Raw genomic sequence first — 140,235 nt, 5'->3', positions numbered from 1 at the left:
ACCAAATTCTAGAAACATTCCAAAAAATCACCTCAAATTCCCACAAAATTCCACAAATATCCTTCAAAATTCTTCAACTCTCCTCATAATTCCACAAAATTCCACAAAAATTCCACAAAATTCTTAAACTTGTCACCAAATTCCAGAAACATCCCACAAAATCTCCTCCAATTTGCACACAATTCCAGAAATATTTTTCAAAATTCTTCAAGTCTCATCAATATCCCACAACATTCCAGAAAAATCCCAGAAAATGGCAGAGAACTCCCACCAAATTCCCTACATCTTCTCAAAATGTCAACAAATTCCTGAAACATCCCACAAAATCTCCACAAATTTCCACACAATCTAAGAAAATTCCACAAAATTCTTCAAGTCTCCTCAGAATCCCAAAAAATTCCACAAAAATTCCAGAAAATTCTTTAAAATGTCACCAAATTCCAGAAACGTCCCACAAAATCTCCACAAATTTCCACAAATTTCCAGAAAAATCCCACAAAATTCTTCAAGTCTCATCAACATCCCTCAAAATTCCTCAAAACCCCCACGTAATTCCAGAAATGTCCAACAAAATTTAAGGAACAAGCCAACAAAATGGCAATAAACTTCCACAAAATTCCCTAAATTGTCTCTATACACGAACAAATTCCAGAAACATCCCACAAAATCTCCACAAATTTCCACACAATCTAAGAAAAATGCAAAAAAATTCTTCAAGTCTCCTCATAATTCCACAAAATTCCACAAAAATTCCACAGAATTTTTAAACTTGTCACCAAATTCCAGAAACATCCCACAAAACCTCCTCCAATTTCCACACAATTCCAGAAACATCCTTCAAAATTCTTCAAGTCTCATCAATATCCCACAACATTCCCGAAAAATCCCACAACATTCAGAAAGAATCCCACAAAATTGCAGCCAAATCCCACAAAATTGCAGAAAAGTCACCAAAAAAATCCTTAAATCTTCTCAAAACCATATCAAATATTTGAAATATCCCACAAAATCTTTACCAAGTTCCACAGAATCTAAGATAATTGACTCAAAATTCTTCTTGTCTCCTCAATATCCCTCAAAATTCCACAAAACCCCCACGTAATTCCAGAAACAGCCCACAAAATTTAAGGAACAATCCCACAAAATGGCAGAAAACTCCCACCAAATTCCCTAAAACTTCACAAAACTCTACCAAATTCCTGAAACATCCCACAAAATCTCCACAAATTTCCACACAATCTGAGAAGATCCCACAAAATTCTTCAAGTCTCCTCAGAATCTTACAAAATTCCACAAAAATTCCACCAAAAGTCTACAAAATTCTTAAAAATGTTACCAAATTCCAGAAACATCCCAAAAAATTTCCTCCGATTTCCTCAAAATTCCAGAAATATCCTTGAAAATTCTTCAAGTCTCCTCAATATCCCTCAAAATTCCACAAAACCCACACGTAATTCCAGAAACATCCCACAAAATAGATGCAAAAATCCCATAAAATGGCAGAAAACTCCCACAAAATTCCCTAAAACTTCTCAAAACCTTACCAAATTCCAGAGACATCTCAGGAAATCTCCAAAAATTTCCACACAATCTAAGAAAAATCCCACAAAATTCTTCAACTCTCCTCAATACCCCACAAAATTCCACAAAAATTCCACAAAATTCTTAAACTTGTCACCAAATTCCAGAAACATCCCACAAAATCTCCTCCAATTTCCACACAATTCCAGAAATATCCTTCAAAATTCTTCAAGTCTCATCAATATCCCACAACATTCCAGAAAAATCCCACAACATTCAGAAAAAATCCCACAAAATTGCAGCCAAATCCCGCAAAATTGCAGAAAAGTCACAAAAATATCCTTAAATCTTCTCAAAACCATATCAAATATTTGAAATATCCCACAAAATATTTACCAAATTCCACAGAATCTAAGATAATTGACTCAAAATTCTTCTTGTCTCCTCAATATCTCTCAAAATTCCACAAAACCCACACGTAATTCCAGAAACAGCCCACAAAATTTAAGGAACAATCCCACAAAATGGCAGAAAAGTCCCACCAAATTCCCTAAAACTTCTCAAAACCCTACCAAATTCCTGAAACATCCCACAAAATCTCCACAAATTTCCACACAATCTGAGAAGATCCCACAAAATTCTTCAAGTCTCCTCAGAATCTTACAGAATTCCACAAAAATTCCACAAAATTCTTAAAAATGTCACCAAATTCCTGAAACATCCCACAAAATCTCCTCAATATCCCACAAAATTAAAGGAAAACCCCATAAAATGGCAGAAAACTCCCACCAAATTCCCTACACCTTCTCAAAACCCTACCAGATTCCAGAAACATCCCACAAAATCTCCACAAATTTCCACACAATCTAAGAAAATTCCACAAAATTCTTCAAGTCTCCTCAGAATCCCAAAAAATTCCACAAAAATTCCACAAAATTCTTAAAAATGTCACCAAATTCCAGAAACATCCCAAAAAATCACCTCCAATTCCCACAAAATTCCACAAATATCCTTCAAAATTCTTCAAGTCTCATCAATATCCCTCAAAATTCCACAAAACCCCCATGTAATTCCAGAAATATCCCACAAAATTTAAGGAACAATCCAACAAAATGGCAATAAACTTCCACACAATTCCCTAAATCGTCTCTATACACAAAAAAATTCAAGGAACAATCCCACAAAATCTCCACAAATTTCCACACAATCTAAGAAAAATCAAAATAATTCTTCAAGTCTCCTCATAATTCCACAAAATTCCACAAAAATTCCACAAAATTCTTAAAAATGTCACCAAATTCCAGAAACATCCCATAAAATCTCCTCCAATTTCCACACAATTCCAGAAACATCCTTCAAAATTCTTCAAGTCTCATCAATATCCCACAACATTCCCGAAAAATCCCACAACATTCAGAAAGAATCCCACAAAATTGCAGCCAAATCCCACAAAATTGCAGAAAAGTCACCAAAAAAATCCTTAAATCTTCTCAAAACCATATCAAATATTTGAAATATCCCACAAAATATTTACCAAGTTCCACAGAATCTAAGATAATTGACTCAAAATTCTTCTTGTCTCCTCAATATCCCTCAAAATTCCACAAAACCCCCACGTAATTCCAGAAACAGCCCACAAAATTTAAGGAACAATCCCACAAAATGGCAGAAAACTCCCACCAAATTCCCTAAAACTTCACAAAACTCTACCAAATTCCTGAAACATCCCACAAAATCTCCACAAATTTCCACACAATCTGAGAAGATCCCACAAAATTCTTCAAGTCTCCTCAGAATCTTACAAAATTCCACAAAAATTCCACCAAAAGTCTACAAAATTCTTAAAAATGTTACCAAATTCCAGAAACATCCCAAAAAATTTCCTCCGATTTCCTCAAAATTCCAGAAATATCCTTGAAAATTCTTCAAGTCTCCTCAATATCCCTCAAAATTCCACAAAACCCACACGTAATTCCAGAAACATCCCACAAAATAGATGCAAAAATCCCATAGAATGGCAGAAAACTCCCACAAAATTCCCTAAAACTTCTCAAAACCTTACCAAATTCCAGAGACATCTCAGGAAATCTCCAAAAATTTCCACACAATCTAAGAAAAATCCCACAAAATTCTTCAACTCTCCTCAATACCCCACAAAATTCCACAAAAATTCCACAAAATTCTTAAACTTGTCACCAAATTCCAGAAACATCCCACAAAATCTCCTCCAATTTCCACACAATTCCAGAAATATCCTTCAAAATTCTTCAAGTCTCATCAATATCCCACAACATTCCAGAAAAATCCCACAACATTCAGAAAAAATCCCACAAAATTGCAGCCAAATCCCGCAAAATTGCAGAAAAGTCACAAAAATATCCTTAAATCTTCTCAAAACCATATCAAATATTTGAAATATCCCACAAAATATTTACCAAATTCCACAGAATCTAAGATAATTGACTCAAAATTCTTCTTGTCTCCTCAATATCTCTCAAAATTCCACAAAACCCACACGTAATTCCAGAAACAGCCCACAAAATTTAAGGAACAATCCCACAAAATGGCAGAAAAGTCCCACCAAATTCCCTAAAACTTCTCAAAACCCTACCAAATTCCTGAAACATCCCACAAAATCTCCACAAATTTCCACACAATCTGAGAAGATCCCACAAAATTCTTCAAGTCTCCTCAGAATCTTACAGAATTCCACAAAAATTCCACAAAATTCTTAAAAATGTCACCAAATTCCTGAAACATCCCACAAAATCTCCTCAATATCCCACAAAATTAAAGGAAAACCCCATAAAATGGCAGAAAACTCCCACCAAATTCCCTACACCTTCTCAAAACCCTACCAGATTCCAGAAACATCCCACAAAATCTCCACAAATTTCCACACAATCTAAGAAAATTCCACAAAATTCTTCAAGTCTCCTCAGAATCCCAAAAAATTCCACAAAAATTCCACAAAATTCTTAAAAATGTCACCAAATTCCAGAAACATCCCAAAAAATCACCTCCAATTCCCACAAAATTCCACAAATATCCTTCAAAATTCTTCAAGTCTCATCAATATCCCTCAAAATTCCACAAAACCCCCATGTAATTCCAGAAATATCCCATAAAATTTAAGGAACAATCCAACAAAATGGCAATAAACTTCCACAAAATTCCCTAAATCGTCTCTATACACAAAAAAATTCAAGGAACAATCCCACAAAATCTCCACAAATTTCCACACAATCTAAGAAAAATCAAAATAATTCTTCAAGTCTCCTCATAATTCCACAAAATTCCACAAAAATTCCACAAAATTCTTAAAAATGTCACCAAATTCCAGAAACATCCCATAAAATCTCCTCCAATTTCCACACAATTCCAGAAATATCCTTCAAAATTCTTCAAGTCTCATCAACATCCCTCAAAATTCCAGAAAAATCCCACAACATTCAGAAAAAATCCCACAAAATTGCAGCCAAATCCCACAAAATTGCAGAAAAGTCACAAAAAAATCCTTAAATCTTCTCAAAACCATATCAAATATTTGAAATATCCCACAAAATCTTTACCAAGTTCCACAGAATCTAAGATAATTGACTCAAAATTCTTCAAGTCTCCTCAATATCCCTCAAAATTCCACAAAACCCCCACGTAATTCCAGAAACAGCCCACAAAATTTAAGGAACAATCCCACAAAATGGCAGAAAACTCCCACAAAATTCCCTAAAACTTCTCAAAACCCTACCAAATTCCAGAAACATCCCACAAAATCTCCACAAATTTCCGCACAATCTAAGAAAAATCCCACAAAATTCTTCAAGTATCCTCAAAATTCCAAAAATTTCCACAAAAATTCCACAAAATTCTTAAACTTGTCACCAAATTCCAGAAACATCCCATAAAATCTCCTCCAATTTCCACACAATTCCAGATATATCCTTCAACATTTTTCAGTTCTTATCAATATCCCACAACATTCCAGAAAAATTCCATAAAATGGCAGAAAACTCCCACAAAATTCTTTAAAACTTCTCAAAACCTGACCAAATTCCACAAAAATTCCACAAAATTCTTAAAAATGTCACCAAATTCCTGAAACATCCCACAAAATCACCACAAAGTTGCACAAAATTCTAAAAAAATACACAAGATTCCAGAAAAATTTCCACAAAATTCCATAAATCTCCCCAATATCCCACAAAATTTTACAGAAAATCCCACAAAATTCCAGTAAAATCTGATGAAATTGTTATCGTTCAAGAACACAGACAATCACGGAATGATTATATGAAGGTGCTTTATTGTAGAGATTTGGGATTTATGGGTACACATACCCAAATCTGACCCGACTTGGTTTTGAGTTGAACATGTTTTTGTACTCTATCATTATATAACTTACATATTAATTGTTAAACTTACATTGTTCTATTGTATACATTGATGTTACCCAAGCATGGATTTCTCGTGATCCCCCCCAGCCCCCTAACATTGTTCCTCATGTTCTTTAAACAATAATTATATCTAATTACATCTAACAATTGTATCATTTATCATCTACTGACTACACAGGTGCAGTTTCACCTGATCTTTAGCAAGCACAAGGCCTAACATTTCCCAGGGCCTACTTTTCCCAGGCTTGCCAAACCTAACTTTCTTTCTAAGTCCCCAAATTTTCTATGATTTCAAAGCCTTTTACTATCATTCCCCCCTTTGAAAGCATTTTCAGTTCACTATAAGTGCAAATGTTTTCACTTGATACAGTCCTTTGTTTCTGAGTTTATACTTGATGTTCTTCGAATCCTTGATTGATGTAAGCGTTGTCCTGGATGTTGTCATGAACTGGAGAACCAGAAGATGGTGGGTGAGGATCTCACATCAGTGCCTTTATTATTTTCTGGTTCCAGGACATTTTCTTCTGTATTTCTCCCTTGAAGATGCTGTCAACTAACCAAATTGCTAAGAATACAGTTAGTAAGATGATCACACTCTCAATGATAGATTTAATCCATGAACTCACATTCCACCCTAACCCTTTGAAGATTTTGCCTAACCAACTTGTAGACAAATCCTTTTGCTCTTCCTGTGCTCCGTGCTCTATTTGTTGCAATTGATTGATGTCATATTCTACATGTGCAGTTACATTTGCGGTGTGGATGCAGCAATGATCAATCCATCCCTTTAAAAAACTCACACACTCCATGCTCTTTCAGGAGTAGTAAATTGTAATTGTACGTTTAGTTCTTTAAATCTTTCTCAGGTCACTCTTGCTAATTTATCTACCGGACCTGTAAGTTTGTACAACATTTCTCTCTTCTGATAGTTTGCTATAGGACCAATCAAAGACTCTAGGGTCCACCCAAATTTCACTCTACTAGAGGCTTCTTGCCAAGTGTCATCCTGATTCTGTTCCTATCCTAATCTTCCCTAGCTATGCCTGTGTCTAGTCACTGAGTTGTTTTTTAAGCAGATTTCACATTTTGACATTACTGATTTTGCCATTGTTAGCATCCGTACCGAGATTAATTTTTTTTTCATCAATTTCACCAATGCCTCTGCACCCCAATGACATTTGTTATGTTTCATTTGTAGAACTTTATTGGAGGACCGCCAGCAACTCACCGCTCTTCACAGAAGTAAACGTGAACGCCGTTTATTTCTATCTTTAGCACACCTTTAATAGGGTTCTACAGGGCCTGCGGGCAGAGCAAGTTACTATTGGCTAACACACACAGGTTTACATTTTTTCTCCTGTACACAAGGATTTTGTTTTGCTTTACTCTCTCTTCTGCAGGAGGGTTTCAAGGACTTTAGCCTTTAATATCACGACTTATTTCAAAGACTGGTTTGTGCAGACAGACCTTTACTAATATATAAAATATAGCAACAATTCCCCCTTTCACTTTTTGCACAAACCAGGCTTTGGATGTGACTCATTCTATAGTTTCATGAAGCCAAGATAACACACAACTTAGACTTGCATCCCAATTAACATTATAAGTAAAGTCCGTCCCCCCTCCAGCACAAGAGACCTCAACCATCCAGTGATGCCCCAGCTGGAGAACCAACTTCCAGTGGGGTCACTATCTTCTTTCAGGGCATGTAACCCATCCTGTAGCTGCTGCAGTTGCCCATGGATGGAAACTGAATGATCAGTAAGATTCAAGCAGCACATGCCTTCAAACTCCCCACAACCATGTCCTTGTGCTAAGAGCAAAAAGTCAATTGTGGCTCGATTTTGTAATACTGCATGACGTACACTACTCACATCAGCTGAAAGTTCACTTAACATTGTGGATATTAAATTCAATTTTTTATTAGTCTAACAAGCGAGACTTTTTAGAGTTGCTAAGCTTTAATTCATTCAGGCTTCACTTTGACTGATGTTTTTTATTTTATCAGCTACATTCTACAATTGATGTAAGCTTGGATGGAAACAAAGTAAGTTTCCCAAAATAACAGGGTTTTCTATGTGGATTAGCAGGAATCTAATTCCATGCTCTATCTCCACAGATTAGGAATATGGAACTAGGTAATCACTTTGGTAATTGTTCTGTGAGATTGCACCACTAATAAAGGCTTTACTCTCAGTGTGAGTAACGAGATCAGCTATAGGGTTGTCTGCAGCCCAGTGCTGCATTACTTTGTTGGAATGACTTTTTGTTGGGGGTTCAAACATTATCCATCCACCTGAGGTATTGGTGGAACCTAACAAATCTAATTCTTCTGAGGGCTGCATGGTAACATTGAGAACTTTGGTAATTTTTGCTTGCCTGCAGGCTTCAAGTTGTCTTAATGTGAAGCCAACAGTGCAATTGCACTCTTGCAACATTGCAAATTGATTCAGTCGAGTCTCATTACTGACTAAACCTTTAAATGCTGGAGGATCCCATTCAGGGTCTCCTATGAGACAGGTGTGAAAAGGATCTCCAGGTGTGGCTAGGCTCAAACACATTGACCTTTGGCCAGTTCAGTGTGCCAGAGTGACCCATATGTTCTGTCACTTTTGGATGTTAGTTAGCAGACAGTTGGTCAGGACTATACACAACACAATTACCATAAGCAGTTTGTTCCATGTAAATGACACCATACTTGCAAACTCACAGCTAAACTTTAACGTTAAATGGACTTTCAAAGATGCTTACACTACCTCTTGAAGGGGGAAATGCTTATACTTTATACTAACATAACAATTACTACACAGGCTAAACTCTTAAACTATTATCTAACTACTTTTAACACATGTGCTCTGGTATATATGTAGTCTAAGTGTGGAAGCAATTTGCTGAAAGGGTAAACACACAACTACAATTTGCTTTATATACAGTTAGATGGAGTCTCTACACTTTCCTTAGATCTTCTACAGAATTTCCTTCACAAACAGACTATGATTTAACACGATTCAGTCTTGGAACGTTCACTGCTCCCATGATGTCAGCTGGCAGCTGATCGGTGACTGAGGGCTTTGATGTTCAGGTTGTTCTTCACATCCTTCTAAATCTTAAAACAAAGGATAACTGAAAAATTGGTAGAGACACAACATCATAATAACAACATAAAATTTCTGTTGGCAACTGTCTGTGTAGTGTTCAGACACAACTGTGTCCTGACAGCTCCACTTCTGATCCATGTCTGGAGTACCAAGGCTGTGTGGTGACTTCTCTGTTCACTGGATCTCGTGTGTTCAGAGACACACAGTCTGGTCAGATGAACAGGTGACCTTCTTGAACCTGTCAACAAAACACAGACACTTCTTCCTTTGAAGTTAATGAATTACACTAATCAAATGCTTTTAGGGCATCAATTTTCCCCATTTTTTTTTTTTAAAAATAAAAATGAGATGTACTTCAGTTATAAACATCAACATTAACACAAAACCATATACAATTAGTAAGAACCTATAGCAGTTAAAAAATGAATTAAATTATAAACATTATTAATAACATATGTAATATAAAACTAATATTAATTACTAAAACACTGCACCAGCATCCCATAGTTAGCAAACAAACAGAAACGAAAAATCATCAGTGAAGGATTGGATCACCACCTCCGGAAATGATTCTCCAAGCCCACTTCAAAATTGATCCAGCTGCCATATTAATAGGGTCAAATTGCTGAGTCAAAAAGTGACTCAAATACTGATTTGGGACAGAAAACATCTGGATCTGCTGGCAAACATTCTGTCCAGGTAAAGTCAAGGCTTGGCCAGGGCCTGGCTTTAAACTGGAAAGATGCCTCTTAACTCATTTCTAAAACAAGGTTCTCAATAGTAGCAGCTAGGAGATGCTTACAGCTCAGCAAACTGTTAAAATGCATTTGTACAAAGCAAATGATCAGAAGCCTCAGGTACCAGACCAATTAAACCATGCAGCAGTTGGTTTAATCTGAAGCCTCTCCCATGGCAGCTGATCCTCAGCAATGGTACATCTTCTTAAAATTCTGGAAACACTGAAAAATAAGAAAACTATGGCAAACAAAAACTGCAGAGATTGCAACAACCAATAGAACTCCCGATGAAGTCAAGGGTGTCACAGACTGCATTCCCTTCTATCCACAAGCAGGTGTTCATCAGTGTTCTGTCACAGCTGTTTCAGTTGTGGCTATCTTCATCTCTCTAGGAAAATAACTATACTTTGCAGTTTAGACAAGTATCTCCAATAAGACATAAAACAATTTAAATTAAACAATATCTAAACCTAACACTAATTATTTATGACAAAAGGAAATAACAAAATTTAACCTTAAAAAATATCTAAGTTATAAAACTTAACTTAAAAACATTCAAGCCTAAACATAATAAAACTTGACTTTTCTTAATTCTATTAACACTTAATCTATACTAAATAAAAACATAATTTGATATATACCTTTTAAACACAATATAACAATAACATGGATTCACTATAAAGATTATAAAAATGTAACAAATACATCACAATTCTATGTCATCTAGCTTTGAGAATAACTTACAATAACTGCAAATGGTACTAAAAATACTTATTCATAATAGGAATTTGCCTTGCTTAAATTGGTTAGGATTTTAAAGTGCAGTATTTCTAGAGAAAAACCACAACAACACAGGATTTGGCAAATTGCCATTCAGCTTTTGTAGCACTTTTCAGAAACATTAAGTCTAATTCTTAAACTAAAATCTAAAATCCAATTTGGTATATATGCAGTTATATGTGTTTTATATAACAAAAGGACTCACATTGAAATTACCTTATTAGAATTGTGGAAAAAACAAGCAAATGGGTAATATATACTTTAACTTAACTTTGTCTTGTACAGTTAAGTTCTCTTAACTAATTAATTTATTTAAACCACAAATCTCTTTTGTAGATAACATCAATTGGAAGGTTTTCTTAGTAACTGTAAATTATACCATATTTTAACCTTAGGTTTTAAAACTAAATATTGCAAGGTAACTTCTGTTAATATTCACCTTAAACACCTTTTTTTTTGAAAAGGGGCCTTTTTAAACTTTCAAAGAATCACAATAATTTCTCCAGGAAAACTCTAAAAACTACAACTAATACTTACTTACATAATTACTTAAAACACAAAATTAACTCTAAACTCTAAAACTCTAAATGGTTTTTAAAAACCCATGAACCATGACTTTTTAACAAACTGGGTACTATCCCAGTGCTTTTTCTTAGAGAGGGAGGGGGGGGTGGACTGCCCGCCCTGCTGCTGCTCTCTGCTGCTGTTATCTTTCTTCACATTCTCCACATGCTCTTGCAGAAAAAAACCCCAAAAACCTCACAAAGTTAACATTAACACACACAGTTACTTCTCTCAATCTCTCTTGTTCACTGATAGAGGAAAAAAGGGGCACAATTTTTACAAAAGCAGGCGATGTTACACAAAAAGTCTCGCACGGCCAGGTGCTAACAATGGTGACCATTCCAGCTTATCAACTTCTAATTACAGTGATGAAGTTTGAATTAGATACCATATAGTTTGTGATTTTTTGGCTATTTTGTCTCTTTTTGAAGCTGTCTGAGCCACCTGTTTCTGCTCAGCTGTTTCTGTAATTGTTCAGAGTGGCCTTGGAACTTTTTCTGCACTGCTTCTGCCCCAGGGGTGCCCCCGCTCTCTGCGCACACCTCAGTGCTCCCCCATGTCCCTCTGGTTCGGGTGGAAACCAATCTAAATTTGGATTCTTTTCTTCTAGGGTAGTAAACTTGGAACTTAAATATGATTGTAGTGTTAAGAGTGACTCCAAAAGTGAAGCAAATAGTTCAGGATATATCACATCCTGCCGTAACTGAACAGATTCTGTTGTTTCAGCGTTTGCTCTGGAATTTCTTTCTCATTATTTCCTTCTCTCTGACTCTCCCTCCCTCTTTCCATGGGCAGCATAGACAGGAGTGTTTGCCCAGCAGTGGGAGGCAAAGGCGTGAGCATACCCATAAGCAAGAAGTCCAGGGAGCTCCTTGCACAAATCAAAACCCTTAACCTGTGGCTTTTCTAAAAAGCAGGTAAATAAATCATGTGCTGCTTGCCTTTCCATCTTACCGTCAGCGCTGTTGCAGCCCTACAAGGTTTGGCAGCACGTTACGGCCAGGACTCTCCTCTGAGGTCGCCTGGGGCGCGGCACCGTTGCTTTTCGCCGTCCTTGCTGCGGAGGACCCGTCCCCTGTCGCCGACTCCCGTGGCCTTCGCTTTTTAATGTCCCAAAGGTCCCAAAGGTCCCAAGGGTCTCATTTGTTCGGGCGCCATTTGATGAGTTCGGCGGGAGACAAGCAGCACTCAATATGAATGATCAGCAAGTCTCCTTTATTGGCAATTCCAAACTCCCTATATAACATCAATAATTAGGCTCACACATAGTGCAAAAGCAAGCTCATTATTGGGTATTTCGTTTAAGGACAACTCCACCTAGTTCCACATTCTTGTGGTCGTTCATCTGTGCCGAATCCACATTCTTCTGATCACAGTGTCCTGTTCTCAGTTCACAGTTATCAGTAAGGTCTTTCTGACATTGCAACATCTCATACCAACTACACTCCACTGTTGTTTAATTCTTTCTCAGCTAATTGCTGCATGGGAACACGACCTATGTTAGCTAGCCACTCTTCCACACTGTTGAGCTTCAGGAGCCTCCCGGGAAGCACCAGCCCTCCCCAGCCCACCCTTGGTAGGACTTTTTCTTTTCTCTCTGCTGACAATTTTATCCCCAAAACTGCCGTGGGAACGTTGTATCCAAGCACATCCTCCAGCGCTGCACTTTCCTCCTGTGAATTCCCTGTGCAGGGAATGTGGCTGTGCTTTTCCCTGCTCTGTTCACTGACAAACAAACCTGAGCCCGTGGGACTGTCAGAGCTCCTTCATGCCATGAAATCAGGTTGTGTTTCTCATGGCATGTTCTGGAGGAGCTTTTCTTGGTGTGTCTTGTGCTGCTGGAAATGACACAAGAGCCAGGAGGGAACAGAAGCTGCTGCTGCCCGTTGGCTCAGGGCCAGGGAACCAAGTTGTGCTCCCGGGCAGTTGGGCCCTGCTGGAAGCAGAGCCGCGTTTCCCTTGAGCAGCTCAAGCTTGTGACAGCTCCAAACAGGAAACCTCCGCAGAAAACTCTTCCTCCAAACTCAGCTGCTTTCCCTCCTGCAGCTGTTTGGGAAAGAGCCTCAAAGCACAGACTCTGCTGGGAGCCATTGGTGCATTTCCTCCCTCCCGGCAGCAGCAGCTCCTGAGCCTTTCACGGGCTCCTGGCCCTTCCCAAACCCTTCAGCTCCCTTGGAACTCTCAGCACTCACTAACATGTGTATTTCTTTCATATTTAAACTGCATTTAAACTTCTCTTTTTCTCTCCTTTTTATCTTTTTTATCTTCTCTTTATCTCCTTTAATCCCGTCAGCACCAGTAGGATGGGGATGGAGTCTTGGGGTGGGTGTAGGATGAACTGAGGATCCAGCAGAGAAGGGCAAGGCAGAGGGGAGAGGACTCAGCCAACCCTTCTCCTGCTCTCTCCTCCCCCAGGCTCCAGCTAAAGCAAGTCAGACTGGAAAGGATCCCACAAATGCTGTGTTCTCCTCCCTCTGAGCTTGGCTGGGGATCCTCAGCTTCAGCCTGGTGCAGTGGCTGAGATTCGCTAATTTGAGTTTTTTGGCTAATGCACTAAATAATGTGGTGGGTTTAGCGCTGGCTGAAATCTCCAGGGCACTTACTCATTTCTCACTGTGAGATATGGATTAGGAGAAGGGCAAACCAGGCTTAAAAGTTAGAAGGAATAAAGAAACTTTATTAACAGGACTATAAGAAATAAGAAACCAGAATAAAACCTCCAGAAACCTTTTCTCTCCCCAGCCAACTTTTTCCTTTCTCAACTGACAGTGTAGGGACAAAACTTGGGATGTTAATGCAGTACCAACTATACGATAGCCTTTTTATCTGTATCTGTAGGGAGAGGAGTTTTCTCTTGTTATTCCATGGAGAGTTGTCCACAAGAAAAGACTTTTCTTGTGCTTTTTCCTTTCTATGAATAGCAGCCACCCAGGGCAAAACTCTGCCTCCATGCCTTCCGACCATTTCCACACCACTCTGAGGTGTGTTCACGGGCCATGAACTCAAGGGGTATTATTTTAAGGATTCAAGAGTTATTCTCTTCATCTGTCTTGGTGATCATCTCTGGGAACAGAAGTTTTCTTCTTCTCTCCCTGGGGACAAAGGATCTTCATCAGCTCTCATCTCTCTCTCTCTGTTCACGCGTCTCATGGGGTCACAGATACTCCAGCACCTGCTTGGCTTCATCAATGGATACCTTTGCTCAGATTTACACTTTGAATCCTTCATTCTCCCCAATACTCTTTCATTAATGAAAGGAGTTATTTTTCAGGACGTTATTGTCCATCTCCATGGCCCTAGCAAAAGACTATTTCAGCTCATTAAAGCATCTCCTCATTCTCCTTCCACCTGAGGCTTGACTCTTCCTCGTACTGACCTTGATGTTTGATGTTGTCTTTTGCGTGTCGATCGCTCCCACTTTGCGCTCTCTGGAGAGGGGATGAAGGCTGCAGGTGTCATCTGTGTAGTGGAAGGGTTAAATGTGGCCCAAGGTGTGGCAGGCATTCCTGGTGTGGGATTTCAGCTCAGCAGCCCCTGGAAGGCAGGGGACGGTTTCCAGCTTGGAGCCGTCTGTGCAGGCCATGGCGGGGATGGGCGAGATGTCAGCAGCCGTGGCCCGGCCCAGCTTAGGGCCGGGGTGCCCCTGGGGAGGGCTTCAGCCACCCCACTGGAATGGGACTGGGAGGGCTTCCCGGGAGGGGCCACAGCAGAGCCCGGCCTGGCCTGGGGCCGGGGGAAGTCCCGCAGTCTCCATCCCCCCAGCCCAGAGCCACTGGGCTCCAGCCCAGCCCCCCCAGGCCACACAGGCCGCGGGGAGCGGGGCCAGCCACACCACAGCTCCAATACCTTTCCAGGCTGCAAACAAAAAGAGACAACTTCCCCAGCTGGAGCTTTTAAAAGGTGCTATTGACAAAGGTGATCTCACTTTTCAGTGCTGCAAAATGCTGTCAGTTCTCAGAACTGGCCGGCCATTGGCCTGATCTCAAGCAGAGAGAAACTCCCAGCAGCCTCTCTCAGAGAAATCACTTCTGTGGGTGTTTTCTGCTTTTATCTCTAAAATGCCAAACCACCACAGCTGGCCTGCTGGGAAGGGGTTCGGTGCCCCCTCCCCACCCCTCGGAGGGCAGAAAGAAAGAGAGCTTCCCACGTTTCTTTCCTCTCTTAAATCTGTTGTCATCAAAGTGTTTCCAGCTTTTCTAATTGGCTTAGCAATGGTCCTGTTCTCAGAGCCAGCCAGTGATTGGTTTTGCCAGGCATGAAGAAAGCTTTTAGCAGCTCCTTTTAGCAGAAATAGCATTCCCATGGCTGGCTTCTTCCCTCCTCACCAAAATTTAACCCATGCAAAACCAACAAAACTGGCCACTGGTGGTCCAGGGGCAGGGGAACCTGCAGGCTTGGAGAAAACTGGAAGAACTTGTGTGGAGCCATTCAAAAATGTAATGTGGCTTCATATCTAGACACACAGCTAAAACCCAGCTATTTCTCTATTCTTTTTCTTTTCAGCTGAGAAAGGAAGTCACAGGTGATGGGGTCTCTATTCCACATCTCTTGGGTCCCTGCCTTGTAGCTCCCAATTTGGATGAAAGTTACCCATTTGATCCCTCTGGCTTCCTCCTCCCACCATCTCCTACATCTTCCCCCATTCTTCTGTGACTTTCTTCTTCTCTTTCCTTATGACCATTGCAGCCTCATCTCTGTGGCTCACAAATGTGCCCAGGGGGCTCCAGGGGTGAGGCACAGGCCCACATGCTTCTTTGAGATGCCCCAGCAGTGCTGCAGCAGGCTGATGGCTGTGCAGTTCCTTTGGCACAGGAACAGGCATTCCTGGGTTTAGTCAGAAGCATCAGTGGCCAAAATCCCGATTTCCTTTGGTTTAGTCCCATCTCAGAGCTCAGTTGTGGGGCAGGATGTGGGTGCTTGGGGCACTGCAGCCCATGAACGATGCACGGTCCCCAGGGGTGGTATATCTGGAAACATTTATTACAAGTGTACATCACTTTTGTGCTGTTTTTCCTATTGGGTTAGAATAGTGTGAGCCTGGGTAGCCAATAGTATAAATGTTCAGATGGCTGCTAACGAATAATAGCCATGATCAATTCCCTATTAGCAACATCAGTTTATTTCCTTAGGACAAGCGCTTGTATAACAATTTCTTCTGCAAACTACTCTGCTTCTGCTACTTGTTTCATTTTAGAAACTCTGTTCCATCCATCCTGCCTTGACTGAGGAGCAGTCTTTGTTCTCTTAGGACAAGTTCTCTTTGTTTTCTCTCTCCACAGGGCAATCTTGGAGTTACTCTTGGATCTCTTGAACAACAGGGTTTGGCTCATTGTCAGGCTGTAAATAATGAGGGGTGGGACCACTGGTGCTGTGAAGTCGATTTATTGCTGAAATATATCAGAAAAGGTCTCAGACTGAAGGCATGAGATTTTGGAGGGGTAACAAGTGGGCCATAGCTCAAAGGTAGTCACGAGTTTCTTTGTTACACAGCAATATATCACATTTTGGCCCAATGGACAGATGACATGGAGTTTATTATTACTTAATCACCTTTCACCTTTGCCAAGTTCTGCTGCACTGTGTCTGCTTTTCACCCAATACACTGCTAGCTCACGTACACACATGTGCTTCTTAGGATAATATTTAGATTCATAGCCTACTCTATAAAATCACACAATTACAGTTGAAAACTCTCCATCATCTCACTCAATACAGTTTCTTATTTACTTATGGCATATTCTTCCTTGCAGCTATAGGAACATAAGCTTATGAATTCTCGACTCAACATCTGTGAACCTTCAGCATTGCATGAACCCAAGCTCCTTCCAAGGCTGTAAATCAAACCCTTCAGTATCTGTGGAAGTTTCTGTCTTTCCATTTCCCACAGCCCAGCAAAGGATTTGTGACCCTTTGTGACAGAGGAGAAGCTCCCAGGCAATTTTGTGTTTGCTGTAGGGAAGGTTGGGTTGCTCTGCATCAATTCCCAGAGCAGCGCAGAGCATTGGCTTTGTGATGTCAGGGCATGGATGCCACCTTGTCGTGGTGACATCCCAAGGTTGCCTTGGTGCACGGAAGGCCTCAGGGTCAGAGCAGCTCTTGGGCTTGCTCAGTGCAGGAGCATCCTCCTGCTTGAGGCGTTTGTCAGTGGGCAGCTGCACACTGACAGGAGCCTTGTTTGTTTTTGTGGTGGAGCAGAGTGTGCAAACTGGCACAGCAGTGCTACAGTGATGGAGCAGCTCGCTGTTGCCGTTTGCACCATTTATGTCATCGGATACTCCGGCTATTATCTGACCAACCTGGCACGTAAGTAGAGGTTTTCCCTGGCTGGAACCTGAGCTGGCTTTTGTAGGTCTCCCTGCTCTTTCTTAGTGACCAGGTTGCTATTGAAACACAAAGACCATGAGGATGCCCCTGGTTTGGTAAAGTTCCTGTCAACACCTTCAGCAAAACACGGGGTGTCTGTAGCCAGGGGGCTGCGGGCAGCATTTGCAGGGCTTCTGTTCCCTCCACGGGAGAGCCTGTGGCAGCAGAGTCTGTCATTTCCTCACTTTGCTGGCTCAATCTCTTGGGGTGACTTTACTTTTAAGATAGCTCTGAGAGCTCGGGAAGTTGAAACTGCTGGAGGCTGATGGGAGTTTTTTCTCCTAATTCCTGGCCATGGGTGAGAATTGGCAGCGGTTTTAACTATTGAGAAGTGAGATCAACCTGTGAACACCACCTGAAGATGTGAGGCCAGGAATTTCTTGCTCTCTTTGGTTTCTGGCTTCTGGCGAGGTCACAGGGCTCTGTCTCGGCCTCCTCCCCACCTCCAGGCCGGACAAGGCTGCAGAGGGCGGGGTGGGGGGAGAAACGGAGCCGGCCAGCCTGACTTGGTTTGCAGTTTCTGCCTCTGAACTGAAACCTGACACCATCAACATCTGCAGCTTTAGCAAGATTTAAACTCTTTTACTGCCTGCATGAGACTTGCAGATTAACCCTTTTTTCCCAGAGAGAGAGAGAGAGGGAGTGATCAACCATCAACCCATCAAAGAGAGTGAAGAAAAAAATTAACTTTAGATGGGGAAGAGAAATAAGGAGATGCTTTAATAAGCTGAAATATTTTTCTGTTAAAGCTGTGGGCATGGACAGTAGTGTTCTGAAAAAAACTCCTTTAATTCACGACAGAGTATATTGGGAGGAATGGAGTGTTTCCAAGTGTGGATTTTGAGCAAATGATGAAGTAGTTGTGACACTGTGAGATGCTGGAACAGAGGGGGAGAAGTAATAGTTGAAGATTTGTGGCTTTTAAGAAGCAAAAAGAAAACTTCTGTTTCCAGGAGGCCTCACAGAGACAGATGAAGAGAACTTTTGCCTTTGAATAACTCATTCATAAAAATGACATCCCTGGACTCATGACCCATAACACACCTCAGAGTGATGGGAAATGGGAGGAGACAACTGATGGCAGATTTCTGGGCAGCTGGCATCAGAGAAATGGAAAGCTATGAAGAAAAATTGTTTTCTTGTGAAAAACTCCATAGATAGCAGAAGAAGACTTCTGTTTCTCTACAAAGACTGATGAAAAGACTCTAGCAGGAATTGGGACTGTTGTAAACACCAAAGTTCCAAAGTTTTTTGTCTCTATGTTGTCATGTAAACAAGGGAATGGTTGGGTAGTGGGGGAGAAAAGGGTTGTTCTGGAAGTTTTATTCTGGTTTTTTATTCTTGTAGTTTTTGCAAATAAACTTTCTTTATTCCATTTAAGTTTTAAGCTTGTTTTGCTCTTGTTCTAATCCATATCAAACAGCAAGAAATAAGTAACTTTTCTAGTGATTTTTTTGAAGTTGTTGCTTTAAACCACACCAGTCAAGCAGGACACCTTTGAAAATGTAGACTGGGAGATCTTCTCAGATGCTGCTCTAAATAGGCCACGGTTCTCTCCAGTTTTCTCAAAGAATTTGGTTCATTTTCCTTGCCCACTGCAGGTCATCTGAGCCGTGTGTTCAGAGGTGCCAATCCTGAGGTGAGTCAGAAAGGAACATTTGATGTTCCTGGTGTTTCAGAATTGTGCAGGGAACTGTGAGCTTGGCCTGTGGCAGTAGAGTGCAGAGGGCCAGCTGGGTGGGCTGAAAGAAGATCCATTTCCATGTTTACAGCAGCAATAGCAAAGGCATTGTTGGCTATTTCCTAATTTTCCATTGCAGAGCTTTAAAAGAACTCAAAGCTCAGCTTTGCAGAGAGAACGTTGCTTGCTGATAGTAGCCAGGGTGAACTCTCTAATTCAGAGCTATTTGCAGCCTGGCTGAATTAACCCATTTTAATTTAGTTGGAGAGACTTAGAATCCCATTGCTATCAAAGCTGATGATTTGTGCTTGGTAGAGCTGGTTGTAGAAATCGAGCTGAAGAGAAATAAGGTTCTAAATGATAGGTAGCTGCCTGTCCCTAACTCCACCATCTGTCCACAGAGCCCAGAAGCAAGAGCAGACTCTGCTGTGGCTCCCTCTGCTCCTGGAGAAGAGGCCAAAGAGGAGCAAAATGAGCAAAAGGAGCACGAGCCTCCAGCTGTGGTCACAGCCCAGCCTGACCATGCCCAGACAGTAAGTGCCAGTGCTGGGTGCTGCTGTCTTTAGTGCAAGGCAGAGCTGCAAGTTTCTGAGCAGCCAGCACTTGCTGTTGCTGGCTGAGGATGCTGAGTGCTGGAGTCCTGCCAGCACCCAGCCATTCCCCCATATGGATGCTAAATCTAAACCACAGTGCCTGTACAAATTACAGGCCGCCTGGCTCCTCGGGCTGCCTGAGAAAATAGCCTGGGAAAAATATGAGAAGGAATTAAAACAATTCTCAGAGATACTAAACAGCCTTGCAGGTGTTGTTTTGCAGTCTTGTTTTCTCTTGCAGGAGAAGGCCAGGGGGGTGATGGGCCACCCTGACCAATGATGGTGATGTAGCACTTTGTTAACCAATAGGAGTTTCTTTTCTGTACCTTCCACGTACCAGTCTATAAAACAGGCCTGAAGTAATAAACCGAAGAATTCTCGTGTTGTAACTCCCTTGAGAGTCCACTGTCGTTCTTTATCGCCGTTCCCAATCGGAGCGACATCTGGTGATCGCCGACGTTTGGTGCAGCTGACCCCTGAGGTCAGAAGGTGACCGACGTGACTTCTGCTAATCCCCTGAGGGTAAGCAGCGAGCGGGAAAAAGCCAGCCCTTCCCCCTAGAGGGGTAAGTGGAATTCTCCCGGGCTTTCCAAGTGGAAGCTGGTTCTGGAAACCAACGGGATAGTGGAGCCCTGCCAGTGAGCGGGCTTGGAACGGCCATCTTGGCGAAGCAGAGCTCAAAATCCCGGGTCTGAGCCGTTAGCGTGTGCATAATTGCATTCGCAGAGCCGCCAAGATAAAGTCCTCATAATGAAGGACTGTACTTCAGCTGATGAACAGCTTGCCTACCTTGCATGGCAGGATGCCCTGCCCCGCATGGGACTCAGTGTTTCTGAAGATGCCATGCGCGCTTTATTTCAGTGGGTGAAAGAGCAAGGTTTTGTTATAACTATGGACAATGCCTTTGATCTCGAGACTTGGTTGTCGATAGGAGACTATTTATGGTCGGAATTGACTAACGGAGATACCAGCGTGGGTAGCCTAGCAGCCACCTGGGGAGCACTTTTTAAGGCGCTGGAACGGAGCCAGTCTGAGAACATTGAGGCCGGGATGGAAGACTTAGATACCAGGAGTGCCTCTTTTGTGCGAGATGAGAGACTGGGGGATGACACTGTAGATGAGTGGCGTAGCGCCTCCTCAGAGCGGCCCGGGTCCCCGGAGGACCTGCCTCTGGCGGAGGCAGGCTGCGCGCCAGAAATTCCCCCCCAGGACCGCTGCAGCAAGCACCGCCGCCAGCGGCGGCGGGGGGTGCTTCCGCCCCCCCGCTGCTTTCCACGAGGCCCGTGCCGGGGCCGGCGCTGCCCCTCCCCCGGACTCACTGTGGCTGCTTGGCCGCAGCAGCGACGGGGGGAGCTTCCGCCCCGCCGCTGCCTTCCACGGGGCCGGCGCTGCCCCTCCCCCGGACTCACTGTGGCTGCTTGGCCGCAGCAGCGACGGGGGGAGCTTCCGCCCCCCCGCTGCCTTCCACGGGGCCGGCGCTGCCCCTCCCCCGGACTCGCCGCAGCTGCTCTGCCACCGTACCTGCTGTAGCTTCTGAGCAGCAATCTACATCGCCTGAGGCGACCGGCCCGCCCGTCTCTTCTGGTGCTCGGGACGACCCAGCAGGGGCTCTGCCCTGTGGCCATCTCGGGCCGTCCCCACCCCGTCCAGTGTCCGCGGCGGCGGGCACAATTTTGGGATATGGTGAGACAGCGTGCTCTGGAAATGGGGGATTGGGAGCTGTTCAAGAGGCTGGGGACACCCGGGACTGGGATTTTTAACACCGTAGTTGCTGGGGCGGGGGAGACGGAGGAAGGGCCGGAAGTCGCTTCGGCTCCTGATGGCTGGGTCCAGCGGGGATGGGAAGTCGGAGGGACGCCCCAAGGGGCGGCCCGGGCCTTCCCTGTGTTTAAGGCTGCCCCAAATGCGGGACAGCCCGACAGGCACGATGTGATGGCGTGGAAGGTGGTACAGGATCTCCAGAGTAAAGTTGCACAGTACGGGCTCGGATCTCCCGAGGTTATGCAAATCATTAGGGTGATAGACACTGATCTGCTTGCTCCATATGATATTAGACACCTAGCTCAAGTTTTGTTCCAGCCTGTGCAATTTAAAGTTTTTGAGGATAACTGGAGGCAGATGGCTCAGAAGGCTGCAGACGGGAATACACGTCTGCCTGCGCATGATCCCAGACATGGGGTCAGAGTAGAGGCCCTGATGGGTATTGGTGACTTTTCTAATCCTGATATCCAGGCCCGTTGGGACCCTCGAGTCCTTGAGCAGGGGCAAAGAATTGGTATTGGAGCACTGCTAAAGACTATGGAAACAGCTGCTCCCAGACCACGATATGTGACAATCACTCAGGGTTTAAAGGAACCCTTCTTGCCATTTGTTGAAAAAATTGCAGCAGCCTTGGAGAAACAGGTTGAAGATGATAACCTGAGACAGCTTTTGTGTAAACAACTAGCAAGAGACAATGCTAATGAAGATTGTAGGAAGATCATAGAGGCTCTTCCAGGAGACCCTTCGATACCAGAGATGGTCCGAGCTTGTGCCAAAGTGGGCTCTGTGGGGCACAAAATGTCTGCTCTGGCAGCTGCTCTGGCGTCAAAACAACCAGGACGCCAGGCTGGTTCCAAGAAGGGAAAGGATGCTCAAGGCAAGGCTCGGCAGGGGCAGCAGAATAACAAAGGAAAAGGAAAGTTTTTGTGTGCTAGATGTCACAAACCAGGTCATTTTGCTGATCAATGTAGATCTAGATATCATGTCAATGGTCAGCTTTTGGGGGATTCGGGAAACGTGTACAAGAGCGCACGGGGGACCTGCGCTCTGACACAAGTGAGTTCCCAGGGCACAGCCCCCCCACAGGCCTACTCAGCCAGCTTAGAGGCAGCACCCAGGGGGCAGCTGGAGTGGATGTATACACCGCAACAACAGTGACATTAGATTCTACTTATGTGCATAAGGTTCCCCTGGCTGCTTTTGGTCCTCTGGGTCAAGGTTTGAGTGCACTGCTTGTGGGCAGATCTAGTGCAACACTGCAGGGGATTTTTGTACACCCAGGGGTCATTGATGCTGACTTTACGGGACAAATTTGTGCCTTGGTTTCTACTCCTTCCCCCCCTGTTACCATTCCTGAAAAAACTCGCATTGCTCAACTTGTGCCTTTTAAGTCCTGTGTTCCTAGGACTGCTGATCGGACTCGTGGGGATGGTGGCTTTGGATCTACCGGACTGCCCCAAGTCCTTTGGTCTGCCTGTATATCTATTCAGCGACCTCAAATGACATGCACCCTGAGTCTGCCGACTGCCAGCCCGCCGCAAATTCAGCTTCGAGGTCTCATCGACACCGGGGCGGATGTGACGATCGTCTCCTTCTCTGCGTGGCCTCCGTCCTGGCCCCTGGCTCCTATGGGATCGGCCATTGAGGGATTGGGAGGTACCACGCAGACATTTGTGAGCCAGCGGCCCGTGCTGATCAAAAACCCAGAAGGGCAAACAGCTACGGTCCGGCCTTATGTCACTGCAGCTCCATTGAACCTCTGGGGGCGGGATGTCTTGGCAGCATGGGGGGTGCGGATTGGGACACATTTTTGATAGGGGCCACTGTGGCGAAGGGCACACAACCTTCCACGCTGCCCTTACGGTGGCTAGTGACTAAACCCATCTGGGAAAACCAGTGGCCCCTGGCTAAAGAGAAATTGGTTGCCCTTCGTGAATTGGTCCAAGAACAGTTACAGCAGGGACACATTGAGCCTTCCACTAGTCCCTGCAACAGTCCCGTTTTTGTGATTAGGAAAAAATCTGGGAAATGGAGATTGTTGCAGGATCTCCGCAAGATCAATGCAGTCATGGAAAGCAGGGGGGCACTGCAGCCCGGCATGCCATCACCTACCATGCTTCCCATGGGGTGGAAAATCCTGATCCTTGATTTAAAAGATTGTTTTTTTACTATCCCATTGCATTCTGAGGACAAATGCAAGTTTGCTTTCACAGTACCTACGATCAATAACGCTGAACCCGTGCAGAGGTATCAATGGAAAGTTTTGCCACAGGGCTGCAAGAACAGCCCGACTATTTGTCAGTGGTATGTAGCTCAGGCCTTATCTGGAGTCCGTGAGCAGTTCCCTGACGCTTACTGTTATCATTACATGGATGACATCCTGGTGGCAGCATCCACCCAGGATGAACTGCTGAGGATACAGCCCCAGCTGTTCGGAGCTCTGCGTTCTTATGGCCTGCAAGTAGCTCCGGAAAAGGTTCAGCAGCATCCTCCTTGGAAATATCTAGGAGTCAAAATCTTAGATCGGACCATTTGCCATCAAGAGGTGCAATTCGTGAATTCTATCAAAACTCTGAATGATGCCCAAAAATTGATGGGTATCATCACATGGTTGCGTCCTTACTTGGGACTAACCACAGCACAATTGTCCCCATTGTTCAACCTTTTAAAGGGGGACCCTGATCTGAATTCCCCTCGGGAGCTGACTCCTGACGCGCAGCAAGCGCTGGAGGATGTTCAACAGGCTGTTTCTGCTCGGCAGGTTTACCGGGTGGATCCATCCATTGGTATCACTGTTTTTATTACTTGTCCAGAGTCTCATCCCACAGGTGTCATTGGCCAATGGAGTGAACAATGGGCTGATCCGTTGCACATTTTGGAATGGATCTTTCTGCCCCATCAACCAAAAAAGACGGCTCCCACATTATTTGAATTGGTTGCTCAATTGATAATTAAATGCCGTCAGCGGTGTTTGCAATTAATGGCAGCTGACCCTGAGAAAATTATCATCCCAATCCGGCAGGAGGAATTTGAATGGAGTTTGATCAACAGTGCCTCTTTACAGAGTGCGCTGGAAAACTTTTCAGGGCAGATTGCCTATCATCTGCCCAGCCACAAATTGCTGCAATTAGCAGGGTCAGCTGAATTGTCCTTTCGGCAAAAAAGTAGTCGGGTGCCAGTGCAAGGACCCACCGTCTTCACTGACGGTTCGGGAAAAACGGGGAAAGCCATTGTTACATGGAAGGATGAGTCTGAGTGGCAAGTGCTGGAAGGCCATGAGACAGGCTCAGCCCAGCTAGTCGAACTAAGGGCCGCTACCATGGCATTCCAGCGGTTTTCTCAGGTACCGCTGAATCTAGTCACTGATTCTGCTTATGTAGCAGATCTCGCTAAACGTTTAGATTGTGTGCTCCTGAAAGAAGTTGATAATGAACGTCTATTTCAGCTGCTGAAGTCTTTGTGGTGTGTGATCCAAGCTCGAGTTCACCCATATTACATTCTGCATATTCGGAGTCATACCAATCTACCAGGTTTCATAGCAGAAGGTAATGCCAGGGCTGATAGGCTGGCTAACCCTGCTTGGGTAGCACCTCAGCCTGACAAAATTGCACAAGCCAAAGCATCGCATGACTTTTTCCACCAAAGTGCACATACTTTGCAAAAACAGTTCCACCTAAAACCGACCGAGGCGCGTGACATTGTCAGTTCTTGTGCTGACTGTCATGGGCTCGCAGCACCTTTGCCAGCGGGGGTGAACCCCAGAGGGTTGAAAGCCCTGCAGCTTTGGCAGACAGATGTCACTCACATTGCTGAGTTTGGCAGACTTAAGTATGTGCATGTGTCTGTAGACACCTTTTCATCTGCTATGTGGGCATCTGCTCACACCGGGGAAAAGGGCCGTGATGTTATTGCCCATTGGAAAATCGCGTTTGCAGGTTTGGGCATACCTTCTTCTGTGAAAACTGACAATGGTCCTGCCTATACCTCACAAAAGACACGACGGTTTTTACAGTTATGGGGAGTTTCACATGCATTTGGTATTCCACATTCTCCCACTGGGCAGGCTATTGTCGAACGTGCTCATGGTACCTTAAAACGTGTTCTAGAAAGACAAAAAACGGGGATGGTTGGAGAAACTCCACACAGCCGACTGGAGAAAGCTTTGTACACAATTAATCACCTCACAGTGAAAAAGAATTCAGATAACCCTGTCATCTTGAATCATTTTCTTTCATTGCAGTCTTCAGGCGAGGTGCACCTGCCTCGAGCGAAAGTTTGGGTGAGAGACCTGACCACCAACAAGTGGCAAGGCCCGTGCGAGCTCATCGCTTGGGGTCATGGGTATGCATGCGTTTCCACGGACACTGGAGTACGGTGGATACCTGCAAGGTGTGTTCGCCCTGACCTGCAGCATCAAAAGCAGAAAGCAGTCAACAGGCGACTGTCAGATGGTGACCGAGATACCGATCATCATTTCCGATGGTCCTTCTACAAGCAGAGACTAAATATTCTTACCTGTCGACAAGTTAAACTGTCAGTTTGAACAAATTAACAATGTTATTTGTTGTGTGAGAGTGTGTGTTGGTTTACTGAATTAGAGACATTGGAGTCAACCATCAAATCCCTGCAAAGAAAACAATTCTTAAATACCAAAACATAAGCCAAAATTCTAGATTAATTCTAGATTAGCATCCACCCAAAGTTCTAACAAAGAACCCTTTTGTGCTGTGTTTGTTCTTCCTCCTGCAAGGGCCCAGCAGGACGTGACAAACACTGCTCTTTTATTTATTTTTAACAAAAAGGGTGAGTTATGGATGCTAAATCTAAACCACAGTGCCTGTACAAATTACAGGCCGCCTGGCTCCTCGGGCTGCCTGAGAAAATAGCCTGGGAAAAATATGAGAAGGAATTAAAACAATTCTCAGAGATACTAAACAGCCTTGCAGGTGTTGTTTTGCAGTCTTGTTTTCTCTTGCAGGAGAAGGCCAGGGGGGTGATGGGCCACCCTGACCAAAGATGGTGATGTAGCACTTTGTTAACCAATAGGAGTTTCTTTTCTGTACCTTCCACGTACCAGTCTATAAAACAGGCCTGAAGTAATAAACCAGAGAATTCTCGTGTTGTAACTCCCTTGAGAGTCCACTGTCATTCTTTATTGCCGTTCCCAATCGGAGCAACACCCCCATCCCGTGGTAGCTGGAAATTGGGCTTTGAGCCGTCGTGCTGAGGCCCCAAAGCGCTGCTGCCTGCGGGTGAGCAGCTGGCTGCCTGGCTCAGGGAAGCTCTGTCTCTTGGCTTCTGCCAAGCCATGGCCAAGGGCTCACACGGCATTTCTGGGGCTCACAGGGCTTGCTTTGTTTGCTGTCCCTTTTTGGAAACCTCTGGATGACCTGGAGAAGTGTTCTGCAGTTTTCTGGAGTAATTCTTCACTTCTGCAGAGTCTTTTAGGCCACCTGTCTTTTGGCTTTTGATAAGCTGCAAGGAGATGATTGTGTTGTCCATGAAGCTGTGGCCGGCCATTCTTGTCCTGTGCGGCCAAAGAAACAAACTGTGTAGTTCTGAACCCTTCTTCTGAGGCAAAATCCACAAGTGGCCAGTTTCTCTTGATACGTTTTGTGGTGAAGTCTGCAGCTTTGGAAACTGCATTGGAGCCTAGTGTGGGGGCAAAGCTGCAAGTCCTTGAGTGCTGTCTTGTGTTGCTAAGAACCCCTTTAGAGATGGTTGTTTTTTCTCCTCAGAGCTGTTTTCCTCCTCCTGCCTATTCTGTCCTGACACTCCCTGTTTAACCTATAAATTTCTGCCTGTCCTAGTGAGGTGAGACAATTCCATGGTTTAGGTGGTTTTTGCTGACTTTGGTCATACATGCATTACATGACCCATGGCTTCCTTCATTGGCATCCCTAGGGGTGTGTCAATTAATTTGTTGGTGGGGCCTTTTGAGGATCTTTGTCAGTGCCACTCAGAATTCTCAGCTGACAAAAGAGGGAGGAGAAACACCTTGGTCCTCTTCCATATCCTGAGGTGGCCATAGAGGCTCTCTGAGCTGCAGCAGAGGATCCAATTGCACACATCCTTGTCTCCTGAATGAGCAGGATTTCTAACAAGAGTGTAGATGTCAGAGGGGCAGGAGTGGCAGTGCAGGCCTGAAAAGAACATGAACTCCAGCAGTGTCTCTCCCAAGGGGTGAGCTCACCCAAGAAGCCCCTGCAGAGCCAGGATGGAGCTGTGGGACAGGGCTGGCTGTCAGTCACTATGGAGAGACAAGCAGGACACAGCAGAAGGGGAAGGAGGCCCTTGAGAAATGCCCCACATTTCCTGTCAGCTGCCCAAGAGTCTGTTGGAGATTCAGTGCCAGATGGGCCCTGATTGCACTGCCAGGGTCACTTTGGAATCTGTGCTTCCCCACGGGCAGAGAACAAGGCAGGAGAGCAGCAGCACAGAGCTTTAGGAACGTGGGAGCCCATCAGTCTTTGAGTCTTGACCCACAAATGTTGGATGAGAAGTTGAAGCCCATCTTCTCTTGCTTTCTCTGCAGGTCCTCCTAGAGAAAGAGCAGGAGCAGATTGTTTTATCAGGACGGCCGTGCCAGCCTGAGGGAGAGCTGTTCCCAGCCCAAGAGCAGGAAGAGCAGCTGGGGCAGCAGGTGGAAGAGCCACTGGAGAATGGCCAGGTAAGCCTGACTCAGCAGGGGACAGAGTGAAGGGCAGGAAGAGGGGCATAAAACGCAGCTCTTGGGACTGAGCAGGCCACGAGTGCCAGAGGCTCTGGAAGCAAAGAGCCTCTGCAGAGATCAGCAGCGGGACAGGAGGTTACAGTGGAAGCAGAGGTGGGTAGGGAAGCAGAAAGAAGTGACTGAATGAGTGTGATTTTGAGGCTGAAACGGAGGAAGAAGCTGAGCCTGATGGCAGCTCCCAGGCACTTGCTCTCCATTTGTGTGTACAGAACATCGAGGCAGAGCCCCAGGCAGAGCTGCCCGAAGCTCCGAGGGCCATCATGGCAGTGAAGAGGAGGCACGAGGAGGACAGAAGCATCCAAGAGGAGATGAATCTCCCCTGGCAGAGAGGAAATCAACAGAACCAGGTGAGTGAAAGTGTGGCAGACACTCCAGTCATGGAAATTCCTCTCTGTCATTCTTCACAGGCCTCCGATGAGGAGCTGCTGGCAGAGCTGCAGGAAACTGAGGCTAGGATCAGGGCAAGGGAGAAGAGGCTGGAGGAAGAAAGAAGAATCATCCAAGAGAAATTCCATCTCCTCGCTCAGCAGCAAGAGGCTCTAGAAAATCGAGTGAGTGAAAGAGCGATAGGCACAGCAGTCACTGCAGTCTGGTGCTTTCTGCCCTTCTTGCCTTTCCTCTGCAGAGCAGCAGGGGGCTGGGCTGATGCCTCTCAGTGCCATCCTGCTGTAGTGTCTATCCCAGCTGCTTGGAAGGACATTTCCTGCTGTGCTCAATCTCAGCTGCTGCCCTGGACAGTGGCACCAGTCATTTGCCCCTTTTGCCAGCACTCATCTCAAGGGATTCCTGCTGGCCTGCTCCTGCTCTCCTTGTTTCTTCAGAGCTTTTTGCAAGTGAACACAGTCCCCCAGACAGATTTGGAATACAAGCTGCAAGCTGTCTGTATGCCTTGGTGAATCTGCTGCTGTCCTGCTCTTTCCCTTTTCTCACAGTCAATGAGCCTTGGCACACAGGGACAAGCTGTGGTCTCCGACTGCTTTGTTCTCTTTGACTTGAGGTGGACGTGTTGATATCTCACCTGGCAGCCTGCGAAGGCTTCCAGCAAATGCCGGCTGATGAAGAGCCCCAAGGTCGGCGGGAGGCACAGGTACTGTCCCAAGCACAAGTGCTGCAGGCTGAGCACCTTCTGAAGATGGTGCAGGAAAAGAGGACTGAGGGGGAGGAGCTCCAACATTAGAACAAGGAGCTGCAAATGTGTCTGCAGCCCTTGGAGGGGGAAAGGGATCCTTGGGAGGAAGTGGAATGGTCGTTGTTGCAGTCATCCTTCAGAAAATCCAGGAAAATGGAATATGAAACTGGCCATCAGCTTGATTAAAACCAACCTTGGGTTTTGACCATTTGGTTCCAGAAGTGGGCATCCAAACAATCCAGTTGATGAGCTTTGCATGTGGCTAACAGCAACTTCCTAAGGGCTTGCATTTGAAAAGGGAACTCGGGGTAATCTCTGCCAGCCAGCTTCCTGACACAAACTCCTTTCTTCTCGCAGATCTACACAGGCTCTTCCATTCAATCTACTGCAGCAGCAGCAGCAGCAGCATCTAAAGGAGCCTTTGTTGCCCAAGCTGAGCAGTGGAGCCGGGGCAGTTTGTCCATTTCCAGCAGTGACACATCTGCTGCTCAGCTCCAGGAGAGCCTGGGAGACTTCGTGGAGCAACTGAGTACGTCTGGTGTATTTCTTGTCTGAGGGACAGTGTATTGTGTGCACGTGCCAGCAGAGCTGTAGCAAATGATCCTCCTCACTTTGGTGTCCCAGAGACCTTTAGGACTCCCCACAGGAACTGCTGTGCTCTGAGGCAGCGAGAGAGCGCTCTGGCTGTTCCTGCTGCCTCTGAGGGCAGCTTGGACTGGCTCGGCTTTGCCTGGCATTCCCTTGCCACTAAAGGCAGAAGCAGGAATTGTTCTTGGATCAGCAGAAGGCTGTGGCCCAGCAAATGATCTATGCAAGTTCTGTGTGCTAGTGGCCAAACTGAACAGAATATTTGATTCCTAAATTCTCCTTAGACTCCAGACTTCCCACCACTTGTCAGAACCAAAAGACTTCAGAGATATTGATTGGTTTTGGGATTTTGTCTTTTTGTTGTGGTTCCGTTTTTAGTTTTCAGTTTTTAGCTTTGTTTGGTTTTGCATTTAGGGGTTTTTGCTTTTTCTCCATCCTGAAAGAGCTGTTCTGCCCCATGTGTCTTACTGGTGTCATTTTTAGGACTGTTTTTATTGCCTCTACTACATCTACAAGGTTTTTGTGAGGATGCTGTATTTTTGTCAGTGAGGACTCCTTTGCAAGAACATCAGGTGACAGCAGAAACAGAGAGCAAGAGATGTTTTCATTGGGCCCACCATGAAGAAACAGATACTTGTATAACAATCTGTAATTAATATCCCAGTTTTATTTTTATAAAGATGTGTCCAAGAGACACATCGACGTGGTGTGATCAGATAAAACAGCACTGCAGGCATTTCTCAGGAGCGAGCCTGCAGCCCCTGTGCTGTGTATTCCTCAGATCCATGGCACTTTTTCATCCCTGATTCCCAGCCATTCCCATGACTCTTAGAATCCTACCTATTGGCCCAAGCCCTGCTCAGATCAGTCTCTGGGAAAACACATCAAGCCCTTTGTGATTCTGCAGCACAACCCATTTAATCTGCTTCTTGCCCATAACAGCTGCCAGTGCTGTGCTCTCAGAAAAGACCTGGTGGGGCTGAGAAAAGATCCCAGCTGATTTGGTGTCTACCTTCACCTGCTGGGACACAAAAGGGCCTTGATCTGCACCTGGCTGTGTCTGATCTCCAAGGCAATGCTGGTGTGTCCTGAACGGGGGCCACAGCTTGTCAGGGGCTCAGGCTGGCTGTGTCTTCTTGCCATTGCTTGTCAGTGCTCATGCTTGGCCTTTGCCAGCCTTGTGCTGTGCCCTGCTGTGCTCTCTGCGCTTCATTTCCTTCCAAGGACTGGACAAAATCAGTCTCTCTGCTGGCCATTTGTACTGCACAACTGCCTGTCTTGTTGCTGCTGTGCTTGCTGCCCAGCTGACCACAGAGGGTTCAGAGCCCCAGACAGCGGGGCTGCCTTTGGCATCTCCTGCAAGTTCGGATCTCTGCCTGAAAGTCAGCATCTTGCATTTTGTTTCCCTCAGGGAGAATGGTGAACAAGGAAAATCCCGTCACAAAATACATCGAACTGGAAAGTCTTGGCAGCGAGTGAGTCCAACCACAGTCACTTCTACACAGCCATGGGCCAGGTGTTTCCCTGGGGGAATATCCATCAAATGGGAAGTCAGACAAGATGTCCACATGTTCAGACAGCGGGCTTAGTCTGCCCCATCTCTCAGTACTGGCCAGAATTTGTCAAGTGTGCTCAGAAGGCATTGTCAAAGACATCTCCATGCTGCCAAGGTCTTGCCTGCAGCAAGGAACAGAACCTGGTAAATCTGCTTGTCTCTCAAGTGTGGGACAGCTCAGGATTCATTTCCATCGCATTTTTGGATGTCTCCAAATCATCTGGCCACACTAATGAAAGGAGAAGAATCTTGCTTGCCTGAAAGCACAACCTACCCCCAATGAGAGCTGTCAGATAACAGTTCTCAGGAACATTTCTCTCCAAGAGTTTGCTAAAGGAAATACTCCGTGCTCAGGATTAGAATTGCACACTTTAGAAGCTGATAGCCGAGATGAAGGAATAAGCTGCCTTTTGGAGCTGAGGCAGTAAAGCCCAAGGCTTCAGGAACAGGCCCAGTGCCCAGGCACTTGAGGGGAAAATGCATCATCTGCCTTCTGGCAGACCCCTCCTGCAACCTGCAGCTTTTAGGCATTTACAGCAGAGCTCTCCTGTCTGGACTGGCTTTCAGTGCAAGATCTAAATGGCTTCTCCGTTCTTTGCTGCTGTTTTTTTTCTAGGGGATTTGGAGAGGTTTCCAGAGCACTTGACACTGAAACAGGAGGAGAGGTAAATGTCAACAGCCCCTGCAGCCTCTGCTGCTCTCCAGGCCTTTCCCCATTGCTGACAGCTGTGGCTGGAGCTTTGAGTAGAGCTGTGCTGAAAAGGCACAAGAAGCACAGACTGGAGCCAGCCTGCAAATTGCACTTGCAACAGGCTTTGTGGACAAGGCAAATCGCCAGTGGCCACATGTCCTGTAACTGACCCCCAAGGGAGCAGAGAAATGGGCTGTTGCAATGTCACTCCCTAATTACTCCAGTGATGAGGTCTAATCACAAGGCACTTTGGCACAGCTTGGCTGTGCCATTCCAAAATCACTTGCTCCATGTGTGTTGTGGTCTCATGCTACCAATTTTCTCAAGTTACTCCTTTCAATGTCATTTGAGGTGGCCATCAAGAAAATAAATGTGCAAGGAGTGAGTAGGAAGATACTAACCATGAATGAAATCAGGATCATGGAGAGTAATAGGAGTCCCAGGATCGTGAATTACTTAGCCAGGTGAGTGGTCACGGTCCTATCCCTTGAATGTTTGTTTACATACTACAAGAATGAGAGCTTAAAAACCCACTTTGGTCAGTGGCAGGAAATAGAGCTGTTAATGATTATTTCTCTACTTATCTCCAATGGATGGGAAGAGACTGCATTTTGTCTGCATGAATCCACCCTGGCAAATGCAGACTGAACATTGTTCAAAAACCTGCATCAGCCCTATCTTAAGAATTCAATACCTTGTAAGTTCATTGCCTCCACAGTTCTTTGGGACTCAGTTTTTCAAGTTTCTTAAATGCTGATGAACCATCCAAGAGAGGATTGCCCTTGCATTGTTGCCCCTCTTTTCCATTGCTGTGCATGCCAGGAAGACTAGGTGCTTATTTCCAGAAATGCCATGCGTGACAGGTTTTTTATCTGGGCTCTTCCTAAACTGCCTTTCTCCTTGAGACAGCACAGACTGCAAACACTGCACAGCCTAGAGGCAATGTCTATGCCTTTACTTCTGCCCTTGTATCACAGGGACCCAGAAACAAGACTCAAGCAAAAAACCAACCTAGCCGTGCATGTTCACCTGCATGGCCTTGTTTCCTTTTTTCAGCTACCTTGTGCATGAGGAACTCTGGCTGGTGATGGAGTACATGGACGGAGGCACTCTGAGAGATCTCATCGACAAGATTCAAATGTCTGAAGGAGAGATTGCAGCTGTCAGTCGGGAGGTCAGGGATCCCATCTGTGCTTCCAAGGCCTTGAGCTGCATTGTCTGGGAAACAGGGGCTCAGAACGGGAGGGATTTCATGGGCCAGGCTTGGTTTCTGTGCTGCTGCTCGGCTATGGGCAAGCAAGAGCATCTCAAGGGAACTGTCTGCCAGTGCCCCTACACTCACTGGACTCACTTCCTGTACTCTTATCCCCTGCTCTTGTATTCTAGCTCTGTCTCTTGCATTGGCATTTGCACTTCTCCACTGAGAAAGGTGCTGCTCTGCTACTGTTGGAGCAGCAGGCTCTTGCTCTCAATGGCGCTGTGTTCTGCCATTCCTCCCCATTCCCCTGCAAAGGGAACCTTCCACAGCTGTTTCCTTGCTTGTGCGATGAACTCACAGCACTACTTTTTGCCCCCCTGCTTCTCTTTTCTCTCTCAGTGCCTGCAAGGACTGGATTTTCTTCACTCCAACCATGTGATCCATCGAGATGTCAAGAGCAACAACATCCTTCTCAGAACCGACGGCTCTGTCAAGCTGGGTCAGTGTATTCTTGCTCAGCTTCAGCCTTCCAGGAATGGGGGGTGTGGGGCTGCTTTCAGTGACTGCCAGCTCCCCAAAAATGCTGCTGCTGGCAGTGCAGGGGTCCCCCCTGCTGTGGGCTGAAGGCACAGTTGCAGTGTGCACACAGCTATGACAAGGAACCACAAGCAGCCAAGAGTGCTATTGCTCTGTGTGTGTCTGTGTGTGTTCCTTCCAGAGGGAGGGAGCTGCAATCTAAACCTTCAGGGGAACAAAAGGCACTGCTGGAGGAAGTGTAAAAAATGGGGGGATGTTTGAAGTAGCCAATTCATATTGCCTTGGCTAAAGCCCTAAGGAAAGAGAGCAGGGAGTGTTGTCCAGGAAATTCAACTGCACATTCTCAAACTTCCACTGGGGAATTCTCTGGCTTGGTTTCCTAATTGAGAGTATTAAAATTAAAAGAGTATTTTGCTTTCTCCTCAGCTGATTTTGGCCTTTCTGCTCAGCTCACCCCTGAGCAAAATCAGCGGTGCTCGGTGACCGGGACTCCTTGGTGGATGGCACCTGAAGTGGTGAAGTGTCAACCATATGGCCCCAAAGTGGACGTGTGGTCTTTTGGAATTGTGGCAATTGAAATGGCCGAACAAAAAACTCCTTATGACAGTTTCACTGCTCGATCGGTAAGGAGCAAATACTCTCTGATCCCGCTGTCTTTCTCACCTGTCCCGTGTTCTCTGCTCACTGCACAAAATCCCATGGCCATCTGCTGGAAGTACTTCCACCAAGGCCCCTTCTACAAATGGCCCTGCAGCACATCAGCATCTGCTGGAGCTTTGGTTGCAGCACTGGGGGAACTCAAGCCTTACCTCGCCCAAACCATCTCCATTCTCAGGCAGCATTTTGCTTTGCCTTAGAAGTCGTTCCAGCTCTTGTGGCTGTGTAGATGGCCCCAAGAATAGGAAACAAGCATCTCAGAGCTGCTGTTATCTTTCCAGAAATGAAGCAAAGAAACTCAAACCAAACCAAGTTTCTAAAACAGTGCTTTTGAGAGAAGAGGTGCAGCCCCATTCTTCTCACAGGGAAACTTGCCTGAAACCTGGAGATGAGGCTGTAAAGCCAGAGTCTCTTCTGCTTCTTGTGCAGTGCTGCTGAGACACTCAGTGACCACCTTCTTTCCTAACCCAAGCCACTTTCTCCATATCACCAAGCTGGAGCCTGGTGACGGGGAGAGCCTGCCAAAACCTCCTGTTTGTTTCCTGGCACTTTCTGGGATGGGCACAGCGTTAATGCATTGACTTGAGAATCCAACGAGCACAGGGTTACCACAGGGATGACACTTCTGATTTCACCATGAATATTTTCCTTTTGCCACCTAAGGGAACCTGAAATTTTCAGAGTGCTGAGAGACAGAGCTGCAGGTGGCTCCTGTGTGCCCAAACAGGCATTTTCAACCCAATACATTTGTGGAGGCATCTTAATGTGTCTGTGTTGAAAATGAGATTCCAAAGGTTTGTTTCCTTCCCTGAGGAACACCTGCTGCATTTCCTTTCTTTTCTTCCAATTACCATCATTTTCAAGAACAGGGCAAAAAGCCTGATGAGTTTTGTTTTATGGCAGCTGTGCTTAAGGGACCAACAAGCACTGCAGAGATTTTTTTCATGTAAGAATCCTTGGAAATAGTAGAGTTAGTTAAAATAGCAAAATCCCTCTTCCAAAAAGGCTGCCAAGCTGCTGGGAATCTTCCGAGAAGGAAACACGTATTCGCTGATGTAGTTGCCACTAACTAGATCAGGCAATGAAATCAGCTGCCAAGGCAAGATCTGCTGGATGTTGGCAAAGCTGTGGCTTTGGGGCTTGGGTTTTTTCATGATACAGGAAAGTCGTCATCCAAATGCTACAGGAAAGTCATCTCTGCCTCTCTGCCAGGGCAAAAACTGCCACTGCAGAGTGGAGCTGGAACAATGGGCTCTGGCAGAGCAGTTCCAGTTGGGAAAGAAGCAGGTGGAGCCTTGTGTTTCCTTTTTCCCCAGGCTAAATTCCACATAGCCACAGAAGGGAGCCCACAGCTGCGGCAGCCCGAGCAATTCTCGCCTTTGCTGCGTGACTTCCTGAGCTGCTGCCTGCAGAAAGGCGAGGCGCAGCGCTGGTCTGCCAAGGAGCTGCTGCAGGTAAAATGCCAAAAGGGCTGCAGGTGAAACAGTGTCCCAGGGATGGGCTCCTCCTCCACTGAAATCCAAGGCATCAGATGAGCCCCCATCCTCCTCCCTTCCAACCTTGGTGCTGTTCAGCTGACAGTGGGGAGCAATCCTAGGCTGGGCTGGGCTGGCAGGGAGTGCTGGGTTTTAGCGCTGGCTAAAATCACCAGGGCACTTACTCATTTCTTGCTGGGAGCTATGGATTAGGAGAAGGGCAAAACAGGCTTCAAACTTCAAAGGAATAACAAATTTTATTATCAGGCCCACAAGAATAAGAAAGGTCTCATCTGTGCAGTGAAAGGGTTCAATCTCACCCAGGTCATGGCAGTCACGGTGTTGGATTTCAGGCTGTGCTGGGCCCCTCTCTCTGCCCGGGAGCCGCTGGGAGGGGAGGCTCGGCCTGGAGCCGTCGCTGCACCCCGGGGAGAGGGTTTAGTGTGGGCAAGATGTCAGCAGCCGTGGCCTGGCCCAGCCTGGGGCCGGGGTCCCGCAGCCTCCATCCCCCGCCCGGGAGCCGCTGGGCTCTGGCCCGGCCTCCCCCAGGAGCACAGGCCGTGGGCGAGCAGGGCCGGCCTCACCAGAGCTCCGTTACCTTCGGGCTCCGGAAGCAAAGAGGGCCAGTGCCCGGGCTGGTGCTTTTCAAAATGTGCATCATCACAGAGGTGCATCTCATTTCTAAATGGTGCAAAATGTTGTCAGTTCTCAGAACTAGCCAGCCATTGGCCTGTCTCAGGCACTGCGGAAGCTCCCAGCAGCTTCTCTCAAAGAAATCACTTCAGTGCGGGGTTTCTTACTTCTTTCCCTAAATGTCAATTCATCTCAAACTAACACACAGGGACATGGAAAGGTCATCTAGTCTGTGTCCTGCAATGAGCAGGGACATCTTTCAAGAGATCAGGATACTCACACCTCAGATATTTCCAGGGGTGGGCCTCCTACCAGCTCTTGGGGCAACCTGTGCCACTCTTGCCCCATGCTCCTGACCTACTCTGACTCAATCCCCTTTTCATTTAAAAAGTATTCCCCTGCCTTTGAAGCTCTTAGCTTGGAAAATCATGCTTTCTTGTTGTTTTCTTTTCCTTTCTGCAGCATCAATTTATAACATCGGCCATGCCTGGGTCCAGCCTGGCACCTCTCATCGTTGCCGTGAAGAAGTGGAAGGAGGAGGCAGGAATGCAACAATTAATTTAGAACTGTCTTCTCCATGACCAACTTAGAGTAGGATTATAGAGTAGGATTGCAGAGTAGGATTGTAGAGTAGGATTATAGAGTAGGATTGTAGTGCAGGATGGTAGTGTAGGTTTGTAGTGTAGGATTGTAGAGTAGGATTTTAAATAAAATTTCTAAAATCTCAACTCCTTTGGAACATTTCTCTCCTTCTGACCCTGTGAGAAAGCTCAACATTTCCTCCTGAATTGTCAGTTTTTTCTTAGAGGTGGAAAGTGACATTGATGGCTTCTTTGGTACAGTTTGTAAGGGGGGAAGGCTCCTCTTCATTCATCCTCTCCAGACCACACTGCCTTTGGAATATGGCCAACTGGACAAGTTTTGCCCAGCTCTGGCATTTCTATTTGAGGCAGAAACAGCAATGGCATTTGCAGGAAAAACCAAAGGAGGAGCGGTGCAACGCAAACATCCTGTGCAGATGCAGGCTGTGCAGATGTGACTCGAGAGTATTTGGGTTCCTGCCACTTGAATTTGTATCCCTAAGAGAAATCTCTTTGGCTGGAGGAGAGTGTGGCTGAAGAGAGAAAGCAGAAAGAGCAGTGAGGGTGCTGTGCAAGGTCTCCTGTGGTGCAGAGCTGTCAGCGACTGTGAGGTGAGAGCGGGCCCGGCCTTGGCCAGGCTGGAGCCCCAGCAGAGCCCTGGCAGAGCCCGGAGAAGCCTGAGCCTCGGCACAGGCAGGCTGGAAGGAGGCCCTTGGAGCTGCAAGAGGCAGCAGCCTGGCCCTGGCTGCCTCTTGCTGGCACCAGGCAAATCCTCCGCTCTCAGAGCCAAGCTGGCAGCTGGCTGCTCCTGAGGGGAAGCGGCGCCGTGCTGGGTACAGCACACACTGGTGCCATGGGCTGTCTGGAGTCTGCACAGGAGGAGAGAAAGGCAAAGAGCAGCCCAGGGCTGCTGCCCTGCCTGACCATTGCTGCTCTTCTGCCGCCTGCCCTGGAACTCCTGGCAATGGTCAGCAGTGTGTGCAGCACTCTGGGCACAGGGGGAGGGAGCCGGGCTGCTCCGCAGGCTCCAGCACAGGGCAGTGTCCTTCAGGCACGGCATTTCTGCCAGGGGAACCGAGGCCAGCGTGAGGCACTGACAGCAAGTCAGGGCACATCTGCACGAGCCACTGCCTCACACAGCTCTGGGACCAAGCGCCTGCAATCCTGGAGCTCTGCACTGAGCCACAGCAAAGGTGTGAAATGCAGAGGGCTTTGCAGAAATATTCAGGGGCACCAGGCCAGCCTGCTTGGTGCTCTCTGGGGCACAGCAAGCACTGTGCAATGCAGCTCGGAGCTGCTGGCAGAGAGGGACTATGGGCATGTGCCTGAGGCTTGTTCTTGAGTAGTGATTTGGGAGGGAGCAGAAGGGTCTCAGTAGGCAATTGGTGTTTTCTTCATGAATTGCTGAATGAAAGACACAATGTGGCCTCACGCAGCAAGAGCACTTGCAGAATTTATTGACTATAAGTTTGTGTTGAATTCCCATAAAAGGGAAGTGTTTAAGTGTAACAAAAAGGCCTTTTGAATTCAGGTAGCTCCTGAGCCTTCATCCAAAACAACCACCAGGAGGCTGACAACTACCAGAGCCCTGCTGCAAGGCTTCCATAATCACAGAATTAGAAAATATGAAGCTTAGGAAAGTAGAATGTGCCCATCAAGTTATAAAAGTTTAAAAACTCGTCCTGTTGTGATAAACGGGCCAGGAGACCAGCTCCTTTTAAAAAGGCCTTTATTAAGCAGCACAGCCCTGGGGTGGGGGCCCGAGGGGTCGTGCACACCGCCACTGCTCCCACTGGACACCGCAGAAGAGGAGGATCCCTGCAGCTCTGTCACTAGGGCAGAGCTGGGCCTTCCTTCCTCACGGGTGTCCCCGGGAAGACTCGTTCTTTAGGGCTCGTAGTCTAGGCTGTCATCCCAGTCGAGTCTCCTCGAGGTTATGTCGGCCTCTGGAAAGAAGTCAGGGGACTCCTCTGGGTCTTCCTTGTTAGATGGTGCTGGTTCTATTCCTTCCCTTTTGCGTGGCTCGTTGTTTTGGGGTCTTTTCCAGTCTGGGTGCATCCCATAAGTCTCTGGTCTCTCTCGTTTGCATAAAAGTCAGTATGTCATCTTCCTCCTCAGAGCGGTACAGCAACTCGGGAAAGGGATACAATGTTGCCATGTGGGAGTCTCGGAGCAGTGGGGGCAGTGCCTGGCTGAACACAGAACAAGAAACACAGGGTACAGCAACTTGGGAGAGGGGGCAGGGCCTGGCTGAACAAGGAACAAAAATATGGGGTACAGCAATTTGCGACAGGGGTACAAGGGTAAGTAAACCTGGGACAGAGGTACAAGGTAAGTAAGGAGTTTACAAACAGCAACTGTAACATATTATTCTTAACAATATCCTGGGACAGGGGTACAAGGTAAGTAAGGAGTTTACAAACAGCAACTGTAACATATTATTCTTAACAATATCCCCCCTCTTATATTTTGATCGGGCTCTAGCCCCCATCAACCATTAACTTCTGGCTCTTGGGAATATTTATCTTTTAATTCTCGATATTGCTCATATATTTCCCTGGCAGTTTTGTGCTCTCGATCCTGACTTTGAGTCTCCATTAACATGATCCTGGCCTGCTTCTTATCTTTTATTTCAGGGATCTGGATGCTTGCTTGTACTGTGGTAGTCACTGTCTTGATTAGGCAGGGGAGTAAACAGGGCAGGAACAAGAAACTTGCAAATGCACAGACAGCAATAAAGACTATTTTTTTTTTTCTACCACCCTCCCTTAAAGGACCAAAGGTCATTCCACCAGTCTGAGTTCACCAGAGGAGTCCATTCCTGGGTGCCCACATAAGCTATCTTTCGTATTTCTTTTGAGATGTTTTTGATTACCTCACTCTTATCATCTATCTCCAGGCAACATTCAGAGGAATTAAACTTTCCACAAATGCCTCTTTCATCTGCCAATAGGTAGTCCACTGCCAGCCGAATCTGATAGACTACAGCCCTGGTTTGTGCTAATTGTGTGCTGATGTGGTCTAAAGCAAGGGCAGTTCTGTTTGACACCACTTCCAATACTGCCTGGAGACGGATGATTCGGTTTAACATATAGACTGGGGTACGATACCCCCAGGATCCATCCTGGGCCCACGTGGCCGGTCCATATGTCTTAATTATTTCTTCAGGGGTCCAGATCTTCCCCTTCCATTTCTGATTGCTTCCTAGGTCCATTACATGCCTCCTCTTTCGACTGCCTTTTTTTTTTTTTTAAAGTTATCATACAAGGGGACTCCCAAGTATGACCCTGATTTCTTAGGTAGGAGGAAAAAAGCAGGCTTTATTATCCCAATTGTGCAGCTTCCTGCCCAATCCCCTGGGAGGTGGGTATATGCAGTGCTCCCACAAATCCAAAATAAATACTCAGGGGCCTTCCAGAAAGTGTCCTGTGTGTCTGTAGGATGTTCCCAGTATTTTGAGAGTTCTCTTAACCCCCAAAAAGGGTTTATTCCTTTTTCTGCACACTCATGCAGTTTGTACCCCTCATGATAAATACACCCCCTTTCCTTTCTCCCAGTGGCCCAATACCTGTTTGGTTCTTGGGGGATCCACCTGCTACCTGAGTCTTTCACAGTCAGGTATCTTTTGCAGGCCATTTTTCCCACAGGGGTTTTGTATCTTTTTCCTGTCCTTTTAATGCATTCTTCCCCAATCACTCTTGTTTTCAGATCCCATTGTTCTCATCCCCTGTTCCCTGTCTGGGGTTTCTGCTCAGTTAATTTCCACCTTAGAATGTCTCAAGGTGCCAGGCTGATCCCTTCCCAGGGACAAATATCTGACATCTGGGTGTTCCCACATACCCAACAATTGGTTAAGTTTAACTCTCTGCTGATTCTTCTCCATCAGGTCAATGAATAGGTTCTTACCTCGTGTTTCATCCAGATCACCTTTCTTTATCTTCAATTGTTTTTCTTTTATTACATCATTCAGTCCCTCCTGTTCAAAGCAGAGCCAGGATTCTCCTACAGGGCATTCTCCAAGCAGACCTTGCCTAAATGAGGCAGTATTTCTAGTAATCCAATATGTCTTTCCTTCCTCCTGACAGGTTTCCAATTTGGTGTGATCAAAACAGGTGGGATTGATGTTTGTGTGGACCCTCATCAGTGATCTTAGATCCTCTCCATCATATAGGGGATAGTAGCACTTTGTACATGCTTCTCCACTGTCCCCCATCCCAAGGCTCACCAGCTGGACCAACATCAGTCCACCTAAGAGTCCGGTATGAGCTAGTTTAGGGAGCTTCATGGCTCACCTTCCCTGTTAGCCTCACCCGGTCTTGCCTCTTAGGTTTGTTTTTTTTTGGGGGGGATCAGGAGAGATGATATGGTCCTTCTTCTCCCACCTTCTTTAATTTAGTTGCCTTTTTGGAGAATGTCCTGTGGGAGAAGTTAATGGGTGGGGTTTTCATTCAACTAACTTTGCTAACATCGAAATATTTTACCACTCTCACTTAAACCAACTCACTCAGCAGAGTTCTGCAGTCTTTGTTTATATTCTTTCTCTCTCAGTCTATTTCTGGCTGCCTCTTTATCCTGGTTTAGGGTAAATTTGGGAGAAAACTTCCAGGGGGGGGCTCCCCCCCGGGAAGCAAACCCACGTGGCTCTTTTCCCCCCACCCCCCAACCAGTTCGGGAAGAGATTTCTCTGAGAGAAGTGGAAAAAACCTGTTCATTTCACAGGCACAGCACTACCCAGCACAAAAATGAATGATATCAAATTACAAAACCTCTCGCCCTTCAGAAGAGATGACAAACTTCAGAGGGTCTCTTTCCTGGGGGTGTTCGCTCTGTTATCAGTCCCTCTGGCGCTGGAAAATGCCGCTGCCCAGGCTGGGCTCCCGGTAGTCCACGGGTGCAAGCTCCCTGTGCTCCCTCGAGTCCCCAGTCCAGAGCAGGTTCGATTCGTTTCAGAAAAAGGGAAAGAAAACAGTCCAGGAAGACCTCTCTGCTCCGGCTAGTTGGAAAGCCAAGGCGATTTGTGTCTTGTCTGTCTGTGCTGTGGTCAAAACTCCCGATGCGGGGGGGAGCAAGTACAGTCTGATAACAGACCTGGTGCTTCTTTTCCACTCACTTTTACTCTCAGATGGAATTTTAAGAATACAGAACCTGTGTCTGAGTTAGGTGGACAAATGGGGATACAATTTAACATCATAATCAACCCAGGACCTTCCACCCCTTATCCCCATATCGTCGACTTACTGCCAAAACTAACATTCTAACTCTGCACACATTTACATACATAGAAACTTCCCCTCCGTTCCACCCAAAAAAATACAAGCAGTATATCCATCATGCCCCTGTCAAGCCTCACAACAAGCTACTGAATCCAGACCCCCCCACGCTGGAGAGCTGCAAGATTCCCCACTCTCTTATTTTACTTACTCAATACACCATCTTTCACTTGCTCATACCTTCAACACTTACACATTTCCTTCTGTTTCATGTCTGCTTGGTTTAAGGTACAGACAATGGCAGTAACCTTTTACCCAATGATCTGGTCTCCCTGAGGTACACATCGTGTTGTTCCATCTCTCTGCATTATCTTCCATGTACAACCTGGTCCTTGAGCAAAGACAACCCCATGAATGGGTTTGTCTGTGCCCGAGGTAGAATTGACCCAAGCTGTCTTCCCTAGCAGACCTCTGACATGTACTACTGGGACTTTGTCTCCGTCTACTACATGTAAAGACTCAGACTGGGCAGGACCTGCTCGGTTGGTGGAACCTCTGGTGTTGACTAACCAGGTGGCCTTTGCTAGATGTTGCTCCCAAGTATAGGTTTTCTCTCAGAAAATGATCACACAACCCTTGGGTTCCCCAATGAGTCAGTTCATGTATCTCATTTAATATTTTCCAGGCTAAGGCCTTGTTCAGAAACTTTCGCCCATCTGAGGTTAACCATTCCCCTTGTTCCCCTTGAGACAGTTCTAATTTTTTTATTACTTCCCACTCTTTCTTGGTAAATATTGGTTCCTTCTTTCCGTCCTCTTCAGTTACTACCTCACCCAGTTTAAAAACTTTCACCGATTCCTTTGGATCTAAGGCCACTTCTTTAGCTGCTTGGTCAGCAAGTCGGTTCCCTCTGCTTTCTAAGGAGTCTCCCTTCTGATGCCCCTTCATGTGGACCACTGCGATCTCTGTGGGTTTGGTCAAGGACTCTAATACTGATTTAATCAGCCCTTCATGTGCCAGGTTCTTCCCTTTGGAGTTCAGGTAGCCTCTCTCCTCCCAGATCTTACCAAAGGTATGGGCTATCCCAAAGGCATACTTTGAATCTGTATAGATGGTTCCTTTTTCTCTCTCTAGCAAGTCCAGACCCCTCTTTAGAGCATGAACCTCACAGCACTGAGCTGACCAACTGGGGGGTAGTCTCCCTTTTTCTAGGACCTCTAGTTTTCCTTCCCCTACCTCTATGACCACTGCATACCCTGAATATCTTTTCCCCTCCACCACCCTGGATGAACCATCAGTAAATAGTACCTTCCCATAGGGCAGGGGTACATCTCCCAGATCCTCCCTCACTTTGGTTTGGAGATTTACCAATTCTAAGCAGTCATGTTCTAATTCAGGCAGAGGCTCCCCTGACAAAAATTGTGCCGGGTTCAGGCCCTTGGAGGTTACTAGCTCCAAATTGCTAGTATCCATTAGGATGACTTCATATTTTAATATCCTGGCATCTGTCAGCCACTGCTGAGCCTTTCGGCTCAAGATTGTTTTTAAATCATGTGGTGTGTGGACTCTGATCTTACCCTGTAGGGTTAGCTTTTGGGCCTCTTCTATTAAAATGGCAGCAGCAGCTATTGATTGCACGCAGGTGGGCCACCCACGAGCTACTGGGTCCAGCAGTTTGGATTGACAGGCTATGGGCTTACGACATCCTCCCCATTCCTGGGTCAGAACCCCATATGCAGTCCCTTCTTCAGAGTTGACAAACAAATCAAATTCTTTTTTTAAGTCAGGCAGGCTTAAAACTGGTGCTGAGGACAGCTTAACCTTCAGCTGATTTAATTGTGCTTCATCTTCAGCTGTCTACCTTATGGGTTCACAATCAACTAGCTTTTCATAAAGAAACTTGATGCTCTGGGTATATTGTTCCATCCATAGTTTGCAATATCTAAAAAGGCTTAAGAGTTTTCTTATGTCCTTCTTTGTTTTTGGTGCAGGTATGGCTAGAATGCCTGATACTCTTTCTGGGCTCAGTTCTTCTGGTTTTCAGATGCTGGTACAGTTGGGAGCACATCCAAGGATCTTTAGTACCATACCAAGGCCACTGTCCTTGCATCTCTAGTTTGGGCCAGACCTCTATACAGTAATGGATCATCTTGATCCGGTCTAGGCCCTTGGTGGCCTCTTGTGCATCCCAGCAATTTAACATTTGCCCTAGTGGGCTATCGGGGGGAATGGTTCTGGTGGCCTCTTCATTCCCCTTGGGACCTACTCTCTTACTTAAACGTTGTCCCATTGCTCCTCCTATTTCCGGGCCTTCACTTAAAAAAACTTACGGTGCCTCTACTCGAACGAAACTGGAACTGACAGACTACACAACCTCTAACTTAAAACTGGCCCTTACTTAAATTAAACTTTATAAAGGTGCTCCTACTCGAACTAAAAATTTCTAATGACAGACAACTGACCTTTCAAACCTCAACCAAAAACTCACACTTTAGGAACTCACTCTCTCCTTTCACACTAGGGAATACACTCAATCTTCTCACACAGGAATCCACACCCTTTCTTACACTCGGCCGGCCTTCCACTCACACTTTGAATTTTCTGGGGCTTGCAGTCTCCACTTGCCCCGGGGGTTAGGTCCCAGCGGGGCTTGCAGGTTCCGCTTGCCCCTCCCTACACCCCAATCCCGTTCCCCTCGCGCCTCGCCTCCCTGACCCCCTTGCCAGCGAAGACTATGAGCACTCCTGGGTTGATGTCGAGGGGACCCTAGCACTAGACACTCCTGGGACCTTCCCCCGTCCCTGTCTCAGTGCCGTCCACAAGATTTGGTCAGCAGGGCTCACCCCGGAACCCCCTGCCCCTCCGCTCCCTGACTATCCCCCTTCCCCAGTGAGAATAGCTTCTGCGCGAGGGCTGACTGTAAGTGAGTGGTGGGAGAATTCCCCCTTGCCCTCCTAGCCGCTCCGCCCACCAGGGAATGGCTTCGGCTAAGGGATGCGTGAGTGTATTACTCTAGCTGCCTCGCCCGCCCGTGCAGACTACCTGCCCCTGTGCTCTCCGGCAGCAGGTTGACGACCTCCCTTCCCAGGAACCCCCTGAGCCGAGACTGAGCCGTGACAACTAGAGCCTTTCAGCACGTCCTGTGTCACAGACCCTGGGAAGCGAGGGCCCTTCGCTGACCGCCTGGTGCCGGTAGGGCCTGGGGACCCCCAATTCCAATTCCCCGGTCAGCTCGTCTGAGTACCCAAGCAGGGGGGGGTGTGTTCACTCACACCGAACCTAGGCACCCCCACACACCACCCCAGGAGTTACCTAGATTGCCTGCGTGTGACTCTCACTCACCTAGGCCTTCCACATGCCCGGAGCAGCCTAGGCCGTTTAGCCCTTTTCAGTAGAGGGGCCTACCCCTATGTGCGCCACTCACTCTCTTAGGTACCCTCTGCGCACTCAGAGGGGGGGCTTTTATCCCCAGGAGACGCCTCACTCGTTTCTCTGGGCCCAAGTGAGCCTCTTTCGCTTCCTGCCGTTCCCGGCCGGCCCCCTCGCGGGAGTCCGGAACCGCGGTACTGGGCAGTCCGCACTCACCCCGGGGGTCTGAGCTGCCAGCCCCCGTCTCACTCACACATCCACTCACTCGCCTCCTACTCCCGCCACCGGTGGCTTACCCAATCCGGCGCTCTTCTCCGATGTCGATCCCAGGCTGTTCTTCTGGGTCCGGTATAGCCAGCTGTCCCTTGGAGGCCCAATAGGGTGGGCAGCTGTCCCGTCCCTGGTCCTCTTCAGGGCGCGGCTATCCCGGACGAGCCCCCAAGCTGTGATAAACGGGCCAGGAGACCAGCTCCTTTTAAAAAGGCCTTTATTAAGCAGCACAGCCCTGGGGTGGGGGCCCGAGGGGTCGTGCACACCGCCACTGCTCCCACTGGACACCGCAGAAGAGGAGGATCCCTGCAGCTCTGTCACTAGGGCAGAGCTGGGCCTTCCTTCCTCACGGGAGTCCCCGGGAAGACTCGTTCTTTAGGGCTCGTAGTCTAGGCTGTCATCCGAGTCGAGTCTCCTCGAGGTTATGTCGGCCTCTGGAAAGAAGTCAGGGGACTCCTCTGGGTCTTCCTTGTTAGATGGTGCTGGTTCTATTCCTTCCCTTTTGCGTGGCTCGTTGTTTTGGGGTCTTTTCCAGTCTGGGTGCATCCCATAAGTCTCTGGTCTCTCTCGTTTGCATAAAAGTCAGTATGTCATCTTCCTCCTCAGGAGGGTACAGCAACTTGGGAAAGGGATACAATGTTGCCATGTGGGAGTCTCGGAGCAGTGGGGGCAGTGCCTGGCTGAACACAGAACAAGAAACACAGGGTACAGCAACTTGGGAGAGGGGGCAGGGCCTGGCTGAACAAGGAACAAAAATATGGGGTACAGCAATTTGCGACAGGGGTACAAGGGTAAGTAAACCTGGGACAGAGGTACAAGGTAAGTAAGGAGTTTACAAACAGCAACTGTAACATATTATTCTTAACAATATCCTGGGACAGGGGTACAAGGTAAGTAAGGAGTTTACAAACAGCAACTGTAACATATTATTCTTAACACTGTGCAAAAAATGGACAAGTGAGTTTGTGGTGGAGCTTTCTCCCTCACTCCTGGCATTGAATAAAAAAATCCCTGCTCTGTAGGCCCTACACTATGGAGTACTGTTTTCTTGACTACTATTTGTGCATCATAACCACACTATGCTTTTCATTGTCTTCTTAGAACCTTCTAAGTATAAAGTGAGTAAGACAGTGAGTTGTGTATTGATAGGGCCGAAGAAACATTTCCAAATGCCATCCTGGGAAAGGAAAGGACGCGAAACAGCGCTGGGGAAGAGCGTCCCTCACACAGCCCTCAGAGCTGCCAACATGCACAAGATGGCGGCCGGGGCTGAGGCTGTGTCACCGTGTACAAGATGGCGGCCGGGGCTGAGGCTGTGCCACCATGCACAAGATGGTGGCCGGGGCTGAGGCTGTGCCACCATGCACAAGATGGCGGCCGGGGCTGAGGCTGTGCCACCGTGCACAAGATGGCGGCCGGGGCTGAGGCTGTGCCACCGTGCACAAGATGCCGGCCGGGGCTGAGGCTGTGCCACCGTGCACAAGATGGCGGCCGGGGCTGAGGCTGTGCCACCGTGCACAAGATGCCGGCCGGGGCTGAGGCTGTGCCTCTCAGAGCGCTCTGCAGCCTCTGCCAGCCCAGCCCCAGCCCCGGAGCAGCGCAGGGCGGGCAGAGCCCCCTTCCAGCCGTCTGCTTCAATGGGCATTGACAGACACCCGGCCCACGCACACAGGCTGACACCTTTGCTCTGTGCACACAAACACGTACCACACACTTGGGAACCTCGGCTGGCAGCATTTTCAGGTGGAAATACAAAGAAACTCCAGGGTTTGAAGGTTTTCAAATAGAATATTTCACTTGCCAATAAAAGGACCAAAAGCAGAAAGGGGCATCCCAGCCTGTTTCTTCCATGCAGGAATAGTGTCACAGTGACTGTGAGCTGATGAAGACGGAGATGGGATTTAATCCAAAGCAGATTGTGCAGTGGGTGCTCACCTGTGATATGTATCCCTCACAGTACCTATTTATTTGGAACACTAGGAAGATTATGAGCCTTGGCAAGATATTAACCCTTTCAATACAGACATGAGACCTACAAACCTTGTTCATCTCTCCAGGGACAGAAAAGGACAGAGTAATAACACAGAAAAAAACAACATAAAAACATCAAAGTCAGTAAAAAAAAAGGCCAAACCTCAGATAGAAAAGAAATGAAAAAATGGCAATTGAAACTAAAATAATCATTTAGTAAGGCCATAGGGATAATCATTGATATACTAAAATATCTCATTTACTTCATGAAAAAAGTATAAAATAAAGTATTAAAACTGTAAATCTAAACAAAAGCATCCATTAATGAAACAAATGTTAAAATAACTGTAATCCCATGAAAAGCTTGAACAGAAAATAAATAAAAACAATAACATCCCCATTGCATTGAGGGAGAGAAGTAGAAAACTTCCATTTCCAAAGATGATCACAAAACAATTGAAGAAAACGTTTGCCTTCAAACAACTCATCCTTAAAATAACACTCCATGAATTCATAACCCATAGACACACCTCTAGGAGGGCTGTAAAAATGAGAAAAATGTCACAATAGAAAATTTTTTTCCCAGATGCCTGCTATTTGTAAAAATAAAAAACCACAAAAAACCTGTTTCTTGTAAAAAAGTCTTCATGATACAATAAGAAAAAAGTCCTCTTGCTACAAAAACTAATAAAAAACTATTGTGTAATGAATACTGTTTTAACATCCCAAGTTCTATCTCTATGCTGTCAGTTTGAAAAAAACAACAACAAAAGTTATTCAGGAGAGGAAAGGCGTTCTGTAAGTTTTATTCTGGTTTCTCATTCTTGTAGTCCTGTTAATAAAGTTTTTTATTCCTTCTAAGTTTAAAACCTGGTTTTCCCTTCTCCTAATCCATACTTCACAGTGAGAAATGAGTAAGTGCCCTGGAGATTTCAGCCAGTGCTAAACCCACCACATTATTTAGTGCATTAGCCAAAAAACTCAAATTAGCGAATCTCAGCCACTGCACCAGGCTGAAGCTGAGGATCCCCAGACAAGCTCAGAGGGAGGAGAACACAGCATTTGTGGGATCCTTTCCAGTCTGACTTGCTTTAGCTGGAGCCTGGGGGAGGAGAGAGCAGGAGAAGGGTTGGCTGAGTCCTCTCCCCTCTGCCTTGCCCTTCTCTGCTGGATCCTCAGTTCATCCCACACCCACCCAAGACTCCATCCCCATCCTGCTGGTGCTGACGGGATTAAAGGAGATAAAGAAGAGATAAAAAAGATAAAAAGGAGAGAAAAAGAGAAGTTTAAATGCAGTTTAAATATGAAAGAAATGCATATGTTAGTGACTGCTGAGAGTTGAAAGGGAGCTGAAGGGTTTGCGAAGGGCCAGGAGCCCGTGAAGGGCTCAGGAGCTGCTGCTGCCGGGAGGGAGGAAATGCACCAATGGCTCCCAGCAGAGTCTGTGCTTTGAGGCTCTTTCCCAAACAGCTGCAGGAGGGAAAGCAGCTGAGTTTGGAGGAAGAGTTTTCTGCTGAGGTTTCCTGTTTGGAGCTGTCACAAGCTTGAGCTGCTCAAGGGAAACGCGGCTCTGCTTCCAGCAGGGCCCAACTGCCCGGGAGCACAACTTGGTTCCCTGGCCCTGAGCCAACGGGCAGCAGCAGCTTCTGTTCCCTCCTGGCTCTTGTGTCATTTCCAGCAGCACAAGACACACCAAGAAAAGCTCCTCCAGAACATGCCATGAGAAACACAACCTGATTTCATTGCATGGAGGAGCTCTGACAGTCCCACGGGCTCAGGTTTGTTTGTCAGTGAACAGAGCAGGGAAAAGCACAGACACATTCCCTGCACAGGGAATTCACAGGAGGAAAGTGCAGCACTGGAGGATGTGCTTGGATACAACATTCCCACGGCAGTTTTGGGGATAAAACTGTCAGCAGAGAGAAAAGGAAAAGTGCTCCCAAGGGTGGGCTGGGGAGGGCTGGTGCTTCCCGGGAGGCTCCCGAAGCTCAACAGTGTGAAAGAGTGGCTAGCTAACAAAGGTCGTGTTCCCATGCAGCAATTAGCTGAGAAAGAATTAAACAACAGTGGAGTGTAGTTGGTATGAGATGTTGCAATGTCAGAAAGACCTTACTGATAACTGTGAACTGAGAACAGGACACTGTGATCAGAAGAATGTGGATTCAGCATAGATGAACGACCACAAGAATGTGGAACTAGGTGGAGTTGTCCTTAAATGAAATATCCAATAATGAGCTTGCTTTTGCACTATGTATGAGCCTAATTATTGATGTTATATAGGGAGTTTGGAGTTGCCAATAAAGGAGACTTACTGATCATTCATATTGAGTGCTGCTTGTCTCCCGCCGAACTCATCAAATGGCGCCCGAACAAATGGGACCCTTGGGACCTTTGGGACCTTTGGGACATTAAAAAGCGAAGGCCACGGGAGTCGGCGACAGGGGACGGGTCCTCCGCAGCAAGGACGGCGAAAAGCAACGGTGCCGTGCCCCAGGCGACCTCAGAGGAGAGTCCTGGCCGTAACATGCTGCCGAACCTTGTAGGGCTGCAACAGCGCTGACGGTAAGATGGAAAGGCAAGCAGCACAGGATTTATTTACCTGCTTTTTAGAAAAGCCACAGCTTAAGGGTTTTGATTTGCGCAAGGAGCTCCCTGGACTTCTTGCTTATGGGTATGCTCATTCCTTTACCTCCCACTGCTGGGCAAACACTCCTATCTATGCTGCCCATGGAAAGAGGGAGGGAGAGTCAGAGAGAAGGAAATAATGAGAAAGAAATTCCACAGCAACGCTGAAACAACAAACAGAATCTGTTCAGTTACGGCAGGATGTGATATATCCTGAACTATTTTCTTCACTTTTGGAGTCACTCTTAACACTACAATCTTAAGTTCCAACTTTGCTACCCTGGAGGAAAAGAATCCAAATTTAGATTGGTTTCCACCCGAACCAGGGGGACATGGGGGAGCACTGAGGTGTGCACAGAGAGCGGGGGCACCCCTGGGGCAGAAGCAGTGCAGAAAAAGTTCCAAGGCCATGCTGAACAATTACAGAAACAGCTGAGCAGAAACAGGTGGCTCAGAGAGCTTCAGAAAGAGACAAAATAGCCAAAAAATCACAAACTATATGGTACCTAGTTCGAAATTCATCTCTGTAATTAGAAGTTGATAAGCTGCAATGGTCACCATTGTTAGCACCTGGCCATGAGAGATTTTCGTGTAACATCGCTTGCTTTTGTAAAAATTGTGCCCCTTTTTTCCTCTCTCAGTGAACAAGAGAGATTGAGAGAAACAACTGTATGTGTTAAAGTTAACTTTGTGAGGTGTTTTTTTGTTGTTTTTTTTCTGCAAGAGCATGTGGAGAATGTGAAGAAAGATAACAGCAGCAGAGAGCAGCAGCAGGGCGGGCAGTCCACCCCCCCGGCTCCCTCTCTAAGAAAAAGCACCAGGATAGTACCCAGTTTGATAAAAAGTCATGATTCATGGGTTTTTAAAAATGTTTTTATATACCCTTTTAGACTTAATTTTGTGTTTTAAGTAATAATGAATTTATGCAGTTGCAGTTTTTTAGAGTTTTCCTGGAGAAATTATTGTGATTCTTTGAAAGTTTAAAAAGGCCCCTTTTCAAAAAAAAAGGTGTTTAAGGTGAATATTAACAGAAGTTACCTTGCAATAATTAGCCTTAAAACCTAAGGTTAAAATATGGTATGATTTACAGCTTCTAAGAAAACCTTCCAATTAATGTTATCTACAAAAGAGATTTGTGGTTTAAAAAAAATAATTAGTTAAGAGAACTTTACTGTACAAGACAAAGTTAAGTTAAAGTATATATTACCCATTTGCTTGTTTTTTCCACAATTCTAATAAGGTAATTTCAATGTGAGTCCTTTTGTTATATAAAACACATATAACTGCATATATACCAATTTGGATTTTAGATTTTAGTTTAAGAATTAGACTTAATGTTTCTGAAAAGTGCTACAAAAGCTGAATGGCAACTTGCCAAATCCTGTGTTGTTGTGGTTTTTCTCTAGAAAAACTGCACTTTAAAATCCTAACCAATTTAAGCAAGGCAAATTCCTATTATCAATAAGTATTTTTAGTACCATTTGCAGTTATTGTGAGTTATTCTCAAAGCTAGATGACATAGTATTGTGATGGATTTGTTATGTTTTTATAATCTTTATAGTGAATCCATGTTACTGTTATATTGTGTTTAAAAGGTATATATCAAACCTTTAGTTGCCTCTTTGTAGTAACAGAATAAGATTAAGTTATGTTTTTATTTAATATAGATTAAGTGTTAATAGAATTAAGAATAGTCAAGTTTTATTATATTTAGGCTTGAATGTTTTTAAGTTAAGTTTTCTAACTTAGATATTCTTTTAAGGTTAAGTTTGTTACTTCCTTTTGTCATAAATCATTATTGTTAGGTTTAAATATTGTTTAATTTAAATTGTTTTATGTTTTATTGGAGACACTTGTCTAAACTGCAAAGTATAGTTATTTTCCTAGAGAGATGAAGACAGCTACAACTGAAACAGCTGTGACAGAACGCTGATGAACACCTGCTTGTGGATAGAAGGGAATGCAGTCTGTGACACCCTTGACTTCATCGGGAGTTCTATTGGTTGTTGCAATCTCTGCAGTTTTTGTTTGTTATAGCTTTCTTATTTTTCAGTGTTTCCAGAATTTTAAGAAGATGTACCATTGCTGAGGATCAGCTGCCATGGGAGAGGCTTCAGATTAAACCAACTGCTGCATGGTTTAATTGGTCTGGTACCTGAGGCTTCTGATCATTTGCTTTGTACAAATGCATTTTAACAGTTTGCTGTGCTGTGAGCATCTCCTAGCTGCTACTATTGAGAGCCTTGTTTTAGAAATGAGTTAAGAAGCATCTTTCCAGTTTAAAGCCAGGCCCTGGCCAAGCCTTGACTTTACCTGGACAGAAAGTTTGCCAGCAGATCCAGATGTTTTCTGTCCCAAATCAGTATTTGAGTCACTTTTTGACTCAACAATTTGACCCTATTAATATGACAGCTGGATCAATTTTGAAGTGGGCTTGGAGAATCATTTCCGGAGGTGGGTATCCAATCCTTCACTGATGATTTTTTGTTTCTGTTGGTTTGCTAACTATGGGATGCTGGTGCAGTGTTTTAGTAATTAACAGTAGTTTTATATTACATATGTTATTAATAATGTTTATGATTTAATTGATTTTTAACTGCTCTAGGTTCTTACTAATTGTATATAGTTTTGTGTTAATGTTGATGTGTATAACAGAAGTACATCTTGTTTTTTGGTTTTTTTTAAAAAAACGGGGGAAATTGATGCCCTAAAAGCATTTGATTAGTGTAATTCATTAACTTCAAGGGGAGAAGTGTCTGTGTTTTGTTGGCAGGTTCAAAAAGGTCACCTGTCCATCTGACCAGACTGTTTGCCTCTGAACACACGAGATCAGTGAACAGAGATGTCACCACACAGCCTTGGTACTCCAGACACGGATCAGAAGTGGAGCTGTCAGGACACAGTTGTGTCTGAGCACTACACAGACAGTTGCCAACAGAAATTTTATGTTGTTATTATGATGTTGTGTCTCTACCAATTTTTCAGTTATCCTTTGTTTTAAGATTTAGAAGGATGTGAAGAACAACCTGAACATCAAAGCCCTCAGTCACCGATCAGCTGCCATCTGACATCAAGGGAGCAGTGAACGTTCCAAGACTGAATTGTGTTAAATCATAGTCTGTTTGTGAAGGAAATTCTGTAGAAGATCTAAGAAAAGTGTAGAGACTCCATCTAACTGTATATAAAGCAAATTGTAGTTGTGTGTTTACCCTTTCAGCAAATTGCTTCCACGCTTAGACTACATATATACCAGAGCACGTGTGGTAAAAGTAGTTAGATAATAGTTTAAGTTAAAGAGTTTAGCCTGTGTAGTAATTGTTATATTAGTATAAAGTATAAGCATTTCCCCCTTCAAGAGGTAGTGTAAGCATCTTTGAAAGTTCATTTAACGTTAAAGTTTAGCTGTGAGTTTGCAAGTATGGTGTCATTTACATGGAACAAACTGCTTATGGTAATTGTGTTGTGTATAGTCCTGACCAACTGTCTGCTAACTAACATCCAAAAGTGACAGAACATATGGGTTACTCTGGCACACTGAACTGGCCAAAGGTCAATGTGTTTGAGCCTAGCCACACCTGGAGATCCTTTTCACACCTGTCTCATAGGAGACCCTGAATGGGATCCTCAAGCAGCATTTAAAGGTTTAATTAGTAATGAGACTCGACTGAATCAATTGGCAATGTTGCAAGAGTGCAATTGCACTGTTGGCTTCGCATTAAGACAACTTGAAGCCTGCAGGCAAGCAAAAATTACCAAAGTTCTCAATGTTACCATGCAGCCCTCAGAAGAATTAGATTTGTTAGGTTCCACCAATACCTCAGGTGGATGGATAATGTTTGAACCCCCAACAGAAGCCATTCTAACAAAGTAATGCAGCACTGGGCTGCAGACAACCCTATAGCTGATCTCGTTACTACACAGAGTAAAGCCATTATTAGTGGTGCAATCTCACAGGACAATTACCAAAGTGATTACCTAGTTCCATATTCCTAATTTGTGGAGATAGAGCATGGAATGAGAGTCCTGCAAATCCACATAGAAGACCCTGTTATCTTGGGAAACTTACTTTGTTTCCATCCAAGCTTACACCAATTGCTGAATGTAGTTGATAAAATAAAAAACATCAGTCAGTCAAAGTGAAGCCTGAATGAATTAAAGCTTAGCAACTCTAAAAAGGCTCGCTTGTTAGACTAAGAAAGATTGAACTTAATATCCATGATGTTAAGTGAACTTTCAGCCGATGTGAGTAGTGTACGTCATGCAGTATTATAAAATCGAGCTGCAATTGACTTTTTGCTCTTAGCACAAGGACATGGTTGTGAGGAGTTTGAAGGCATGTGCTGTCTGAATCTTACTGATCATTCAGCTTCCATCCATGGGCAACTACAACAGCTTCAGGATGGGTTACATGCCCTGAAAGAAGATAGTGACCCCATTGGAAGTTGGTTCTCCAGCTGGGGCATCACCGGATGGTTGAGGTCTCTTGTGCTAGAAGGGGGACAGACTTTACTTATAATGTTAATTGGGATGAAAGTCTAAGTTGTGTGTTATCTTGTCTTCATAAGGGTATAGAATGAGTCACATCCAAAGCCTGGTTTGTGCAAAAAGTGAAAGGGGGAATTGTTGCTATATTTTATATATTAGTAAAGGCCTGTCTGCACAAACCAGTCTTTGAAATAACTTGTGATATTAAAGGCTAAAGTCCTTGAAACCCTCCTGAAGAAGAGAGAGTAAAGCAAAACAAAATCCTTGTGTGCAGGGGAAAAAATGTAAACTGTGTGTGTTAGGCAATAGTAACTTGCTCTGCCCGCGGGCCCTGTAGAACCCTATAAAAGGTGTGCTAAAGATAGAAATAAACGGGGTTCACGTTTACTTCTGTGAAGAGTGGTGAGTCGCTGGCAGTCCTCCAATAAAGTTCTACAAATGAAACATAACAAATGTCATTGGGGTGCAGAGGCATTGGTGAAATTGATGAAACAAAAATTAATCTCGGTACGGATGCTAACAATGGCAAAATCAGTAATGTCAAAATGTGAAATCTGCTTAAAAAACAACTCAGTGACTAGACACAGGCATAGCTAGGGAAGATTAGGATAGGAACAGAATCAGGATGACACTTGGCAAGAAGCCTCTAGTAGAGTGAAATTTGGGTGGGCCCTAGAGTCTTTGCTCGGTCCTATAGCAAACTATCAGAAGAGAGAAATGTTGTACAAACTTACAGGTCCGGTAGATAAATTAGCTAGAGTGACCTGAGAAAGATTTAAAGAACTAAACGTACAATTACAATTTACTACTCCTGAAAGAGCATGGAGTGTGTGAGTTTTTTAAAGGGACGGATTGATCATTGCTGCATCCACACCGCAAATGTAACTGCACATGTAGAATATGACATCAATCAATTGCAACAAATAGAGCACGAAGCACAGGAAGAGCAAAAGGATTTGTCTACCAGTTGGTTAGGCAAAATCTTCAAAGGCTTAGGGTGGAATGTGAGTTCTATCATTGAGAGTGTGATCATCTTACAAACTGTATTCTTAGTAATTTGAGGTTAGTTGACAGCATCTTCAAGGGAGAAATACAGAAGAAAACGTCCTGGAACCAGAAAATAATAAAGGCACTGATGTGAGATCCTCACCCACCATCTTCTGGTTCTCCAGTTCGTGACAACATCCAGGACAATGCTTACATCAATCAAGGATTCGAAGAACATCAAGTATAAACTCAGAAACAAAGGACTGTATCAAGTGAAAACATTTGCACTTCTAGTGAAGTAAAAATGCTTTCAAAGGGGGGAATAATAGTAAAAGGTCTTAAAATCTTAGAAAATTCAGGGACTTAGAAATAAAGTTAGGTTTGGCAAGCCTGGGAAAAGTAGGCTCTGGGAAATGTTAGGCCTTGTCCTTGCTAAAGATCAGGTGAAACTGCACCTGTGTTAGCAGTATATAATAAATGATACAATTGTTAGATGTAATTAGATATAATTATTGTTTAAAGAACATGAGGAACAATGTTAGGGGTCTGAGGGGGATCGTGAGAAATCCATGCTTGGGTAATATCAATGTATACAATAGAACGATGTAAGTTTAATAATTAATATGTAAGTTATATAACGATAGAGTACAAAAACATGTTGAACTCAAAACCAAGTCGGGTCAGATTTGGGTATGTGTACCCCTGACACCCAGATCTCTTAATAAAGCACCTGCATATAATCATTCATGATTATGTGTGTTCCTGAACGCTAACAATTTCATCAGATTTTACTGGAAATTTGTGAGAAATTTGTGGAATTTTGTGTGATATTTTGTAGAATTTTGTGAGATATTGAGGAGATTTAGGGAATTTTGCGGGAAATTTTCTGGAATTTTGAGGATTTTTCTAGAATTTTGTGGGATTCTGAGAAGACTTGAAGAGGTTTTTTTGTATTTTTCTGGAATTTTGTGGAACACTGTGGAGATTTTGTGGATGTTTCTGGAATTTGGTAGGGTTTTGTGAAGATTTAGGGAATTTTGTGGGATTTTTCTGGAATTTGGTGGGATTTTTCTTGAGTTTTGTGGGGCTTTTCAAGAATTTTGTGATTTTTTTTCTGGAATTCTGTGTAAATAGGAGGAGATTCTGTGGGATGTTTCTGGAAATTGGTAGGGTTTTGATAAGATTGAGGGTTTTTTTTATTTTTCTGCAATTTTATGGGATTTTTCTGGAATTTTGTAGAAATTTATGGAGACATTTTCGGTTGTTTCTGGAAAATCGTAGGGTTTTGATAAGATTGAGGGTTTTTTTAATTTTTCTGCAATTTTGTGGGATTTTTCTGGAATTTTGTAGAAATTTGTGGAGATATTTTGGGATGTTTCTGGAAATGTGTAGAGTTTTGAGAAGTTTTAGGAAATTTTGTGGGTGTTTTCTGCCATTTTGTGGGATTTTAAGGAGACTTGAAGGATTTTGTGGGAGGTTTATAGAATTACTGGGATTTTTATGGAATGTTGTGGGGTTTTTGTGGAATTTTGTGGGATTTTGAGGAGACTTGAGGAATTTTGAGGGATTTTTCTTAGGCTTTGTGGAAATTGGAGCAGATTTTTTGGAATGTTTCTGGAATTTGGTAGGGTTTTGAGACGTTTCAGGGATTTTTGTGGGATTTTTCTGGAATTTCATGGGATTTTTCAGAGCTTTAGTGGGATTTTGATAAAATTTAAATATTTTTGTGGGATTTTTTTGGAATTTTGTGGGATTTTTTTTGAATGTTGTGAAATTTTGTGGGATTTTGAGGAGACTTGAAGAAGTTTTTGGGGATTTTTTTGGAATCTTGTGGGATTGTTCCTTAAATTTTGTGTGATGCTTCTGGAATTTCATGAGGGTTTTATGGAATTTTGAGGGATATTGAGGAGACATGAAGAATTTTCAGGCATCTTTCTTAGATTTTGTGGGAATTTGTGGAGATTTTGTGGGATGTTTCTGGAATTCGGTGGGATTTTGAGAAGATTGATGGAATTCTGTGGGATTTTTTTTTTTAATGTTGTGGGATTTTTTTGGAGTTATTCTGGAATTATGAGGAGATTTTGTGGGATGATTCTGGAATTATTGAGGTTTTTGTGAAATTTTGAAGAAATTTGGGAATACTTGAAAAATTTTGTGGGCTTTTTCTTAGATTTTGTGGAAATTTGTGGAGATTTTGTGGGATGTTTCAAAAATTTGATTCGGTTTTGAGAAGATTTAAGGACTTTTTTTTTTTTTCTGCAATTTTGTGGGATTTATATGCAATTTTTGGGGATTTTTTTTGAATGTTGTAGGATTTTTCTGGAATGTTGTGAAATAATGAGGAGACTTGAAGAATTTTGAGGGATATTTCTGGAATTTTGTGGAAAGTGGAGGAGATCTGTGTGGATGTTTCTGGAATTTTGAGGGAATATTTTGGAATGTTGTGGAAATTGGAAGAGATCTTTTTTTATGTTTCTGGAATTTGGTGACATTTTGAAGAATTTTGTGGCATTTTTGTGGATTTTTTGTAGAATTTTGTGGGATTTTGAGAAGACTTGAACAATTTTGTGGGATTTTTCCTAGATTGTGTGGAAATTTGTGGAGATTTTGTGGGATGTTTCAAAAATTTGGTAGGGTTATGAGAAGATTTAAGAATTTTTTGGGATTTTACTGCAATTTTGTAGGATTTTTCTGGAATTTTGTGGTATATTGAGGAAACTTGATGAATTTTGAGGGATATTTCTAATATTTTCTGGAAATTTGTGCAGATTTTGTGAGATGTTTCTGAAATTTGGTGAAGGGAGAAAATTTAGGTAATTGTGTGGTATTTTTTTCAAATGTTGTGGAACTTCTCTTATATTTTGTGGAATTTTCTCAAATTTTGAGGGATTTTTGTAGAATTTTGTGGAAATTGTGGAGATTTTGTGGGATGTTTCTGGAATTCAGTAAAGTTTTGAGAAGATTTAGTGAATTTTGTGGTTTTTTTTTCTTTAATGTTGTGTGATTTTTTTAAAATTTTGTGGGATATTGAAGAGATTTTTGTGGAAGTTTCTTAAATTTTGTGAGATTTTTTTTGAATTTTGAAAGATTTCAAAGACTCATGAAATGTTTTTAAGCATTTTTCTTACATTGTGTGGAAATTTATGGAGATTTTTTGGGATATATCTGGAATTTGTTTGGCTTATGAGAAGATTTTTGGAATTTTGAGGGGTTTTTTTCTGGAATTTTGTGAGGTGTTCCTGGAATTTGGTGGGATTTTTTTTGAATGTTGTGGAATTGTCAGGAATTTTGTGGGATTTTGAGGAGATCTGAGAAATTTTGTGGATTGTTTCTAGAATTGTTAGGATTTTTTGGAATGTTGTGGGGTTTTTGTGGAATTTTGTAGGATATTGAGGAGCCCTGAAGAATTTTGTGGGATTTTTCTCAGGCTTTGTGGAAATTTGTGAAGATTATGTGGGATATTTCTGGAATTTGGTAGGGTTTTGAGAAGATGTAGGGAATTTTGTGGGTGTTTTCTGGCATTTTTTGGGATTTTTCTGGAATGTGGCGGGATGTTTCTGGAATTTTGTGATGATTTTTTGTAATTTCGGTGATTTTGGAGAGACTTGAAGAATTTTGAGTACATTTTTCTTAGATTGTGAGGAAATTAGTGGAGATTTTGTGGGGATATTTCAAGAATTTGGTAGGGTTTTCTGAAGTTTTAGGGAATTTTGTGGGATTTTTTTGGAATGTGGTAATTTTCTAAAATTTCGTGTGATTTTAAGCAGCCTTGATGAATTGTGTGGGATTTTTCTTAGATTGCATGGAAATTTGTGGAGATTTTATGGGATATTTCTGGAATTTGCTGGGCTTATGAGAAGATCTGGGGAATTTTGTGGATTTTTTTCTGGATTTTTGTGGGATGTTTCTGGAATTTGGTGGGATTTCTTTGGAATGTTATGGAATTGTCTGGAATTTTGTGGGATTTTGAGGAGACTTGAAGGATTTTGTGGGATGTTTCTAGAATTTTTAGGAATTTTTTTGAATGTTGTGTGGTTTCTGTGGAATTTTGTGGCATATTGAGGAGCCTTGAAGAATTTTGTGGGATTTTTCTTAGGTTTTGTGGAAATTTGTAAAGATTATGAAGGATGTTTTTGAAATTTGGTAGGGTTTTGAGAAGATTTGGGGAATTTTGTGGGATTTTTTTGGAAAGTTGTGGTAATTTTCTTGAATTTTGTGGGATTCTGAGGAGACAAGAAGGATTTTGTGGGGCATTTTTCTTAGATTGTGCGGAAATTTGTAGTGATTTTGTGGGATATTTCTGGAATTTTGTGGGGTTTTCAGAAGATTTTGGGAACTTTTGTGCGAGTTTTCTGCCCTTTTTTATGATTTTTCTGGAATATTGAGGGATATTTCTAGAATTTTGTGATTTTTTTTTGGAATTTGGGGGATTTTGAGGAGACTTGAAGAATTTTAATGGCCTTTTTCTTAGATTTTGTGGAAATTAGTGGAGATTTTGTGGGGTGTTTCTGGAATTTGGTTAGGTTTTCTGAAGTTTTAGAGAATTTTCTGGCATTTATTGGGAATGTTGTGGTAATTTTCTGGAATTTTGTGGGATTTTGAGAAGACTTGAAGAATTGTGTGGGATTTTTCTTAGATTGTGTGGAAATTTGTGGAGATTTTTTGGGATATTTCTGGAATTTGTTGGGCTTATGAGGAGATCTGGGGAATTTTGTGGGATTTTTTTAGGAATTTTGTGAGATGTTTCTGGAATTTTGTGGGATTTCTTCGGAATGTTGAGGAATTGTCTGGAATTTTGTGGGATTTTGAGGAGACTTGAAGGATTTTGTGGGATGTTTCTGTAATTTTTTGGGATTTTTTTTGAATGTTGTGTGGTTTCTGTGGAATTTTGTGGGATATTGAGGAGACTTGAAGAGTTTTGAGGGATTTTTCTTAGGTTTTTTGGAAATTTGTAAAGATTATGTGGGATGTTTCTGGAATTTGGTGGGATTGTTTTGGAATGTTGTGGTAATTTTCTGGAATTTTGTGGGATTTTGTGGGATTTTGAGGAGCTTTGAGGAATTGTGTGGGATTTTACTTTGATTGTGTGGAAATTTGTGGAGATTTTGTGGGATATTTCTGGAATTTGTTGGGCTTATGAGAAGATTTTGGGAATTTTGTGGATTTTTTTCTGGAATTTTGTGAGGTTTTTCTGGAATTTTGTGGGATTTTGAGGAGTCTTGAAGAGTTTTGAGGGGTTTTTCTTAGATTGTGCGGAAATTTTTGGAGATTATGTGGGATGCTTCTGGAATTTGGTAGAGTTTCAAGAAGATTTAGGAAATTTTGTGGGTGTTTTCTGCCATTTTTTGGGATTTTTCTGGAATTTTGAGGGATGTTTCTGAAATTTTGTGATGTGTTTGTGTAATTTGGGTGATTGTCCTGGTTTAGGGTAAATTTGGGAGAAAACCTCCAGTGGGTTCCCCCCGGGAAGCAAACCCACGTGGCCCCTTTCTCCCACCCCCCATCCAGTTCGGGAAGAGATTTCTCTGAGAGGAGTGGAAAAAACCTGTTTATTTCCCAGGCACAGCACTACCCAGCACAAAAATGAACGATATCAAATTACAAAACCTCTCGCCCTTCAGCAGAGATGAGGAACTTCAGAGGGTCTCTTTCCTGGGGGTGTTGGCTCTGTTATCAGTCCCTCTGGCGCTGGAAAATGCCGCTGCCCAGGCCGGGCTCCCGGTAGTCCAGGGGTGCTCCCGGTGCTCCCCCGAGTCCCCAGTCCAGAGCAGCTTCGATTCGTTTCAGGAAAAGGGAAAGAAAACAGTCCAGGAAGACCTCTCTGCTCCGGCTAGCTGGAAAGCCAAGGCGATCTGTGTCTTGTTGTCTGTCTGTGCTGTAGTCAAAACTCCCGATGCGGGGGGAGCAAGTGCAGTCTGATAACAGACTTGGTGCTTCTTTTCCACTCACTTTTACTCTCAGATGGAATTTTAAGAATACAAAACCTGTGTCTGGGTTAGGTGGACGAATGGGGATACAATTTAACATCATAATCAACCCAGGACACACGCCCACTGTGCTTTCCAGCTGCTTTGCTCCAGCTCCCCCCAAATCACCACGAATTCCACTGAACTGAAACAAATCCAAATCCTCGTGGGTCGGGACAAGGGCAGGGAGAGGTCACTCAGGGATCACCATCAGGGGCACAACAGCCCGACACGGGGAAATGAACTGAGCTTAGGACTGAGCAAATCAGACCAGGAGAATGAGGATTAAAATCAATCTTGAGAAACACCTCCTCCCGCTCCTGAACTTTTCTGTCCGGGCCGCTGCTCGCGGGGCACAGAGAGGGGCCCGGCCATGTCCCTCGAAACCTCCCTGGGAATCACCCCAGAGCCCTCAGCCTTCCGTGTGCCCATCCCCGGGGCCCCTTGTCCCTCCCAGTGGCTCCCGTGGCTCTCCCAGTCCATCCCAGCCTCTCCCAGTCCATCCCAGTCACTCCCAGTCCATCCCAGTCACTCCCAGTGACCCCGCCTGTCCATCTCGCCTCCCCGTGGATCTGCCTCCCCTCAGCCAATCAGGGCGCGTCTCTCTGATGACTCATCAGTTGCCGGGCAGGTCCACAAAGCCGAGAGCCCCGCGCTGGACTCGGCCTGCAAGCGCCGCGCGCTTCATTCCCAGTCCCTCCCAGTGCCACCACAGTCCCTCCCAGTGCCACCACAGTCCCGCCCAGTGCCACCACAGTCCCGCCCAGTGCCGCCACAGTCCCGCCCACTCCTTTTTAGCCATTCCCAGTCTATTCCTAGTTCATTCTCACTTCACTCCCAGACCTCCACGCCCTCATCCAGTGTCCCAGTATCCACTCTCATCTCTTTCAGTGCCATCCCAGTCCCTGCCAGTCCATTCCCAGTCCCTCTCAATGCCACACAACTCGTCTCCCATCTCTCCCAGTGCCCATCCCAGCGTGTCCATCTCGCTGGTGCCCTCCAGCTCCCAGCCCGGCCCCGGCCGCCTGCTCTGCTCCCTGATGGATTTCTCCCCTGCCCACATCCAGCTGAGCTGCTCCCAGGGCCAGCAGCAGCTCTCGGGCCACGTGCTGGCCACTGCCGTGCTCCCCAGCGGGGACTGGAGCCAGCAGCTCCTGGTGCTGCTGGAAACCGCCCCCGGCAATGCGGGCTCAGCTCCAGCTGCCAGGTGGAGCACGGCAGCCTGGAGCACCCCCTGAGCCGGCACTGGGGCACGGCACGGCCCCCACAGCGCCGGGGGCAGCGGGGGAGGCACTGGGGGGGCCCAGAGGGGGATTGGGGTGTGCTGGGTGTAACTGGGAGGGAGTTTGAGACAGACTGGTTTAAACTGGGGAAGGGATTGAGGTGCTTAGGATGGCTGGGAAGGGGTTTGAAGGATGTTGGGGAGGGTGGGATGGGGTTCTGGGGGTCCTGGTGGAAACTGGGAGGGAGTTTGGGGGTGCTGGGCGTCACTGGGAATGATTTGAGTGAGCCTGGAGGAGCTGGAAGGAGATTGGGCATTGGAAAGCAGGGATTGGGATGAGGTTGGTTGTGCTGGAAGAGACTGGGAGGAGTCTTGATGAGTCCTGGTGGGGCTGGGAAGGGACTGGGAGAGGGTTTGGGGGTCCAGGGGCAGTGGGGGGAAATTGGGAGGGGGCTGTGGGATCCTGAGAGGAACAGGAGGGGCTCTGGTGGGTCCTGGGGAGGCTGGGAAGAGACTGGCAGTGATTTACCAAAATAGTGATATTGATCCAGTATCAACATCAATCTGTTAATGGACAAAAAAACCTCTCCAACAGTTTAAAGTTACAAAGTGGATGTTTAATCACAGCACTGGGCGAGTGCGGGAGTCACCCCTTAATACGCACTGCAAGCTGACAAAAGATTCCAGTGTGAATTTATTTACAAAAGTCTTGAATATCCAAAATACTAATACATATTAATACTAATACATATGCATAATGCTAACACTTCCCATTCCCCACTTTGGATTAAAATGCACTGTAATCAGTTTAAAATGTCATTACAACTGCGTGGTTGGCTCCCCAATTTGAGTAGGGGGTCGTTTTGGTGCGGAGGAGTCATCAGGAGATGAAGGAAAACCGCTCTTCCTCACTCTCACCTTTCTACCTTTACAATGGTTAACATTACAAATGACATTTGGTACAACTCCAATTTCCTCCCTTGTGACTTTGAAATGGGTTTCCAGATGTAAGGTCTGTGATCTTCCTGAACCCGTTTATCAGTTTCTCTTTTCTCATTATAAGCACAGCTAAACAAACATACAATGACAAGTAATTTTTTACCTAAGTCTGAGATTCATTATCTCAAATCCTGCTTCTCACTTAATCATTAACTCTAACTAGCTCCAGCAAGGCCTGTCTCTAGCTGAGATCTCCAAATCTTCTAAAATACCTAATTTTTTAAAATTAGTTAGTCCAAAGGAGGTTCCAGAGGGTCCTGGGCAGGCTGGGGGAGACTGAGAGGGTCCTTTGAGGTACCTGTGGGGTCTGTGAGAGGTTTTGGGGGTCCTGACCTCTGCAGTTGCCCCAGGGACGCCATGAAATGCCACCTGCAGTAAGATGCTTACGGAGATTGGAGTCTCCATGCTGGGTTTCGTCTTCCTGGTTCTGGGGCTCAGCATCTACCTGAGCAATAATGTGAGACAGGGTCCCTAAGTTTGGATTTCCCCCCCCCAGAGCATGTGTGTTCCCTCAGGGCCCCCAAGCCCGGTGTCACCCCCTTTTCTCTGCCAACAGTGCTCCTGAGGCAGCGACAAAAGGTTCTCTAGGATTGAAAGTCAACAAATCCACTCTCCTCAAGGAATTCCCATTGTTGGTCTGTGTCCTGATGGATTTTCATTCCCCTGCTTTCATCCAGGTGCCCACAGGGAGCCAGGAAGATGTGGAGCCTCCCAGCCACATGTCTTCCCAACACGCATCACCAGGACCACGGATCACCAGGGCTCTGCCCAACGGGGGTCACTGGGGATCATCCAACGCCCATCCTCCCATGGGGGATGGAGCTGGAGCAGCGCACGAAGCTCTTCCTGCACTCGGGGCACTCGCAGGGCTTCCCTTACTGGTGACTCCGTTGGTGTTGGGTCAAGTGAGAGCTCCGTGAGAAGCTCTTCCCACACTGGGGACACTCGTAGGGCCTCTCCCCAGTGTGGATGCGCCGGTGCCTGACAAGGGTGGAGTTGCAGTTGAAGCCCTTCCCACAGTCAGGGCAGCGGAAGGGCCTCTCCTCTGTGTGAATCCGCTCATGTACGAGGACATGGGAGCTGTGCTGAAACCTCTTCCCACACTCAGGACACTCGTAGGGCCTCTCCCCAGTGTGGATGCGCCGGTGCTCCCTCAGACTGGAGCTCCACCCAAAGCTCTTCCCACATTCCAAGCAGGTGTAGGGCCGTTCCCCTGTGTGGAGCACCTGGTGTCTCATCAGGTCAGAGATACCTCTGAAACACTTCCCACATTTCCCACACGCATAGGGTTGTTCTCTCATGTGGATCTTCTGGTGAGTCCTCAGGCTGGAGCTCTGGCTGAAGCTCTTCCCACATTCCCCACACTCGTAGGGCTTTTCCCCTGTGTGGATCCTCTGGTGCTGGATGAGGTGGGAGCTGTACCTGAAGCCCTTCCCACATTCCAAGCACTTGTGGGGCTTCTCCCCCAGCTCTGAGCTCCGGCTGGATCTCTGGCCATGTTCCTGGCACTGGGGGGATCTTTCCTCCTCGCAGCTCCCTGGACTGGGTTTCCAGCCCCTCCTCATGCAGGATCTCTGGGGCTTTTTCTCCTCCTCTGCCATCTGGACACAGTTTGGGAATGAAAATTCCTGGTTAGGAGGAAAAGGAGAGGAGAGCGCCTTGGACTGGGGGTTCCTCCATGCCCAAGTTCATCTCAGAAAGTCATTGGGCATCTTGTGTCTGTAACAAAGCAAAGCACCAAGATTCAGCCCAAACATCAAAACAGTGATGAAAAACTACCCAAACACCAAATTCAGGCAAAACCCCCTCCAGAATACAAAGATTCAGCCCCTGCAAAAAAACAAAGCACCAACATTTAGCCCAATAAAGCTCAGAAACACCAAGATTCAGCCCCATCAAAATCGTGGATCCCCTCCCCAGTCACCTCCAGGGCAACACTCCTGGGACTGCACACACAGGGAGGGTGGAACCTTGTGCTGCTTCCTCTTCCTGCTCCTCCTCCTCCTGTGTCCCTACTCTTCCTCACACTCTGCTTCCTCCTACTATTTCTCCTCCTGCATAAACCCACCTTTTCCTCCCACGTGAATCCTTTGACCATTTTGTTCTTCAACCCCGCTTCTCCTTCCCTTCCCCTCCTGCCCCCAGGCCCAGCACCCACTGCCGCCTCCCTCTTCCCCCCCAGTCCCACAGCATCCCACCGCAGGGGCACGGATGCAGCTGGGCCAGCTCGGCCTGGGGCAGCGCTGGGCTCTCGGCCGCTTCCGCCCGCACTCGCTCCCCACTGCAGCCGCTCCCGCCACCACAGCGCGGGGGGGGCCCGGCCTTGGCGCTCCCCCCTCCCACCTCCCCAAATTCCCCTCCAGGGGGGCGCCAAGGCCCGGGGGGGAGGGGCGCAGCTGGGCTCCAGCTGGGGAACGCTGGCAGCTGCGGCTCTGCCTGGACACTGATGAGTCATCAGCGCCGCGCGCTCTGATTGGCTCAGCCCTGCCTGAGCCCTGCGCCTGCACCAAGGGGGGACACCCTGCTCCAGAGGGGATGGCCCCAAAACGGGGCAACCCCAGCAAAGGAACAACAACAAAGCCTCTTTACAAACTGATCCCCTCAACCTCACTGCACATAGGGCCAGGGACGTGGACATAAGGAAGTGACAGGAGGAGCCAGCAGCTGCACAAAATATTATTAATTGATGACACAGACTGCTGCTCAGCCAAGGTCCTGCTAAATTCATCAACTTCCAGAACAACAACAAAGACTTAACACAGACATCAATATCGTTAGCTATACAAAAGTGGGGTGAATTGGGAAGTCTGTACCTCTCCAGGACTTCAGCCAGTGGGGAAAGGAAGAGGGAGATGTGGCAAGAAAATTAGGATGAAAAGGAGGCTGTGTCTGCCAACAACAGGAGAGACCCAATGGGAAATGTCCCATGGCCTCTCCCTTTTTTATGAATGAAATTACTTTTACAGGACTCCTCTGTCTTCCTTGTGGACAGAAACCTCTGGGGATGTCAAGTTTTCCACACACCCTGGGGCTCCTCCGCAATTCCTTCCACCGTCCGGGCCGGCGGGCAGTGAGTGCAGCTGAAGGGGCCTCACCCAGTTTGGGGGATCGGCTCCCTCGGCTGGCGGCGGCACCGGGCATTGATTGGGTACCCGAGAGTGAGCAGGAGACAGACGAGGGACGGATCAGGGCGGCTCTCAAGAGTCGGCAGGGAGAGAGCACTGAAAATCTCAGCAGTGACTACAGTGGCATCTTCGGGGAGTGAACATGGCAGGGCACCCAGGGAGGGGACAAAAGGGAAAGCCACAATGGGGTCCCAGCAAAAGGGATGAGGATCCCAAAATATCTCTCAAGGGTCCCTTGGGAGCATGTGGAGGTCATTTGCACATTCTCCCAGAGGGAATTAAGGACATGGACACCCAGGGGGCAATAAGGGAAGTCCAGAAGGGATTTAGACAACAGGGGATGGATGGTGTTGGTGTGCTGGGAAGGGACTGGGTGAAGGGGAGTGTGCAGGAATGTGCTTAAGGCAAGAAGCAACAAGAGCAATCTATGGGGTAAGAAAAATAATAATGGAAGAGTAAGAGAAAAGTACTGAGGATTGTGATGTTTTCCAGAAGGTGCTTGTCCTCAGAATTTGCCAGCAGATCCGTTGTATCCCAGTTTTGGAGGACAGGAAAACAAGGAGGTGAGGATTTCAGGGGGTTTCTCTGAGCTGGGAGCGGCAGGAGCGGGCGCAGAGCTGCGGCACCGGGAGCACGGGCTGGGGGCCTGTGGGGAGCTGTGGGGCCGGGCCGGGGCTGTGGGGCAGCCAGGGCTCAGCGCCGGGCGCTGCCTGAGCCCAGCACCCCCCGGACAGGGCCGGCAGTGGCCCCCGGCCCCCAGGAGGCTGCGGGACGCCCCGGCCGCTGCCCGGCCCCGTGGAGCTGCCGGCCCTGCCCGCCGGGGGGGCCGCCTTTGGACACTGCGGCAGGACAGGGACCGGCTCTGGGATACGGGCTGGGGAGGGGAGCCTCAGCACAGCCAGCACGAGGAAGGAACAGCTCACAAATGGCGATTAGACCTGCAAGGATCCACATGATCTGTTAAGCATTTCCTGCTGGGTCCCTGGAGAAAGGAAGGATTTTGCAGAAAGCTCAGCAGCTGCCACACGATGAGCACCCACAGGCACTGAGGGGGGCTGCAGCAGCGACAGAAGAAGCCCCTGCAGCACTTGCTCACAAAGGCTCAGCAGCTGAATGCAGCAAGGGATGAGCAAAAGGCCAAGCTGAAGGCAAAGGCCATGGCACACTTCCTACAGCCACTGAGGGATCAAGCCCAGGGCCCAAGGGGGCCCCAGCACCCAGGGGACACCCTCGGCCACAAGCACCTGGCACAGGCATTGCCCTCCTGGCCAGGGCACAGCCCACCCAAACAGCCCCTGGCAAGGAATCAGCCTTCCAGCTGCAGGGCACAAGGACACTGCAAGCACAGACAGCAGCACCCTCAGCACCAGCAAGTCCAGCCCTTGATGGACACGCATTCTTAGCGGTGGCACAGCTCCCATTCCACCAGGGACCCACCACACTGCAGCCCTTGGGAACATCCAGGGTGGCTCTGGATCCAGAGGAGACCTTTCCTGATGGACACAGGGGCCTCTCCATCCACTCGGAATCTTACACCTAAGGGGAGTAAATTGTTAAGGTATATTTTAATTATTAAGACACTAAGTGGGAAAGATGAGTTGTTGTCTTTTATTCAGCCACTATTAGCAGATGTGGAGGATGGGTTTAAAATGCAGGACCTTCTATTTGCTCACAATTGTGATTGTAATTTACTGGGAAGGGATTTGATGGCTAAATGGAAAATGCAAATTAATGTTGCAAAAGGTGATACAGAGGCTGGTTCTGTTGTACCTCTGTGTCAAATGTCTGGCAGAGCCACGGCTGAAGTGAACCCACAAGTGTGGGCAGCCCCAGGGAAATTGGCAAAATTAGATATGGAGCCTCTCCAAATCTCCCTGAAGCAACCAGGACAAGAGGTGTCCAAAAGCAATCCCCTGTTCCAAGGGAGGGAAGGAAGGGCTCACAGCCTGTCTGGGAGTCCTGCTCAAGGCACAGCTTGGGGAGCCAGGGATGGCTCCCTAGAATGCTCCTATCCTGCCAAACAAGAAATCCAATGGAATCCACAGAATGCTGCAGGACCCAAGAAGAAGAAATGAGATGATGAAACCGAGGCACCCCACACTCTCAGATCCTTACACCAGCCTGAACCAGGTGCCCTCCTCACACTGCTGCCATTCACAACTTGATGCAAAAGATGCTTTCTGGGGATCTGCCCACTCACAGAGGATGCAAACTGAATTCTGCCTTGGGCTGGCAACAAGAGCTAGAAGGGAAAATGCTCAAGACATGGACGGTCCTTCTGCAGGGATGCACGGAAGCACCGGCCTGATTGGGGCAAGCCTTGCAGGAAATATCAAAGGAATTGACCTCACCTCCAGGGACTGGCTTAATGCAGGATGTGGATGACTTGATCCAGTCAGAAAAACAAGGAGAAGAGGTAGAGGAAGCCTCTGTGAAATGGCTTCATTTTCAGGCTAAAAAGCAGCTTTGAGTAGCTGAAAAAAAAGAAAGGGCAAAAGGTAGAGAAAATGGTTAAATATTTGGGACCTACGTTGATGGAAATTTTGTCTTTTATTGACCCTGAGAGGGTTCAGGGAATCTCAGAAATAATGTTTCCCAGGACTGAAATAGTGCTGCAGCAATTCTTAGGATTAACAGGGAATTGCAGGAGCTGGATTGAGGATTCTCTCTTCTAGCCAGAACACTGTGTGACTTCTTTAGCCCCAGATAGTCTCAATGTTATGGTGTAGATATAAGAAAGAGAACAAAACTTAACAAAATGAAAAAAATAAAATGATTGATACCCCAGCCATGGCTCTTCCAGACTCAGAAATCTGAATTGCAAGGGAATATTAAACAGGCCACCCCTGAGCCTGCACTGAAGGCAACGCAGCAGCAGCCAGGGCTCCCCAGCGGGGGAAGCCCCTGCGCCTGCCCACAGATCCTCTGCTCAAATCCTCGGCCTGGCCACCCTCCTTTGCCATCTCCAGCCACTGCGGGACAATCCTTGCTCTCACTCTTGCAGCTTCAGGCCTTTCTGTGCCTGCCCTCGCCACAGCTGCTGGGGAAGGCACCGGGACAATTCCACTCTGCCTCTCAATTACACTCACACTCTGCCCTGCCTGGGATTAGCTGCTGGCAAAATAGACCAACTTGAAAATGATTTAAAATCTTATTTCTCTAAAGGGACTTGGTTTGCCTTTGCCTTGGGGAAAGGAGTTTTAATCTTTCTTTTCCACCACTCAGCAGAGATGAAATTAACATCTCAACAGACTGGGAATAGCCCAAAAGATTCCCACCAACATAACGACCATCAACAAAACATCAACACCCAGCAGCAAACATCAACCAACACCTGCCCCAGACACAGCTGGAGACACCTGGTCTGGAAAAGGCTGAGCAGGAAATCCAGGAGTGCCCACCTAATTCCCATCACAGGCACAGAAATCCAGGTGTAACAGGAAACCAAATCCTAACAACTCCACACCTTCAAACCAATGAACATTAAACCAAGGGATTTCTATGGGGTCAGACTGTATAAATTTAGAAAAATCTAGTCAAACTCGTGTGTCATGGAATGATTTTCTCTGCACACCCAGCCTAAGTGTGCATGAAATTATTCCTGTTGCACATTCTGGCCAGAATCAAGTAATGCCTTATTTCTCTAAAGACATTGTTGAATAGTTTTTGCTTTTCTCAGTTTCAGTGAAAGGATTACACCGTTAGAGTAATTTTTTGTAATAATTTTACTTCTCTATTGTCGGTTCTGTTTGGGCCAGTGGTGTGAGAATCAGTTTTTAGTCCCAGGAGAATAAAAAGAAAACACTTGATTGCTTTCGCAGTTTTGTTTTATATTTGAACGTGACTCTTAGTGATGACAAAATGATGGTATGAGTTTTTCGATGTTCACCTTTAAGCTGCACTTTGAAAACTAGAAGAGCTTTAAAGTTGGTGCTTTAACACATAAACAATTATTAGAATATTGTTTAACGAAAAATAAATAGCATAGCAGATCTGTGGGGGGCCACGTGTGAATCACGGGATGTCTGCCCTGGAAGAGAAGCTTTGCTCCAGGCAGCCAGGAGAGGAGCTTTAGAAATGCAAATTAACACTGATGGCCCAAAGCCTGCACAATGGCCCAGGGGCTTCCTGCCTGCAGGAGGAATTGCAATGATTCCAGGAAGGAAAAAACAGAGGCAATGAGTGAATCTGCTTGGAGATAGGGCCAGGGACTTGTACATAAGGCAACAATGGGAGAAACCATCATTTTCAGAAAATGTTACTAATTGACAAGGACTGCTGCTCAGACCAAGTCCCAATACATTCCTGAACTTCCAGAAGAACAAAGACTTCACAGAGCCAGGAATATCGGGTGTTATACAAAAAGGACATGCAGCAGGCGGATCGGGAAGGCTGAACCTTCCAAGCACCTCGGCCAGTGTTGGGCAAAGGGACAGGGACATGCGGCCGGGAAAATCAGGACAAAAACGAGGCCGCGTCCTCCAAGAACTGGAGAGAGCGCACGGCAAATGCCCCATGGCCTCTCCCTTTGGGCAGCAATAAAGTCACTCGCACACCACTCCTCTGGCTCCTTGGGCCACACCAACCTCTGGCGCCGGGAATTTTCCCGCCCGGCCCCGGGCCCAGCGCAGCCACCTCCGGCCTCCCGACACGAAGCGGGACGAGCCAGCGCTGCTCCGCCACCGCCTCCTGCCGAGGCCCCAGCGGCAAGGAGACCGCGGGCAGCCGCTCCCGCAGCGCCCTCAGCCCAGGGCCAACACGGGCCGGCCACGGCACAAGCCACCCGCCACAGCCCCCTGCCGCCCCCTCCCGGGCCCGCAGCGAGCCCCGAGCCCCCGCAGAACCGAGCGCGGCTCCCACCTGCGATGGCCGGGGCCGCCTCCGAGCTCCGCCGCCGCCTCACCGGGCTCCGGCCGCTGCTGCCGCCGCTGCCGGGCCCGCACAGACGCTCCGGCAATGGCGGCTCTCCTGCCCCACGGCCGCCCTGGGGGCGCCAGCGGGGCCGGGCTTGTGCCCGCTCTGCCCAATCAGCGCGCGCCAGTGCCACGAGTGACGGCAGAAGCAGCCAATGGCAGCCAGCGGCGGGCTCTGCACACGGCACAGCCCCGCCCCGCGCTCTCAGGGCCCGCCCCGGGCTGCGTGAGGGGAAAGGCGGGGATGAGGAACAGCCCTGGAACGGGCCGGGCCCGAGCCGCCATTGAGCTCCCAACACAAACAAAGTTCTCCGCACCTCCCGGCCCGCCTTGCCCAGCCCTGGCTGCTGGGTGCCTCCGGCTCAGCGGGAAGCCCTGGAGCCTCATGCACGTCTAATTAGGAGCATCAGTGCATCGCTTTGATTTCCCCCAAAAAAGGGAACCCGCCCTCCAAACCCCTTTGGCTGAGTAGAGGAGAGGAGAGATTTCTTGCAGAAAACTCCCAAAAATACGAAAACCAAAGCGAAGTGAGCCAGGACCTCCCAGCAGCGCCTCTCTGCCGTCCCAGCTGAAGCCCTCGCTGGCTGCTCCAGGCTGGAGCGGCACACTGGGAGCACTGGGAAGGGGCCCCGGCTCGGGGCGCAGCCCCCGGGGCAGCCCCACGGCCCCCACGGCAGCTCCAAGGCTCCGCCAGCCGGGATGGAACGTGGGACGGGGAGCAGGGGAAGGGACGGGGATACCGGAGCCGAGGGAATACGAGGGTCACCGGGGGCACTTCACGAGCATTTAACGCAAAAGATAAAATCATAAGGGAGACAAAAGCAACAGCACCTGTAGCACCATAGCACAGGGCCACACAAGGACATGTCCCACTGCTGTGGGGTGATGCTGGCCCGAGTCCAGGCACCCACCACAGCTGCTCTCTCACTGCCCTCCACAGCCACACAGGGAGAGAAAATTTAACCAAGGGTTCATGAGTTAAGGACCCGGGAGCATTTCCTCATCAAATGAAGTCATGGATAAAACAGGAGATTTGACTTGAATTTATTGCCAATAAGCTCAGAGCAGGAGAATAAGAAGACCCTTAAAAGCACCTTCCTTCCACCCCTCCCTCCTTCCAGCTCTGCATCCTTACCTGGCAGTGCAAGGATACAGGGAATGGAGCCATGGTCAGTTCATCTCCCGGGGCTTTTCCTGCTCTTCAAGGACAGGAGTCGTTCCCCTGCTGCACTCTGGGATCTCTCCCACCAGAGAGGTCTCCAGGAACTTCTCCAACCTGAGTCCATTCCATGGGGAGCAGCCCCCTCACAGTGCTGCAGCATGGGTCATTCTGCCACGGGGTCAGACCTTCCAGGACAGGCGGCTCCAGCAGGGGCCCCTCTGTCCACAGGTGTCCCCCGGGGTCACAGCCTCATCTCAGGCATTCCCCTGCTCGGGCATGGGCTTCTCCAGGGGCTTTGGGTGTATCTCTGCATCCCAGTGAATCTCCAGGGGCAGTCAATCTGCAATTCCCATTGTTGGTCTGTGTTCTGATGGATATTCCTGCCTTTGTGTTTACCCAGGTGCCCACAGGGAGTCAGGAAGATCTGTTTGGTCAAGGTTGAGCTCTGTGAGAAGCTCTTCCCACACTGGGGACACTCGTAGGGCCTCTCCTCAGTGTGGATGTGCCGGTGCCTGATGAGGGTGCAGTTTTGTGAAGCCCTTCCCACAGTCAGGGCAGTGGAAGGGCCTCTCCTCTGTGTGAATCCACTGATGTTTGATGAGACCTGAGCTCCTTGGAAATCTCTTCCCACACTCAGGATGCACTGGTGTGCCCCGAGGTTGGAGCTCCAGCTGAAGCCCTTTCCACACTCCCCACACGTGTAGGGCTTTTCCCCTGTGTGGATCTTCTGGTGACAAATCAGATTGGACATCTCAATGAAGCTCTTACCACATTCCCCACACTCGCTGGGGCATTCTCCTGTGTGGATGTTCTGGTGCCAGATCAGGCGGGAGCTGCGACTGAAGCTCTTCCCACATTCCAAGCACTTTCCAGGCTTTTCCCCTGTGTGGATCCTATGGTGGTTAATCAGGACAGAGATCTTCCTGAACCTCTTCCCACACTCCCCACACTCCTAGGGGCTCTCCCCAGTGTGAATCACGTGGTGCCAGATCAGATGGGAGCTGTTCTTGAAGCCCTTCCCACACTCCCCACACTCCCAGAGCCATTTCCCAGGGTGGATCCTTTGGTGTTTCCTCCACTTGAAGCTCCAGCTGAAGCTCTTCCCACATTCCAAGCATTTGTGGGGCTTCTCCCTGCCATGAGCTCTCTCCCCCAGCTCTGAGCTCCGGCAGGATCTCCAGATGCCTTCCTGGCACAGGGGGGATCTTTCCTCCTTGCAGCTCCCTGGGCTGGGTTTGCAGCCCCTCCTCATGCAGGATCTCTGGGGATTTTCCTCCTCTTCCTCCATCTGGCCATGGCTTGGGAATGACAAATCCTGATTTGGGGGTAAACAAAGTGGGAGTGCCTTGAAGTAGAGGCTCCTCCTGCCTAAGTCCATGTCTCGAGCTCAGCAGGAGTCTTGTGTCCATGAAAATCTCCAAAATATCAAGATTCAGCCTCAAAAAAAGTCTCCCAGGATTTCCCCATCTCTTGTCTTTCCTATTTGGGATTCCAGAGGTTTCCCTTCCCTGGGATGATGGGGGTCCAAGGGCTCCAGGGGTTCCCCCTTCTCTGGGGTCCTCCTTAGCAATGATCCAGAGGCTTTTGGGGGTCCATGGGCTCCCTTCTCCCCTGATCTCTGCTTTGAGATCCCAGGGATCCCAGGAGTCTCTCCTCTTCAGGCTCCCACCTCTCCAAGCTGCCAGGAGCCCCCAGCTCTGGGATCGCCCCTCTCTGCTCTCCCCACTCTGGGAGTCCCAGGGGTTCCTCTCCTCTGCTCTCCCAGGGGTCCCCAGCACCAATGTCCTCCCCCAGCCAATACTGGGCAATGGCCACGTGGACCCCAAAGATGCCCCGAGGGGCTCAGCTTTGGGGTCCTGCAAGATCCAAACCTACACACCCAGAGAAAAAAACCTCCCAGGGACGCCAGACAATATTTGGGGCTCAATTCCGCAATCTGCAAGTTCCAAACACACCCCAATTAAAAGACCCTCTCAGGGACCCCCTGACAGATTTGGGACCAGCTCCCCCTCCCTGCTCACCTGCAGGATGAGGTGGGGGCGATGGGCCCGTGGCCGGGGGTGCTGCGGACACAGAGGGCACTGGAACCTCCAGCTTCTCCTTCTATTCCTGTTCCTGCTCCTCCTTTTCCTTTCTCCCTCCTCCTGCTCCTCCTCCTTCCTAATCCCACCTCCTCCCCAGTTCCTGCCTTCTGTATATTTACAGTGGAGAATCTTGCTTGTTTTTAGAACTAGAACGAAGATTCCAGATGGAACAAGCCTTGCTGGTTTTATTCAGCAGTATCAGTGACTACAGGTCGTGTTTGCTCTGGTTTGGTGCTGTCCTCGTTCCTCCTCAGTGCTCAGACTGGGCTATGGGGTGTCCTTGTTTGCTGCATTTTCAGAGTTCCTCTTGGATCCTTTGGGCAATAGGCCGTGCCCTGGGAGGATTCTTTGTGCTCCTCTGTGACACAGGAGAAGCTTCCAGGCGGTTTTTGCGTGAGCGGCTGCTGTGGTGTCACAGGAGCGTTGCCACGTCCCCGTGGTGTTCCCGTTGCTGTGGGACACGGAGGCCTCAGTGTCCAGAGCGGCTCTGGGCGCCTGCTCGTTGCCAGAGGATCCTCCTGCCCGAGGCATTCTCAGCAGCCAGCCCAGCCCCTGACGGGTGTCCTTCTGTGCTTGCAGGGGTACAGTCTGCAGACGTGTGCAGCGCAGCCAAAATGATGCAGCAAGTGGTTGCTGCAGTTGGCACTCTGTTCTCTGTGGCTTATTCGGGGTATTTTTTAACCCACTTGGCACGTAAGTTGAGGTTTTCCCTCGGTGCAGCCTCTGTGGCTTCGGGCTTGCTGTGTGCTTTCTGTTCTTCCACTGGAACGGAGTTGACTCTGTAACCAAATTGCCATGAGGACATGGTTGGTTTGGGGGAGCTCCTGCCAGCAGCTGCAGCTGAAAAAGGGGGTGTCTGCAGCCAGCGGGGCGTGCACAGCATTTGCAATGAGGCCTGGGGGGGTTCTGTTCCCTCAGGCGGGGAGTCTGTGGCAGCGGAGCCTGGAACTCCCTCCGTTTGCTGCTCCAGCCAAGAGCTGACACAGCCCAGTATTTTGTGCTGCTCTCTTGCTTGCTGTGTGAAGGGCCTGTGGCTCCTGGAGGGATGCTGTGAAAGCAAAATGCTCTCTCGGGCTTGCCTTGCTCATTTCCCACCACAGGCAGTTTTTTCCTAACAGCATCTGGTTCACGTTCCCTCTCCCGTTGCAGGGCACCTCACGCGTGGATCCCCAGCAGCTCCTCCTTCGGTGAGTGGCAAAGGAAGCTTTGGTGTTCAGAATTGTGCAGCAAGTTGTGAGCTCGGCGTGTGGCAGCCGAGTGCCAGCCTGGGAGGCTGAAGGAAAGTTCCTGTCAGTGTCTTTGCAGCAGCAGCAGCAGCAAAGAGATCCCTGGCAGTTTTCTCTGTTTCTGCTGAAGAGCTTTTGAAGAGCTGCAGGACTGGTTTTGCAGGCAGAAGATTGCTTGCTGGCTTTAGCCATGCTGGAATATGGAATTCCCAACAATAAGTGGCAATGTGGGCTTTAGCCCATTGTTAGTTTGAACAGCTCTGAACCCTATTTCTGCTTAGTGCAGCTGGATGTGTAGCTGAGGATAAAGAAGGTGATAACTGAGATAGAACTTCCCGTCCCTCACGCTCCCGTCTGTCCACAGGGCACCAAAGCAGCATCAGCACCTCCTCTGGCTCCCTCTGCTTGCAAAGAGGAGGCCAAAGAGGAGGAAGAGAGCAGTGAACTTCCCGCTGTTCTGGGAGACGAGAGCGAACACTCCGCGGTTTGGGAATACAACGGCGAGGCTCCCGCAGTGTGTGACAAGGACAGTGGACATCTCCCGGTGGGGGACGAGGATGGTGGATGTCCCCTGGTGTGGGATGAGCATGGCCAAGCTCCCATGGCGTGTGACGAGGATGACGGCAATCTGCCGGTGTGGAATGAGGACAGAGAACGTCCTGTGGCTTGGGAAGAGGAGGGTGAACCAGCAGCATTTTGGGAAGAGGATGAGGAACCTGCACTGCTTTGGGAAGAGGATGAGGAACCTCCCTCTGCTCCTGAAGAGGACACCGAAGCTCCCTGTGCTGCAGGATCCTGGGCTGAACATTCTGACAGCAGCACAGCCCTGCAGCCAGAGGGGAGCGGGGAGTGGAGCCTGATGCAGCTGAGTACGTCTGCTCTGTTCCTGTGTGCCAGAGCAGGGTGCTGTGTGTGTGTCTCAGCATCAGCTGCACCCAGGGTTGCTCTGCAGCTGAATGGCACAGGGTCATTTATTGTCCTTCCCCAGCTGAGAGCAAGGGGCTCCCGGCCCCAGGGAGTGGGGCTGCATTCTGGCTCTCATCTGAGAGGGAGCATCTTCCACCTGGTTTCTTTCAGGGAACACGGTGAGCGTGGGGGAGCCTGCCGAGAAATACCTGGAACTGGAGCAGATTGGCCAAGGGTAAGTGCAAGGCAGTTACTTCTGCACAAGCAGGGCCCAGGTATTTTGCTGGTGCAGGATCCAGTGAGAAGTCAGGAGAGCTCCAAACCCCTTCAGACACTGGGGTACGATGCTGCTGCCTCTCAGTGCTGATCAGAATTGATAACTGTGGTCAGAAGGCACCTTGCATGGCAGAGGGCTGGTGGCTGCTGTGCTGTTGTTTGAAGGGTGGATGCACTCGGGTGTTTTGTGAACGCTGCAGGCAGCAGAGATCTCCTGTCTGGGCTGGCTTTCACTGCCAGGGCCTAAAGCGCTGCTTCTTTCTTCTCTGCTGTTTTGTCTCCAGGGCTTTTGGAACCGTTTCCAAAGGACTCGACAGGGCCACGGGAGGAGAGGTCAGTGTCAACACGCCCAGCACGTCTGGCAGCTCTCGAGGGCTTTCCCCTCTGCTGGGAGCTGTGGCTGGAGCTGTGGGGCCCAGCAGAGCTTTCCTGCACAGGCTGCTCCTCTGAAGGCAGAGCAGGGTCAGCCTGCAGAGCACAGCTGGGACAGACTTGGTCCTTCTCAAGTGCCCAAAGAAAGGCAAGGAGGGCAGCGGTGTCTGTCAGAGCAGGACACCCTGGCCTGGTCTTCATGTCTAAAAGTGTGAATGCATCAGCTGGTGGAGACTGAGGCCCAATTTACCTTCATCCCAGCCTCGAACAGGAACACTATTTAGCAGTTTTATCATCCTGAGTTTCATCAGGATACCTCAAGGCCTAATTAAGGAGAGATCCTGCTTGGGCTCAGTTTGGGGTTTTAGTTCTACTTCAGCTGTTCCCACAGAGCCAGGGAGAGAAATGAGAAGATGGATGTGCAGAGCAAAGCTCTCTCCTAAACCCTGCAGCTGTGTTTGGGTCTGGTGTCAGTGGCAGCTGGGACAGGGATTATCTGAGCAATGGATGTGCACATTTGCTTTGTTGTGCTATCCCAAACAGGGCAGGGACATTTGAAATCCTGGCCAAATGCCATAGAATTGCTAAAGGGTTCCCGGCTGTTTTGCTCTGTGTGCACAGAAACAGAATTACCTCCTGCTTGCAAAATGTGTTGGAATAATAATCCTAAGAGTGCTGAGGCCATTTGAGAAGACTGTAGGTGCAGAGAATGTTGTTAGAGCTTGGAGGCTGACAGCTGAGGGAGCATTTCTGCAGAGCTTACAGAGCCAAATGTCTCTGGCCATGAGTCCTGTAACAGCCCCAGCGAGCAGAGCAATGGGCTGTGGGAATGGCACTTGCTGAGCTCTGGTGTCCCATCCCAAGGCAGTTTGGCACAGCCCGGCTCGCTCGCTCCAAGAAGACTCGCTCCGTGTTTGCCGTGGCCTCCTGCCACAGACTGCTCCAGTTAAAGGTCTGCAATGTCCCTTCAGGTGGCCATCAAGAAAATGAGTCTCAGAGGGCAGAACAGGGAACAAGCTGTGAATGAGGTCGTGGTCCTGAAGGACAAGAAGAACCCCAACATTGTCAACTCTCTGGACAGGTGAGAGCTTCAGGTCTTCTCCCGTGCACGGGCCCTGCGTTCATCTTTCCTGGCATCCCCAGTCTGTAGCCTGTTCTGAAAATGCCTGACCCGGCCATATCTTCCCAGAACAACAGCCTGGCACTTCACTCCTTCCATGTGCTTTTGTTGCTTTGCTTTGCCTTTTTCTTCAAGTTGACCCCATTTGCTGTGTTTTACAGCAAGTGCTGATAAACCCTGGTAGAAATTATTTTCCTTGGCTTCTTCTTCCCAGCCCTTTCCCATTGCTGCAGGTGACAGGAAAACCAGGTTCTTGTTTCCAGAAATGCCTCATTTGCCCATTTTTCCATGGCCTTGCCTATTTCTGAAGGGACTTTGTGCAAGGTTTTCCAAGCATTTGACTGCTTTTGCCCCAAGTGCTGCACGGCCTCCTCCCCTGGATAACTCTGGAAGTTGTGTTGCCTTGTTCCGGAGGGAATGGTGGAACTGATGAGTTCAGATGCTGAAGCAGCTGGGGACAAGTGTTGTGGTTCCACATTGAGCTGGGCTGTTGCTAAAGTGCATTTTTCACCTGCTTGCCATCTAAGGCCTCTCCTTTCTCCCGGGTGCCTCCTTCTCCTTCAGACTGTGCAGATTCCAAGGCCTGTGCAGCCTGGCAGGAATGTCTCTCCATCTGATTCTGTCCTCACTGACAAGTGACCTGGGAACAAAACTCCACTCTGGGCTTTTCCCTGGGGGAATTGAGCAATGCACATTCATCTCTGTGCCATTGTTCTCCTCTTCCAGCTTCCTTGTTGATGGAGATCTCTGGCTGGTGATGGAATACATGGATGGAGGAACTTTGCAGGACGTTGTCAGACAGACACGCATGGCTGAAGGAGAGATGGCAGCTGTCAGTCAGGAGGTGAGGGATCCTGCTTGTGCTTCCCATGGCTGGGACACCATGGTCCTTCCAAAGAGGCTGTGAGAGCAGAGTGGCTCCATGCTCAGGCCTTTGTTTCTGTGTTGTTTTTATGAGCTGGAGAGGAAAGAGCCTCTGAAGTGAATGGCCTGCAAATATCACTGCATTTCTACTCTGTTCTTGTCTTCTTTCCTGCTGTTGTGGTACTCTCTGTCTTTTTTGGATCTGATTTCCTGTTCTCAGCTTTGCCTTGAACCTTTTGCCTGGAGCTTGTCTGCACTGCACTCCTGGGCTGTCACAGCAAAGTTGCTGCTGGCAGAATTCTAAACTGTCCTTTCTTGTGTGATATATTCCGGCCTCTGATTTTTTCCCTCGTGTTTCTTGTTGTCTCTCAGTGTCTGCAGGGCCTGGATTTCCTCCATTCCATCCGGGTGATCCACAGAGATCTGAAGAGCTCCAACATCCTTCTGGGAATGGACGGCTCTGTCAAGCTGGGTGGGTGTTCCTGGCCAGGCACGGCGCTCCCGGGGTGCGGCTGTGGGGCTGCTTCCCAGTGAGGGCCAGAGCCCCACAAGTGCTGCTGGTGGCACTGCCCGGCCCCTGCTGCCAGCTGAGAGCGGCTGCCCCGTGCAGAGAGCTCAGGAGAGGAGCAGGCTGTCAGGAGTGCCTTTGCTCTGGGTATGGCCCTCCCAGAGGGGCAGGAGTTGCAATCTAAAGCTTCAAAGGAAATCAGTAAAAGCCAAGCATGAAAGCTGAGGGCTTCTTTAAGGGTCTTCTTCCATCTTTCCTTGGCTACAGCCCTGAAGATGTTTCCAGCTGGATTCAGCACTGCATTCCCAGACTGAGAGTGGGGAATCTTTGTGCTTGGTTTCCTCATTGCAGCTGCCTTTGACAGTGCTTGTTTCTGTCCTCAGCTGATTTTGGCCTCTGTGCTCAGCTCAGCCCTGAGCAGGACCAGTGCAGCTCCATGGTGGGCACTGCTCACTGGATGGCCCCAGAAGTTGTGACCAGTTCTCCTTACGGCCCCAAGGTGGACATCTGGTCCTTTGGCATTGTGACCATCGAGATGGTGGAAGGAGAACCTCCTTACTTCCAGCAAACGGGGGCCATGGTAAGAGGCAAATTCTCCAGGCTTTGCAGAGGCCTGTGAGCACAGGGTGACCCTGCACTGGGAGGAGCAGCTGGAGGTTTCTGCACATCGCAAAGGGAATTCCCACAGCACCTGAGCCTGAACACAGACAAATATTCTGCAGTCTCCAGCAACAATTTGCTTTGGCATTTAAGTTGTTGCAGCTCTTGTGAGGATGACCCAAATACATGAAGCAAGTGCATCAGCTCTAATGTTGTCTTGCAGAAAACCCCAAACCAACCCCAACACCCACACCCAAACCCAACAAGATTTCTGGAGGAGTTTCTAAAAGAGGTTTTGTGAGATGAACTCCCCCTGGCTCTTCTCACTGGGAAACTTGTCTAAAACATGAAGATGATTGTTTAACATCCCCACACTCTAACATATATATTTCTTTCCTTCCTTTTACTTTCTCTGTGTCACCAAGGCTGAGCTTTCAGCCACACAAACCTGCTGTTCCTTGCCTGGCAGTTTCTGGCATGGGGCATCAGGAATGCTTTTAACTTGAGTGTCAGTGGCACTGCAGAGATGCATTTGATGTAAGAATCCCTTGAAATAACACAGGCAGACCACACTGACTCTTGAAAATGGCCTGTAAAGCTGGTGTGTGTATTTGGAGAAGCAAAATGGGCTATTTCTGATGGAGGTTCCTACTGACAAAGTCAGCCAATGCAATCGGCTCTGAAGGCAAGATCATTTGGATGTTGCAATGGCTGTGGCTGCACCAGGGTTTGGGTTTTTTGGTTGGCCCAGAAGAATGAGCTGTGAGCAGCAGCATCTGTGCCAGGGAGGAAAGTGCCCGGGGAGCTGGGGCAGAGAAAGCGGGCTGGATGTGAGCACGTGTGGGTGTGGAGGAAGCTGTCAGAGCGCTGTGTTTGCTTTTCCTGCAGGCCCGCGCTCTGATCCGGCAGAACGGGAGCCCGCAGCTGCAGGAGCCCAGGCGCCTGTCGGCTCTGCTGCGGGACTTCCTCGAGTGCAGCCTGGAGCCGGACGAGGAGCGGCGCTTCTCTGCCCAGGAGCTGCTGCAGGTGAATGCCAAGCGGCTGCGGGGGAAACGGCAGCGCCAGGGAGGGCTTTTCTTGTGGGGCCCCCTCCCATCATCTCCAGTCCCGCTGCTTTTCACACGCAAAGCCAGCAGAATCCTCGCCTGCTTTGGCTTGGCAGGCTCCTGTCGAGCTCATCTGGAGCTGGTGCCCCGCCACGAGCGGGGACATCTTCAAGCACATCAGGTGGCTCAGAGCCCTGCCTGACCTGAGCCTGGATGTTTCCAGGGAGGAGCCACCTCCCACATCTCTGGGCTCCCTCTCTCAGTGTTTCCCCACTCTCCTGCTACAGCAATTCTTCTTTACATCTAATCTGAGCCTGCTTCCCTCTCTTGACTTTCAAACCATTCCCCTTTGTCCTGTTGCAACAGAGCCTGTGAGGAACTTGAGTCTGGAAAGTAACAGTTCATTTCTTTCTTTTTTATCCCTTGGGCAGCACCCATTTTTGTCATCAGCCAAGCCTCTCTCCAGCCTGACCCCTCTGATCACTGCAGCAAAGCAACTGAGGGAGCAGCGGAGAAGATGAAGCACAGGAGGCCAGCTTTCCGTTATAGTAGTTAGGAGAAGTAGTTAGTTATGTTAGTTAACACTGTTAGTTAGTTAGAGTAGGTTAGGACAGCCTGTTTGTTATGGCAGTTATTTGAATAAAATCTCTGTTAAACCTCAATCCCTTGAGGTGTCCTGTCCTTCTCCCGCTGTGACTCAGCTGCCCGGAGCACTGCGAGGGGAGAGCGGGCCCAGCCTCGCCCAGAGCTGAGCCCCAGCAGAGCCTGGCAGAGCCCAGAGCAGCCTCGGCATCTGCAGAGTCAGCCTGGAAGGAGGCGCTTGGAGCCTTCTGGGCTGCAGCCGGCTCTTGCTTACAAACTGTGTGCGCTGGAAAATGCCTCTGGTTCTGCGGGAGGGCAGAAGGGGCCCGGGGAAGGCCCAAGTGCTCCATGCAAGGGAAAAACCTGCCCTGTGTTTGTGAGAAATAACTATGTTGTTGTTGCCCTTTGCTATTATGTGCTGGCTTTTGCAAATTATTATAATCACAACGATTTTGATATAGCACAGTTTGTAATCACTTTTAACTGCTTTTGATATAGTAGTGTTATAAATGACTTTCAAATTTCCAAACAATCAAATTTAATTAATTGATAACATAGCTTAATAAATTGGATACAAAATAATAAAAGAATAGAATTTAGTAAAAAAGAGATACAATTTAGTAGATATATTCAGATACATATTTATATATATATATATATATGTGAATATAATTGGCCAGTGGTTACAAATGCTTAAGGCATAAGCAAAACCGACTGGGGTGTGGGGGGGTTCTTCTCACCTCACCTCACGTACGAAACAAAGCACTTCAAGCTAAACTTATATACTGTATGCTTATACATATTCATTAATGTTTCCCATAAGTTTCCTCCTTTTTCTGATTTTACTGACCGTTTATTTTCTAAACTACATCCTGTACCTTAATTTTGACGTGTAACATCTGCAAAGGGGTACATCTGCTTTGTAACACTAATTCTTGATCGTTTCTAATGATAACTTTAGTAACAGTTGCAATTTAAGTAGCACGAATCAATTCCATTTATTACACTGGGAATGGGGAACCCCTGCACTTCCATTTCCGGGCAAACCCCCCTTCCTGGGCACAGAGACCCCCTTGAACTTTCATTTTGGGGCACTGGGAACCCTGGAACTCCCTTACCCACCCCCAAAAACCCCTGCACCCCCTTATCTGGAACCTGGAATCCCCTGAACACCCATTCTCGGGAATGGAAACCTCCCAGAACCCCCATTTCTGGGCACTGGGACCCCCCTGAACCTCCATTTTCAGGCACCGGGACCCCTTGAACCCCAGAACAGAGGAAGGGATCCCCCTGAACTCCCATTCCGCTGCAGCAGGACCCCCGTGCACCCCTGTATCCAGGACTGGAACCCTCCCAAACCCCCCATCCTCACACCCTGGGACCCCCCTGCAGCCGAGCCAGGCTGTTACCCGCCTGCTTTGTTGGTTTAACCCAAAGTTATCTCCTCCCCTGCCCTGCCCATCATTGTATCCCAACCCCTTTTTCCAGCACCTTCCCTATCAATCTTGTCCACCCTGCCCCTTGTTCCCAAATGTCCCCTGTCAATCCTGCCTTATGCCAACCCCCTGCTTGGACGTCCCCTTTGGAAATCCCCTAATCCACAGCACCCCATTGGTCCATGTGTCCTATTCCCCTCCCCAGGATATCCCTCACTGGTTGAAATTGTATCCACCCCTGGGCCCTCCCCATATATAAATTGCTGTACGCTTGTGTTCTGTGTCTTTTGTCCCTGGACCCTTGGGAGACTAAACCTTTCTCTGAACCCCAATATAAAAGACCTTCCCCCCATTCTTGCCTCCACACTGTGCCTGACAGCTGTTAAGTGCTGTAGAGCATTGCTCTAAGCCACATCTCGGGTCATCCTGCTCCAGAGGTGTGTTCCACTCCTGGCGTGGAGCTGAGGAAGAGCTGACCGGCTTTAGCACCATTTCACACCCAGCTGATCCCAGTGTGTCCCCCTCTCTCCCAGTGCCCTCCAGCGTGTCCATCTCGCTGGTGCCCTTGAGCTGGAGCCAGCAGCTCCTGGTGCTGCTGGATACTCCCCCGGCAATGCGGGCTCAGCTCCAGCTGCCAGGTGCAGCACGGCAGCCTGGAGCACCCCCTGAGCCGGCACTGGGGCACAGCCTGGCCCCCACAGCGTCGGGGACAGAAGGGGAGGCACTGGGGGGGCCCAGAGGGGGATTAGGGTGTGCTGGGAGGAACTGGGAGGGAGTTTGAGATAGGCTGGTTTAAACTGGGGAAGGGATTGAGGTGCTTAGGATGGCTGGGAAAGGGTTTGAAGGATGTTGGGGAGGGTGGGATGGGTTTCTGGGGGTCCTGGTGGACACTGGGAGGGAGTTTGGGGGTGCTGGGTGTCACTGGGAGGGATTTGAGTGAGCCTGGAGGGACTGGAAGGAGATTGGGCATTGGAAAACAGGGATTAGGATGAGGTTGGTTGTGCTGGGAAGAGACTGGAAGGAGTCTTGATGAGTCCTGGTGGGGCTGGGAAGGGACTGGGAGAGGGTTTGGGGGTCCAGGGGCAGTGGGGAGAAATTGGGAGGGGGCTGAGGGATCCTGAGAGGAACAGGAGGGACTCTGCTGGGTCCTGAGGAGGCTGGGAAGAGACTGGCAGTGATTTACCAAAATAGTGATACTGATCTGGTATCAACACCAATCTGTTAATGGACAAAAAAACCTCTCCAACAGTTTAAAGTTACAAAGTGGATGTTTAATCACAGCACTGGGTGAGTGTGGGACTCACGCCTTAATATGCACTGCAAGTTCACAAAAGATTCCAGTGTCTATTTATTTACAGAAGTCTTAAAATATCTAAAATACTAATACATATTAATACTAATGCATATGCATAATGCTAACACTTCCCATTCCCCAGGTTTGATTAAAATGCACGGTAATGATTTAAAAAGTCATTATGACTGCATGGTGGGCTCCTTAATTTGAGGAGGGGGTCATTTTGGCATGTAGTGGTCATCAAGAGATGAAGGAAAACCACTCTTCCTCACTCTCACCTTTCTACCTTTACAATGGTTGACATTACAAATAACATTTGGTACAATTCCAATTTCCTTCCTTGTGACTTTGAAATGGGTTTCCAGATGTAAGGTCTGTGATCTTCCTGAACCCGTTTATCAGTTTCTCTTTTCACATTATAAGCACAGCTGACCAAACATACAATGACAAGTAATTTTTTACCTAAGTTCAAGATTCATGAACTCAAATCCTGCTTCTCACTTAAATCATTAACTCTAACTAGTTCCAGCAAGGCCTATCTCTAGCCATAATCTCTAATTTTTCTCTAATTCTTAATTGTTTAAAATTAGTGACTCCAAAAGAGGTTTCAGAGGATCCTGCGTGGGCTGGGAGAGACTGGGAGGGTCCTTGGAAAGGCTTGGGATGTCTGTGAGAGGTTTTGGGGGTCCTGACCCCGGCAGTTGCCCCAGGGATGCGTGAAATGCCACCCGCAGCAAGATGCTGACGGGGACCGGGGGCTCCACGTTGGCCTTCATCTTCCTGGCACTGGGGCTCGGCTTCTGCCTGTGCAGGAAGGTGAGGTGGGGTCACGGGGGTCGTGTCCTCCCTCCCCACAGAGTGTGTGTGCTCCCCTCTGGGCCCCCAAGCCCGGTGTCACCCCCTTTTCTCTGCCCACACAGCTCCTGAGGCAAAAGGTTCTTGAAGATTGAAAGTCAACAATTCCCACTGTCATTCTGTATCCTGTTGGATTTTCATTCCCCTGCTTTCATCCAGGTGCCCATAGGGAGCCAGGAAGATGTGGAGCCTCCCAGCCAGGTGTCTTCCCAACACGCATCACCAGGACCACGGATCACCAGGGCTCTGCCCAACGGGGGTCACTGGGGATCATCCAACGCCCATCCTCCCATGGGGGATGGAGCTGGAGCAGCGCACGAAGCTCTTCCTGCACTTGGGGCACTCGCAGGGCTTCCCTTACTGGTGCCTACGTTGGTGTCAAGGTTGAGCTGGTGGAGAAGCTCTTCCCACACTGGGGACACTCGTAGGGCCTCTCCCCAGTGTGGATGCGCCGGTGAACGGTGAGGGTGGAGTTGTACTGGAAGCTCTTCCCGCAGTCGGGGCAGCGGAAGGGCCTCTCGTCTGTGTGAATCCGCTCATGTTTGAGAACATCAGAGCTGCGCTGAAACGTCTTCCCACACTCGGGACACTCGAAGGGCCTCTCCCCAGTGTGGATGAGCTGGTGTGCCCTCAGGTAGGAGCTCCACCCAAAGCTCTTCCCACATTCCAAGCAGGTGTAGGGCCGTTCCCCTGTGTGGATCACCTGGTGTCTCATCAGGTCAGAGATACTTCTGAAGCTCTTCCCACATTTCCCACACTCATACGGCCGTTCCCCTGTGTGGATCACCTGGTGTGTCATCAGGTAAGATGTGTTGGTGAAGCTCTTCCCGCATTTCCCACACTCGTAGGGCTTTTCCCCAGTGTGAATCACCTGGTGCTGGATCAGTTGGGAGCTCCACGTGAAACCCTTCCCACACTCCAAGCACTTGTGGGGCTTTTCCTCCAGCTCTGAGCTCCGGCTGGATCTCTGGCCGTGTTCCTGGCACTGGGGGGATCTTTCCTCCTCGGAGCTCCCTGGACTGGATTTGCAGACCCTCCTTGTGCGGCATCTCTGGGGCTTTTTCTTCTCTTCCATCTCAACATAGTTTGGTGTTGAAAGACCCCCGAGCTGTTCACCAGTCTTAACAGAAGTAATTGTGAATGCCGTTTATTTCTATTATTAACACACCTTTTATAGGGTTCTACAGGGTCTGCGGGCAGAGCAAGTTACTATTGGCTAACACACACAGGTTTACATTCTTATCCTTGTACACAAGGATATTGTTTTGCTTTACTCTCTCTTCTGCAGGCAAGTTTCAAGGATTTCAGCCCTTAATATCACGACTTATTTCAAAGACTGGTTTGTGCAGACAGGCCTTTACTAATATATAAAATATAGCAACAATTCCCCCTTTCTCTTTTTGCACAAACCAGGCTTTGGATGTGACTCATTCTATAGTTTCATGAAGCCAAGATAACACACAACTTAGACTTTCATTCCCATTAACATTATAAGTAAAGTCTGTCCCCCTTCTAGCACAAGAGACCTCAACCATCCAGTGATGCCCCAGCTGGAGAACCAACTTCCAATGGGGTCACTATCTTCTTTCAGGGCATGTAACCCATCCTGAAGCTGCTGTAGTTGCCCATGGATGGAAACTGAATGATCAGTAAGATTCAGACAGCACATGCCTTCAAACTCCCCACAACCATGTCCTTGTGCTAAGAGCAAAAAGTCAATTGTGGCTCGATTTTGTAATACTGCATGACATACACTACTCACATCAGCTGAAAGCTCACTTAACATTGTGGATGTTAAGTTCAATTTTTTCTTAGTCTAACAAGCAAGCCTTTTTAGAGTTACTAAGCTTTAATTCATTCAGGCTTCACTTTGACTGACTGATGGTTTTTATTTTATCAGCTACATTCAGCAATTGGTGTAAGCTTGGATGGAAACAAAGTAAGTTTCCCAAAATAACAGAGTTTTCTATGTGGATTAGCAGGAATCTCATTCCATGCTCTATCTCCACAGATTAGGAATATGGAACTAATTAATCGCTTTGGTAATTGTTCTGTGAGATTGCACCACTAATAAAGGCTTTACTTACAATGGTAGTAACGAGATCAGCTACAGGGTTGTCTGCAGCCCAGTGCTGCATTACTTTGTTAGAATGACGTTTTGTCGGGGGTTCAAACATTATCCATCCACCTGAGGTATGGGTGGAACCTAACAAATCTAATTCTTCTGGGGGGCCCTATGGTAACATTGAGAACTTTGATAATTTTTGCTTGCCAGCAGGCTTCAAGTTGTCTTAATGTGAAGCCAACAGTGCAATTGCACTCTTGCAACATTGCAAATTGATTCAGTCAAGTCTCATTTCTAACTAAACCTTTAAATGCTGGAGGATCCCATTCAGGGATTCCTATGAGACAGGTGTGAAAGGATCTCCAGGTGTGGCTAGGCTCAGACACGTTGACCTTTGGCCAGTTCAGTGTGCCAGAGTGACCCATATGTTCTGTCACTTTTGGATGTTAGTTAGCAGACAGTTGGTCAGGACTATACACAACACAATTACCATAAGCAGTTTGTTCCATGTAAATGACACCATACTTGCAAACTCACAGCTAAACTTTAATGTTAAATGAACTTTCAAAGATGCTTACACTACCTCTTGAAGGGGGGAAATGCTTATACTTTATACTAATATAACAATTACTACACAGGCTAAACTCTTAATCTTAAACTATTATCTAACTACTTTTAACACACGTGCTCTGGTATATATGTAGTCTAAGCGTGGAAGCAATTTGCTGAAAGGGTAAACACACAACTACAATTTGCTTTATATACAGTTAGATGGAGTCTCTACACTTTTCTTAGATCTTCTACAGAATTTCCTTCACAAACAGACTATGATTTAGCACGATTCAGTCTTGGAACGTTCACTGCTCCCGTGATGTCAGCTGGCAGCTGATCGGTGACTGAGGGCTTTGATGTTCATGTTGTTCTTCACATCCTTCTAAATCTTAATACAAAGGATAACTGAAAAATTGGTAGAGACACAACATCATAATAACAACATAAAATTTCTGTTGGCAACTGTCTGTGTAGTGCTCAGACACAACTGTGTCCTGACAGCTCCACTTCTGATCCATGTCTGGAGTACCAAGGCTGTGTGGTGACATCTCTGTTCACTGATCTCGTGTGTTCAGAGGCAGACAGTCTGGTCAGATGGACAGGTGACCTTTTTGAACCTGCCAACAAAACACAGATACTTCTTCCTTTGAAGTTAATGAATTACACTAATCAAATGCTTTTAGGGCATCAATTTCCCCCGTTTTTTTTTTAAAAAAATAAAAACGAGATGTACTTCTGTTATACACATCAACATTAACACAAAACCATATACAATTAGTAAGAACCTATAGAAGTTAAAAATCAATTAAATCATAAACATTATTAATAAGATATGTAATATAAAACTACTATTAATTACTAAAACACTGCACCAGCATCCCATAGTTAGCAAACAAACAGAAACAAAAAATCATCAGGAAGGATTGGATACCAACCTCCGGAAATGATTCTCCAAGCCCACTTCAAAATTGATCCAGCTGTCATATTAATAGGGTCAAATTGCTGAGTCAAAAAGTGACTCAAATACTGATTTGGGACAGAAAACATCTGAATCTGCTGGCAAACTTTCTGTCCAGGTAAAGTCAAGGCTTGGCCAGGGCCTGGCTTTAAACTGGAAAGATGCCTCTTAACTCATTTCTAAAACAAGGTTCTCAATAGCAGCAGCTAGGAGATGCTTACAGCTCAGCAAACTGTTAAAATGCATTTGTACAAAGCAAATGATCAGAAGCCTCAGGTACCAGACCAATTAAACCATGCAGCAGTTGGTTTAATCTGAAGCCTCTCCCATGGCAGCTGATCCTCAGCAATGGTAAATCTTCTAAAAATTCTGGAAACACTGAAAAATAAGAAAGCTATAACAAACAAAACTGCAGAGATTGTAACAACCAATAGAACTCCCGATGAAGTCAAGGGTGTCACAGACTGCATTCCCTTCTATCCACAAGCAGGTTTCATCAGCGTTCTGTCACAGCTTTTTCAGTTGTGGCTGTCTTCATCTCTCTAGGAAAATAACTATACTTTGCAGTTTAGACAAGTGTCTCCAATAAAACATAAAACAATTTAAATTAAACAATATTTAAACCTAACAGTAATGATTTATGACAAAAGGAAGTAACAAACTTAACCTTAAAAGAATATCTAAGTTATAAAACTTAACTTAAAAACATTCAAGCCTAAACATAATAAAACTTGACTTTTCTTAATTCTATTAACACTTAATCTATATTAAATAAAAACATAACTTAATCTTATTCTGTTACTACAAAGAGGCAACTAAAAGTTTGATATATACCTTTTAAACACAATATAATAGTAACATGGATTCACTATGAAGATTATAAAAATGTAACAAGTATATCACAATTCTATGTCATCTAGCTTTGAGAATAACCCACAATAACTGCAAATGGTACTAAAAATACTCATTGAAAACAGGAATTTGCCTAGTATATGTTCAAATTGGTTAGGATTTTAAAGTGCAGTTTTTCTAGAGAAAAACCACAACAACACAGGATTTGGCAAGTTGCCATTCAGCTTTTGTAGCACTTTTCAGAAACATTAAGTCTAATTCTTAAACTAAAATCCAAAATCCAAATTGGTATATATGCAGTTATATGTGTTTTATATAACAAAAGGACTCACATTGAAATTACCTCATTAAAATTGTGGGAAAAACAAGCAAATGGGTAATATATACTTTAACTTAACTTTGTCTTGTACAGTAAAGTTCTCTTAACTAATTATTTTTTTTTTAAACCACAAATCTCTTTTGTAGATAACATTAACTGGAAGGTTTTCTTAGAAGCTGTAAATCATACCATATTTTAACCTTAGGTTTTAAGGCTAATTATTGCAAGGTAACTTCTGTTAATATTCACCTTAAACACCTTTTTTTTGAAAAGGGGCCTTTTTAAACTTTCAAAGAATCACAATAATTTCTCCAGGAAAACTCTAAAAAACTGCAACTGCATAAATTCATTATTACTTAAAACACAAAATTAACTCTAACAGGGTATATAAAAACATTTTTAAAAACCCATGAATCATGACTTTTTAACAAACTGGGTACTATCCCGGTGCTTTTTCTTAGAGAGGGAGCGGGGGGTGGACTGCCCGCCCTGCTGCTGCTCTCTGCTGCTGTTATCTTTCTTCACATTCCCCACATGCTCTTGCAGAAAAAAAACAACAAAAAAACACCTCACAAAGTTAACTTTAACACATACAGTTGTTTCTCTCAATCTCTCTTGTTCACTGAGAGAGGAAAAAAGGGGCACAATTTTTACAAAAGCAAGCGATGTTACACGAAAATCTCTCATGGCCAGGTGCTAACAACGGTGACCATTGCAGCTTATCAACTTCTAATTACAGTGATGAATTTCATACTAGATACCATATAGTTTGTGATTTTTTGGCTATTTTGTCTCTTTTTGAAGCTGTCTGAGCCACCTGTTTCTGCTCAGCTGTTTCTGTAATTGTTCAGTGTGGCCTTGGAACTTTTTCTGCACTGCTTCTGCCCCAGGGGCGCCTCCGCTCTCTGCGCACACCTCAGTGCTCCCCCATGTCCCCCTGGTTCGGGTGGAAACCAATCTAAATTTGGATTCTTTTCCTCCAGGGTAGTAAAGTTGGAACTTGAATATGATTGTAGTGTTAAGAGTGACTCCAAAAGTGAAGCAAATAGTTCAGGATATATCACATCCTGCCGTAACTGAACAGATTCTGTTGTTTCAGTGTTTGCTCTGGAATTTCTTTCTCATTATTTCCTTCTCTCTGACTCTCCCTCCCTCTTTCCATGGGCAGCATAGATAGGAGTGTTTGCCCAGCAGTGGGAGGCAAAGGCGTGAGCATACCTATAAGCAAGAAGTCCAGGGAGTTCCTTGCGCAAATCAAAACCCTTAAGCTGTGGCTTTTCTAAAAAGCAGGTAAATAAATCATGTGCAGCTTGCCTTTCCATCTTACCGTCAGCGCTGTTGCAGCCCTACAAGGTTTGGCAGCACGTTACGGCCAGGACTCTCCTCTGAGGTCGCCTGGGGCGCGGCACCGTTGCTTTTCGCCGTCCTTGCTGTGGAGGACCCGTCCCCTGTCGCCGACTCCCGTGGCCTTCGCTTTTTAATGTCCCAAAGGTCCCAAAGGTCCCAAGGGTCCCATTTGTTCGGGCGCCATTTGATGAGTTCGGCGGGAGACAAGCAGCACTCAATATGAATGATCAGCAAGTCTCATTTATTGGCAACTCCAAACTCCCTATATAACATCAATAATTAGGCTCATACATAGTGCAAAAGCAAGCTCATTATTGGGTATTTCGTTTAAGGACAACTCCACCTAGTTCCACATTCTTGTGGTCATTCATCTGTGCTGAATCCACATTCTTCTGATCACAGTGTCCTGTTCTCAGTTCACAGTTATCACTAAGATCTTTCTGACATTGCAACATCTCATACCAACTACACTCTACTGTTGTTTAATTCTTTCTCAGCTAATTGCTGCATGGGAACACGACCTATGTTAGCTAGCCACTCTTCCACACTGTTGAGCTTCGGGAGCCTCCCGGGAAGCACCAGCCCTCCCCAGACCACCCTTGGTAGCACTTTTTCTTTTCTCTCTGCTGACGATTTTATCCCCAAAACTGCCGTGGGAACGTTGTATCCAAGCACATCCTCCGGCGCTGCACTTTCCTCCTGTGAATTCCCTGTGCAGGGAATGTGTCTGTGCTTTTCCCTGCTCTGTTCACTGACAAACAAACCTGAGCCCGTGGGACTGTCAGAGCTCCTTCATGCCATGAAATCAGGTTGTGTTTCTCATGGCATGTTCTGGAGGAGCTTTTCTTGGTGTGTCCTGTGCTGCTGGAAATGACACAAGAGCCAGGAGGGAACAGAAGCTGCTGCTGCCCGTTGGCTCAGGGCCAGGGAACCAAGTTGTGCTCCCGGGCAGTTGGGCCCTGCTGGAAGCAGAGCCGCGTTTCCCTTGAGCAGCTCAAGCTTGTGACAGCTCCAAACAGGAAACCTCAGCAGAAAACTCTTTCTCCAAACTCAGCTGCTTTCCCTCCTGCAGCTGTTTGGGAAAGAGCCTCAAAGCACAGACTCTGCTGGGAGCCATTGGTGCATTTCCTCCCTCCCAGCAGCAGCAGCTCCTGAGCCCTTCACGGGCTCCTGGCCCTTCCCAAACCCTTCAGCTCCCTTGGAACTCTCAGCAGTCACTAACATGTGCATTTCTTTCATATTTAAGCTGCATTTAAACTTCTCTTTTTCTCTCCTCTCTTATCTTTTTAATCTCCTCTTTATCTCCTTTAATCCCGTCAGCACCAGCAGGATGGGGATGGAGTCTTGGGTGGGTGTGGGATGAACTGAGGATCCAGCAGAGAAGGGCAAGGCAGAGGGGAGAGGACTCAGCCAACCCTTCTCCTGCTCTCTCCTCCCCCAGGCTCCAGCTAAAGCAAGTCAGACTGGAAAGGATCCCACAAATGCTGTGTTCTCCTCCCTCTGAGCTTGGCTGGGGATCCTCAGCTTCAGCCTGGTGCAGTGGCTGAGATTCGCTAATTTGAGTTTTTTGGCTAATGCACTAAATAATGTGGTGGGTTTAGCGCTGGCTGAAATCTCCAGGGCACTTACTCATTTCTCACTGTGAGATATGGATTAGGAGAAGGGAAAACCAGGCTTTAAACTTAGAAGGAACAAAGAAACTTTATTAACAGGACTACAAGAATGAGAAACCAGAATAAAACTTACAGAATGCCTTTCCTCTCCTGAAAAACTTTTGTTGTTTTTTTTTTAACTGACAGCATAGAGATAGAACTTCGGATGTTAAAACAGTATTCATTACACAAGTTTTTTATTAGTTTTTGTAGGGAGAGGAGTTTTTTCTTATTGTATCATGAAGACTTTTTTACAAGAAACAGGTTTTTTGTGGTTTTTTATTTTTACAAATAGCAGGCATCTGGGAAAAAAAATTTCTATTGTGACATTTTTCTCATTTTTACAGCCCTCCTAGAGGTGTGTCTATGGGTTATGAATTCATGGGGTGTTATTTTAAGGATGAGTTGTTTGAAGGCAAAAGTTTTCTTCATTTGTTTTCGTGATCATCTTTGGAAATGGAAGTTTTCTACTTCTCTCCCTCAATGCAATGGGGATGTTATTGTTTTTATTTATTTTCTGTTCAGGCTTTTCATGGGATTACAGTTATTTTAACATTTGTTTCATTAATGGATGCTTTTGTTTAGATTTACAGTTTTAATACTTTATTTTATACTTTTTTCATGAATTAAATGAGATATTTTAGTCTATCAATGATTATCCCTATGGCCTTAGTAAATGATTATTTTAGTTTTAATTGCCATTTTTTCATTTCTTTTCTATCTGAGGTTTGGCCTTTTTTTTTACTGACTTTGATGTTTTTATGTTGTTTTTTTCTGTGTTATTACTCTGTCCTTTTCTGTCCCTGGAGAGATGAAGAAGGTTTGTAGGTCTCATGTCTGTATTGAAAGGGTTAATATCTTGCCCAGGCTCATAATCTTCCTCGTGTTCCAAATAAATAGGTACTGTGAGGGATACATATCACAGGTGAGCACCCACTGCACAATCTGCTTTGGATTAAATCCCATCTCCGTCTTCATCAGCTCACAGTCACTGTGACACTATTCCTGCATGGAAGAAACAGGCTGGGATGGCCCCTTTCTGCTTTTGATCCTTTTATTGGCAAATGAAATATTCTATTTGAAAACCTTCAAACCCTGGAGTTTCTTTGTATTTCCACCTGAAAATGCTGCCAGCCGAGGTTCCCAAGTGTGTGGTACGTGTTTGTGTGCACAGAGCAAAGGTGTCAGCCTGTGTGCGTGGCCCGGGTGTCTGTCAATGCCCATTGAAGCAGACGGCTGGAAGGGGGCTCTGCCCGCCCTGCGCTGCTCCGGGGCTGGGGCTGGGCTGGCAGAGGCTGCAGAGCGCTCTGAGAGGCACAGCCTCAGCCCCGGCCGGCATCTTGTGCACGATGGCACAGCCTCAGCCCCGGCCGGCATCTTGTGCACGGTGACACAGCCTCAGCCCCGGCCGCCATCTTGTGCACGGTGGCACAGCCTCAGCCCCGGCCGCCATCTTGTGCACGGTGGCACAGCCTCAGCCCCGGCCGCCATCTTGTGCACGGTGGCACAGCCTCAGCCCCGGCCGCCATCTTTTGCATGGTGGCAGCTCTGAGGGCTGTGCGAGGGATGCTCTTCCCCAGCGCTGTTTCGCGTCCTTTCCTTTCCCAGGATGGCATTTGGAAATGTTTCTTTGGCCCTATCAATACACAGCTCACTGTCTTACTCACTTCATGCCTGGAAGGTTCTAAGAAGACCATGAAAAGCATAGCGTGATTATGATGCACAAATAATAGTCAAGAAAACAGTACTCCATCGTGTAGGGCCTACAGAGCAGGGATTCGTTTATTCAACACCAGGAGTGAGGGGGAAGCTCCACCACAAACTCACTTGTCCATTCTTTGCACAGGACAAGCTTTTAAACTTTTTTAACTTAATGGGCACATTCTACTTTCCTAAGCTTCATATTTTCTAATTCCATGATTGTGGAAGCCCTTGCAGCAGGGCTCTGCATGAGGTAGTTGTCAGCCTCCTGGTGTCATTTTGGATGAAGGCTCAGGAGCTACCTAAATTCAAAAGGCCTTTTTGTTACACTTCAACACTTTCCTTTTCTCGGAATTCAACACAAACTTATAGTCAGTAAGTTCTGCAAGTGCTCTTGCTGCATAAAGCCACATTGTGTCTTTCATTCAGCAATTAATGAAGAAAACACAAATTGCCTACTGAGACCCTTCTGCTCCCTCCCAAATCACTACTCAAGAACAAGCCTCAGGCACATGCCCACAGTCCCTCTCTGCCAGCAGCTCCGAGCTGCATTGCACAGTGCTTGCTGTGCCCCAGAGAGCACCAAGCAGGCTGGCCTGGTGCCCCTGAATATTTCTGCAAAGCCCTCTGCATTTCACACCTTTGCTGTGGCTCAGTGCAGAGCTCCAGGATTGCAGGCGCTTGGTCCCAGAGCTGTGTGAGGCAGTGGCTCGTGCAGATGTGCCCTGACTTGCTGTCAGTGCCTCACGCTGGCCTCGGTTCCCCTGGCAGAAATGCCGTGCCTGAAGGACACTGCCCTGTGCTGGAGCCTGCGGAGCAGCCCGGCTCCCTCCCCCTGTGCCCAGAGTGCTGCACACACTGCTGACCATTGCCAGCAGTTCCAGGGCAGGCGGCAGAAGAGCAGCAATGGTCAGGCAGGGCAGCAGCCCTGGGCTGCTCTTTGCCTTTCTCTCCTCCTGTGCAGACTCCAGACAGCCCATGGCACCAGTGTGTGCTGTGCCCAGCACGGCGCCGCTTCCCCTCAGGAGCAGCCAGCTGCCAGCTTGGCTCTGAGAGCGGAGGATTTGCCTGGAGCCAGCAAGAGGCAGCCAGGGCCAGGCTGCTGCCTCTTGCAGCTCCAAGGGCCTCCTTCCAGCCTGCCTGTGCCGAGGCTCAGGCTTCTCCGGGCTCTGCCAGGGCTCTGCTGGGGCTCCAGCCTGGCCAAGGCCGGGCCCGCTCTCACCTCACAGGCGCTGACAGCTCTGCACCACAGGAGACCTTGCACAGCACCCTCACTGCTCTTTCTGCTTTCTCTCTTCAGCCAGACTCTCCTCCAGCCAAAGAGATTTCTCTTAGGGATACAAATCCAAGTGGCAGGAAGCCAAATACTCTCGAATCACATCTGCACAGCCTGCATCTGCACAGGATGTTTGCGTTGCACCGCTCCTCCTTTGGTTTTTCCTGCAAATGCCATTGCTGTTTCTGCCTCAAATAGAAATGCCAGAGCTGGGCAAAACTTGGCCAGTTGGCCAAATTCCAAAGGCAGTGTGGTCTGGAGAGGATGAATGAAGAGGAGCCTTCCCCCCTTACAAACTGTACCAAAGAGGCCATCAATGTCACTTTCCACCTCTAAGAAAAAACTGACAATTCAGAAGGAAATGTTGAGCTTTCTCACAGGGTCAGAAGGAGAGAAATGTTCCAAAGGAGTTGAGATTTTAGAAATTTTATTTAAAATCCTACTCTACAATCCTACACTACAAACCTACACTACCATCCTGCACTACAATCCTACTCTATAATCCTATTCTACAATCCTACTCTGCAATCCTACTCTGTAATCCTACTCTAAGTTTTTCATGGAGAAGACAGTTTATAAATTGATTGTTGCATTCCTGCCTCCTCCTTCCACTTCTTCACGGCAACGATGAGAGGTGCCAAGCTGGACCCAGGCATGGCCGATGTTATAAATTGATGCTGCAGAAAGGAAAATAAAACAACAAGAAAGCATGATTTTCCAAGCTAAGAGCTTCAAAGGCAGGGGAATACTTTTGAAATGGAAAGGGGATTGAGTCAGAGTAGGTCAGGAGCATGGGGCAAGAGTGGCACAGGTTGCCCCAAGAGCTGGTAGGAGGCCCACCCCTGGAAATATCTGAGGTGTGAGTATCCTGATCTCTTGAAAGATGTCCCTGCTCATTGCAGGACACAGACTAGGTGACCTTTCCATGTCCCTGTGTGTTAGTTTGAGATGAATTGACATTTAGGGAAAGAAATAAGAAACTCCGCACGGAAGTGATTTCTTTGAGAGAAGCTGCTGGGAGCTTCCTCTGTGCCTGAGACAGGCCAGTGGCTGGCTAGTTCTGAGAACTGACATTTTGCACCATTTAGAAATGAGATGCGCCTCTGTGATGATGCACATTTTGAAAACCACCAGCCCGGGCACTGGCCCTCTTTGCTTCCGGAGCCCGAAGGTAACGGAGCTCTGGTGAGGCCGGCCCTGCTCGCCCACGGCCTGTGCTCCTGGGGGAGGCCGGGCCAGAGCCCAGCGGCTCCCGGGTGGGGGATGGAGGCTGCGGGACCCCGGCCCCAGGCTGGGCCAGGCCACGGCTGCTGACATCTTGCCCACACTAAACCCTCTCCCCGGCGTGCAGCGACGGCTCCAGGCCGAGCCTCCCCTCCCAGCGGCTCCCGGGCAGAGAGAGGGGCCCAGCACAGCCTGAAATCCAACACCGTGACTGCCATGACCTGGGTGAGATTGAACCCTTTCACTGCACAGATGAGACCTTTCTTACTCTTGTGGGCCTGATAATAAAATTTGTTATTCCTTTGAAGTTTGAAGCCTGTTTTGCCCTTCTCCTAATCCATAGCTCCCAGCAAGAAATGAGTAAGTGCCCTGGTGATTTTAGCCAGCGCTAAAACCCAGCACTCCCTGCCAGCCCAGCCCAGTCTAGGATTGCTCCCCACTGTCAGCTGAACAGCACCAAGGTTGGAAGGGAGCAGGATGGGGGCTCATCTGATGCCTTGGATTTCAGTGGAGGAGGAGCCCATCCCTGGGACACTGTTTCACCTGCAGCCCTTTTGGCATTTTACCTGCAGCAGCTCCTTGGCAGACCAGCGCTGCGCCTCGCCTTTCTGCAGGCAGCAGCTCAGGAAGTCACGCAGCAAAGGCGAGAATTGCTCGGGCTGCCGCAGCTGTGGGCTCCCTTCTGTGGCTATGTGGAATTTAGCCTGGAGAAAAAGGAAACACAAGGCTCCACCTGCTTCTTTCCCATCTGGAACTGCTCTCCCAGAGCCCATTGTTCCAGCTCCACTCTGCAGTGGCAGTTTTTGCCCTGGCAGAGAGGCAGAGATGACTTTCCTGTAGCATTTGGATGACGACTTTCCTGTATCATGAAAAAACCCAAGCCCCAAAGCCACAGCTTTGCCAACATCCAGCAGATCTTGCCTTGGCAGCTGATTCCATTGCCTGCTCTAGTTAGTGGCAACTACATCAGCAAATACGTGTTTCCTTCTTGGAAAATTCCCAGCAGCTTGGCAGACTTTTTGGAAGAGGGATTTTACTATTCTAACTAACTCTATTATTTCCAAGGATTCTTACATGAAAAGAATCTCTGCAGTGCTTGTTGGTCCCTTAAGCACAGCTGCCATAAAACAAAACTCATCAGGCTTTTTGTCCTGTCCTTGAAAATGATGGTAATTGGAAGAAAAGAAAGGAAATGCAGCAGGTGTTCCTCAGGGAAGGAAACAAACCTTTGGAATCTCATTTTCAACACAGACACATTAAGATGCCTCCACAAATGTATTGGGTTGAAAATGCCTGTTTGGGCACACAGGAGCCACCTGCAGCTCTGTCTCTCAGCACTCTGAAAATTTCAGGTTCCCTTATGTGGCAAAAGGAAAATATTCATGGTGAAATCAGAAGTGTCATCCCTGTGGTAACCCTGTGCTCGCTGGATTCTCAAGTCAATGTATTAACGCTGTGCCCATCCCAGAAAGTGCCAGGAAACAAACAGGAGGTTTTGGCAGGCTCTCCCCGTCACCAGGCTCCAGCTTGGTGATATGGAGAAAGTGGCTTGGGTTAGGAAAGAAGGTGGTCACTGAGTGTCTCAGCAGCACTGCACAAGAAGCAGAAGAGACTCTGGCTTTACAGCCTCATCTCCAGGTTTCAGGCAAGTTTCCCTGTGAGAAGAATGGGGCTGCACTTCTTCTCTCAAAAGCACTGTTTTAGAAACTTGGTTTGGTTTGAGTTTCTTTGCTTCATTTCTGGAAAGATAACACCAGCTCTGAGACGCTTGTTTCCTATTCTTGGGGCCATCTACACAGCCAAAAGAGCTGGAACGACTTCTAAGGCAAAGCAAAATGCTGCCTGAGAATGGAGATGGTTTGGGCGAGGTAAGGCTTGAGTTCCCCCAGTGCTGCAACCAAAGCTCCAGCAGATGCTGATGTGCTGCAGGGCCATTTGTAGAAGGGGCCTTGGTGGAAGTACTTCCAGCAGATGGCCATGGGATTTTGTGCAGTGAGCAGAGAACACGGGACAGGTGAGAAAGACAGCGGGATCAGAGAGTATTTGCTCCTTACCGATTGAGCAGTGAAACTGTCATAAGGAGTTTTTTGTTCGGCCATTTCAATTGCCACAATTCCAAAAGACCACACGTCCACTTTGGGGCCATATGGTTGACACTTCACCACTTCAGGTGCCATCCACCAAGGAGTCCCGGTCACCGAGCACCGCTGATTTTGCTCAGGGGTGAGCTGAGCAGAAAGGCCAAAATCAGCTGAGGAGAAAGCAAAATACTCTTTTCATTTTAATACTCTCAATTAGGAAACCAAGCCAGAGAATTCCCCAGTGGAAGTTGGAAAATGTGCAGTTGAATTTCCTGGACAACACTCCCTGCTCTCTTTCCTTAGGGTTTTAGCCAAGGCAATATGAATTGGCTACTTCAAACATCCCCCCATTTCTTACACTTCCTCCAGCAGTGCCTTTTGTTCCCCTGAAGGTTTAGATTGCAGCTCCCTCCCTCTGGAAGGAACACACACAGACCCACACAGAGCAATAGCACTCTTGGCTGCTTGTGGTTCCTTGTCATAGCTCTGTGCACCCTGCAACTGTGCCTTCAGCCCACAGCAGGGGGGACCCCTGCACTGCCAGCAGCAGCATTTTTGGGGAGCTGGCAGTCACTGAAAGCAGCCCCACACCCCCCATTCCTGGAATGCTGAAGTTGACCAAGAATACACTGACCCAGCTTGACAGAGCCGTCGGTTCTGAGAAGGATGTTGTTGCTCTTGACATCTCGATGGATCACGTGGTTGGAGTGAAGAAAATCCAGTCCTTGCAGGCACTGAGAGAGAAAACAGAACCAGGGGGGCAAAAAGTAGTGCTGTGAGTTCATCGCACAAGCAAGGAAACAGCTGTGGAAGGTTCCCTTTGCAGGGGAATGGGGAGGAATGGCAGAACACAGCGCCATTGAGAGCAAGAGCCTGCTGCTCCCACAGTAGCAGAGCAGCACCTTTCTCAGTGGAGAACTGCAAATGCCAATGCAAGAGACAGAGATAGAATACAAGAGCAGGGGATAAGAGGACAGGAAGTGAGTCCAGTGAGTGTAGGGGCACTGGCAGACAGTTCACTTGAGATGCTCTTGCTTGACCATAGCCGAGCAGCAGCACAGAAACCAAGCTTGGCCCATGAAATCACTCCCGTTCTGAGCTCCTGTTTCCCAGACAATGCAGCTCAAGGCCTTGGAAGCACAGATGGGATCCCTGACCTCCCGACTGACAGCTGCAATCTCTCCTTCAGACATTTGAATCTCGTCGATGAGATCTCTCAGAGTGCCTCCGTCCATGTACTCCATCACCAGCCAGAGTTCCTCATGCACAAGGTAGCTGAAAAAAGGAAACAAGGCCATGCAGGTGAACATGCACGCCTAGGTTGGTTTTTTGCTTGAGTCTTGTTTCTGGGTCCCTTGGAGACAAGGGCAGAAGTAAAGGCATAGACATTGCCTCTAGGCTGTGCAGTGTTTGCAGTCTGTGCTGTCTCAAGGAGAAAGGCAGTTTAGGAAGAGCCCAGATAAAAAACCTGTCACGCATGGCATTTCTGGAAATAAGCACCTAGTCTTCCTGGCATGCACAGCAATGGAAAAGAGGGGCAACAATGCAAGGGCAATCCTCTCTTGGATGGTTCATCAGCATTTAAGAAACTTGAAAAACTCAAGCCCAAAGAACTGTGGAGGCAATGAACTTAGAAGGTATTGAATTCTTAAGATAGGGCTGATGCAGGTTTTTGAACAATGTTCAGTCTGCATTTGCCAGGGTGGATTCATGCAGACAAAATGCAGTCTCTTCCCATCCATTGGAGATAAGTAGAGAAATAATCATTAACAGCTCTATTTCCTGCCGCTGACCAAAGTGGGTTTTTAAGCTCTCATGCTTGTAGTATGTAAACAAACATTCATGGCATAAGACCGTGACCACTCACCTGGCTAAGTAATTCACGATCCTGGGACTCCTATTACTCTCCATGATCCTGATTTCATTCATGGTTAGTATCTTCCTACTCACTCCTTGCACATTTATTTTCTTTATGGCCACCTCAAATGACATTGAAAGGAGTAACTTGAGACAATTGGTAGCATGAGACCACAACCCACATGGAGCAAGTGATTTTGGAATGGCACAGCCAAGCTGTGCCAAAGTGCCTTGTGATTAGACCTCATCACTGGAGTAATTAGGGAGTGACATTGCAACAGCCCATTTCTCTGCTCCCTTGGGGGTCAGTTACAGGACACGTGGCCACTGGCGATTTGCCTTGTCCACAAAGCCTGTTCCAAGTGCAATTTGCAGGCTGGCTCCAGTCTGTGCTTCTTGTGCCTTTTCAGCACAGCTCTACTCAAAGCTCCAGCCACAGCTGTCAGCAGTGGGGAAAGGCCTGGAGAGCAGCAGAGGCTGCAGGGGCTGTTGACATTTACCTCTCCTCCTGTTGCAATGTCAAGTGCTCTGGAAACCTCTCCAAAACCCCTAGAAACAAAACAGCAGCAAAGAAAGGAGAAGCCATTTAGATCTTGCACTGAAAGCCAGTCCAGACAGGAGAGCTCTGCTGTAAATGCCTAAAAGCTGCAGGTTGCAGGAGGGGTGTGCCAGAAGGCAGATGATGCATTTTCCCCTCAAGTGCCTGGGCACTGGGCCTGTTTCTGAAGCGTTGGGCTTTACTGCCTCAGCTCCAAAAGGCAGCTTATTCCTTCAAGCAGATTTCCCAGGTTCTGTTCCTTGCTGCAGGCAAGACCTTGGCAGCATGGAGATGTCTTTGACAATGCCTTCTGAGCACACTTGACAAAATCTGGCCAGTACTGAGAGATGGGGCAGACTAAGCCCGCTGTCTGAACATGTGGACAACTTGTCTGACTTCCCACTTGATGGATATTCCCCCAGGGAAACACCTGGCCCATGGCTGTGTAGAAGTGACTGTGGTTGGACTCACCCACTGCCAAGACTTTCCAGTTCGATGTATTTTGTGATGGGATTTTCCGTGTTCACCATTCTCCCTGAGGGAAACAAAATGCAAGATGCTGACTTTCAGGCAGAGATCCAAACTTGCAGGAGATGCCAAAGGCAGCCCCGCTGTCTGGGGCTCTGAACCCTCTGTGGTCAGCTGGGCAGCAAGCACAGCAGCAACAAGACAGGCAGTTGTGCAGTACAAATGGGCAGCAGAGAGACTGATTTTGTCCAGTCCTTGGAAGGAAATGAAGCGCAGAGAGCACAGCAGGGCACAGCACAAGGCTGGCAAAGGCCAAGCGTGAGCACTGACAAGCAATGGCAAGAAGACACAGCCAGCCTGAGCCCCTGACAAGCTGTGGCCCCCGTTCAGGACACACCAGCATTGCCTTGGAGATCAGACACAGCCAGGTGCAGATCAAGGCCCTTTTGTGTCCCAGCAGGTGAAGGTAGACACCAAATCAGCTGGGATCTTTCCTCAGCCCCACCAGGTCTTTTCTGAGAGCACAGCACTGGCAGCTGTCATGGGCAAGAAGCAGATTAAATGGGTTGTGCTGCAGAATCACAAAGGGCTTGATGTGTTTTCCCAGAGACTGATCTGAGCAGGGCTTGGGCCAATAGGTAGGATTCTAAGAGTCATGGGAATGGCTGGGAATCAGGGATGAAAAAGTGCCATGGATCTGAGGAATACACAGCACAGGGGCTGCAGGCTCGCTCCTGAGAAATGCCTGCAGTGCTGTTTTATCTGATCACACCACGTCGATGTGTCTCTTGGACACATCTTTATAAAAATAGGATATTAATTACAGATTGAGGCACAAGTATCTGTTTCTTCAGTGTGGGCCCAGTGAAAACATCTCTTGCTCTCTGTTTCTGCTGTCACCTGATGTTCTTTCAAAGGAGTCCTCACTGACAAAAAATACAGCATCCTCACAAAAACCTTGTAGATGTAGTAGAGGCAATAAATACAGTCCTAAAAATGACAGCAGTAAGACACCTGGGGCAGAACAGCTCTTTCAGGATGGAGAAAAAGCAAAAACCCCTAAATGCAAAACCAAACAAGGATAAAAACTGAAAACTAAAAACGGAACCACAACAAAAAGACAAAACCCCAAAACCAATCAATATCTCTGAAGTCTTTTGGTTCTGACGACTGGTGGGAAGTCTGGAGTCTAAGGAGAATTTAGGAATCAAATATTCTGTTCAGTTTGGCCACTAGCACACAGGACTTGCATAGATCATTTCCTAGGCCACAGCCTTCTGCTGATCCAAGAACAATTCCTGCTTCTGCCTTTAGTGGCAAGGGAATGCCAGGCAAAGCCGAGCCAGTCCAAGCTGCCCTCAGAGGCAGCAGGAGCAGCCAGAGCGCTCTCTCGCTGCCTCAGAGCACAGCAGTTCCTGTGGGGAGTCCTAAATGTCTCTGGGACACCAAAGTGAGGAGGATCATTTGCTACAGCTCTGCTGGCACGTGCACACAATACACTGTCCCTCAGACAAGAAATACACCAGACGTACTCAGTTGATCCACGAAGTCTCCCTGGCTCTCCTGGAGCTGAGCAGCAGATGTGTCACTGCTGGAAATGGACAAACTGCCCCGGCTCCACTGCTCAGCTTGGGCAACAAAGGCTCCTTTAGATGCTGCTGCTGCTGCTGCTGCAGCAGATTGAATGGAAGAGCCTGTGTAGATCTGCGAGAAGAAAGGAGTTTGTGTCAGAAAGCTGGCTGGCAGAGATTACCCCGAGTTCCCTTTTCAAATGCAAGCCCTTAGGAAGTTGCTGTTAGCCACATGCAAAGCTCATCAACTGGATTTTTTGGATGCCTGCTTCTGGAACCAAATGGTCAAAACCCAAGGTTGGTTTTAATCAAGTTGATGGCCAGTTTCATATTCCATTTTCCTGGATTTTCTCAAGGATGACTGCAACAACGACCATTCTACTTCCTCCCAAGGATCCCTTTCCCCCTCCAAGGGCTGCAGACACATTTGCAGCTCCTTGTTCTAATGTTGGAGCTCCTCCCCCTCAGTCCTCTTTTCCTGCACCATCTTCAGAAGGTGCTCAGCCTGCAGCACTTGTGCTTGGGACAGTACCTGTGCCTCCCGCCGACCTTGGGGCTCTTCATCAGCCGGCATTTGCTGGAAGCCTTCGCAGGCTGCCAGGTGAGATATCAACACGTCCACCTCAAGTCAAAGAGAACAAAGCAGTCAGAGACCACAGCTTGTCCCTGTGTGCCAAGGTTCATTGACTGTGAGCAAAGGGAAAGAGCAGGACAGCAGCAGATTCACCAAGGGATACAGACAGCTTGCAGCTTGTATTCCAAATCTGTCTGGGGGACTGAGTTCACTTGCAAAAAGCCCTGAAGAAACAAGGAGAGCAGGAGCAGGCCAGCAGGAATCCCTTGAGATGAGTGCTGGCAAAAGGGGCAAATGACTGGTGCCACTGTCCAGGGCAGCAGCTGAGAATTGAGCACAGCAGGAAATGTCCTTCCAAGCAGCTGGGATAGACACTACAGCAGGATGGCACTGAGAGGCATCAGCCCAGCCCCCTGCTGCTCTGCAGAGGAAAGGCAAGAAGGGCAGAAAGCACCAGACTGCAGTGACTGCTGTGCCCATCGCTCTTTCACTCACTCGATTTTCTAGAGCCTCTTGCTGCTGAGCGAGGAGATGGAATTTCTCTTCGATGATTCTCCTTTCTTCCTCCAGCCTGTTCTCCCTTGCCCTGATCCTAGCCTCAGCTTCCTGCAGCTCTGCCAGAAGCTCCTCCTCGGAGGCCTGAGAAGAAGGACAGAGAGGAATTTCCATGAGTGGAGTGTCTGCCACTCTTTCACTCACCTGGTTCTGTTGATTGCCTCTCTGCCAGGGGAGATTCATCTCCTCTTCGATGCTTCTGTCTTCCTCAGGCCTCCTCTTCACTGCCATGATGGCCCTCGGAGCTTCGGGCAGCTCTGCCTGGGGCTCTGCCTCGATGTTCTGTACACACAAATGGAGAGCAAGTGCCTGGGAGCTGCCATCAGGCTCAGCTTCTTCCTCAGTTTCAGCCTCAAAATCACACTCATTCAGTCACTTCTTTCTGCTTCCCTACCCACCTCTGCTTCCACTGTAACCTCCTGTCCCGCTGCTGATCTCTGCAGAGGCTCTTTGCTTTCAGGGCCTCTGGCACTCGTGGCCTGCTCAGTCCCAAGAGCTGCGTTTTATGCCCCTCTTCCTGCCCTTCACTCTGTCCCCTGCTGGGTCAGCCTTACCTGGCCATTCTCCAGTGGCTCTTCCACCTGCTGCCCCAGCTGCTCTTCCTGCTCTTGGGCTGGGAACAGCTCTCCCTCAGGCTGGCACGGCCGTCCTGATAAAACAATCTGCTCCTGCTCTTTCTCTAGGAGGACCTGCAGAGAAAGCAAGAGAAGATGGGCTTCAACTTCTCATCCAACATTTGTGGGCCAAGACTCAAAGACTGATGGGCTCCCACGTTCCCAAAGCTCTGTGCTGCTGCTCTCCTGCCTTGTTCTCTGCCCATGGGGAAGCACAGATTCCAAAGTGACCCTGGCGGTGCAATCAGGGCCCATCTGGCACTGAATCTCCAACAGACTCTTGGGCAGCTGACAGGAAATGTGGGGCATTTCTCAAGGGCCTCCTTCCCCTTCTGCTGTGTCCTGCTTGTCTCTCCCTAGTGACTGACAGCCAGCCCTGTCCCACAGCTCCATCCTGGCTCTGCAGGGGCTTCCTGGGTGAGCTCAGCCCTTGGGAGAGACACTGCTGGAGTTCATGTTCTTTTCAGGCCTGCCCTGCCACTCCTGCCCCTCTGACATCTACACTCTTGTTAGAAATCCTGCTCATTCAGGGGACAAGGATGTGTGCAATTGGATCCTCTGCTGCAGCTCAGAGAGCCTCTATGGCCACCTCAGGATATGGAAGAGGACCAAGGTGTTTCTCCTCCCTCTTTTGTCAGCTGAGAATTCTGAGTGGCACTGACAGAGATCCTCAAAAGGCCCCACCAACAAATTAATTGACACACCCCTAGGGATGCCAATGAAGGAAGCCATGGGTCATGTAATGCATGTATGACCAAAGTCACCAAAAACCACCTAAACCATGGAATTGTCCCACCTCAGTAGGACAGGCAGAAATTTATAGGTTAAACAGGGAGTGTCAGGACAGAAGAGGCAGGAGGAGGAAAACAGCTCTGAGGAGAAAAAACAACCATCTCTAAAGGGGTTCTTAGCAACACAAGACAGCACTCAAGGACTTGCAGCTTTGCCCCCACACTAGGCTCCAATGCAGTTTCCAAAGCTGCAGACTTCACCACAAAACGTATCAAGAGAAACTAGCCACTTGTGGATTTTGCCTCAGAAGAAGGGTTCAGAACTACACAGTTTGTTTCTTTGGCCACACAGGACAAGAATGGCCGGCCACAGCTTCATGGACAACACAATCATCTCCTTGCAGCTTATCAAAAGCCAAAAGACAGGTGGCCTAAAAGACTCTGCAGAAGTGAAGAATTACTCCAGAAAACTGCAGAACACTTCTCCAGGTCATGCAGAGGTTTCCAAAAAGGGACAGCAAACAAAGCAAGCCCTGTGAGCCCCAGCAATGCCGTGTGAGCCCTTGGCCATGGCTTGGCAGAAGCCAAGAGACAGAGCTTCCCTGAGCCAAGCAGCCAGCTGCTCACCCGCAGGCAGCAGCGCTTTGGGGCCTCAGCACGACGGCTCAAAGCCCAATTTCCAGCTGCCACGGGATGGGGGAATGGCTGGGTGCTGGCAGGACTCCAGCACTCAGCATCCTCAGCCAGCAACAGCAAGTGCTGGCTGCTCAGAAACTTGCAGCTCTGCCTTGCACTAAAGACAGCAGCACCCAGCACTGGCACTTACTGTCTGGGCATGGTCAGGCTGGGCTGTGACCACAGCTGGAGGCTCGTGCTCCTTCTGCTCATTTTGCTCCTCTTTGGCCTCTTCTCCAGGAGCAGAGGGAGCCACAGCAGAGTCTGCTCTTGCTTCTGGGCTCTGTGGACAGATGGTGGAGTTAGGGACAGGCAGCTCCTATCATTTAGAACCTTATTTCTCTTCAGCTCGATTTCTACAACCAGCTCTACCAAGCACAAATCATCAGCTTTGATAGCAATGGGATTCTAAGTCACTCCAAGTAAATTAAAATGGGTTAATTCAGCCAGGCTGCAAATAGTTCTGAATTAGAGAGTTCACCCTGGCTACTATCAGCAAGCAACGTTCTCTCTGCAAATCTGAGCTTTGAGTTCTTTTAAAGCTCTGCAATGGAAAATTAGGAAATAGCCAACAATGCCTTTGCTATTGCTGTTGTAAACATGGAAATGGATCTTCTTTCAGCCCACCCAGCTGGCCCTCTGCACTCTACTGCCACAGGCCAAGCTCACAGTTCCCTGCACAATTCTGAAACACCAGGAGCATCAAATGTTCCTTTCTGACTCACCTCAGGATCGGCACCTCTGAACACACGGCTCAGATGACCTGCAGTGGGCAAGGAAAAGGAACCAAATTCTTTGAGAAAACTGGAGAGAACCGTGGCCTGTTTAGAACAGCATCTGAGAAGATCTCCCAGTCTGCATTTTCAAAGGTGTCCTGCTTGACTGGTGTGGTTTAAAGCAGCAACTAAAAAATCACTAGAAAATTTACTTATTTCTTGCAGTGAGATATGGATTAGAACAAGAGCAAAACAGGCTTAAAACTTAAATGGAATAAAGAAAGTTTATTGACAAAAACTACAAGAATAAGAAACCAGAATAAAACTTCCAGAACAACCATTTTCTCCCCCACTACCCAACCATTCCCTTGTTTACATGACAACATAGAGACAAAAAACTTTGGATCTTTGGTGTTTAAAACAGTCCCAATTTCTGCTAGAGTCTTTTCATCAGTCTTTGTAGAGAAACAGAAGTCTTCTTCTGCTATCTATGGAGTTTCTCACAAGAAAACGATTTTTCTTCATAGCTTTCTATTTCTCTGATGCCAGCTGCCCAGAAATCTGCCATCAGTTGTCTCCTCCCATTTCTCATCACTCTGAGGTGTGTTATGGGTCATGAGTCTAGGGATGTCATTTTTATGAATGAGTTATTCAAAGACAAAAGTTCTCTTTATCTATTTTTCTGAGCCCCCCTGGAAACAGAAGTTTTCTCTTTTTGCTTCTTAAAAGCCACAAATCTTCAACTCTTACTTCTCCCCCTCTGTTCCAGCATCTCACAGTGTCACAACTACTTCATCATTTGCTCAAAATCCACACTTGGAAACACTCCATTCCTCCCAATATACTCTGTCATGAATTAAAGGCGGTTTTTTCAGAACACTACTGTCCATCTCCATAGCTTAACAGAAAAATATTTCAGCTTAATAAAGCATCTCCTTATTTCTCTTCCCCCTCTCAATTTAATTTGTTTCTTCACTCTCTTTGATGGGTTCATGGTTGATCACTCCCTCTCCCTCTCTCTCTGGAAAAAAAGGATTAATCTGCATGTCTCATGCAGCCAGTAAAAGAGTTAAAATCTTGCTAAAGCTGCAGATGTTGATGGTGTCAGGTTTCAGTTCAGTGGCAGAAACTGCAAACCAAGTCAGGCTGGCAGGCTCCGTTTCTCCCCCCACCCCGCCCTCTGCAGCCTTGTCCGGCCTGGAGGTGGGGAGGAGGCCGAGACAGAGCCCTGTGACCTCGTCAGAAGCCAGAAACCAAAGAGAGCAAGAAATTCCCAGCCTCACATCTTCAGGTGGTGTTCACAGGTTGATCTCACTTCTCAATAGTTAAAACCGCTGCCAATTCTCACCCATGGCCAGGAATTAGTCAGGAGAAAAAACTCCCATCAGCCTCCAGCAGTTTCAACTTCCCGAGCTCTCAGAGCTATCTTAAAAGTAAAGTCACCCCAAGAGACTGAGCCAGCAAAGTGAGGAAATGACAGACTCTGCTGCCACAGGCTCTCCCGTGGAGGGAGCAGAAGCCCTGCAAATGCTGCCCGCAGCCCCCTGGCTACAGACACCCCGTGTTTTGCTGAAGGTGTTGGCAGGAGCTTTACCAAACCAGGGGCATCCTCATGGTCTTTCTGTTTCAATAGCAACCCGGTCACTAAGAAAGAGCAGGGAGATCTACAAAAGCCAGCTCAGGTTCCAGCCAGGGAAAACCTCTACTTACGTGCCAGGTTGGTCAGGTAATAGCCTGCATAGCCGATGCCATAAATGGTGCAAACTGCAACAGCGAGCTGCTCCATCATTGTAGCACTGCTGTGCCAGTTTGCACACTCTGCTCCACCACAAAAACAAACACGGCTCCTGTCAGTGTGCAGCTGCCCACTGACAAACGCCTCAAGCAGGAGGATGCTCCTGCACTGAGCAAGCCCAAGAGCTGCTCTGAGCCTGAGGCCTTCCGTGCACCAAGGCAACCTTGGGATGTCACCACGACAAGGTGGCATCCATGCCCTGACATCACAAAGCCAATGCTCCGCGGTGCTCTGGGAATTGATGCAGAGCAACCCAACCTTCCCTACAGCAAACACAAAATTGCCTGGGAGCTTCTCCTCTGTCACAAAGTGTCACAAATCCTTTGGTGGGCTGTGGGAAATGGAAAGACAGAAACTTCCACAGATACTGAAGGGTTTAATTTACAGCCTTGGAAGGAGCTTGGGTTCATGCAATGCTAAAGGTTCACAGACGTTGAGTCGAGAAATCATAAGCTTATGTTCCTATAGCTTCAAGTAAGAATATGCCAGAAGTAAATAAGAAACTGCATTGAGTGAGATGATGGAGAGTTTTCAACTGTAATTGTGTGATTTTATAGAGTAGGCTATGAATCTAAATATTATCCTAAGAAGCACATGTGTGTACGTGAGCTAGCAGTCTATTGGGTGAAAAGCAGACACAGTGCAGCAGAACTTGGCAAAGGTGAAAGGTGATTAAGTAATAATAAACTCCATGTCATCTGTCCATTGGGCCAAAATGTGATATATTGCTGTGTAACAAAGAAACTCGTGACTACCTTTGAGCTATGGCCCACTTGTTACCCCTCCAAAATCTCATGCCTTCAGACTGAGACCTTTTCTGATATATTTCAGCAATAAATCGACTTCACAGCACCAGTGGTCCCACCGCTCATTATTTACAGCCTGACAATGAGCCAAACCCTGTTGTTCAAGAGATCCAAGAGTAACTCCAAGACTGCTCTGTGGAGAGAGAAAACAAAGAGAACTTGTCCTAAGAGAACAAAGATTGCTCCTCAGTCAAGGCAGGATGGATGGAACAGAGTTTCTAAAATGTAACAAGTAGCAGAAGCAGAGTAGTTTGCAGAAGAAATTGTTATACAAGCGCTTGTCCTAGGGAAATAAACTGATGTTGCTAATAAGGAATTGATCATGGCTATTATTCGTTAGCAGCCATCTGAACATTTATACTATTGGCTACCCAGGCTCACACTATTCTAACCCAATAGGAAAAACAGCACAAAAGTGATGTACACTTGTAATAAATGTTTCCAGATATACCACCCCTGGGGACCGTGCATCGTTCATGCGCTGCAGTGCCCCAAGCACCCACATCCTGCCCCACAACTGAGCTCTGAGATGGGACTAAACCAAAGGAAATTGGGATTTTGGCCACTGATGCTTCTGACTAAACCCAGGAATGTCTGTTCCTGTGCCAAAGGAACTGCACAGCCATCAGCCTGCTGCAGCACTGCTGGGGCATCTCAAAGAAGCATGTGGGCCTGTGCCTCACCCCTGGAGCCCCCTGGGCACATTTGTGAGCCACAGAGATGAGGCTGCAATGGTCATAAGGAAAGAGAAGAAGAAAGTCACAGAAGAATGGGGGAAGATGTAGGAGATGGTGGGAGGAAGAAGCCAGAGGGATCAAATGGGTAACTTTCATCCAAATTGGGAGCTACGAGGCAGGGACCCAAGAGATGTGGAATAGAGACCCCATCACCTGTGACTTCCTTTCTCAGCTGAAAAGAAAAAGAATAGAGAAATAGCTGGGTTTTAGATGTGTGTCTAGATATGAAGCCACGTTACATTTTTGAATGGCTCCACACAAGTTCTTCAAGTTTTCTCCAAGCCTGCAGGTTCCCCTGCCCCAGGACCACCAGTGGCCAGTTTTGTTGGTTTTGCATGGGTTAAATTTTGGTGAGGAGGGAAGAAGCCAGCCATGGGAATGCTATTTCTGCTAAAAGGAGCTGCTAAAAGCTTTCTCCATGCCTGGCAAAACCAATCACTGGCTGGCTCTGAGAACAGGCCCATTGCTAAGGCAATTAGAAAAGCTGGAAACACTTTGATGATAACAGATTTAAGAGAGGAAAGAAACGTGGGAAGCTCTCTTTCTTTCTGCCCTCCAAGGGGTGGGGAGGGGGCACCGAACCCCTTCCCAGCAGGCCAGCTGTGGTGGTTTGGCATTTTAGAGATAAAAGCAGAAAACACCCACAGAAGTGATTTCTCTGAGAGCGGCTGCTGGGAGTTTCTCTCTGCTTGAGATCAGGCCAAGAGCCTGCCAGTTCTGAGAACTGACAGCATTTTGCAGCACTGAAAAGTGAGATCACCTTTGTGAACAGCACCTTTTAAAAGCTCCAGCTGGGGAAGTTGTCTCTTTTTGTTTGCAGCCTGGAAAGGTATTGGAGCTGTGGTGTGGCTGGCCCTGCTCCCCACGGCCTGTGTGGCCTGGGGGGGCTGGGCTGGAGCCCAGTGGCTCTGGGCTGGGGGGATGGAGACTGCGGGACTTCCCCCGGCCCCAGGCCAGGCCAGGCTCTGCTGTGGCCCCTCCCGGGAAGCCCTCCCAGTCCCATTCCAGTGGGGTGGCTGAAGCCCTCCCCAGGGGGACCCCGGCCCTAAGCTGGGCCGGGCCACGGCTGCTGACATCTCGCCCATCCCCGCCATGGCCTGCACAGACGGCTCCAAGCTGGAAACCGTCCCCTGCCTTCCAGGGGCTGCTGAGCTGAAATCCCACACCAGGAATGCCTGCCACACCTTGGGCCACATTTAACCCTTTCACTACACAGATGAGACCTGCAGCCTTCATCCCCTCTCCAGAGAGCGCAAAGTGGGAGTGATCGACACGTAAAAGACAACATCAAACATCAAGGTCAGTACGAGGAAGAGTCAAGCCTCAGGTGGAAGGAGAATGAGGAGAGGCTTTAATGAGCTGAAATAGTCTTTTGCTAGGGCCATGGAGATGGACAATAACGTTCTGAAAAATAACTCCTTTCATTAATGAAAGAGTATTGGGGGGAATGAAGGATTCAAAGTGTAAATCTGAGCAAAGGTATCCATTGATGAAGCCAAGCAGGTGCTGGAGTAGCTGTGACCCCATGAGATGCGTGAACAGAGAGAGAGAGAGATGAGAGCTGATGAAGACCCTTTGTCCCCAGGGAGAGAAGAAAAAAACTTCTGTTCCCAGAGATGATCACAGAGACAGATGAAGAGAGTAACTCTTGAATAACTCATCCTTAAAATAATACCCCTTGAGTTCATGGCCCATGAAGACACCTCAGAGTGGTGTGGAAATGGGAGGAAGGCATGGAGGCAGAGTTTTGCCCTGGGTGGCAGATATTCATAGAAATGAAAAGCCATGAGGAAACACTTTTCTTGTGGAGAGCTCTCCATGGAATGAGAAGAGAAAACTCTCCTCTCTACAGAGACTGATGAAAAGACTATCGTATAGTTGGTACTGCATTAACATCCCAAGTTTTATCTCTACATTGTCAGCTGAGAAAGGAAAAAGTTGTGTGGGAAGGGAAAAGGTTTCTGGAGGTTTTATTCAGGTTTCTTATTTCTTGTAGTCCTGTTAATAAAGTTTCTTTATTCCTTCTAACTTTTAAGCCTGTTTTACCCTTCTCCTAATCCATATCTCACAGTGAGAAATGAGTAAGTGCCCTGGAGATTTCAGCCAGTGCTAAACCCACCACATTATTTAGTGCATTAGCCAAAAAACTCAAATTAGCGAATCTCAGCCACTGCACCAGGCTGAAGCTGAGGATCCCCAGACAAGCTCAGAGGGAGGAGAACACAGCATTTGTGGGATCCTTTCCAGTCTGACTTGCTTTAGCTGGAGCCTGGGGGAGGAGAGAGCAGGAGAAGGGTTGGCTGAGTCCTCTCCCCTCTGCCTTGCCCTTCTCTGCTGGATCCTCAGTTCATCCCACACCCACCCCAAGACTCCATCCCCACCCTACTGGGGCTGACAGGATTAAAGGAGATAAAGAGGAGATTAAAAAGATAGAGAGGAGAGAAAAAGAGAAGTTTAAATGCAGATTAAATATGAAAGAAATACGTATGTTAGTGAGTGCTGAGAGTTCCAAGGGAGCTGAAGGGTTTGGGAAGGGCCAGGAGCCCGTGAAGGGCTCAGGAGCTGCTGCTGCCGGGAGGGAGGAAATGCACCAATGGCTCCCAGCAGAGTCTGTGCTTTGAGGCTCTTTCCCAAACAGCTGCAGGAGGGAAAGCAGCTGAGTTTGGAGGAAGAGTTTTCTGCTGAGGTTTCCTGTTTGGAGCTGTCACAAGCTTGAGCTGCTCAAGGGAAAGGCGGCTCTGCTTCCAGCAGGGCCCAACTGCCCGGGAGCACAACTTGGTTCCCTGGCCCTGAGCCAACGGGCAGCAACAGCTTCTGTTCCCTCCTGGCTCTTGTGTCATTTCCAGCAGCACAAGACACACCAAGAAAAGCTCCTCCAGAACATGCCATGAGAAACACAACCTGAGTTCATGGCATGAAGGAGCTCTGACAGTCCCACGGGCTCAGGTTTGTTTGTCAGTGAACAGAGCAGGGAAAAGCACAGACACATTCCCTGCACAGGGAATTCACAGGAGGAAAGTGCAGCGCTGGAGGATGTGCTTGGATACAACGTTCCCACGGCAGTTTTGGGGATAAAATCGTCAGCAGAGAGAAAAGAAAAAGTCCTGCCAAGGGTGGGCTGGGGAGGGCTGGTGCTTCCCAGGAGGCTCCCGAAGCTCAAGAGGACAAAGCCCAGACCTTGTCCAAGCTGCGAGCTGGGTCTGAGCCAGAAACCAGGGGGTGGCAGAGACATTGCTGCTGAAGGGCTTCAGATTGCCAAAGCTAAAGTGTCCAGGATCAAGGAACAACTTGAGGTTACAGAAGTCATGCCCACGTTCCATCCCCTCATTTCAAGCTGAAAGCAGAGCTCCACTTGTGACCCTGCTTTTTAATAATGAATGTCAGACTTCAACAAAATTCCCTTAAAAACCCCATGAAGGTTCACACTGTGAGAGCTCACTCGAGGCAGCCCCAACTCCTGCCCTGGTTCAGTCCCTGTCAAGCCCACTGTGCTTTCCAGCTGCTTTGCTCCAGCTCCCCCCAAATCACCATGAATTCCACTGAACTGAAACAAATCCAAGTCCTCTTGGGTGGGGACAAGGGCAGGGAGAAGTCCCTCTAAATCTCCCTGGGAATCACCCCAGAGCCCTCAGACTTCCATCCCCGGGGCCTCCCAGTGCCTCCCGTGGCTCTCCCAGTCCATCCCAGTAACTCCTTATGCCCCGCTGGTCCATCTCGCCCCTCCATGGATCTGCCGCCGCTCAGCCAATCAGAGCGCGCAGCTCTGATGACTCATCAGTTGCCGGGCAGATCCACAGAGCCGAGAGCCCCGCGCTGGACTCGGCCGCCCAGTGCCGCGCACTTCATTCCCAGTCCCTCCCAGTGCCACCACAGTCCCTCCCAGTGCCACCACAGTCCCTCCCAGTGCCACCACAGTCCCGCCCAGTGCCACCACAGTCCCTCCCAGTGCCACCACAGTCCCTCCCACTCCTTTTTAGCCCATTCTCAGTCTATTCCGAGTTCATTCCCGCTTCACTTCCAGACCTCCACGCTCTCTTCCAGTTTCCGGTATCCACTCTCATCTCTCACAGTGCCACCCCAGTCCCTGCCAGTCCATTCCCAGTCCCTCCCAATGCCACTCGTCTTTCATCTCTCCCAGTTCCCCTCCAGCTGGTCCCACTCTGTCCCCACTCACTCCCAGTGCCCATCCCAGCGTGTCCATCTCGCTGGTGCCCTCCAGCTCCCAGCCCGGCCCCGGCCGCCTGCTCTGCTCCCTGATGGATTTCTCCCCTGCCCACATCCAGCTGAGCTGCTCCCAGGGCCAGCAGCAGCTCTCGGGCCACGTGCTGGCCACTGCCGTGCTCCCCAGCGGGGACTGGAGCCAGCAGCTCCTGATGCTGCTGGAAACCGCCCCCGGCAATGCGGGCTCAGCTCCAGCTGCCAGGTGGAGCACGGCAGCCTGGAGCACCCCCTGAGCCGGCACTGGGGCACGGCCCGGCCCCCACAGCGCCGGGGGCAGCGGGGGAGGCACTGGGGGGGCCCAGAGGGGGATTGGGGTGTGCTGGGAGGAACTGGGAGGGAGTTTGAGATAGACTGGTTTAAACTGGGGAAGGGATTGAGGTGCTTAGGATGGCTGGGAAGAGGATTAAAGGATGTTGGGGAGGGTGGGATGGGGTTCTGGGGGTCCTGGTGGACACTGGGAGGGAGTTTGGGGGTGCTGGGTGTCACTGGGAGGGATTTGAGTGAGCCTGGAGGGGCTGGAAGGAGATTGGGGATTGGAAAGCAGGGATTGGGATGAGGTTGGTTGTGCTGGAAGAGACTGGGAGGAGTCTTGATGAGTCCTGGTGGGGCTGGGAAGGGACTGGGAGAGGGTTTGGGGGTCCTGGGGCAGTGGGGGGAAATTGGGAGGAGGCTGTGGGATCCTGAAAGGAACAGGAGGGGCTCTGGTGGGTCCTGGGGAGGCTGGGAAGAGACTGGCAGTGATTTACCAAAATAGCAATATTGATCCAGTATCAATATCAATCTGTTAATGGACAAAAAACCTCTCCAACAGTTTAAAGTTACAAAGTGGATGTTTAATCACAGCACTGGGCGAGTGCAGGAGTCACCCCTTAATACGCACTGCAAGTTGACAAAAGATTCTAGTGTCTATTTATTTACAAAAGTCTTAAATATCCTAAATATGAATACATATGCACAATGCTAACACCTCCCATTCCCCACTTTGGATTAAAATGCACAATAATGATTTTAAAAAGTCATTACGCCTGTGTGGTTGGCTCCCTAATCTGAGGAGGGATTTGTTTTGGTGAGGAGGGGTCATCAAGAGATGAAGGAAAACCGCTTTTCCTCACTCTGACCTTTCTGCCTTTACAATGGTTGACATTACAAATGACATTTGGTACAACTCCAGTTTCCTCCCTTGTGACTTTGAAATGGGTTTCCAGATGTAAGGTCTGTGATCTTCCTGAACCCGTTTATCAGTTTCTCTTTTCTCATTATAAGCACAGCTGAACAAACATACAACGAAAAGTAATTTTTTACATGAGATTCATTATCTCAAATCTTGCTTCTCAATTAATCATTAACTCTAACTAGTTCCAGCAAGGCCTATCTCTAACTAATATCGCTTATTTTTCTAAAATTCTTAGTTTTTTAATATTATTATCTCCAAAGAAGGTTTCAGAGGGTCCTGGATGGGCTGAGAGACACTGGGAGGGTCCTTGGAATGGCCTGGGATGTCTGTGAGACGATTTGAGGGTCCTGACCCCTGCAGACCCCCCCAGGGATGATGACAGATGCTGCCCACAGCAAGAAGCTGAAGGGGATCGGAGTCTCCGTGTTGGGCTTTGTCTTCCTGGCACTGGGGCTCGGCTTCTGCCTGTGCAGGAAGGTGAGGGGGATCCTGGGGGTCGTGTCCTCCCCCCCCACAGAGTGTGTGTGCTCCCCTCAGAATCCCCCAAGCATGGTGTTACCACCGTTTCTCCGCCCACACAGCTCCTGAGGCAAAAGGTTCTCGAGGATTGAAAGTCAACAATTCCCATTGTCATTCTGTATCCTGTTAAGATTTTCATTCCCCTGCTTTCATCCAGGTGCCCACAGGGAGCCAGGAAGATGTGGAGCCTCCCAGCCAGGTGTCTTCCCAACATGGATCACCAGGACCACGGATCACCAGGGCTCTGCCCAACGGGGGTCACTGGGGATCATCCAACGCCCATCCTCCCATGGGGGATGGAGCTGGAGCAGCGCACGAAGCTCTTCCCGCACTCGGGGCACTTGCAGGGCTTCCCTTACTGGTGCCTCCGTTGGTGTTGGGTCAAGTGAGCGCTCTGTGAGAAGCTCTTCCCACACTGGGGACACTCGTAGGGCCTCTCCCCACTGTGGATGCGCCGGTGGACGGTGAGGTTGGAGTTGTGCTTGAAGCCCTTCCCACAGTCAGGGCAGCGGAAGGGCCTCTCGTCTGTGTGAATCCGCTCATGTATGAGGACATGGGAGCTGGTCCGAAACCTCTTCCCACACTGGGGACACTCGTAGGGCCTCTCCCCAGTGTGGATGAGCTGGTGTTTTCGCAGGTCAGAGCTCCACCCAAAGCTCTTCCCACATTCCAAGCAGGTGTAGGGCCGTTCCCCTGTGTGGATCACTTGGTGTCTCATCAGGTCAGAGATACCTCTGAAACACTTCCCACATTTCCCACACTCATAGGGCCGTTCCCCAGTGTGGATCACCTGGTGATTCCTCAGGTAGGAGCTCTGGCTGAAGCTCTTCCCACATTCCCCACACCCATAGGGCTTTTCACCAGTGTGGATCCTCTGGTGCTCAATCAGGTGGGATCTCTTTCTGAAACCCTTCCCACATTCCAAGCACTTGTGGGGCTTCTCCCCCAGCTCTGAGCTCCGGCTGGATCTTTGGACGTGTTCCTGGCACTGGGGGGATCTTTCCTCCTCGCAGCTCCCTGGGCTGGGTTTCCAGCCCCTCCTCATGCAGGATCTCTGGGGCTTTTTCTCCTCCTCTTCCATCTGGACACAGCTTGGGAATGAAAATTCCTGGTTAGGAGGAAAAGGAGAGGAGAGCGCCTTGGGCTGGGGGTTCCTCCATGCCCAAGTTCATCTCAGGAAGTCATTGGGCATCTTGTGTCTGTAACAAAGCAAAGCACCAAGATTCAGCCCAAACATCAAAACAATGATGAAAAACTACCCAAACACCAAATTCAGGAAAAAACCCCTCCAGAATACAAAGATTCAGCCCCTGCAAAAAAACAAAGCACCAATATTTAGCCCAAAAAAGTTCAGAAACACCAAGATTCAGTCCCATCAAAATCGTGGATCCCCTCCCCAGTCACCTCCAGGGCAACACTCCTGGGACTGCACATACAGGGAGAATGGAACGTTGTCCTGCTTCCTCTTCCTTCTCTCCCACCTCCTCCTGTGGCCCTACTCTTCCTCCCACTCCTCTTCCTCCTACTATTTCTCCTCCTCCTGCACCTGCTCCTCCCACGTGAATCCTTCGACCGTTTTGTTCTTCAAACCTGCTTCTCCTTCCCTTCTCCTCCTGCCCCCAGGCCCAGCACCCACTGCCGCCTCCCTCTTCCCCCCCAGTCCCACAGCATCCCACCGCAGGGGCACGGATGCAGCTGGGCCAGCTCGGCCTGGGGCAGCGCTGGGCTCTCGGCCGCTTCCGCCCGCACTCGCTCCCCACTGCAGCCGCTCCCGCCACCACAGCGCGGGGGGGCCCGGCCTTGGCGCTCCCCCCTCCCACCTCCCCAAATTCCCCTCCAGGGGGGCGCCAAGGCCCGGGGGGGAGGGGCGCAGCTGGGCTCCAGCTGGGGAACGCTGGCAGCTGCGGCTCTGCCTGGACACTGATGAGTCATCAGCGCCGCGCGCTCTGATTGGCTCAGCCCTGCCTGAGCCCTGCGCCTGCACCAAGGGGGGACACCCTGCTCCAGGGGGGATGGCCCCAAAACGGGGCAACCCCAGCAAAGGAACAACAACAAAGCCTCTTGACAAACTGATCCCCTCAACCTCATTGCACATAGGGCCAGGGACGTGGACATAAGGAAGTGACAGGAGGAGCCAGCAGCTGCACAAAATGTTATGAATTGATGACACAGACTGCTGCTCAGCCAAGGTCCTGCTAAATTCATCAACTTCCAGAAGAACAACAAAGACTTAACACAGCCATCAATATTGTTAGCTATACAAAAGTGGGGTGCATTGAGAAGTCTGTACTTCTCCAGGACTTCAGCCAGTGGGGAAAGGGAGAGGGAGATGTGACCAAGAAAATTAGGATGAAAAGGAGGCTGTGTCTGCCAACAACTGGAGAGACCCCACAGGAAATGTCCCATGGCCTCTCCCTATTTTTATGAATGAAATTACTGTTACAGGACTCCTCTGTCTTCCTTGTGGACAGAAACCTGTGGGGATGTCAATTTTTCCACACACCTTGGGGCTCCTCCGCAATTCCTTCCACCGTCCGGGCCAGCGGGCAGTGAGTGCAGCTGAAGGGGCCTCACCCAGTTTGGGGGATCGGCTCCCTCGGCTGGCGGCGGCACCGGGCATTGATTGGGTACCCGAGAGTGAGCAGGAGACAGACGAGGGACGGATCAGGGCGGCTCTCAAGAGTCGGCAGGGAGAGAGCACTGAAAATCTCAGCAGTGACTACAGTGGCATCTTCGGAGAGTGAACATGGCAGGGCACCCAGGGAGGGGACAAAAGGGAAAGCCACAATGGGGTCCCAGCAAAAGGGATGAGGATCCCAAAATATCTCTCAAGGGTCATTTGGGAGCATGTGGAGGTTTTTTGCACATTCTCCCAGAGGGAATTAAGGACATGGACACCCAGGGGGGCAAGAAGGGAAGTCCAGAAGGGATTTAGACAACAGGGGATGGATGGTGTTGGTGTGCTGGGAAGGGATTGGCTGAAGGGGAGTGTGCAGGAATGTGCTTAAGGCAAGAAGCAGCAGGAGGAATCCATGGGATAAGAAAAATGATTATATATAAGAGGAAAAAGAGAAAAATACTGAGGATTGGAAGGATTTTCAGAAGGGTCTTATCCTCAGAATTTGCTTGCTTACTCAGATCCTTTGTATCCCAGTTTTCCAGGAGAGGAAAACAAGGAGGTGAGGATTTCAGGGGGTTTCTCTGAGCTGGGAGCGGCAGGAGCGGGCGCAGAGCTGCGGCACCGGGAGCACGGGCTGGGGGCCTGTGGGGAGCTGTGGGGCCGGGCCGGGGCTGTGGGGCAGCCAGGGCTCAGCGCCGGGCGCTGCCTGAGCCCAGCACCCCCCGGGCAGGGCCGGCAGTGGCCCCCGGCCCCCAGGAGGCTGCGGGACGCCCCGGCCGCTGCCCGGCCCCGTGGAGCTGCCGGCCCTGCCCGCCGGGGGGGCCGCCTTTGGACACTGCGGCAGGACAGGGACCGGCTCTGGGATACGGGCTGGGGAGGGGAGCCTCAGCACAGCCAGCACGAGGAAGGAACAGCTCACAAATGGCGATTAGACCTGCAAGGATCCAGAGGATCTTTTAAGCATTTCCTGCTGGGTCCCTGGAGAAAGGAAGGGTTTTGCAGAAAGCTCAGCAGCTGCCACAGGATGAGCACCCACAGGCACTGAGGGGGGTGCAGCAGCGACAGAAGAAGCCCCTGCAGCACTTGCTCACAAAGGCTCAGCAGCTGAATGCAGCAAGGGATGAGCAAAAGGCCAAGCTGAAGGCAAAGTTCATGGCACACTTCCTACAGCCCCTGAGGGATCAAGCCCAGGGCCCAAGGGGGCCCCAGCACCCAGGGGACACCCTCGGCCAAAGCACCTGGCACAGGCATTGCCCTCCTGGCCAGGGCACAGCCCACCCAAACAGCCCCTGGCAAGGAATCAGCCTTCCAGCTGCAGGGCACAAGGACACTGCAAGCACAGACAGCAGCACCCTCAGCACCAGCAAGTCCAGCCCTTGATGGACACGCATTCTTAGCGGTGGCACAGCTCCCATTCCACCAGGGACCCACCACACTGCAGCCCTTGGGAACATCCAGGGTGGCTCTGGATCCAGAGGAGACCTTTCCTGATGGACACAGGGGCCTCTCCATTCACTCGGAATCTTACACCTAAAGGTGTTAGGGAATATTTTAGCTATTGAGGCACTAAGTGGGAAAGATGAGTGGGTGTGTTTTATTCAGCTACTATTAGCAGATGTGGGGGATGTGTTTAAAATGCAGGAATTTTTATTTGCTCACAATTGTGATTGTAATTTACTGGGATGGGATTTGATGGCTAAATTGGGAATGCAAATTAATATTGCCAAAGGGGATACAGAGGTTGGTTCTGCTGTACCTCTGCATCAAATGTCTGGCAGAGCCATGGCTGAAGTGAACCCACAAGTGTGGGCAGCCCCAGGGAAATTGGCAAAATTAGATATGGAGCCTCTCCACATCTCTCTGAAGCAACCAGGACAAGAGGTGTCCTAAAGCAATCCCCTGTTCCAAGGGAGGGAAGGAAGGGCTCACAGCCTGTCTGGGAGTCCTGCTCAAGGCACGGCTTGGGGAGCCAGGGATGGCTCCCTAGAATGCTCCTATCCTGCCAAACAAGAAATCCAATGGAATCCACAGAATGCTGCAGGACCCAAGAAGAAGAAATGAGATGATGAAACCGAGGCACCCCACACTCTCAGATCCTTACACCAGCCTCAACCAGGTGCCCTCCTCACACTGCTGCCATTCACAACTTGATGCAAAAGATGCTTTCTGGGGATCTGCCCACTTCCAGAGGATGCAAACACAATTCTGCCTTGGGCTGGCAACAAGAGCTAGAAGGGAAAATGCTCAAGACATGGACGGTCCTTCTGCAGGGATGCACGGAAGCACCGGCCTGATTGGGGCAAGCCTTGCAGGAAATATCAAAGGAATTGACCTCACCCCCAGGGACTGGCTTATTGCAGGATGTGGATGACTTGATCCAGTCAGAAAAACAAGGAGAAGAGGTAGAGGAAGCCTCTGTGAAATGGCTTCATTTTCAGGCAAAAAAGCAGCTTTGAGTAGCTGAAAAAAAAGAAAGGGCAAATGACAGAGAAAATGGTTAAATATTGGAAACAATTTTTGACTGAGGGTTTGTGGTGTATTGATTCAGAGAGAGTTCAGGGAATCTGAGAAATAATGTTTCCCAGGACAAAAATGGAGCTGGAACAATTCTTAGGATAATTAGGGAACTGCAGGAGCTGGACTGAGGATTCTTTGTTCTGGCCTGAGCATTGTATGACTTCTTTAGCCCCAGATAGCCTCAATTTTACTGAGTGGACATAAAGAAGAGAACAGAACTTAACAAAATGAAAAAAATAAAATGATTGATGCCCCAGCCATGGCTCTTCCAGACTCAGAAATCTGAACTGGAAGGGAATATTAAACAGGCCACCCCTGAGCCTGCACTGAAGGCAACGCAGCAGCAGCCAGGGCTCCCCAGCGGGGGAAGCCCCTGCGCCTGCCCACAGATCCTCTGCTCAAATCCTCGGCCTGGCCACCCTCCTTTGCCATCTCCAGCCACTGCGGGACAATCCTTGCTCTCACTCTTGCAGCTTCAGGCCTTTCTGTGCCTGCCCTCGCCACAGCTGCTGCGGAAGGCACCGGGACAATTCCACTCTGCCTCTCAATTGCACTCACACTCTGCCCTGCCTGGGATTAGAATATGGGAAAATAGACCAACTTGAAAATGGCTTCAATTCTTATTTCTCTGAAGGGACTTGGTTTGCATTTGCCTTGGGGAAAGGAATTTTAATCCTTCTTTTCCAGCACTCAGCAGAGATGAAATTAACATCTCAACAGATTGGGAATAGCCCAAAAGATTCCCCCCAAGATAACGACCAGCAACAAAACATCAACACCCAGCAACAAACATCAACCAACATCTACCCCAGACCCTGCCCCAGGCACAGCTGGAGACATCTGGTCTGGAAAAGGCTGAGCAGGAAATCCAGGAGTGCCCACCTAATTCACATCACAGGCACAGAAATCCGGCTGCAACAGGAAACCAAATCCTAACAGCTCCACACCTTCAAACCAATGAACATTAAACCAACGGATTTCTATGGGTTCAGACTGTATATAGTTTAGGAAACATCTATTAAATTTACATGTCTTGGAATGATTTTCTCTGCACACCCTGCCAAAGTGAGGAATTAATGATTTCTGTTGCACATTTTGGCCAGACTCAAGTCATGCCTTGATTTTATATTGTTGGAGAGTTTTTATTCATCTTGCAGTTTTGGTGACAAGACTACACCATTATTATGCTTTTCCTTAATAATCCTACTTCTATTTTGTTAGTTAGACTCGTAGTGCTGAGCCAGGGTTGGGAAAATCAGTTTTTAGACTTTGGGCAAGAAGTAGAAAAAAACTTTATTGCTTTGGATTTTTTTGGGAATGTGTGTGCGTGGCCGTTATGATTGCAAGAATTTGGTGTGCATTTTTGAATGTTCACCTTTACGCCTCAGTTTTAAAAACTAAGAGGTTTAAAGGTGACCCCCATAACTTGTAAAGAGATAGTATAGTATTTTTTTCTTCAAAAATGTCACTTTTGGAGTGGCCATATGTGAGTCATCCCATGGCCTCCTGGGAAGAGAAGTTTCATTCCAGGCAGCCAGGAGAGGAGCTTTAGAAATGCAAATTAACACTGATGGCCCAAAGCCTGCACAATGGACATGAGGCTTCCTACCTGCAGGGAACTGAGCTGATTCTTTCTGTCCCTCAGCCCAAGCTCTGCCTGCTTGCACAGATGGAATTTGCACAGATAAAGGCACAGCCCATTGTAAGGATATCTGACTCTGCAGCAGAAATTGGCTAAACTGCAAAGGAAAACAGAAAAGGAAGAATGTTGTGAAAACTTCACTAAAACAAGTGGGGGAGAATCATCCCTGTCCCCACTCCAACATGTGCTGTCTCTGTCTATGTTATATAGGGTGTATCAGACCACTGGGGTTTATTTGCTACCACAAGTTCAGGGAAATCAGTCAGGAATTCCAAGTATGTGATGATTTAATGAGAGAAAAGCTGACAATTGATGCAGCCCTGGCTGGAGGGAGCACCCAAAAAAGGGGAAAAGATGAAAGACCACCCGAACAAATCCTGCAACACCATGGACCAGACCCTGGGAACCCTGATGAATTCATAGCAGGTACCAGAGAAACCATTTCTCATTTCAATGGCATTATTAGATTACAGGATGTCATTGAAATAACACCAATCAGACAGCTCCAGCTCCTGACCTTCCCCTCAACCAATCCACTCAGATGAAGAACACAACATTTCACTATGGGTTGGGGTCAGATTACCTTTTAGTAGAAAAAGGAGAGGTTTGGGAAAAGTTAAAAGGTTCAAACTGCTGATGGCAAACAGATCAGCAAGGAGAAGGTGCAGAAACAGATAAAAAAGGAAATAGCAAAGCAGCTCATGTACTTGTCCAAATATGGAAAGGATGGGAATGGGACACACTTTTCTGGTTCCCTGGCAGACCGTGGGTTTAACAAATGCTGTTTCTCCTCTCATGTGCTACAGCAACTCTCATCTTTTTACCATGCACCACACCTTGCTGAGTGCAGCTCATTCAGCAGCTGAGCAAGGGGATGCAGGTGGCAGCCAGGCCTCCTGAGCCACAAACGGCTACAAAAGGACAGAGAATGAGGGCACTGAGAGCAATCCCAAAAACAAAGAAGAACCAGGAAGGAAAAACAGAGGCAATGAGAGAATCTGCTTGGAGATAGGGCCAGGGACTTGTACGTAAGGAAACAATGGGAGAAACCATCAATTTCAGAAAATGTTACTAATTGACAAGGACTGCTGCTCAGACCAAGTCCCGATACATTCCAGAATTTCCAGAAGAACAAACACTTCACAGAGCCATGAATTCTCCGGAAGCCCATCCGGCCGCGACCGTCGCCGCCGCTCACAACGTCCCTCTGAGAGAGGTGAGGTGCTTTTCGGTCTGCTCTGGTGCCTGCCGATAAGACGCAGCCAAAGCTTCGCACGGTTGGGCTGGAGGAATTCCTGGTATTGCCCAGGCGCCGTCTGTCAGACAAGTGCGAAAGTGTTGCAGGTTGGGCAGCAGTGCTGTGTGGTGTATTGTAACTGTAACATGGAGAAGCTTAAAGGGATTTGAGGTGGCAATGCCCCTGTACCACCTACTTCTCCTTTGGGGTGCTTATTAGCACATTGCAAACAGGGAAACTTTGGGCAAGGTTTACGTAAAGTTGATTGATTATTGTAATACATGGTGGCCAGGATATGACCTGGACTGTGGGGAAAAGTGGCTGAGAAATGGATCTTTGCAGTAGAACACCATTTTACAGTTGATGTTGTTCTGTAAGCCCGAGGAAAGTGGGATGAAGTTTCGTACGTTGATTTGTTTTTCTATTTGTGAGACAAGCCAGAATGGCAGGCTGAGTGTGGATTGGTGGCAGTTAAGGCACGTGTGAGTGATAAATGTGAAGTCTGTGTAAAAGAAAAAGTTGTTTAGAGCACCTGGCATTAAAAGAAAGTTTGCATCGGGGGAAAGAGATGGATGTTGATTTACAAGTGGTTTCAGCAGAACCAAAAGAACACAATTTTGTTTTGTCTGCCCCCACTTCACCCAATCTTATTTCACCTAACACTATCTCGCCTAATCCCACTTCACCTTTCCCTCTTTATCCTCCTCTACCGCCTTCACTGATCCTTCTTCTCTAGGAGATGATCCAAATCTAACCGTGATACAAGGAAATGTGAAAAATGCTGGGGAGGAAGATAGCAGTAGCAGGGGTGATGATAATAAATCAGCGACACCGGTATCCCATCAGACTCGGTCACAGCTTGCTCCGGTTCTGGGTAGAACGGGAAAAGATTTGGGCAGACAAAGGCGGACTGTGATTGCCCCCTTGAGACAAGGAGTACGAGACAAGGAGTAGAAGGGCTGGTGTTTGTGGAAGTTCCTTTTTCACCCGCAGACTTGATAATTTGGAAACAATCAGCTGGAACTTAGAGAGAAAACCCTGATAAAGTAGCAGGGGTGGTAAAAATGATTATGAAAACTCAGATCCAGTTTGGGATGATATACAAGGAAAAGTGGAGAATTTAATGGACTCTACTGAGAAAGAGATGGTGCTTAGAGCAGCCAAGGAGAAGGTGAGAGAAGATCTCAGAACTGGGGTGCTGACGGCGACTTTAGATGAGAACTTTCCAACCGAGGATCCAGGGTGGGATCCCAATGCCTTTGGGGACATGCGGAGGCTGAAGAGATATCAAGAGTGGCTCCAGACAGGGGTTGGGAATGCTGTACCTAAGGCTAATGAATTGGTCTAAATTGTATGAGATAAGACAGGAAAAGAAAGAATCCCCTGCTGCATTTTTGGAAAGGCTTAAGGAGGCAGCAAGAAAGTATACAGATCTTCAACTAGAAACAGAACAGCGAATGTTCAGCTTGTGTTCATTTTTCTTGGGCAGTCGCAGGATATTAGGAGAAAACTGCAGAAGTCAGAAGGAGAAGATACAAGGAATTTGAATCAATTACTTGAAGTGGCTTGGAAAGTATACAGTAACAGAGAAAAGGAAGCTAGTAAAAAGCAGCAGCAAAATCTTTTGGCAGTGATCCAAGGAAGAGAGAATCCAGGTTTCAGAGGATGCGGCAGAGGTGGTCGTGGACTGGGGAGGGGCGGACTTGGCAGAGGACGAGGGGGATGGGTTTTGCCAAGATTGGGGTTAAATCAATGTGCTTCTTGTAGACAAGAGGGGCACTGGAAAAATGAATGCCCAAATTGGTTTAACCAGGGCAATCAGTTCAAGCAGAATCAAGATGCTTCCAAATTAATGGTGCTGGGGGAGTACAGCAGCTGACTAGAATCGGAACAAAAACCAATACAAGAACCTTTAGTAACTATACAATTGGGAGATAAAGAAGTAAAATTTCTGGTGGATACAGGGGCTACATATTCTGTGCTAAATGATCTAAAAGGGCAAGCTGGAGACAAAACAGCAACAATAGTTGGAGCCACAGGGAAGGAGGAGAATCGACCATTCCTGCAACCCCTGGATTTGTGCTTTGGAAACAAAGTGTTAACACATGAATTTTTAGATATGCCTGAGTGTCCAATTCCACTTTGAGGATGAGATTTATTAGCAAAATTTGATGCAGTGATAACTTTTGAAAACGGGGAGCTTTTAATGAAAATACCTGAATCAAAGACAGGACAAATCTTAATGATAAAAGAAAAACCAGTCTCTGCTATCCCTCGGGAAGTAGAGGATGCAGTAATTCCCTCTCTATGGGAAACAGACATACCAGGAAAATCTAAGTTGGCACAACCAGGACATGTAGAATGAAAAGAAGGAGCAAAAGCTGTCCAGGTTAAACAGTATCCCATAAAGCCAGAAGCACGGCAAGGAATAGTAAAGATTATTGATAAATTTTTGAAGTAGCAAATTTTAGAAGAATGTGAATCAGAATTGAATACACCAATACTTCCAGTGAAGAAACCAAATGGTGAGTACAGACTAGTACAGGATTTGAGAGCAATAAATGGAATAACTAAAGATATTTACCCAGTGGTAGCTAATCCCTACACATTGTTGACATCTGTGAAAGAGAAATAGAAATGGTTTACTGTAATTGATTCAAGAGATGACTTTTTCTGCATACCACTTGACAAAGAAAGTAGGAAACTGTTTGCCTTTGAATGGGAAAATCCAGACAATGGAAGGAAAACTCAGCTCACCTGGACACGACTCCCACAAGGATACAAGAACAGTCCAACCCTATTTGGAAGTCAGGTGGCGAAGGAGCTGGAGATTTGGAACGAGAATGGGCAAGTACCAAGAGAACAATACCTGCTGTTACAGTATGTTGGTGATATACTGACAGCTACAGAAGAGAAAACAACCTGCATAAAGGTAACAATTGAAATTTTAAATCAACTAGGAATGGGAAGATATAAGGTGTCTAAAGAAAAGGCACAAATTGTCCAACAGACTGTGATTTACCTGGGATGTGAAATCTCACAAGGGCAATGTAAATTGGGTACTAACCGTATTCAAGCTATTTGTGCTATTCCAGAACCCCAGAACCTGCATGAGCTGCGAGTTTGCTTTGGGATGACAGAGTGGTGCAGCCTGTGGATCATGGACTATGGACTAATTGCAAAACCCTTGTATGAAGCCCAGAAGACACAACCGCTTACCTGGGGCAGACCACAGAAGGAGGCCTTCCTCAAACTGAAGGAGGCATTGACAACAGCTCTGGCATTAGGATTGCCTGATCTATCCAAAGATTTTCAGCTGTTTGTGCATGAAAGATCACACCCAGCACTGGGAGTGCTGACCCAACCTTTGGGAAGCTGGAAAAGGCTGGTAGGCTGCTTCTCCAAACAACTTGACAACCAACGAGAGTGCCGAATGGCCTTCATGCCTGCGGGCAGTTGCAGCCACTGTGATGCTGATCCAAGAAGCCAGGAAACTCACGCTGGGTAGAGACATAGATGTCTATGTGCCACACATGGTGACCACTGTGTTAGAACAAAAGGGGGGCCAATGGCTATCTCCAAGCAGGATGATGAAATTCCAGGCAACCCTAACCGAGCACGATGGTGTCACATTAAAGACAGCTAAACCTTCTGAATCCAGCTTTGCTCCTTACCAGCAAACACATCTGCCCAACGAGCAGAACTGGTTGCTTTAACCAGGGCATTAGAGATGAGTGAAGGGAGCAAAGTAAATATCTGGACTGATTCAAAACATGCTTTTGGAGTGGTGCATGTACATGGGGTACCGGGGAAAGAAAGAGGACTGCTGTCTTCTAAAGACACACACATTAAACATCAAGATGCAGTCCTGCAATTAATAAAAGCAGTACAAAAGCCCGAGCAAGTAGGAATCATGCAATGCAAAGCTCACCAATCAGGAAGCTCCAAAATTCATGAGGGAAATCGGAGAGCAGACTGGACAGCCCGACAAGCTGCTCGAGAAGTGAAAACTGCAATGGCATTGATACCTTTAAAAACTAATGTATCTCAATTCAATTTACCTCCAGAACCAAAATATTCAATAGAGGATGAGAAATTGGGACACTCACTGAATGCACAGAAGAATTCAGAAGGGTGGTATGTGACTACACAGGGACAAGTAGTGGTACCCCCCTTGAGAATGAGAGAAGTTCTACAAATTAAACATAACAAATGTCATTGGACTGCAGAGGCATTGGTGAAATCGTTAAAACAAAATTTAATTTCAGTACGGATGTTAACAATGGCAAAATCAGTAATGTCAAAATGTGAAATTTGCTTAAAGAACAATCCAGTGGCTAGATGACAGGCACAATTAGGGAAAATACGGGTAGGAGTAGAACCAGGAGATTATTGGCAAGTAGATTTTGTAGAATTAGCAAGAACTCGAGGATACAAATATCTATTGGTAGGGGTTGACACATTTTCAGGATGGCCAGAAGCTCTTCCCTGTCACACAAATCAAGCAAAGGAGACAGTCAAGTGCTTACTGCAAGAAATCATTCCAAGATTTGGGGTGCCTCTAGGAATATCATCAGATAGGGGCCCACATTTCACAGCCACCGTAGTGAGGGAGGTGAGTAGGTTACTGGGAATAGCTTGGCATCTCCATACACCATGGAGACCCCAATCCAGTGGACAGGTAGAGAGGATGAATCAGACATTGAAGAGGCAAATCAGCAAAAGATGCCAAGAGGCTAAATTGCAGTAGCCACAAGCTTTACCAATAGCACTGCTGAGGATTCAGATAAAGCCTAGAAGCGGGATGTCAGTCAGTCCTTATGAGATATTGGATGGGAAACCATATGAATGCCCTGAACCTAATCCAAATGTACATGTTACAGGGAAGCAAGAGGTGTAGAATTATTTTCTGTCTCTTGGAAAAGCTCGAGCTCGACTTCGGAGCACCCTTGTGTGGAACAGGCCGCTGACTCTTGAGAATCCAGTTCATGACATCCCCCCGGGAGATGAAGTGTACAGTAAAAGCTGGAAGGAAGAACCATTAAAAGAAAGGTGGAATGGACCCTATCAGGTACTGTTAACTACCTTGACAGCAGTCAAAGGAGCTGGACTGGATCCCTGCATACATTACACCAGGGTGAAGAAGGTTTCCCCTGCACTGTGGACTGCACAAACTGTAGGGCCAACAAAGCTGCAGATAAAGCGGGTTTGATTGTTTCAAATGTCTAGGTTGCTAGTGACTGTAATGGTGATTATTTCATGGCCTTTAGTGCCATCAGTTGGAATCAATGTTACCTTGGGATGTGAAATGCAAAAGGATCAGCTGACAACTCTTCATTTGACAATGAAGAGGGATGTGGGGGTGCAGCCAGAAACACAAGTGATAAAAGTCTCTAATACTATTCAGGCAGAAAATGGAATCATTGGATTAATTAAAGATTTTGCCAACATGCAAAACACCAGCAAAATAACTGTCTGTCTGCCAATACCAAAGGCAGCAAGAGACCTAATAAATTGGGGAATTAGAACATCAAAATTACCTGAAATACAAAAGAATAAAAATGAAAATGTGAGCTGTGTACTGCACATAGATTACGAGTACCCAAATAAGACAGTGTTTGAAAATGCTGTGAAGCCAAAGTATTCATCTCTATGGGATTGTCATGAAAATGGAGGAAAGTATGAACCAAAACTAGGCTGGTATGGGGGATTAGGGAATTATGGATGGTGTTATGAAAAGATAGCAATGGTTATTAAAGAAAAGATTCCAGTATTGAAGTGGAAGTGTGAAGGACAGGAAGGAAAAGATCGGGCTGAAGCTTGGGACAGTGCATGGTCAGTGAGTGGGCTTCAGAAATTCCAATCTATGGCAGATAGCCCTTGGTGCATTAAGTGGGAAGGCTCTGAAAATGAAACAGATCCAGGGGTATGGAACACTGCAACCAGTAGTAGAATGGAGGCAGACAAAGTGAATTGGTGGGTATGGAACAAAGCTTAGGACTGTACTTCTGATGATGAAGAAATAAAACAAATGCCACCACTTGTGGTAGCCCTGCAAATTGGATGTGCCTGCAGAGGAAACAAACACAAACAAGGTGAAATAAATGACAAGATAGGACAAGTGATCCAAAAGGTAATATGTAGCACAAGTACAGTTCAGAGTCCAGGCCAATTTGGTGGGCAGCAAGCGATGGCACCTGGACAACACATTTGCCTGAAGGTGAAAAAGTAAAAGAGATTACTCTAGGCCTCCCCACCTTATGCCCAATTTGGAAAAGGTCCCCATTCAAGGGAGAACATGGACATCTTCAAATAAGAACGAGACAAGAACTTCAGGAAAACAAAGCGGAGGATGAAGAAAGATGTCAGGAACCCTCCAGTAGTGTAAAATGTGAGTGGGCCCTGGAATCCTTGTTTGGTCCAATAGCAAATTATAACAATAGAAAGATGTTGTACAAACTTACAGGCCAGGTAGAAAGATTGGCAAGAGTTACCAAAGAGGGATTTAGAGCTAAATGTACAATTACAAGCCACAACTAAAATGACCCAGCAAAACAGATTGGCTTTAGATCTGTTATTGTTGAAAGAACACAGAGTATGCTGGTACCTAAAAGGACAAATTGATCACTGCTGCATCCACAGCCCAAATGGAACTGCAGATGTAGAGCACAACATTAATCCACTAAAACAAACAGAACATGGAGCACAGAAAGAGAGGGAAGATCTGACCACAAGTTGGGTAGATAAAAGTTTTGAATGGTTAGGATGGAATGTGAGCTCATGGATCAAATCTATTCTTGAGAGACTGATAATCCTACTAATTGTGTTCTTAGCAATCTGGTTAATCTGTGCAGTTCTGAAAGGAGAGAGAAAGAAAAGAGTATCCTGGAACCAGAAGATAATAAAGGCACTGACATGGGACAGAGATCCACATCCGCATTTGTCATCTCCAAGTCCTCCAGAGTGTAACAACGCTTATGACAACTGTGGATTCGAAGATGAACATCAAGTATAAACACAGAAAAAGGACGGTATAGAGTGAAAGCATTACACTTATTATAGTAAAGTGAAATACTTCCAAAGAGGAGAAATATGTTACTATGGGGTTAAATGTTTCTGAAAATGTTTCTTAAAACCATTTTTAATGTAGGGGCAGGCCACAGGAATGCTGGGTATTAGGGATGGCCTAGCAAGCTGAAATGCTTACGGTAATGGGAACTGGTACTTGGGGTCTCCAAGATACCCACCCAGAGATAAGATTCGGACATGTTCATAAAAGGATGAGCTAACTCTCATGAAGCAATAAAGTTAATGAAGCAATATTAATGAAACAGTATTGATAAGGTTGTTACAGTGATTACTGCTACAGCTGAAATTGTAGAAATATGTGCACTTTGGACAAAGACAATGGAGCTAGATTTGCGTTGCTGATACCCCCAGTTCCCCCACGCTTCAATAAAGCACCTGCATATAATCATTCGGTGATTATGTGTGATCCTGAATGCTAACAAAGACAGATCAAAAACTTCCAAAACACCAAAAATCTGAAATCCCCCCAAAATACAAAGATTCTGCCCTCACAAAAAAAACAAAACACCAACATTCACCTCAATAAAGCTCAGAAACACCAAGATTCAGCCCCGGGAAAATCGTGCATCTCCCTGCCCGGGCACTCGCTGCATGGGGGGTGAGGGGGGCAGTGAGGCCGGGCCGGAGCAGGGGGTGCCTGAGAGAGGCCCCGAGCCCGGCAGAAGCCCCTGCACAGCCATGCAAGTGGCTCCTGGCCGGACTCGGGGATCCCCCTGGCCATCCCCGCTGGAGCAGCCTGGTCCTGAGGGACTCTGGCCCCTGCGAGGGACCCCAGGCTGCAGCAGGACAAGGATTCCTGGCCCTCACGGGGAGGCAGTGACATGACCTGACTGTGACCCCCATCCCTGTGCCTCTGGGCGGGGAGGGGGACGGAGAGGGGCACAAAGTTAAGCCTGGGAAGGAGGGACAGCTGGGGGGAAGATGGATTTCCCTAGGAATTATTTTATTTTTCGTTTTCTTGTTCAGACATGTTTGAGAATAAATTCAATTAATTTCCCCAAGTCAGGTGTGCTGTGCCCGTGACCAAGGATTAAACTGTCCCCACCCTCATCCCGACCCCCGAGCCTTTCCTTGTGTGTTCTGCTCCCCGCCCGGGACAGGAAGGAGAGTCACAGAGTTTTGACCTCTTTCCGCCATGCCCTGCTCCATCCCGGACTCACCCCCAGCTCGCAGCGCCCTCAGCTCCCGGGCATCCCGAGCTCCCGGCGCCTCAGCGCAGCGGCGCTTCCTTGGCCTCCGGCCCGGGCCGGGCCCAGCGCCGGGGCCTCTCCTCAGCCCAGGGGTCCGAGAAATGGCGGAGCTCCGCCCAAGGCAGGCGAGGCCGTGCCGTGTGCAGAGCCCGCCGCTGGCTGCGATTGGCTGCTTCTGCCGTCACTCGTGGCTGTGGCGCGCGCTGATTGGGCAGAGCGGGGACAAGCCCGGCCCCGCTGGCGCCTCCAGGGCGGCCATGGGGGCAGGAGAGTCGCCATTGCCGGAGCGTCTGTGCGGGCCCGGCAGCGGCGGCAGCAGCGGCCGGAGCCCGGTGAGGCGGCGGCGGAGCTCGGAGGCGGCCCCAGCGCAGCGTTCCGGGCCCAGCGCAGCCACCTCCGGCCTCCCGACACGAAGCGGGACGAGCCAGCGCTGCTCCGCCACCGCCTCCTGCCGAGGCCCCAGCGGCAAGGAGACCGCGGGCAGCCGCTCCCGCAGCGCCCTCAGCCCAGGGCCAACACGGGCCGGCCACGGCACAAGCCACCCGCCACAGCCCCCTGCCGCCCCCTCCCGGGCCCGCAGCGAGCCCCGAGCCCCCGCAGAACCGAGCGCGGCTCCCACCTGCGATGGCCGGGGCCGCCTCCGAGCTCCGCCGCCGCCTCTCCGGTTGTTATCAATGAAATTACAATTTTGACAACTAGGTCCCTTGGGTTAATGGCAGTTTAATTAAAAATGAATACAATTTAGTAAATGGAATAGTAATTTCGTATAAAACAATACAATTTAGTAAAAGAATATCATTAAGCAAAAAATTCACGATTTATATATATAATTTGCCCGTAATTCAGTACGATTAAAGCATAAGCAAAACCGACCAGGGTACGTGGGGTGCTTCTCACCCCACCTCACATACAAAACAAAGCACTTCAAGCTAAACTTATATACTGTATGCTTATACATATTCATTCATGTTTCCCATATGTTTTCTCCTATTTCTGATTTTTTTTTGATTTTATGTCACTTTCCTTCACGGCACATGTTTCTCTTGTTGTTAGGGGGGCTTCAGTCTTCTTTTGGGGGTCTTTTGGCGGAGGCTTCTCCTCTTCCTCGTTGTCCTTTGGATAACCTTACAGGTTTGTGTGTGCGTACTAAGCGTTGTGTTATGTTACTCTACTAATTAGTCTGATATTTACTGATTTTTAGGCCCAATGATTAAAGTCGTTCGAATTCTGTCCATCTCAAGGCCGTTTTGGTCATGAGACATCACTTATCTTCTAAACTACATCCTGTACCTCAATTTTAACATGTAACATCTGTAAAGGGGTGCATCTGCCTCATAACACTGATTCTTTTGGTTGTTTCTAATAATAGCTTTCCAAATAGTTACAATTTAGTCAGCACGAATCAATTCCATTTATTATAATCCCCCATTTCTCTTTTTGATTACATTTATTTGTGCCTTTTTTAAAAAAAAACATAAACTTGAATCTTAATTTTTTTATCTTCTCAATAATTTCAGTTCTTGCATTTACTTTATTTTCATTTCTAATTTCTTAACATTTTTCATGCTGTATCAAGCTTTTTGCACTCTCTTTCAAATTTAGTTAACTTTTATTTTTTGAGCTATTATAGTTTCTTTTTGTTCAGTATTCCTTGAATTACTGAATGGATTAGTCTAATAAGGCATGAAATTACACAAAATAGAAACAATAATCTTAATATAAAACACTATAGCATAAATTTTAACATTTTCACTAAGTACTTCTAAAAAGGTTATCTCACTAATCAGTCTTCAAAATAAAATTCTAGTTTTGAACTGGTATATATATCCTTAGCAATTTTTGTGATGGCTCTTCTATAATCATTTATACAACACTCAGATTTGTTCAACTTTCTACAAACTCCCCCTTCTTCAGCTAACAAATACTCCAGGGTAATTCTGTTTTCATAAACAAATGCTCACATTTGTGAATGTTGCTTGGCCAGCAGCTTTAGGGCAGTAGAGGTTTGGTTTGAAACAACTTTAACTACTGTCTGCAGCTTTATGAACTGATTCAATAGATAGATTTGGGTTCTATATCTCTAAGATCCATCTGCAGCTCAAATGGCTGGGTCATCTCTCTGCAGGCCATTTGTCTTCATTTCTGGTTTCTTCTTGCTTTTGGAAAGTCAAGGTTCAAGTCTCTTTTATTGTTTTTAATGTTTCATAAAGTGGTGTTCCTAACATATTGCTCCTGGACCTCAGTATAACGAAGAAGGAGGGTCATATAACTCTTAAGATACAGGTTCTTTTTCACTTTTGAGGTAATTCACTGTATGCTCTTTGCTCACAAATTTAATATATTCTATCAGGGGCTTTCCATTTGTTACTTGTTGTACCTGGTTGTTCCAAATGTAATTTTAGGTCACTTATGGATTGGTAAGGGTTAGCTCCAGAACTTTTACACCAGCACAAATCAACATGGTTATCCTGCAATTACTTTCTTTTTGTTATTCTCTAATATCCAGCAGGAGTTTTTGGTGGCCAGGTGTTAGTATTATTATCTGATACAAACTGTTTTATTTGATGATTCAAAATTTATCTTCCAGGTCATTTTATTGTCTTGGAAGTTTGAGTAAGATTTCATTTTTAAAATTGGTCTGGAGCTAGACTCCCACTTTCCCACAGCTATTTTTTTAGCTATTTTAAGTCTTCCACAAATTTAACATTTAAATAATTTTAATTCTATAACTACTTCTTGCATTAAACCTAGAAAATTATTTTAGTTAAGGTTGGCCAATCTCAGCTGCTATACTGCTGTTTCAACTGTTCACACCACTTACTCATTTTGTCTAATTCTTTCCCTGAGATTTTTTTTATACTTTTACAAAATTACTGTGATTGTAACAGACAGCATTAACATATGGATGTGCCACAACCACAGATTTTATCTTGTTTTTGCATTTGTCACATTTGTTTGCATTTATCACATGGATCAGAATTATTGTGATTTTGTTTTTGTATAGTTTGTTTGCTCATTGTTTGCTTTTGTGCTGCTTCTTTTAATATCGCTTGTTTCTTTCTTATTTTTTGGATTCTGTCCCATCCTGCTTTATGGTTTTGGCCAGTTGCCAAGGGTATCTTAATGACCACAGTGAAAATAATCCTCAGGAGTTTTCACTCTCTACCTTCCTCAAGGCCCCTGGGGCTGCAGCCAAGGGCCGAGGTGCCAGTCTTCTTGGTAGCAAAGTTTATACCCTGGGGTCTGGTCACTGACACGTTTGGTCTCACTGCTACCCTTGGCCTCATAAGGTTCCTATGAGCCACTTCAACTCTGCTTGTTTCAAGGATGGCACAGATTTCACAGCACTGTCTTATCTCTCTCTCTCTTAGGCAGTTATTTTATTTTTCTTTTTAATTTAAACTACTAAAGCTCCAGAGATGTGCCAACTACAATAAAAGTTAATTTTACACAAATTCAGTTAGTAATTTATTAATAAAACTTTAATAAACAGGGAATTCTTTTAGCAGAATTTTTGCTGTTAAATAAATAAAACATTTAGTCAAAACCATTTATATTTACTATACAAAATATTGGAAAACAAACATTTTAAAAATACGGAAATTTAAGATTCTGTGAAAAAAACCTGTGCTACATGTTTTTAACACTTAAAATGCACATAACACAACTGTAACACACCATTTAGATACTATATATTCATAAAATATGTTTGTGCTTCACAGACTCTGAGCAAGGCAGAATTTGCCTTTTGAATGTGTAAATATAATAAACCAAACCAAATTAATGCCAGGTTGTAACAAATGGTCAGTTGTGTTATATGTTAGAGCTCACTTGGCACAGCCAGCACTGCACACTTTTCAGATAAATGGGATTTAGGTGGTGCTGCTGTTTCTATTTCCAGCAAAATATCTTTAGGTGAAGGAACAGTTTTACCTCTTCTTTTTTTTTTTTTTTTTTCTTTTTTTCTGCTACTTATTAGTTTATAAAGGATACAACAGATAACTCTCGCTTTCTTGTGTTTCAGTAATGAATTTATCTTTCCCCCCACCCGGGGAAGCTACAGGGTAGCACAGTCGCTCTCTTCTTGATTAAAAGGTTCTTTAGAATTTACATACTGATTTAAAGCTTAACAAATCCAATCTTTAAACAATCTAGACTTTGGCCAATTCAAATTATATTTTGGGATAATTTCCTCTGTCTATTTAAACAAATAATAATTAATAATTTTCTGCTTGTTTTTCCTCTCCGGGATTCCCATGTATCCCAAACTCACAACATCATCCTCAGTGGACTGTCCTGAGGAATGCTCCCCTCCTGAGAAACCCCCTCACGGCTCTCAGATATTCCGGGCTCCTGCGAATTCCCTTTATAATTCCCAGCCCCTGGGTTCAAGGACTTACTGTCCCTTGAGCCCATCTCTGGCACAACCAACCAAGAAATCTCCGCTGCCAGGAGAATCTTGATCCCCCTCCCTCACTCCGTGGTTCAGCTTCCCCCCTCCCTCAATATTACTCTGTTGCTCTATCCCGTCTTCTGCCAACTACTCGCTTCCTGTCTAATTTCCTCTCTTTCTCCATTTCTTTTACCCCTCTTCGACTACTCATTTCTGGCTACTTCTCTTCCCAATCCCTCTCAGCTGCGTACTAAAGTTCCCAACTCTTTTCTCTTTTTAAAGGCAGCTGAAGCTGCCTCAATCTCTCTCCTCCTGAGTCCCTTCACTCAGCGATCAGATCACTCCCTTCTCCCCGAGGGCTTTCCCGTGGCTTTTAAGATTGGGCCTCTCCCTCCCGTCCCTGGCGGGGATTTTCACTCGTTCTTCTCTTTCACTGCCCTCCTTTCCCGGCCGGTCTCCTGGCGGCGAGCCGAGAAGGCGGTGCGGCCGGAGGTCTGCACTCCCTTTGGGGGTCCGGGCTGCCCAGCCCGGTCTCAGAGCCTGCACACACACACACAGGCACACAGCTCCCCCCTGCCCAGCCCCGTGGCACTCACACGCTCCGTTTGCCCGGCGCTTCTGCTGCACAAGGCCTTTTACAGGCACCTTTATCTCTGGCCGGCACTCTGCGGGAGCTCTTCTGCACGCCTCCTGCAGCCAGCTTCTTTTGCTGCTGCTTTATCCTCAGTGGAACTTCTATTTCCACGGGAGCGCGATCTAACCTCGGCACCACCTTAAAAAACTGGTGGGGAGCTCCTTCCCAGGATTAGCCGTTCTTCCCCTAGATTGGAGTTCCCGGGATTTGGCAACAAATTGTTACAAATGACCTTCAAATTTCCAAATAATCAACCTAATTAATTGATAATATACTTTAATAAATTGGATAGAAAATAATAAAATAATACAATTTCGTGAAAGCATACAATATAGTAAGAAAGATACAATTTAATAGATATATTCAGATTTATATTTATATATATTTATATATATAAATATATTGACAGAGACAGATATAGATACAGATATAGATATATAAAGATATATGTGTGTGTGAATATAATTGGCCAGTGGTTAAGGCATAAGCAAAACCGACTGGGGTACGGAGGGGGTTCCTCACCCTGCCTCACGTACAGAACAAAGCACTTCAAGCTAAACTTATATACTGTATGCTTATGCATATTCATTAAT

The 140,235-nt window shown here is 47.4% G+C and overlaps 7 protein-coding genes across 8 annotated transcripts; 3 read left to right on the top strand and 4 right to left on the bottom strand.

The window, feature by feature from the left end:
- Positions 1 to 17,181: 17,181 nt before the first annotated feature.
- Positions 17,182 to 37,415, top strand: LOC147645733 (uncharacterized). Its single transcript, XM_086874263.1, has 10 exons — positions 17,182 to 17,397; positions 19,059 to 19,096; positions 19,540 to 19,671; positions 28,028 to 28,162; positions 28,435 to 29,312; positions 29,712 to 31,417; positions 32,114 to 32,652; positions 33,245 to 33,362; positions 33,786 to 34,546; positions 35,897 to 37,415. Exons 1-5 carry the CDS (start codon positions 17,322 to 17,324, stop codon positions 29,119 to 29,121), a joined length of 1,068 nt encoding a protein of 355 aa, XP_086730389.1. The 5' UTR covers positions 17,182 to 17,321; the 3' UTR covers positions 29,122 to 29,312; positions 29,712 to 31,417; positions 32,114 to 32,652; positions 33,245 to 33,362; positions 33,786 to 34,546; positions 35,897 to 37,415.
- LOC147645734 (endogenous retrovirus group K member 9 Gag polyprotein-like) lies at positions 21,609 to 22,709 on the top strand. The gene has a single exon (XM_086874262.1). The coding sequence runs from the start codon at positions 21,664 to 21,666 to the stop codon at positions 22,648 to 22,650; it is 987 nt and encodes a 328-aa protein (XP_086730388.1). The 5' UTR covers positions 21,609 to 21,663; the 3' UTR covers positions 22,651 to 22,709.
- Positions 37,416 to 65,248: 27,833 nt separating the features above from the next.
- Positions 65,249 to 65,974, bottom strand: LOC147645732 (uncharacterized). Its single transcript, XM_086874260.1, has one exon. The coding sequence runs from the start codon at positions 65,972 to 65,974 to the stop codon at positions 65,249 to 65,251; it is 726 nt and encodes a 241-aa protein (XP_086730386.1).
- Positions 65,975 to 76,775: 10,801 nt separating this feature from the next.
- Positions 76,776 to 83,237, top strand: LOC147645731 (serine/threonine-protein kinase PAK 1-like). The gene is made up of 10 exons (XM_086874268.1): positions 76,776 to 76,844; positions 77,248 to 77,752; positions 77,961 to 78,024; positions 78,350 to 78,398; positions 79,409 to 79,518; positions 80,284 to 80,401; positions 80,794 to 80,893; positions 81,313 to 81,509; positions 82,418 to 82,555; positions 83,007 to 83,237. The coding sequence occupies exons 2-10, from the start codon at positions 77,485 to 77,487 to the stop codon at positions 83,094 to 83,096; spliced, it is 1,134 nt and encodes a 377-aa protein (XP_086730394.1). The 5' UTR covers positions 76,776 to 76,844; positions 77,248 to 77,484; the 3' UTR covers positions 83,097 to 83,237.
- A 2,605-nt stretch (positions 83,238 to 85,842) lies between these two features.
- Positions 85,843 to 93,667, bottom strand: LOC147645730 (uncharacterized). Its single transcript, XM_086874264.1, has 2 exons — positions 87,530 to 93,667; positions 85,843 to 87,445 (listed from the first exon to the last, which is right to left on the bottom strand). Exons 1-2 carry the CDS (start codon positions 87,815 to 87,817, stop codon positions 87,110 to 87,112), a joined length of 624 nt encoding a protein of 207 aa, XP_086730390.1. The 5' UTR covers positions 87,818 to 93,667; the 3' UTR covers positions 85,843 to 87,109.
- Positions 93,668 to 97,874: 4,207 nt separating this feature from the next.
- LOC147645729 (uncharacterized) lies at positions 97,875 to 111,164 on the bottom strand. The gene is made up of 15 exons (XM_086874261.1): positions 110,779 to 111,164; positions 109,078 to 109,115; positions 108,504 to 108,635; positions 106,887 to 107,021; positions 106,273 to 106,614; positions 105,736 to 105,825; positions 105,165 to 105,336; positions 103,636 to 103,699; positions 103,127 to 103,175; positions 102,637 to 102,749; positions 101,927 to 102,044; positions 101,404 to 101,503; positions 100,743 to 100,939; positions 99,255 to 99,392; positions 97,875 to 98,141 (listed from the first exon to the last, which is right to left on the bottom strand). The coding sequence occupies exons 1-15, from the start codon at positions 111,053 to 111,055 to the stop codon at positions 98,022 to 98,024; spliced, it is 2,085 nt and encodes a 694-aa protein (XP_086730387.1). The 5' UTR covers positions 111,056 to 111,164; the 3' UTR covers positions 97,875 to 98,021.
- Positions 111,165 to 117,438: 6,274 nt separating this feature from the next.
- LOC147645728 (uncharacterized) lies at positions 117,439 to 135,155 on the bottom strand. 2 transcript variants are annotated; one of them, XM_086874267.1, is made up of 3 exons: positions 134,586 to 134,757; positions 125,067 to 125,196; positions 117,439 to 119,519 (listed from the first exon to the last, which is right to left on the bottom strand). In XM_086874267.1, the coding sequence occupies exon 3, from the start codon at positions 119,399 to 119,401 to the stop codon at positions 118,676 to 118,678; it is 726 nt and encodes a 241-aa protein (XP_086730393.1). In that variant the 5' UTR covers positions 119,402 to 119,519; positions 125,067 to 125,196; positions 134,586 to 134,757; the 3' UTR covers positions 117,439 to 118,675. The 2 variants fall into 2 exon arrangements, with proteins under 2 accessions (XP_086730393.1, XP_086730391.1); XM_086874265.1 differs by lacking the exon at positions 125,067 to 125,196 and having other exon boundaries at positions 134,586 to 135,155.
- Between the last annotated feature and the right edge of the window lie 5,080 nt (positions 135,156 to 140,235).

Source organism: Cyanistes caeruleus, unplaced genomic scaffold (genome assembly GCF_971803275.1).
Source record: "Cyanistes caeruleus unplaced genomic scaffold, bCyaCae1.hap1.1 HAP1_SCAFFOLD_180, whole genome shotgun sequence".
In the NCBI taxonomy this organism is placed as follows: domain Eukaryota; kingdom Metazoa; phylum Chordata; class Aves; order Passeriformes; family Paridae; genus Cyanistes; species Cyanistes caeruleus.
Note: the sequence above shows the minus strand (reverse complement) of the source record. Positions and strands in the feature narration are given on the sequence as shown.

What these genes read in the sequence shown, in the direction of transcription:
- LOC147645732 (XM_086874260.1), bottom strand. Translation starts at nt 65,974, where the DNA reads ATGGCAGAGGAGGAGAAAAAGCCCCAGAGATCCTGCATGAGGAGGGGC.
- LOC147645733 (XM_086874263.1), top strand. Translation starts at nt 17,322, where the DNA reads ATGGAGCAGCTCGCTGTTGCCGTTTGCACCATTTATGTCATCGGATAC. An exon ending in TTATCTGACCAACCTGGCAC is followed by an intron (nt 17,398 to 19,058) that starts GTAAGTAGAGGT and finishes TGCCCACTGCAG; the next exon opens with GTCATCTGAGCCGTGTGTTC. An exon ending in TCAGAGGTGCCAATCCTGAG is followed by an intron (nt 19,097 to 19,539) that starts GTGAGTCAGAAA and finishes ATCTGTCCACAG; the next exon opens with AGCCCAGAAGCAAGAGCAGA.
- LOC147645734 (XM_086874262.1), top strand. Translation starts at nt 21,664, where the DNA reads ATGGCGTGGAAGGTGGTACAGGATCTCCAGAGTAAAGTTGCACAGTAC.
- LOC147645728 (XM_086874265.1), bottom strand. Translation starts at nt 119,401, where the DNA reads ATGGAAGAGGAGGAGAAAAAGCCCCAGAGATCCTGCATGAGGAGGGGC.
- LOC147645730 (XM_086874264.1), bottom strand. Translation starts at nt 87,817, where the DNA reads ATGGAAGAGAAGAAAAAGCCCCAGAGATGCCGCACAAGGAGGGTCTGC. An exon ending in CTTACCTGATGACACACCAG is followed by an intron (nt 87,446 to 87,529) that starts GTGATCCACACA and finishes ATGAGACACCAG; the next exon opens with GTGATCCACACAGGGGAACG.
- LOC147645731 (XM_086874268.1), top strand. Translation starts at nt 77,485, where the DNA reads ATGGCGTGTGACGAGGATGACGGCAATCTGCCGGTGTGGAATGAGGAC. An exon ending in CTGGAGCAGATTGGCCAAGG is followed by an intron (nt 78,025 to 78,349) that starts GTAAGTGCAAGG and finishes TTTTGTCTCCAG; the next exon opens with GGCTTTTGGAACCGTTTCCA. An exon ending in TGGCAGCTGTCAGTCAGGAG is followed by an intron (nt 80,402 to 80,793) that starts GTGAGGGATCCT and finishes GTTGTCTCTCAG; the next exon opens with TGTCTGCAGGGCCTGGATTT.
- LOC147645729 (XM_086874261.1), bottom strand. Translation starts at nt 111,055, where the DNA reads ATGCCACCTTGTCGTGGTGACATCCCAAGGTTGCCTTGGTGCACGGAA. An exon ending in ACATTGCAACAGGAGGAGAG is followed by an intron (nt 102,750 to 103,126) that starts GTAAATGTCAAC and finishes ATGTCATTTGAG; the next exon opens with GTGGCCATAAAGAAAATAAA. An exon ending in ACAGTTTCACTGCTCAATCG is followed by an intron (nt 99,393 to 100,742) that starts GTAAGGAGCAAA and finishes CTTTTTCTCCAG; the next exon opens with GCTAAATTCCACATAGCCAC.